Here is a 144,179-nt window from a genome sequence, read left to right as displayed (position 1 = left end):
TGTATAATTTGGATATAAGGCCTCTATCTGTTGTAGGATTGGTAAAGATCTTTTCCCAATCTGTTGGTTGCCGAGAAAACTGATTTTTGATGAAGTAAAAAAAAAAAAAAAACACTGGAGAAAAGATAGCATCTTCAACAAATACTGCTAGTGAAACTGCATAGCTATATGTTGAAGAATTAAAATAGATTCACATCTAACACCCTGTAGAAAAACTCAACTTGAGAGATTAAAGTCCTCAATGTAAGAGCAAATAAAAGAGAAAAGTAGGAAATACTCCTGAATTTATTGGCATAGGAAATAACTTTCTGAAAAGACAACAACAACAACAACAACAACAAATACAGGCACTAAAACCAACTTCATGAAGCTAAAATGTTTCTGTACCACCAAGGTCACCATCATTCAAGCAAAGCATACCACAAAGAATAGAAAAGATCTTTACCAAGTATATATCTTACAGAGCATTAACATCTAAATATAGCAATAACTAAAAACCTGAATAAGAATCAAAGAAGTAAATGACCCATTAAAATGACGTATAGAATAAAATAGAAAGTTCACAAAAGATTAAACACAAATGACGGAGAATATTTTTAAAATGTTCAACATCCTTAGCCATTAGAGAAATACAAATTAAAACTACTTAGATAATTTATCTTACTCTAATCATAGTGGACAAGATCAATAAAAAACAAATAATAACATATGCTGGAAAAGACATGTGAGTGAAAACTTATAAAGTCCCTATATAAATCAATGTGGAGGTTCCTCAGAAAGCTGAAAGCTGATCTACCACAATACAGCTATTCTATTCTCAGTCATGTACACAAAGGACTCACGGCAGAAATACGTGTCATTCATGCTTGTTGTTGCTTCAGTCACAATATCCAGAAATTGGAAACAGCTTAAATGTCCATCAACTGGTGCAAAGATAATGAGAATGAGGTACTTTAAAATTGGTATGTTTTTCAGCCATTATGAAAAAAATGAAGTTAGGAAGTTCATAGGTAAATGGATGAAACAAGAAACAAATATCTTGAGTCAGGTAATCCAGACCAAAAAAATCAAATATTACATGTTTTGCCTTATATGTGGATGTTACCTTTTAAGTTTTGGATGTTACTTTTTAAGTTTATGTTTCAATCAAAATAAACACAGAAGTTAGGCAGCTAGTAAGGAACCAAGAGGGGAAGAAGAAGGGAATTTTCCAAGGAAGGAAAAATAGGATATATTGTTATAAAGAGATGATGTGGACACCAAATGAAGAGAATTAAATGGGATGGGGATGGGGATGGGAGGACAGGGTAAAAGAGGGAATATGAGAAGCAAGAAGTAATACTGAAGTCCTCTTGAAAACCTATATTGAGACCTACTATTCTATAAACCTCCTAAAATATATACATTTATAAAAGAAACCTAAATAAAGTCACTGTGTAATGAGTGAGACCATGTCCCAACTAGCTGTCTTATGCCACCAAATAAAATCTCCAGTGTCAGGAATAGATTATATCTTGTTGAGTTATTGGTCAAAGAGACAACAGGCTATTATGAAAGATATTGATTACCCTATACAACCTGAGGGTAAGGGTCAGTGGCTGAAGACATTTCTTACTTAAATAATAAAACATAGAGAAATCAAGCTGGTGCCCAAGTAGAGGCTTTATCCCTACTGACAAGTATTCACGGTGCTGGAACGTATTCTGTATGCTACTGGAATATCAAGAGAATATCACTATTACCCAGCTACAAACCCTGCAAGCTGCAACAGTGACATGTCTGCAAAATATACTGATATGATTGTGGCACAAAATGTTATGGGAGTAAGCAACCACTTCAGCATTTCTTTTTTTTTTAATTTAAGGTCCACTCCACATAGAACACATACTAGACCCTGTCATGAGACTTGATAGGTCATAGGCCCTAGGAAAAACCTACTGTTTTTATTCTGCTAAACTAGGAACATAGCAACAAAAGCACATTACTATACTCATAGTTCCGTGCCTCGCTCAGCTGTCACTAGAGAAGTTTCCTTTCGAGGTAGATGTTAATTAACATAGAGACTCATAACTAGACAATATGTAGAGAGTGACAGACTGTGGAGCACTCATGCCTGAATGAAATGTCTTTATCAGACTCTTTCCTTCAAGGCTCATGGTTCTACAGACAGATTGTAAGAGCCAGAAATGGTGGATGATTTCAAGGAAATAGCATCATCCAGACGAAACAGGGCTGATACACATATGACTCATAGATACTCTGACAGCATCACAAAATTGCATAGGTTTAAGCCAGACTGAGGGGGAGAAGTGGCCCCACCTCTAACCAAGAAGTTATTTGCAATGGATATCTGCTTGGAAAAGGAAAATCAGTTTTCTCATTCCAGGACAAGCCCCATTCCCAGAAGTATTTGGCCAACACAAAGCAGACACCTTGGTTTTGTTCATGTGGTTTTGTTTTGTTTTTATTTTGGTACTTTTTATGGTTTTCAACCAGGTAAGCAAAGCATGGATCTCCTGCAAATACACCATGCCCCAAGGTCAGATACGAAGCCTCTTAGAAACATCTGGGTTGCACCTCTACCTGGTCCTTGCAAGCAACTTCCATTATTATCTCATTCTTTGGTTTAGTCAGTGAAAATGTCAAAGCTTTCTTTTTTTTTTTTTTTTTTTTTTTCACCAACAGGTGCTATTCGGATATTAAGGTAATTTCTGCAATTTACTTCAGTTAAGAATGGGAAAGTTGAAAGTTTTGCAGGAGAGGCTCCATTAAAGCACTCTCGAAGCTTTCTTATGCTAATCTCAAACTTATCTTACTGTGAAGCTTTCTATCTTTAGTTTTCTCGGCTACAGAAAAGCAAATGAGCCCTTTGTTACCAAGCTGGGCTGGCACTCTTCAATTATTCTCTTATAAACTGCACATTGCATCCTCCACAGCATCAGTCCAGTTCTCCTCCTACACACATTTCAGGTGATCTGTTTCTATGAAAGGTTTGTCCACAGCTGAAAAGAGCTTTGTGCGAATAGGCCAGGGCAGGAGGGAAGAAACCACTCTTTTTCCATCCTGCATTACATAAATCTACAGGCACTGGATTCACTTTGAGGTGACCATATATGACAAACTATAGTATTAAAGTGACTTACTTGTCATAGAAATATAGGCAAAACACTGACTTTTCTTTCAAAACGTTAAATAACTCAAAACTCTATTTAAAAATAAGAAAGAGATCCTTCTGGTTTCCACCTGCACCCAGAGCTGAACCTGTGCCACAGCTCTCTGTACCCACATCTTGCTGAGAGAGACTGGTCTTCCAGAAGAACTGACTCACCTGAGAGCACAGGTGAGACAACAACTTCTGCTCACATTCCCAGCCCAAGAGGAACCCATTGGGAGCCCTCAGGACACAAGACCTGAGGGGCAGTCTGGGACAGGATCCTTCTGGTTCCTGCCTGCACCCTGAGCTGACCCTGTGCCACAGCTCCCTGTACCTAGATACCCTTAGGAAAGAGTTGGTTTTCCAGTAGTGCTGACAAACAGGCTTACAGGAGGATAAAGCCATTGTCAGAGACAGAAAGATCAATTAACACCAGAGACAATCAGATGGCAAGAGGCAAGGGCAAGAACCTAAGCAACAGAAACCAAGGCGACTTGGCATCATCAGAGCCCTGTTCCCCCACCACAGCAAGCCCTGGATACCCCAACACACCAGAAAGGCAAGATTTTGATTTGCAATCACAACTCATGATGGTGTTAGAGGACTTTAAGAAGAACATAAATAATGTCCTTAAAGAAACACAGGACAATACAGATAAACAAGTAGAAGCCCTTAAAGAGGAAACACAAAAATCAATCAAACAAGTAAAGGAATTGAACAAAACAATTTAGGATCTAAAATTGGAACTAGAAACAATAAAGAAAGGAGACAACTTTGGAGATAGAAAACCTAGGAAAGAGATCAGGAGTCATAGATGCAAGCATTATCAACAGAATACAGGAGATAGAAGAGAGAATCTCAGGGGCAGAAGATACCATAGAAAACATCCACACAACCATCAAAGAAAATTCAAAAAGCAAAAAGCTCCTAACCCAAAACATCCAGGGAATCCAGGACACAATGAGAAGACCAAACCTAAGGATCATAGGTATAGAAGAGAATGAAGCTTTCCAACTTAAAGGGCCAGTAAATATCTTCAACAAAATTATAGAAGAAAACTTCCCTTACAGAAAGAAAGAGATGCCCATAAACATACAAGAAGCCTACAGAACTCCAAATAGATTTGATCAGAAAAGAAATTCTTCCCATCACATAATAGTCAAAACACCAAATGCACAAAACAAAGAAAGAATATTAAAAGCAGTAAGGGAAAAAGGTCAAGTAACATGTAAAGGCAGACCTATCAGAATTATACCAGACTTCTCACCAGAGACTATGAAAGCCAGAAGATCCTGAACAGATGTCATACAGACCCTAAGAGAACACAAATGTCAGACCAGGTTACTGTATCCAGCAGAACTCTCAATTAAATAGACGGAGAAACCAAGATATTCCATGACAAAGCCAAATTTACAGGATGTCTGTCTACAAATCCAGCCTAGAAAGGAAAATAGATGGAAAACTCCAACTCAAGAGAGAAACTATACCCTAGACAAAGCAAAACAGAAGTTATGAACCAAATGGACTTAACAGATATCTGTAGAACATTTCATCCTAAAACAAAAGAATATACCTTCTTCTTAGCACCTCATGGTACCTTCTCCAGACTTAACTATATAATTGGTCACAAAACAGGACTCAGCACACATGGTATGCACTCACTGATAACTGGATATTAGCCCCAAAGCTCGGATTACCCAAGATAAAATCCATATACCACATGTAGCTCAAGAAGAAGGATGTCCAAAGTGTGGATGCTTCAGTCCTTCTTAGAAGGGGGAACAAAAATATTCACAGGAGGAAATACCAAGACAAAATTTGGAGCAGAGGCTGAAGGAGAGGCCATCCAGAGACTGCCCCACCTGGGAATCCATCCCGTATAAAGCCACCAAACCCAGACAATATTGCTGATGCCAAGAAGTGCATGCTAACAGGAGCTGTGTCCTGAGAGCCTCTGCCAGAGCATGACAAAAACAGAGGCGGATGCTTGTGGAAGAGTTAGAGAAAGGATTGAAGGGGCTTGCAACCCCATCAAGAACCATAATACCAACCAACCAGAGCTCCTGGGAACTAAACCACCATCCAAAGAGTACACATGGACAGACCCATTGCTCCAGCTGCATATGCAGCAGAGGATGACAATGGGAGGAAAGCCCTTGGTCCTGCAAGTATCAATGGGAGGGGAAGGGGAATTTATGGACCTGGGAAAGGGATAACTTGGTCCTTCAAGTTCAACACTTCTTGAAATTGAACTTTGTGCTCAAACTTGCATTCTACTTACCAACTATATCATTTTAAATCTATTAATCATGTAAAAGTGTGAGGTGGGCTTCTCATCACTCAGAGTGAGGCACAGGACTCCTTCCTGTTAGCAATAAAAACCCAATGGGCCTCCAGCTGTGTGTGGATTGATTTGATATGGTTTTGTACTCTTCTTCCAGGCTCAAGTACTTTGAATTGTGATCATTTTCTTGAGACTATTTCTTGGGTGCCCTACACTGAGCTAATGACCAGGGGCCTTCAAGACTGGTTTTTATCGTAGAAAAACAAGTCTGGATATGGAAGGGGAAGAGTTTCCATGGACAAAGAAATGCAAGTCCCAGAGAACTGGATAACCTTTGAAATGTCAAATTAAAATTCAACTCTGAAAAAATAAAAAAAAAAAAGAAAAAAAGTTTGTGTGTGTGTGCGCAAAATGGAAACAACTTAAAATTCTTCAAAGTTCTGTTACACTTCTTGAAATTGAACTTTGTGCTCAGTGGTTAAGAGCACTGGCTGCTCTTCAGAGGTCCTGATTCAATTTCAGCAACCCTTGGTACTCAATCTATATCATTTTTTGGTGTGTCTGAAATCTATTAAATAAATAAATAAGTCTTAAAAAAAATAATAAATAAATGTATGTTAAAAAATTGAAGCATTAGTGTTGCTTTGGTAGTTGGGACATCCCTGACGATGCATTATATTTGCATTCAATGAGGCAATGAGTATGCACTCCAAAGTGAAGGGGGTGTGGACTTCCAATCCATGGTTCTCATCTTTCGGGAAGAATTTGGGTGGAGAGACAACAATAAAGCAGAATGCAGGCCATCTCTACATGAAACCTAATGGGTCTGATCTGGAGCATACATTCTCACAGTATGAGGTGGTTCGCCCTACTGACCCAACAATAAATAGGACAGGACTGTGATGCTTTCTGAGGGTTTCCATGTTAGGAAAGATAGGGATGGAAGATGATGCTTCTTGTTTGACTAATAAGAAAACAAAGATCTGATTCTAATAAAATATACCCCACCTCACGCTCACCCAATATATCTCTGGGATACATGCTCTGGTATTGATCAGATAATCCCAGAACAAAACAGGGGAAAAATCTGTAAATGTAGGGAGAAGAGCATTTCAAGGATGGCTCAGCTTACAAAGAGTACAAGAAGTGATCTCCTTTAATCACATTTGTTCATGATGAGAATTAAGGATCCCTCAACCAAGTAGAGCCCATTTCTTGTGAAGTGGAAACATTGGAAGCCCTTCCCTACCTACTTTGAAACTGCTATCCTCTTTCTTGACTAGAACAAAACAATACATATTTCTGTCATCTAAAGACAATTACATGGGCTGGAGAGATGGCCTTCAAGACTAAGGTTCACTACCCAGCACCTTTTCAACAGCTGTCTGTAGCTCCAGTTCTAGGGGATCCAACACACTCTTCTGGCCTCTATAGGATCCAAGCATACATGTACATAAAACACCCATATATATAAAATATAAATTTTAGAGAAAAACAAAAAATCTTATAAGGTTGATATGTAAAGATTTTTTTAGGCTCTTTGTGCTTTTCTTTTATTTGTTGAGTTTTGTTTACAAAGAGGATCTCACTTCAAGATCATTTTGATAATGTGCCAAGGCTCTTGCTAAAATGTAAAGTTTGTTTTCCCTCACTCTCAGATTCTCAGAAACCCCAAAACACAACACACACACACACACACACAGAGAGAGAGAGAACTAAATCCAAGAAAAACAATTTTTTTTTGAGATTTACAACAAAAAGCTTGATAGTTCAAAGTACATGGACAGGTAACCATAATGTGTTATATATGGTTTTTTGGATTCAACTCTTGATTGGGAAAATAAAATAAGAGAGAAAGAGTAAGTAGGGCTGAAATTTTTTAGGTATATAAATATGAGATTATATTTCTGGTATGAATAGTTTAAAAAAGAAAAAAGTTCAGATGAGGATGGATTTTTATATGATAAAATTAGACTTTTGCCTGAAAAATAAAAAATAGCAAAATTATCAATGCTTAAAGTCAATTTCTAAAGTTAATTAAGCAATTAAGATAATTACTTGTGGTTTTGTTTACTTTGTTATGCTTTAATTATTTTGGGAAACAGTCATAACAAACCAAGATTTACTCAAAACTGTTTGGGTTGTTTTCTCTAATTATTATCTAATTGTGTATTCTAAATATTATACAAAAATTAAACTTACAGGGCTGGTGAAGTTTTTGGGTGTTCAACAAGTTCTAGAGACTATACCAGTGAGGATAGGATGTTCAAAAAACACAGCCAAATTTTTGATCCTTGTCCTCCAAGGCCGGTCAAGGCCCAGGGGATGACAAACCTCTGATAAGTCCCCTGTTCTCTTGATCAGAGACATCAGAGACACCAGAGACTTGACAAGTGCACATATAAGAAGAGGGAGTCAGGGGGGCTTGGGGCTATGTGCAAAGAAATTTAAAATTTAGGATTGTATGGGGGTCCATACAATCACTAAAAAGTTTTAAGAAATACATGATAAACAAAAGATAAACAAAGGGTAATATCAAAAATGAACCTCATCTGAGAGATCTCTTATACTAAGATCTTTCAAAGTTTTAGGTAGATATCACAAAAATGTTTCAGGTAAAAGCAAACAAACAAAAAGCAAACAAACAAAAACTCTAATATATTTACTGGTGATAGTGGACCACCTCTCCAGGGAGGCAGAAGCCACTGTCGTCATAGCTATTTCTGCTGATAATGTGAATAAGTGTACCATGATTTGTGGGACACACACACACACACACACACACACACACACACACACATGAAACAAAACGACATCCACACTAACAGAGAATTTTCTCCTAGTCTTGAAAAAATAAGATGAGTGAATCAACTTTTAAGAAATATAGAATTAATTCATACATCAAACAAGATTAACCCAGGCTAAATGTGTCCTTATAACTTTGCTTAGGATTAAGATAGTTCTAAGAAGGGATGTGGACCACAAAAGTAATGTGGCTTCTGTATTTCAATGGGTTCACAGACTTTTGTCATCATGGAAACTAAAGATCAATTTCTCAGAAACTATGGGTGTTCCCTCCACTTTGCTTTCTCTCATGTTACCAGACCTTCTCACAGATTGCTCTGCACAAATGTCCAGCCCATCCTCGCAGTCTGGGGACCAAATGCTAGTAAAAATCTGGAAAAAGACCAAGTTGAAAGAAAACTTGGAGGGGGCCTTTTAAATGCCATTAACTACTCAAATCATGATTTTGCACCCTTTATCCCCAAAGCTGTTGACAACAGGGTCCAAGGAAAATGGATAATGGACCCTTTAAAATTAAGATTAAAAAACCCCTAGTTTTAGTCTGTTTATTGTAGAAAAAATAATGAAAAACAAAAATATAAACAAACAAACAAACAAACAAATAAATGTACAAATATATGTGTCTCGGCTTTTCTATGGTCATCTCGGGAGTGGGGTTGAGTGGTAGATGGCCTCAGTTAGGTCCCCAACTCCGGAAAAAAAAAAAAAAAAAAAAAAAAGATTCCCTGAACCCTGACCTATAATCTACCACATAGCCTTCTGGCCTCATCCAAACCAGAAATTCTTATCTTTCCAGGGTCCTTCTGAGTTCAATTTCCATTCTTTGAGATCTGCCTGTTACCACCTTCTTAAAGGTAGCTCACAACAATCTCTTCTTCCAGGACCCTTCCTCCCTAAACCACAGACACCTCTCACAACACCCACACTACAAGTGTGAATCAGGAGGCACATCCTATACGCAAATACAGTCCCCTCTGTCTGTCTGACTTCATTCCATTTAAGCCATTTCCAACCTCTAGGCTTAATCTGACCACATAGCCTCTCTTCTGCACCAAAATGTTCCAGCCATACCAGAATTAGAACTAACAAAAGAGGTCTGAAGGCCCAGATTTCATGTCAAAAATATAAACAATATGAAACATAAAGAGAATATCTTCTTTCCAAAGTAATGTTTGCAAATGAGAATTGCCTAGAGGAAACCCTAGAACACAATATTTAAAAGAACAAGTATAAACGTTATCAAAAATTTAAGGAACAATAAAACAGACAAACTACCTGACTAGTAAGATGGGAAAAACAACTCCATAGAATCAGTAAGGAAGTGGAAACACTGACAAGAACTCAAGCTGGAAGGAAGGTGGAATTTAAAAACCTAAAAATCTCAACTAGAAAACTCAAAGGATAGTCTTACAAGTAGAATGAATCAAGCAGAAGATAAAATTTCAGGACTCAATTTTAAAGTGGAGGATCTGGGCCAGATATACAAGGAATATAACAAAATTAAGCAAAACAAAACAAAAGAACATACAGGAGATGTGAGACACTATGATAAAACCAAATCCTCAAATTATAGTTATAGTTGAATCCCAAGCCAATGGCATAGACCAGATCTTCAACAAGATCCTAAATGAATACTTCTAGAAACAAAAGAAAGACACATAGACAAAGGAAGCACACAGAACATAAAACAGACAAGACCAGTAAGGGAAATTTCCATGGCATATCAGAGTTAAAACACTAAGTATACAGAACACAGAAAGTGTATTGAAAAACTAAAACACATTGTATATAAATGAAAAACCCTGGAGAATAATAGCTGCTTTCTAAATAGACATTTGAAAATCAAAAGAGCCTGGAGCAATGCATTCTAACTCTACCATGGCCAAACTCTTCTAATGTATCTGCAAAACTATGTACTATAATTGAGGGAGACACCTAAACCAGAGCTCCTAGAGGAAGAGAAAAATAATGGCCAAAAAATATCTCAAAAAATGTTCATCATTCCCAGCAATCAAAACAACACTGAGATTTTATCCAATCCCTATGAAAATGGCAAAGATTAACAAAAACAACTGAAAACAAATGATGGACGGGATGAAGGGGAACAGGAACCTTTATTCACTGTTGGTGAGATTGCAAACTGGTGCAGCCAGTATGGAAATCAGTGTGGGGAAATCTCAAAAGGCTATTAATAGATCTACCATATGATTTAGCTATACCACTGTTTGGCTTAAGACCAAAGGGCTCAACATTCTACTCCGTAGATACTTAGTCAGCCATGTTCACTGTTGCTCTAGGAAATGGAAACAACCTAATGTCATTTAACTGAAGAATGAATAATGGAAATGTGGTCTATTTACTATAGTATACAATTCAGCTGTAAAGAATAATAAAATCATGTATTTTGCAGGTAAACGGGTGGAACAAGAAAAGATAAGATTAAGTGCGATACCACTGCCCCCCCTCCCATTAAATGTTGCAAGCTCTCTCTTATTAGAAACTCCTAGCTCCATTTCATCAAATGTGAATACATATCACAATAGAACTACAGAAACCAGGAAAGTAAAAAGGGACTGTTGCCAAGGCAGGGGTTTAGAGAGTGACAGAGAGGGGAACAGAAGTAAGGTGGAGGAGGGTAAAATAATAGTAATATATCTGGAATCATACTACTGATTATTTACCTAAAAAATAAATTATACAAATTCTCTCACAACTGTGTAGAAGATAAAGCAGCCACTGGCACTCAAGAGAACCACAGGGAGGTTTCACAGGGAGCTTGGGTGACAGAAGATGAGCCTGCTGAGCACACAATATCCATGGACCAACTAAGAAAAGGCAGGTTTTATGGGGAGATGCCTTTATAAAATGGTTTTATGGAATTGGAGCATGGTAGAGAGAAGTGGATCCGATGACATGGCAGGGCTGCAATAGACAAAGGACCATGTCCTTGGGTTGCTATCAGGCCTCCTCACTCCATTGCTGCCTGCTTGGCCAGTGCTACCACTCAACCACAATGATCAACATGGCGTGATAATCCTAGGAGTACAGTGGTGGAACACATTCCTTGGCAGTACCCAACAGCTCTCTAGTTGGATTTAAGACCTTCTCAACAAGAAAACAATCACTCCTGGTACTGGAAACCTAGCCAACTAGACGGATAGTAAATCATGGATCTTGGAGGAGAGCCTAAAACCACCACGTTAATAAACCCAAACTATCTCTAATTACTCTCTAAATATTTGTTCTTATATCCACAGATACATTTAGTCTTCGTCCCTTGTCAAATACATTTCTCTTTGTAACAGACAGAGACCATTACAGATTTATAGATTGATGTCTATATGCAGGTGAGGACTGGTACAAGTTAGGTCAAGGTCCATGATTGGACAGTAAAAAGTAAAGTGGGGACAAAGTTTTTGTAAGGCAAGAAAGAAGAGGAAAGAAGAAGAACCAAGATGGAGGCAGAAAAGGACGACCCGGATCTATGTGGTGTTAAATGGCCATAGATAGTAATGGCATGAATATTGCTTAAGAGATGGATTTCTATAGATCAATTTGTCTTATCTAGGTGGGTGGCTTATATCTTTATCAATTGCTTGTGAGTTTATTTCGTGGACATATTGTAGACAGAATTTAACACATAAATCTGATTGCTAAATTACAGCTTATTGAATCTTGATTTTAATGGGTGGTTGGGTGTTTATGCAATAACTATCAGGGGGCAGTTGCTGGGAGTGTGGGCAGAGTCCTCAATAGGTAGCTGTGATAGGTCAGCGCTGCAGGACTTCTAGTGTCCTGATTTTACCAGGTAGCTGGGACCAGAGAGTTCCCAACTGGCAGAGACAGCCAAGAGAGGGTGGCTAGCAATGGGGACCAAGAGACTGCTGGGGCTAGAGGACAGCAAGAGGTAACATGGCATGGTGCCACACTGGAACTGGCTGCGACTGAGATGAAGGTACCCCACAGATGCCATGTGGCCCTATGGTACTGGCACTAGCAGGGGATAAAAAGTTCCATTTTTAAATAATTACCACAATACAGATAAACCACAACCAATCAGATTGTAGAGTTGTACAGCCTACTTCCAATAGATACATCTATGAAACAACTACTGTGTTTAAATCTTAGGGGGACACTGAGGAAAAGGGGTCAGAGATAGTCTAAGAGCTGTGGGGTTAGGGAGTTTGCTGGGGAATTGTCCCCTAGTAATGTCAAGAAGAATATCTATAAAGGCTCATGGACATGGCTGCCTAAGCTGAAAAAGGACAACAATAAACATGACAAAGTGGATGGGGGAGGTGGCGGGGAATCCTGATATGTGAACCATGTACAATGAACTACAAGCAACTGAGAAACGCTGGGAGTGGGAGAAATAGTGTTCCCAAGGGAAGAGCACAGCTATTGGTTATCCAGTACCAAACGGGAGCCCTGAAAATTTACACACAAGTCATAAGATATGATACGGATACACATACATATCTGCATGCAATTAAAGAAAAAAGAGGCCATGAACTTGAATTGAAAAAGAGCAAGGAGGAGTATATGGGAGGATTTGAAGGGAGAAAAAAATGTAATTGTATAATAATCTCGAAAATAAAATTAAAAAAGCAGTATGCTGTAGAAACGTTTTTTAAAATAAAATTTTATATGTCAAAATTTCCTTTTATGGAAGTAATGGGTGATGTCTATCCTTGAGGAGTTTAATATGTGTCTGATTTAGTCACCTGTTTAGGTTTAATCCACAATCATGAACTTTCACTACAATGCTCAGTCTGGTTTTACAGAGAAAACTCTATTTCTGTAAGAAAAGTAAAATGTGGGCTGGAGAGATAGCTCAGTGGTTAGGAGCAATGACTGCTCTTCCAGAGGTCCTGAGTTCAAATCCCAGTAACCACAGGGTGGCTAATAATCATCTGTAATGAGATCTTATGCCCTCTTCTGGTGTGTCTGAAGACAGCTACAGTGTACTTATAATAAATAAATAAATAAATAAATAAATAAATCTTTTTAAAAAATGATGAACAGTTTAAGTACTATAGAAGTTTAAGCCAAATAAATCTTTAAAAAAAAAGAAAAAAGAAAAGTAAAATGCCTAAATATTTGTGTGTTTCCTTAGGAAAGGGTATGTCCTCTGCTGTATGTAATGTGTTGTCTTTTACAGTACTAGAGTTTCATTAAGGCTAAAATGCATAAAAATCAAATCTTCCAAATCTCTTTGGATGAAACTGACAAGGGATGTATTTGGAAGCTTTAATAGTCTACTGGGAAATTGAAATATATAACAGGTTTGCTTGTGCGCTTGCTCGAAATGATGTAAATACACCGTTCAAGCTGTAGTCAAGGACTATAGCCCCTTGAATGCCATGGGTAGGAATTCTTTTTGTTGAGTTGACACTTTGAGGAGATCTCACATGAAGTCTTCAGAGAGAGAATCCAGCTGGTTGTTGAAGAGAGGCAGGTAAGAATAGGAAATACTTTAGCAACTCAGGACTCAACCTGGCTTGGCCTATAGCCACCACTTCCTTCTATCAATGGCAACCTTGGACCCTTATCTGTACCCATGATAACAAAACTCTCCTGAGACAATGAGCCTAGCAGCATGTAAGTAACCTAGGACTTGCATCTACAAATAAATTCCTTCAGCCCTTAATGATAGGTTAACTGACAGTTTATATTCAAACGCATTTCTATACATCAAGGTTTGAAGTAGAGATGATCAGGTTTGATCTGGTTTTGGAGGCTCATGTACTAAGACAAATTGTGCCTTCAAAGGGAAATCTTATAGAGATTCCCCTGTTTACTATGCATAATTGGACAGGTATTTATGTATAATTGGACACATATAATTAAAATTAGATGTATTATGAGAAGGTGAATGCAAAGTGAGAAAATGGCTACATAACTCGAAAAAGAAAACCACCCACACTGCACCCATAGTAACCAAACTGTTCTATTCCCCAAACATCATAAAAGGAAGACAGAAATAATTACTGAGGCCCTTTTCCTTCACGTGGCTTACCGTGAATATCGACAGTGTGTTCCTCCTTAATCTGTGTCATCACTTTGTTTGGAATTAAATTTCCCTGATCCCTTTGCAATTTGGGTGAACCATGTCTTTCCTTCTTGAATACGAGGCCATGGTCCTGGAAACACTCAGCCAAACTGCAACTTCTTGGTCATAGTCAGAGAGGTATAAATGGTCATCTGGCAAGAGCCATACCACATTAAAAGATGTTATAGATTTTTATAATGTCATCCATATTATTTATACTCATTTTCTAGATCCATCAAAGTATTACAAATAGATGTTTGAAACAACTAAAATGTAGTATCTCATAATTCTGAAATCTAGGAATCTTTAATCGAGGCAATAGTAGTGTTGGTCTCTTTATAGGCTCTAAGAAAACGTGTTCCCTGACTTTCCCTTAGCTTCTTTTTTTTTTTCTTTTTTTTCTTTCTTTTTTTTCCCCCCGGGGCTGGGGACCGAACCCAGGACCTTGTGCTTCCTAGGTAAGCGCTCTACCACTGAGCCAAATCCCCAACCCCTTCCCTTAGCTTCTGATGGCAGCTTTTTGTCCCTTGGTTTGTAAATGCTCTATGCACCTACTAATGGCATCTTTGAACATTCTATTTCCAAATAAATTTGCATTCTAGGATTCTAGACAGGCATGAAATCGAGGAGGAACATACTTAGCTCACCATCATTTCCAAGTTATCGAGCCCCTTCCAGCCAGTCCTTTCTGCTGGGACAGATTGCTAGCCCCTTCCAGCCAGTCCTTTCTGCTGGGACAGATTGCTAGCTAGTCTGCTCTTCTGAAGACACCATATGCTGAGGCATCCCAGATTTGCTGCACTCAGAGCATTTGGTAAGAACCCTCCCAAAGTCCCACGGCTACCACTGAGAGCCCAGTGGATTCAGGACCCATCACTCGCCAAAACCCGCACCCACTGAATACCACTTCCCTTCCACCCAGTCCCTTCTGCTGGGCCAGACTGCTAGCCAGTCAAAGTTATCTACTTTTTGGCACAACGGCATATAGATAAAGCTGTGAGTTACGGGGTTTGTGTTCCACTGAGATGATCGGGAAGGCACTCTAAACTGATTCTAGACTCACGACTAAATGTCTCTATAGTTTGTCCCGTTCACAACTCAGGTTGAAATTTAGTTGTCATTTTACTGGTGCTAAGAATTGCGGTTGGGAGCCATAGATATGCCTGTGGTAAAGTACTTGCAACACAGGCATGAAGACATGAGCTCAGACTTCTAGTTCCTATATTAAAAACACACAACAACAGACAGTCAATCAAACAAGCAAGCAAGCAAACCATATAGGAGCGTGTGCCTGAATCCCCGTACTGTTAAAGCAGACACAGGAGGATCCTTGGTGCTTGCTGGCAACATTGGTGAGATCCAGAATCAGTGAGAGATCCTGAGTCCAAAATAAAGTGGGTAGTGATTGAGGAAGACATCTGACACCACCCTGTGCGACCTATAAGAGGGAAAAAAGAGAGAGGGAAGGAGAGAAATAGAACTAGGCTGTAGGTAAAAGGCTACCAAAGAGTGCATTGGGGCCTCCCTTTGTTGCTTTTCTCTGTCTTATGAGATGCAAAATTGTTTCTGCTTTTCTATCATACAGCTGGAAGTCCTGGCCAAACACCAGAAAGTGGAGACCAGACTTCCCTGGCTCAAGAAATGTGAGTCAATAAAACTGTGTTTGTTTTCTAATTAACCAGCCTGGGAGACTCTTACCAAAGAGGCACACAATGGACTAAGACACACCTATATCGTATTCTCATTTCCAGTTATCTCAAAATACTTGACAAGACACTTGGGTCAATGGCACAATTCTATACCTGTCTTAGGAGATGTCTTTTAATTTCTTGAGTGTGCTTAACAATGCAGCATAGCCTAGGTAGCTTAAACATACAAATTTATTTTTCATGTTCTCGGGTTGGAAAGTCTAAAAGTTTCAGCAGTTTGGGTGACTGGTAAGGACCAGTTTCTCAGCTTACAGGTAGAGCCTTCTTGTCTCATTACAAGGATGATGGTAATATCTAGCTCTTCCAGTTATATATATATATATACCCAAATTCTAGCCAGGAGGGCTCTGCTCTCTTGACCTAATTATCTTCCTAAGACTTTCCCTTCTATCACCATCACTCTGGGGCTGAGGATTTCAACACCAAGACCAAACATTAAGACTTTGGCAGTCTTTAAAGACTATCCATCTTATGGCTGGCCAGCAATGTGGTTTTCCTGTAATGCTTTGGAAGCACCAGCTCATACAGGAAGGTGATGGACAAAGACAATTAGACCATGCAGGATGTTTATTTAACTCATTTCTGTGGGGGTTATCCCTCCCTCCGTCCCTCCCTCCTCCTCCTCTTCCTTCCCTCCTGCCCTTCCCTCTTTCCCTCCCTTCCTTTTTTTCTTTCTATCTAGACATGGAAAGTTAAATGCTTTCTCTGGCTGTCATTCAATTGCTGATGACAAATTCTGATGCTTTGCCTGGAACTTGGTGAACCACCAGCTCATTGGTACTGTCTACTGCATTCTGTGCTAAAAATTAAAAAGGCTAACAGTAGTTGGAGTTTGTGCAGAACTTCCTTTTCAGAGCCTTTATTTTTGGCAAATACGTGGGAGTACTGTAGAAAACAACAAAAAACAGAGTTGTGTACTGACAACTATAATCATAAAATTTTAAGTTTGTAGTTAATTTTTAAAACAAGTAGGTAGAAATAAATTGCCTAAACTATTGGTTAGGTCTTGGCATATTAATTTTCTACTACTAGACTTTTTGGTTTATTCCAAACATATTTAAATAAAGACTTGAACTGATTTATAAAATCACTGTAATAGAAGAAATTTTTTAAAAAATTACTGCTGAGGTAGGGCTTTGAGAGTTGGGGGAGCTAAGCAGAAACCACGCAGGTGCTATATTTGGTTGGTGCCATTCTTTGAATGAAACCTGATAAATTACAAGAACTTAGAGTCTACATTCTGCCTAACTTAACAATTCTGCTTTGAAGAAGTTATTCTTGAGAACAAATATTTGTCTTTGTTATACAACTGTTTATAATGGAAAAGAACTAAAAACAATTTAGAATGTGCTAGGAAGAAATAACAATATATTCATTGTGCCAGATAGCGTACAGTTGTTGACAATGTTGTAGATTATTACTCAGTTTTATTAAAGAGGTTCAGACCAGGCAGGGAGGGGTGTGTGTGACCCCAACATGTATGAGGCACAGTCGGAAGGACTGGAAGCTCAGGGCCGGACTCAGCTACATGGGGGATCTGAGGCCACCCAGGAATATGAGATTGTCTCAAAAGGACAAAGAAACAAAGCTGCGGTGGTGCACGTCTATAAACACAGTGCTGGGTAGGTCGGGTCAGGAGGCTTAGGAGTTTCTGGTCACCTTCGGTTCTGGCAAATTTCAAGGCTGACCTGGGGTACAGTGACATCTTGTCTCAAAAAATAAAGTAAACTAAAAACCAACCCCAAACAATAAACAAACAAGAACCATAAGCAAACAAACAAATAAACAAACAAAGTAGCTAGACCTGGTGTCTTACTCCTGCAGTTCCAACACTTGAGAGGCAGAAAGATCAGTAGTTCAAGGTCACTCTTGGTTATACATCAATTTTGAAATCATCCTGGGCTATACGCACTTTGCCTCAAACAGTTAAACAACAACAAAAATGTTCAATTATGTGATTAATTTCTGAAAACAGCAAAAATATTACGCCTAGAATAATCAAATTTAAAATTACATAAATGCATTGGAAAATGAAAGGTTTTAAAAGCAGGCGATATTAAGCTGTACTCTAGCCCTTGATACCAGGCAATTAAGGATTAAATATAGTTGATGCATGGCAGTTTATGTTACAGTTTTTTTCTTAAATGATTTTAACATATTTTATATAGTAGATATATATTTGTGAAGAGAAAAGCAAACTTTTTACGTTTAGTATTTTTCATTAAATTTAAAAGTTTACACTTTGATAATTTCATGTTTATATAATGTATTCTGGTCAAATTTACCTTTATTACTCCATTCTTATCTCTTACTTCCACCTGGTACTTCATCTGCCCACGCTATCTGTACGCTATCTGTCTGCTTCTTACGTTCACATCTCTTTTTCTTTTTCTTTTAATGACACACTATTTAAATAGTGTTGCTTGCATGAGCACCAATGTGGGGTTATTTATTGGAGCATGGGCAACTAACAAGGCAACATCACTTTAGAAGGATGGTCTCTTGTCTCTCAAAAGCCATTAACTGGGGCCTCAAGAGTCTGTCACCCATCCATGCTGGACTGTTGACCATTCCACCTTATATAGGTCTTGTGCAGATAAGCATAGTTGCTGTTAAGTTCAGGAGAACAAAGGCCATGTTTCCCTCAGAAGACCAAATTACATAATACTACTCCTTATCTCTCAACTCTTACATCTTTTTACCCTGATGTTCCCTGAGCTCTGGTTGGGGTAGCAGTGGCGATGTCCTGTCTGGGGCTGGGTACTCAACATTCACACTCAGTGCTTCCAGTTATTAATCACTGCATTAGTAGTGCCAAAAGAAGCTTCTTTGACAGAGATTGACAGCAATCACTATCTATGTAAATAAACGCAAATATTTAATGCATTTCTGTTGCTAAGAAGATTCCATGATCCCTTTACTCTTGTATCTATTCTTCCTGACTTGACTCCAAAACCAGCACTATGTGGGCAACAACCCGAAGTTCTTGATCATTTTCACAGTTGAACTGCCGAAAGTGATTACTAATAACCATTCGACAGGGTCAATTAGGCTTTCTTGAAATCTCTTCCCATAAATAAACGAGTTCATTACTTTGTAATTTACCCCCCAGGCAAGTTCTTGGGATGAGGACAGAAAGCAGATATAGTCTTGGCAAACTATTAGAAGAATGGCCTCTAGACCAGTCGCTAATGATGCTCCCCTCTGAAACTTCTTGAGCTGGCCCTCCACAGTTCACATTGCTATTTTTACTACTGTCTTCCAAGCACCTACTAGAATGAGTCTGATAACAATTTTCAACTAATGTTCTAGTCTAAAGTTCCAAAGTTCACATTCTTCCCATTCTCTAGTTATGTCTTAGTTAGGTTTACTGTTGCTGTAGTAAAACACGAGGACAAGAGGACAAAAAAAAAAAAAAAAAAAAAAAACCTTGGGGAGGAAAGGGTTTGTATAGACTGATGCCACGACTGCCTCATGGTATGGTTAAAGGGAAATTTTTTATTGTAGCTATTAGGAGGAGAATTGCCTAAGGCATCTGAAGAGTTCGGAATAGAGATGAAATAGACTGAACATGGTCAGAAGATTGGACTTGCATGTGAGAGGAGAAAGAGACAGGGTGGGCTAGAGATGAAGAGAAAGAGGGGACCAAGAAGACCATGGGGAGAGCATAGCCAAGATAGCAGAGCAATAAGGAGAAATGAGTGGCTGGGGTGGGGGGAGGGAAGAAGCTCCTGAGCTGGAGGAAGCTTGGGGGCAGTAATGAAAAGAGCCAGGAAGCAAGCATGGACTTTGAAAGGCGTCACAGTTATGCGATACTGAGGAAGCCTGGAGGTCAGCATGTGCTTCTGTGTGCTCATGGGCACCAAAGATGGCCATTTGTCCTCACTGTCAGTGATAAGTGGCTCCTTGATGGTGGAGAAGTACCAAGCTCCTGAGGAATGCTGGCTTTTGTCTAACTACCAGAATCTGAGGTGATGGGGTCTCCTTTGGACCTATTAGGGTTTAGATTTATGTGGGTTACCTAATCAAGTCAGAGTCTATTGAAGGATGGCAAGACAGAAACTTAACTGAGTGGGAATCTGGAGGCACAACTGAGTCAGAGGCCATGGGGGAACGCTGTTTACTGGCTTGCTTTTTATGCCTTGTCCTGCCTGCTTTCTTACAGAACCCAGACCACCAATTCCGGGGTAACACCACCCACAGTGAACTGGGCTCTCCCCCATCAATCACAAAGACGAAAACTTCCAATTTCAGGGTTGCCTATGGCCTGAGCTTTTGGAGGCATTTCCTCAGTTGAGGTTTCCCAATCTCAGATGACTTCATGCCAGATTGATTTAAAAACTAGTCTGCACAAGTGTTTCAGTCAGGATTTCTATTCCTGTAAAAGCATTATGACCAAAGCAGTTTACAGATGGAATAATTTACATGGCTCCAGAGGGTTAGAGTTCACGGTGAGGAAACATGGCAGCAAGTTGATGATGGCTGGAGCAGCATGCTGAGAGGACACAGCCTTTACTGTAACCACAAAGCATAGAGGGTGAACTAGAAGTAGGTGACGGGGCTATGGGGACACCAATCATTTAAACCAGTCTATTTACAATACAGTGTGAAGTGATCGCTTGGTAAAATACTGACAGTAAGCTCCACTGAAGGCCTATGACCTCTCCAGCCTCAAGTGTATGACCAGGTTTACAGTACCAGGCATGAATTTCTTCCCTGTGAAGTGGGCCTCTTATCTCGAGAGAAAGCTGCTGGCCACTCACAGAGCATTTACACCATTCCTGGATGAGTGGGCACATCTTGCCTGGCAGATTGGTATCGCAGCTTGCAGCGTCTACTCCTGATTAATATCATTGATGATGCCCCTCCCCCTAACCCCCCCCCCCAGACAGCCACAAGTCTGCATAGCACCACGTGGTCTTCTGAAAACTAACCAGCAAGAGGGACCCCTCCGGCTCTCTAGCCTGACAGTAGAATAAGAGGAATCTTCAGGAACGAGGTCTTACAATCCAGTTTTGTGGCAACCAAGAGCGATAGTAATAACCTGTACTGTTCTGGGTCCTCTAGAGTTACCTCGAGCAACTCATAACGAGGTTTCCCATACCTTGGATTTTCATTGAATAACCCTTGGCTTCCAGGAGCATCATTATCCATACTTGCAGGGTACGTCTATTCAAATTATTTATTACTATTGTTTATTATTATTATTATTATTATTATTATTATATTTTAATTAGCTCACAAAGAAATAGGATTCCATAAAGTTTTGTCAGGCATCTTAGCCTTAATTAATCTTCTCTCCCACTTTTTCCTCTCTTCCTTCTCTATATGAATCATCCCACTTCCCAATAGTCCCTCCCTTCTCTTTTCATGTACCATGGGCTCTAGAATCCCTCCCTTGCTGAAGGCCTCTTCCCTTCCCCACACTCATGGGCCCTCAAGCTTCCTGGCCTCTACAGACACTCCAAATTAAATATCTAAACCTGAGGACCCCCATGTAAGGAAGAACAGGTGACATTTCAGATCCTGGGCTGTATTTTATTCTTTAAGCAAGAAAATGAAAACTATCAGGAAATTACACAAACACACAGGTACAATTAGCAATAATAATTTTTGTTTTTAAGACAAGAGTCTCTCTGAATAGCCCTGGCTGTCCTGGAACTCCCTGGGAGGCCTTGAACGTAGAGATCTGCCTGCCTCTGCCTCCAGTGCTAGGATTAAAGGTGAGTGCCACCACTGCCCAGCTAAATTAAAGAATTTTTTTTAAAGGAGTAAAAATAATGTTTCTTTACTGTTCTACCCATTATAAAGTTCCTAGGGTTCTCACATTTTATGAGGAAGATTACAGTACCCTAGTTATTAGACATCATTTCTACCTTACCTCTAGGCTTGAGTCTTTGATAACAAACCTTTCTCTTCAATTCGAAAATTTACACAAAACCAACTAGATTCATAGGCCAAGATTGAGACTTATTATAAACTTTATATTTGACACAAGAAATAGGATCCTGTTTTTGTTTACCATAAGTTCTTCTTGGCCATCTACCCAGCTCTTGCTGGTGATATTTCTAATTGCATTTATAGCTTTGTAATAGATTGAACTTTTCTAACACTGCTATACATCTGGAGAATGAGTGATTACTCTTGCTTCTAGTGTTTCTAAATGCAGCCTTTATGATTCATATTTCAAAGGTTTGTGGGGTTTTTTTTTTTGACCACGGCTTTTTAAACCATGAATCACAATCCCATATGGAATCACATCACTGAATGTAAGGGTCACAAAAAAATTTGTCAATTTCTGAATACATTGTGACCAAATACTAAGTCAAAAGTACCCCAGGCTTCTGAATTGCAATTTTATAATTCATTGAAGTTTTGGTTTTGAATACACAGTAGCAGGCTTTGCACTGCACAAATTCTCAAAGCACTGAGCATCTAACCCATCATCCACCAACACTGTCTTTTTTTTTTTCTTTTTTTCTTCCATCTTTATTAAATTGGGTATTTCTTATTTACATTTCAAATGTTATTCCCTTTCCCGGTTTCCAGGCGAACATCCCCCTAACCCCTCCCCATCCTCCTCCCATTTCCGCCCTACCCCCAACAATCACATTCACTAGGTGTTCAGTCTTGGCAGGACCAAAGGCTTCCCCTTCCACTGGTGCTCTTACGAGGCTATTCATTGCTACATATGAGGTTGGAGCCCAGGGTGAGTCCATGTATAGTCTTCACCAACACTGTCTTAAACAGCTCAGCTCAGGTTGGAGACTATGGTGTAATGAATTACAGTTTGTTTCCTGCACATACGGTTTTCTGCTCTTATAGAAACATAATGGTTTAATTAAAGAGAAGAAAAGACTTAATATTTACTTATTGATATTCCTGAACAAGTTCATATTAAATTAGTGTGTCTCTGGGTTGGATTGTGTGTGGTAGAATGTTTAAGAAATTAAATTCCTGACTTGAATTTCAGTTAAAAAAAATCAAATCAGTCAATAAATTTTGACCTGAGATCAGAACAGCTCTTGTCATTTCAGAAACCACTTTAAACATATGTCAGTTATTTTATACTATGCATATGTGTGTGTGTGTGTATGTGTGTGTGTGTGTGTGTGGTGTGCATGTGTGTGTAAATAATAGTACAAAATGGCTGAAATACAAAGTCAAATAGCTTTCTCGGCATTAATGCTTATAGAATCAAACTGTCTAATTCTGAAACACATTGACATTGATCTCTGTCCTGGAGTAAGGTTTAATTCCTCATGTAAAATAAATGAGCAATCAATCTAACTAGCATGTTAATTTCTATCTTCTTTAATAAATGGTGACACTGTATAACAAAGAATCATTTTAAAGTTAAATTTCTTATGAGTTCAATGTCTATTTTATATGTGCATATGTAAAAATTTGGGGGGTGGAGAAGAGAGATTACAAGTGGAGAAAGTTTAGGGAACTTTGTCTTAGATAACCTTAGTTACCCCAAAACAGATTCTACTTCCCCATCTTCTTGGTCTCAGAGGTGTTTGTTTTCACTGAAGGTCCACATGAAGCCAATATCCCTGCCATATCCTCAGGATACACCAGGGCACTGGCATAGCCTCAGGATACACCAGGGCACTGGCATAGCCTCAGGATACACCAGGGCACTGGCATAGCCTCAGGATACACCAGGGCACTGGCATAGCCTCAGGGTATATCAAGATCCTGCCATACCCTCAGGGTACATCAGGACCCTGCCATATCCTCAGGGTACATCAGGGCAAGGCCATATCCTCAGGATCTAGTCAGTCCTTGAGACTTTTTTCCTGTTGGTTAATATGTCAGGTTTTCAGAGTAGGCACCTGAAGACCTAATGAGATATGAATTATTCTGGAAATGTCAGATTATAAAATTTCTTCTACTTACAGTCATTTTCCTTTGAAAATTTAATTAAAATAAAATTATATCACTACCCCTCCTCAAACTTCTCTCATGTGCTCCCCTTCAAATTCATGGCCTCTTTGTTATTGTTACATTTGTATGACTAAGTCAGGATGTACTGAGGAGTCCCTTTAAGAGTTGCTTGTTTGTATATGTTCTTAAAATCGTATATGTTGACAGGGGCTCATGCTTTCATTTTAAATTAGTTTTTGGAGAATTTTGTGCATCTTTTTTTGGGTTAAAGCTCCCATGTTCAGCGTTTCAAATTTAAGGCAGACAGATACATAAGCTCACTGTTACCATATAGTTTTCTTGAAGATTATTTGAAGATGAAAGGAGCGCTAGCTGGAAGCATTTGTGGCCTTGGGAGAAGAATGCTTGCATATCCTCTCAGAGGCCTGGTTAACCGAAGCTGATACTTCTATATCCCCATCCCCCCGCCCCCCACTCCCACTGGAGTTTTAGATCAAAGACAGTGCTTTATGATTTTAGAATTGGTGACTCTCATGCTTTCTGTTTTCTGCAGTGTGCTCTCCTCTAGTTCAGCCTTACTCTGCACCACTGCGGGCCCGCAGTACTTGGCCCCCAAGTGACATCGGTTTGGAACTACTCTCTATTCTGGCAGTCACCCTACAGCACACCATGCCAGTTGCCAGTCACAGTCCCCTTTCACCTCTGTATGAATAATAAGAACGAAGGAAGGAAGAAATTAACCAACCAACCAACCAACCAACCAACCCAATCGACTAAAACCCCTACACCATTGGGCATCGCTCCTTTGCATCCTCGCTGGGAAAAAGCAATTTCCCTCCAGCAAAGGTTACTCCTCCATTCTCCTGTTCTGTGGGTCCCGCAACCTCCTAGCCACCGATCCCACCACCTCCGGGTCGTCTCCCCTGCCCTAGGTCCCGCCCCCTCCCAGTTTCCTTCCAGCCGTGAGTACCGCTACCTCCCCGCCCCCTCCCGGTCATCTCCCGGGCCCCTCCCGCCCCGACGTCGCCCCGCCCTCTCCGCACCCGCCGCGCCCCGCCCCGCTGCCGCCGCCACCATTGGCCAGGCGGGAAGTCGTTCTCCTAGCTCCATCTGCGGGAGTGCGGGGGGGAAACTTCATTATTACTGTGACGCTGAAGGCCGGGGAGGCCCGAGCTGCCTGAGGGCTGCAGCCGCGGGGTCGGCGCTGCGGACCCGGGTGCGGGTGCAGGCGGGGCGACGATCTCAGGGCACCGAGCCCGCCGCACTCGCGGGGGAGGGAGGGGGCTGGGCTGTCCGCAGCTCCCTGTCGCGGAGGCGCCTCCCGGCTCTGCTCGGCCGCCGGCAGCGGGTGACCTCCCTGCGTGAAGAGCATCGCGGCGCGGCGGCAGGGGAATTCGCGTTGCGGCTGGCCGCGGGCTCCTCCCACCCAGCTGGCGGGCGGGGCTCGGGGATCCGGTGTCTGGTGCAGACGCTGCTGCGGCCGAGCGAGCCGACGGCTGGACCTTGGAGCAGGTGTGTGAACCAAAGGGCTGAACCTGGGGAGACTCGCTCCGGCTACTGCGGGATGCGTGTGCAGTTCGGGGCCCTAGGGAGGAATGCTTGAACTTTGCTCTTCCTGGCTGTTTTCCTTTAGAGTTCACACCTGCCCCATTAAGAAGTGCCTTAAATTTTACCTAAGGCGTCTAGGATTTTGCTGGGATTTGTCTCATCCGGGGTGCTCTGGGGGAGGACGATTCAAGTGATATCTTCCATTTTTATGTGCCTTCTGTCTCTTTCCACAAATAGGAAGCTATTTCTAGAACCTTTCACTTGATAATTTGATAAAGTGAACTGACTTTTAGTTTTAGATTGGAAAGACAGGAAAGCGAAGTAAAAAGGATTAGCATTTTAAGATGCAGCCAGAGCAATGTGGTACTTTCAGAGGCAAATTACAGTGCAGCCCTTTTTTGTATTCCTTTCCTCGGATATAAATCAGAAAAACAAAATCGGTGGCTTACACACTCCAGTTTTGACCCCATCTGAGAAGTTAGACTGCAGGAATCAAATTAGATGCAAAACACCTTTGTCATGAAAAAAAATAGAAGCCTGGTTCACTGGTAGCCACTTGGACTTGTTCAGTAAATAGTGGGCATTCATCGTGTTAAAAAAAAACGAAGCAGGAGTCCAAAAATGTTCCAAACTGTTGGAGAAGTCGTTGGGTATTGCATTTCATGTTGCGGGACAAACTTGAATCTCTTAAGATCTGTATAACCACTTAAATACGGCTGTGTAAGTAATGAAAGTCGCGCCTCTGCTGGAGACAAACAGCTTTGCACCAGTTTCAGAACTAAAAGTAATAGTCTAATTGAAAGGAATTCTCTTACGAAGGTGGAAATGTCTGAAACTCATTCAGGACCACGGACTATATTAATGGCTCATACCAACATAGCTGTTAGGTGGGGGATCTTATCACATCTTAATGCTCCCCCCCCTTTGTTTTATTTGGGTGACTGGAGGTGCCTGTCAGTGACTTCTTGTATTGCACGGAGAGGATATGGTAACAGGGAGAAACGAAAGTAGAAGTTGTGGTCAGGTGGCTAGCTTGCTGTGAAAGATGCCTGGAGAAATAAACAGGAAAATTGCATTATTTTTTCAATAGTTTCTGTCCAATCTATGTAAAAGATGTGAGAGTAGTGAAAATTTACTGCCCCTATTAGTGGCAAGAATTTTATAAGTTACTCACTTGGCTCTGGTCACATGAAAGATGACTAACGTGATCAAGGTTGGATTGAGGTTATCCTAACCAAAACCCTGGTCCTGATATACACTGAAAAACATTCCCTCTTTAATAGCTAAACGTATTCTTAGTTTCAGAAGTTTACTCATACCTTTCTTTTGGAGGTGGAGTCATGCTATATAGTATAGACTAGCTTCTAAGTTACTATAGCCCAAGTGTACATAGAACTCTCAGTAATCCTCCTGCTTCAGCCTTATAAGCCCTGGGATTACAGGTGTGCACCATCACTCTAGGTTTATGTATTTTTAAGCACTTAGGAGAGCCCTGTTCTGAAGTTATTTCTTTAATGCGCATCTCTTTAACGTGGTGGGACAGTCCTGGCTTCTAGTCCAAATGCCTAGTGTCTGATTAGGGGTGAGCTAACTTAAGGCCTCCAAGCCTTAGTCCCAGCCCCCCTCCCCACCCCCAGTCTTGTAAATGGTGATAATATCTAATGCCCAGAGCTGAAAAGAGGATTAAACAAAGTTAACATAAAGGCCCAAACGGATATAGCTGCTTGGTAAGGGATCCTAACACATCTTCATGCATTCCCTTTGCTTTGAGGTAGTGCAGAGAAAAAGGTAAGTTCAGAAAGTGGGGGGCCTAATTGCTGGGCTCTTCTTCAACAGCTTCTCTGTCCTCTCTTCCCTTCGCCCCCCCCCCTTCGTTCTAAGACTGGATTTTATATAGCCGAGGCCAGCCTTGAACTCACGGTTGATGCTCCTGCCTTCGCCCCCTTAAGTGTCGTCTTTCTCTGTAGCCACTTAACTGACCAGTGACTCGCTCAGCTGCCATTTCTGCTGGATTGGTAAACCTGTTTCGGCAAGATGACCCCTTTGACAGTACTACCCTTGCCCTCTTAAACGTGTGAGACATTCAGAAGTGACACTTGCTGGTGCTAAGGTGTGTGCTTCTGTGCAGGTGAGCTCTTTTATCACGAGTCAAGGTTGTAGAGGACAGTCTGGTTAACTATTGAGATTGGCTTGCTCCCCCTCTCCCTCTGCTGCCTTAGTTCTGGTTGTGTAATCACTGATGATTTAGCGAATATGAGCTCACTTATTGCCCACAGCTTGTCTTTTTACATTTTTTTTTAAAAAAATGTCCTATTGACATATATTAATTACATATAGTAGTGGTTTTATTATCACATTTTATAAATTCGTAATTATTTTGATCATATGCAGCTTTGCCTTTAAACTCCTATTTACAAAATGGTAGAGAGTGTGGTTTTTGTGATTTGGTTTGCTTTTATTTGAGACCCAGGTCAGGGTCATGCTCCAGAGCATGGCTTGCCGTCTGGCAGAGGAAACTTGAATTCTGCCTTTTGACTTCGGCAGGCAGGTTCTATTTCAGCTCCTTATTTACATGTTCCTGGGCAAGTGATTTAATCTTCTTGCTAATCTTGAGGTTTCTAAAGTGGTTTTGCCAACTTAAACTCCCACCAGCTGTGCATAATAAGACTTCTGGCTGTTCTAGATCCTTGCTTGACAGAGGGTAAATTAAATAAAGTTTTCAGATCTAGACCCTGGGTAGGTTTGCAGTCATGGGAGCACTGCTTCCCCCCCCCCCCTTGGTTCAGAAATCATTTTTGAGCCCTGTCCTACTTAGCGTTACTAGTGCTGTGATGAAACACCATGACCAATGCATGGGCAGGAAAGGGTTTGTTCCACTTTATGCTTCCACATCACAGTCCATCACCAGAGGAAGGCAGGGCAGGAACCTGGATGCAGGAGCTGATGCAGAGGCCGTGGAGGAGTGGTGCTGACTGGCTTGCTTACAGCACCCAGGACTGTCTGCTCAGGGTGGCCTCACCCGCAGTGGGCTGGGCCCTCCCTCATTAATTGATACTTAAGAGAATGCTCTACAAGCTTGCCTACAGCTCGATCTAACGGAGGGGTTTTCTTGAAGTTCCCTCTGCTCAGATGACTTTGGCTTCTGCTAAGCTGCATAAAAGTACCCAGCACAAGCCCCTTCTAGGTACTGGACACCAGTGTGGTCTCTAAAGGTGGAGAAATGAACAAGAGTCTCAGGCTTGGAGCTACCATGGAGAGCCAGAATGCCATTCTGTCTGTCGTAGCACATTGGTGTGCTTGCTGCCTCGCTCCTCCCCTCCCGTGTGTGTGTGTGTGTGTGTGTGTGTGTGTGTGTGTGTGTGTGTGTGTGTGTGTGAGAGAGAGAGAGAGAGAGAGAGAGATGTTTGGATGTTTGGGCCTTGCTGGGCATGACGCTTTACACTTATGGCCCCCTCCTAGGTGAAGCTGGGGCAGGATGGTTTTTCATGGGTTTTAGACCAACCTGTACTACATGGCAAGACTCAGAAACAGAACAATGGAGGTCTAGATAGATGGCAGTGCAGCTCATGGTATAGCCCTGACCTCAGTCCCCGGTAGGTAATGCAAACAACAGCAAAACCCCACGTTTTGTTAGCTGTGGTGGCTCACCTCTTTGATCTCAGTACTTGGGAGGCTGAGGCAGGAGGATTAATGTGAGCTTTATTGTAAAAGGCATTTCACTTTCAGGTACAGCTGAAGCACAGGAGGTCCATTTTAAGTGGAGAAATACATTGTTATTCTTGCTCGGAATAGAGACTTAAGTAGCCATATCCAGGTTGGAAACCACTGCTGTACACAGGGTAAACGTGGGGAGTGTGGTTTTCTGGGATCAGGACTCGGTTCACTTGCTCTCTGCATCCTCCATCGAGGCTGCCCGTCGGTGTGGGCATAGGGTATGGAGGAAGGCTCTGAGAAGTGGAACACTGCCTAACCCGTGCTTTTCTAAATTGAAAAATACTTGTATCATAAAGTAATGCTGACGATGTGTGTTTAAAAGGACAGAAGCAGAACATCACCCTGCTATTGGAGCTCCTCCTGGGTGTTCCAGATTGTCCCTTCGGCCCCTCATACCTCCATAAGCACTGCCTTCTGTTTTGTGTTTATGAAGGTTTTTGGTTCGTACCTTTACAATGACAATGTATTTGTTTTACAGCATTTAAACTCCGTAACATTCTGATTTCTTTTGTAACTCAAAACGTCCTGGGACTCAGTTATACCTTTAGTTTATTTTTAACTGCTGTGCAGGATTCTATTTTATGCATATGTAGTTTGTTTCCTTTGAGAAAAGTCTCATAAGTCCAGGCTGGCCTTGAACCCCTGATCCTTCTGCCTGTATTAGATGCTGAGATTACTTTTTTTTTTTTTACTGGTTATTTATTTCCATTTCAAATGTTATCCTCTACTGAGATTACTTTTTAGTCACCTCATAAAACATTCTTGTTTCTGCCCTGAGTAGCCTCTTAGGGGATGCCTTATAGGTGTGTACCAGCAACAGCTTTTTTTATTTGTTTGTTTCTAATCATAATGAAATTCTTATATATATGAATTATATATTTATTCACTTTTAATCTAAATATATTTTATGTAGGTTTATATACATATACAGAAAGATATGTATTTATACTTATAATATATAAATACTTATTTATATATAAGTCTATGGTATATATCATGATGTCTAGATTAATGAATTTCTAACTGTATTGTATGGTGAGATAGCCAGTAGCCAATGTACTTACTTCTATTAAAATTAAAATCAAATAATATTGAAATATCAGTTCTTCAGTTGTATTAGCCACATTTCAAATGCACAGCCACTATAGTGGACAGTGCCAGCATACAGTATTTCTTCCCTGCTTCGAGTTCCAGGTTTCCAGGTTTGCTGTCCGACTCTGTCTCTGTGCAGTTGCACGAACGCCCATAGCTTCTTAATGAGTTAGGCAGTCTGGCTGTAGACTCAGAAATGAAATGGCTGTGCTGTGCAGCATCCACGTCCCCGGATCGTCACCAGAAAATGCCAGCTTGTTTTCCAGAGTTGCTAATGGCAGTTCACACTCATTAGCTGTGAGTAAGAGCTCTGGCTGTTCTGGTGTTACCAGGCTGTCACATTCTCGCCAGGCTGGCTGGGTGTCTTTTGAAGGCAGCCCACAGCTCCCATGGAGAGCTTCCCATTCAGTGAGCTTCACAAAGCCTAATGCCAGCTTGTGAAGAAGGCACCATGCTAAGAAGGTAATGGGGAGGAGCAGGAATGCTATGTCATGGCTGAAAGGGTCTGAGGACCCAAATCCCACTAAAGCACCAGGAAGCCACAGAAGGGACTGGATGTCTTGTCGAACATTTGCTTGCCTTTTATGCAATTCTTGCTAGCAGAAAAAAAAATGTCAATAATAAAGCAAGTCATTAGAATGAATCTTGTTATTGGCATTTGAGCTTTGTCTCTAAATTTGCTTGCATTTGGGGTGTGCCTGCAATGCACTGAATCCTTGTACACGGCCTTAACACCTGCACGCACATCACCATTCATGTATCTATTGGTAAGCATATTTGAGAGGACATACATCATTATCTTAGGTGAGATTATGAGTCCTGCCTCCATGTTACTAGGTTTCCATGACTTTCAGAGGAGTAGGAATCGGTTGTTAGGTAGAGCTGTAGACATGAAGTTAAGACAGTTTTGGAAATGGAGGTTGCCACTCAGTATTCTGCTCACTCACTAGGATTGGAACACACAGATCTATCTATCTACCTTCTCCCTCCAGATTTTAAAGGAAACCCGGAAAGCTCTCCTGCAACCTCAGATGCCCTAAAGAAAAATATGGCCGTGTTGGAAGCTCAGCTTTGCTGTGGTGCAGGCTTGGCAGGACATAGCTGATGTTAGTCCTGGCCAAGGATTTTAGGAGTGACACCTCAGCCTCTTCTGGAACTGTCTTGTCTGCAGAGGACTTAATGCAGAACACCAGCCTCGTAGGAATCACAGTGACCCTTGGTGGTCACGTCACTTACTACGTTATGCTAGGACAGTGCTGAGCCCTTTCTACACATTTTGTCCTAGAACTTAGTTATTTCTCCATTGGAGAGAAGGGAAACAGGCCCGGAAGTCTCTGCACTTCCTTCTCCAGGCTTCCCGGCTAGTTTGTGGTTAACTTGAGCTGAGTTGACCCATTTGACCATTCAGAGTATCAATCGCTTACCAAGACTAAACGAGAAAACGAATGAGCCACGTATAACACCCAGAGTAAGTTGTCCTTTGAAAGCCATCTCTGCTTTTGTTTTGTGGTCGAAGGAATGAGAGGCAGGAAGTGGAGAAGCTGAGGCGGAGGAGGTGTAGACATGGGTGCCATTCTGTAGCCTTCTGTCATAGGCTCTATGATTGTGTATTTTGTAGGGAAACAAAAGAATCACCTTCCTTAATAGTAAGGAGGCAGTAAATGTAGAAAAATGGATGAGCGAAGTGAAGGGATCAAAATGCCCAGTGACACATAGACTGGCTGAACTAGACATTAAGTTCGTGGACACTGGAAGCAGCCAGCTTTAGGGGTTCAGTTTACAGCAGGTCTGTAAGTGAAAGCTGAATTACTGGTATGTGTGGGGTCCTCCTCCTTTTGAGAGGGTCTCACTCTTACTCATGATGACCTCAAATGCATGTTTCTTCTGCTTTAGCCATCCAAGTACTGGGATCTCCAGGCATCTTCCATTATGCCTGATTGGCTGGATTCTTTAACACACTGAGCCTAACCTGAGGGCTGGATGATTTCAGTGACCCTCGCTGCCATTTTGAGACATTATGATAAAACCCCAACCATATTCCAATTAGGAAACCAACCCTCCTACAGAGATGCCTCGGTTTATGTTACTGCCTAGTTCTCCTGGCAGATTTCACCTGTCTACTGTTTCTTCCTAAAGTGTTGCTACTTGTCAGTCGGAGGTCACACTTCAGGCTGCTCACCCACACCTACAGGCTGCTCGCCTAGGATTATCCTCACCCAGAGCACTGTGGGTTCAGCTGTGTCTCAAGCACAAACTCCTCTAAAGTTGATTGGCTCAGGATGCCAGCAGAGTATTGAAGAGAGATGCCGTGTAGGTCGGGATGCTCGCACCCCATTGGTCAATGTGTTCCCTCACTGTTGTAGATTCTGCCTGGGGGTTGGGGGAATTAGGTTGCTCGTTCATCATGGAACCCAAGAAGGACAAATTTAGTAACTGGTGTGATGGAGTCCTATCTACACTATTACGTCATTCTTCAGTAGTACATCAAATAGATTGACTATTGATCAGGGTATTCATTCTTAGAGGACAGTTCTGGGGATTCTTGGGAACGCTGAACATTCAGCAGTCTTATTGTAGGTTCCATCCTGGAAAGGTCAAGCATAGAGTCTGAATTCAACCCCCCGGCTGTGCCACAGTGTGAGTATGGTCCTATGGGTGCTTCCCTTAGCACACTGTCTCATCTTCCCTTCCCTTCATATGTGTATTTGTACATACATACATATACACATGCATGCATACATACACAGTCACTTTTTGGTCTTTCTGTATGTGTAAAATCTTATAGAAGATTAAACAGACCAATACCTTTGAGTTTGACTTAGAATAAGCTCAAATTATGTTTTACTTCTATATGTTCTTAATGATGTAATTATTAATATTAACAGTCAGGGGTTAATTTTATTCCAAGTTAAAAAAAATACCCAATTCTGACAAAAGTAGGTGCCCAGAGCAATAATGTTTTAAAAAGCATGATTTATGTGATTTAGTTGATTCTGATTATTTCCAGTAATTACATTTTATAAAGCTACTATGAACAGCACATTAGTGACCTATGGAAACCTTACTTCCAGGCAGAGGAGGCCACTATGTTTTTGTCACCAAGAATGTTGCTTTATGTGTGCCTGTTTAGTATACAGTACAACTAATTACATATCTCTTTATACACTAATTGAGGACAGTTTCCTCTCTCTTTTTTTTGGTCTGGGTAATGAGATGTTGGTATTTATACTGTGAGCTTCTGATGTCTGTTGTGAACCCACAGACCCACAGATGCTCCCCACAGTCTCTGTGTCAGTGTCATGTCCTCCAGATATTACTCTGGCATTTTTGAGGGGTGGCTTAATGTAAAGATAGATGAATTTCTGTTTCTTTTTTTTTTTCTGTTACTGATTATTGATGGACTAACAACTAACATTTTTATTTATTCATGAAGAGAACTCACCTAAAACACACATGTTCTTCTCACAGCAGCCTTCTTGCACCAAGTGTCACTGCAAGGCATTTCAGCTCTAAGCTTAAAGGTAATTCTGAACAGCAGAATCACCAACGTGTCAAGGCTACACCATTAACGAGTCTACAAGAATAATTCCAGCTAACGTTTGAGCAGGCTCTCAGCTCTGGACCTCTTGATTGCACGGCAGACACTCTTAACTGCTGAGTCATCTCTGGTCCCTAGACACATTTCCTTCTCTTGGCTGATCCTGTAGTTGCACATCTCTTAATTATGACTATTCTGTGCTCAGAGGGAACATATATTTTAAATTTTACAATTTCATGCTTTTGTTGAAAGCTGAAAAATTCAAATAAATTAGACTTACCGTAGTGCAGTTGTGTTTTGTATACTGATACAGTGTAGTCATTATTAGAGTATTTTGTGTTGTGGTATTGTAGGTAACATGTTACTCCAGTAGCAGGGTCGACCTGTGGATCCGTGTGGACACTGGTGTTGGTCTTGTGTGTGGAGTGTGGCTGTGTAGCCTCCAGCTGTGTGACTATGGTGTTTTTTGAGCGCTGGGAGTGCTGCTTTATTTAAAAGTGGTTGTTACAATGATGACAGGAGGTAATAGTAAACTACATAATATTGCAGCGGCTAATAGTGTAACATCTTGGTGCTAATACAGTTATTGATAGGAGAAAGAAGACAAAACCACAAACTATTAAATTGACAGAATTGAGTGTGGACCAGCAATTGAGTTACCTGGGGAAGTTCCATTGTAAACAAATGTCTTATCCTTGTTCTCTCTCTGCCTGTTTTGTACTTAGAGGTTTTCTTTCCTAATCTTAGCAGTTTATCGAAGAACGATACCTAAGCTTAATGCTTGCTTAGTCTAGCATCTAGACAAGATATTAAACTCTTGGGAAGAAGCAATACTTTCTGGTTATGAAAAAAAATGAAGTTCAGTTTTGTATGTTCCTGCCTTTGTAGAAAGTTTCAAAAAATTTAAAGAATAAATTCGGATTACTGTAGTGCAGCTGTGAAAATATTTTACATAAATCAAGGACACAGTACTGTTTCTGTTGTCAAGAAGGGTTGAAGCAGGAGACTCATTGGATTATAATGTTTGCAGATATTGCTTTTACGTTAGGAGGAAGGAGTTGCCTATCTTAAAGCCTGCGCTGTGAAAAAAAGGCTGTGTGCTTTGTGCCCCTGGGTCCTTAGAAGTCAGTCAGAGTTCTCGCTGTGGGCTGGTTGATGGTGTTGTCTCGCTGTGTCTAGCCCTGTTGCTCATAGTGAGACTGTGTGTCCTTAGGGCCTGGAGGTGATTAAGTAGAATGCCTGAAATGTGTGTACTACAGAAAGTTGAAATGTAATCTGAGTGTTCCTAAGGCCAGAGTTGGGAAGATTTCCTTTAATATCCAAATAAAGAAATTTAAATGACAAACTCTGCTGACTAGAAGTCTTCTCCAGAATCGGTAGGGCAGGAAGTAATATTTAAATGTCTGTCACTTGCCTACAATTCTTGGTTTCCTCACAATCCTCCATCTTCATGATCTTCATTTTAGTCTTCGTGAAGTACTCTGGATTTTCTGTTTGTTTTTTGTTTTTAGAATTACCCTCTTGTGGATGCTTGCAGCCAACCATAGAACTGAGCATAGGGTCCCCAATGGAGGAGTTAGAGAAAAGATTGAAGGAGATGAAGGAGTTTGCATCTGCATAGGAAGAACAACAATATCAACCAACCAGACCTCCCCAGATCTCCCAGGGACTAAACCACCATCCCCAAAGAACACAGGGATAGACCTATGGCTCTATCCGCATATGTAGCAGAGGGTGGCCTTGTCAGCATCAGTGGGTGGAGAGGCCCTTGGTTCTGTCAAGGCTTGATGCCCCAGTGTAGGGGAATATCAGAGAGGGGAGGTGGGAGGGAGTGGATGGGTGGGTGGGTGAGGGAACACCCTCATAGAAGCAGGGGTTAGTGGGAGAGTGGGTTTCTGGAGGGGAAATTGGGAAATGGGATAACATTTAAACTGGAAATTAAAAAATGCAATTAAAAAAGAAAAATAGAATTTCCCTGCTCCCGCCAAGGTTCTGCTTTTCTCCTCCAGTACTTATTGTAAGGATGTCAAGACTCACTAGATGTTTTCTTCAGTAAGGAATTGCCCTGTTTGATATTTCCAACTGTAGTGAGAGCAAGAGCCACAGAACTTTTGAAGAACTACCCATCATTTTCTAGAGCAGCCCTACTATTTTGTGTCCTTGTAGAAGGGCTCCATCTTAAACTGGCCACTTTGGTGTGTATGAGCTGGTAGAGAGGGAGATTTTGTCTTTACTTCTTTGGAAAAGCATCCCGCTGTGGGGTGTATTTTGAAAAGCTTGAGGATGTTGTCAGCAGTAGTCTGTTGGCCAAAGTTGATACCTGGCTATCTGGAAGAAGCCTACACTATTCTCTGATCTCTGGTGAAGGGCGTTAGAAATATGATGGGGTTACGTTTGAAGAATAGAAAGAAGAAACCATTAGTTCAGGTAGACAAGTAGCCATGCCAGAGGAGGCAGGCCCAGGTGGATGGAGAGATTGTGTCTGTAGAGGGCCAGGTAGGATTGTAAAATTTTCCTTTAAGCGCTACTAAAACACAAAACAGCATCTTTCTAACTTAGAGAACTACTTTTGATAATATTAGCATGTTTTATTTTAAAATGCAAGGCGTGATGATTATTAGGCGAGGGCTATTTTTAATTAACCCAAAAGTAATGGATCTTGTTGTGAGGGTTCATTCAGCTCTCACATCATTTGCTCACATGGGAGAGTCATTTTAATTGGTTGTATTTGTTACTTGATTTCTTCTGGTGCTTTTAAATGATTTTTTCCTAACCTTCCTATTTTTTAAAACAAAACTCTTTTCTAGGCTATATGAGACCCTGAAGGATAAGAACAATGCTATGTTGGGGGTATTGGTCCCTGGGCCAACCAGGCATCAGCTCCAACCTGCAAGGGATCGTGGCTGAGCCCCAGGTGTGCCGCTTCGTATCCGACAGAAGCATCAAGGAAGTGGCATGTGGAGGAAACCATTCCGTGTTCCTGCTGGAGGATGGGGAAGTTTATACGTGTGGCGTAAACACCAAGGGGCAGCTTGGCCATGAGAGGGAAGGTAACAAGCCAGGTAAGTGCCACGCCTTGATTGTTAGACACCTCCAAGACAAATGGTAGCAGCTCATGTCTTACCAATCCCCTTTCTTCAGGGAAGCGCTGGCTTCTTTAAGTAGTGCAGTATTCCCCATTGAACTGTGTCTAATTTAAGCCATGTAATGGGAAAATAGCCTTTCTTCTTTTAATCTTATTATACAACATGCAAAGCAGGATTGAGAGGTGATTTTCCTTAGTAATTGAAAGCCAAGACATGAGGGCTTTAAACAAGGAGTCCTCACGTGATCAGTATCAAGTTTCCTCCCTGGTTTCCTCTGCATTCTTTTATTTCTGGAACATGCTTTTGTAAAGCATTTGGTGCTGAGTGCTGTGTGGGACTTTGAGAGCTCTCCGCGAGGGATGCTGTGACGAGGCGAACCTGTGCTTCTCATGTCAAGTTCTCCACATGGATGTTTGGGTGCAGGCTTGTGACAGATATGCTGGGGTGGATTGGAGAGGTGAGGTGGGCAGAGCAAAAAGGATGAGTAGACTTTTGACCCATGAGCATTGTGTGTGTGTGTGTGTGTGTGTGTGTGTGTGAGAGAGAGAGAGAGAGAGAGAGAGAGAGAGAGAGAGAGAGAGAGACTGACTGACTTAGTCTTGACTGCACCCCAGTGTGTGGGTGGTAGATGGTTTTGTGTGTGTGAGTATGTGTGTGTGTGGGGAGAGGGGAGGGAGGGGGAGGGAGAGAGAGAGAGAGAGAGAGAGAGAGAGAGAGAGAGAGAGACTAACCAACCACCCCCAGGGTGTGGGGTGGCAGTTGTGGTGTGTGTGTGTGTGTGTGTGTGTGTGTGTGTGTGTGTGTGTGTGTGTGCCTGTGTGAGACCTAGTACTGAGTGTCCCTCAGGGTATGGGTGGCAGGTGCTTGTGTGTGTGTGTGTGTGTGCGTAGCTGAGTACTGAGTGTACCTTGGGGTGTGGGTGGACAGGTGTACTAGTGCTGTGCTGAGACCGGTAATAGTGGTGGGGGGGGGTGCGGAAAGGCTAAGTGGAAGACAAGAGCTCATTAGAGTTCTTACATCTGTGCTTTTCATTGGTTTCTGACAGCCAGTGTGCATTGTAACACCTGATATTCCACATCTTTTTCTTTTCACTTTATCATTATAGGACCTAAGTTTGACCCTCAATGTGCTTTCGGTGTAGACTTGGGACCTTAGAGTGGTTGTACTGGGGCGAACCTCCTTACTGTGCTCGCAGTTTGGAACCTAGCACGCTTGTGAGCCAGTTTCTTGGCTCCTTGTTGCTCCTTCACTCAGTCCAGATTAAGTCTAGACATCGAAGCTTCATGAAAGAGCGGTCACCAGGGCTGGAGAGATGGTGTGGCGGTTGACAATCGGTTGACAATTGTTGCTTTTTCTAGCATCCAGGTCTGTTGGCTCAGAACTTCCCGTAACTCCAGCTCTAGGGGGTCCAGTGACCTTTTCTGGTCCCAGTGTTTACCAAATGTGCGTGGCGTATACTCACACAGACAAATATGAATGCACGCAATTTCCTTTTAAAAGAAAAGGCCATGGGTGGTGTTCAGTTACCTCCAGCATCTGTGAACCTGCAGGTCAGGAGCACTCATCTGGGGTCATTAAGGGGAATTGCATCGTGTGACCTGATTCATGGTTCTTCCTCATTTACCTTACCATGTGGCATGTGCCTAAGACCCTGTGTTGCCCTGCTGTTCTGGGCTGGGCCCAAATGTCAGTCTTAATTTGTAATCGAGACTTCACGTTGAGCATTTGAAAACAGTAGACTACAGGGTTGGTTTTAGACAGAACTTATGGTGCGTTTAATGGGGAATGCTTGTAGTCTTAGCACTTGAGGGGTAGAGGCAGGAGACCCAGACTTCAAGGCTGCACTTACCTGTAAAGCAATTGCAGGTCAGCCTGGGAAATGGGAAACTGTGTCCTCTGCTCTAAATCATGAAAGTATGAGTGTCCTTAGAGGGCTTCCTTCTGTTCACTGTCTGCCACCGAGCTCCCACTCGGACAGTGCCCACTGCGTGTGCTCCTGCGGATGAAATCGCAGCTTGCTTTCCTAACACGTTGCCCTGATTCTTGGAATTTTGGGGAATGGATTTGTAGGCTCACCTATCCACTAATGCGCTTTTATACAATGCATCGGATATGCAAAATACTCAGTGCTTGTTTTGTGCAGTAAAATACTATCAAGGAAAAGTGCCAATAATTAATAAATGAGCAAAGCATGTTATATGTTTTATCCTTAGTACAATATAGCAGGAAATTTCTGCTTTTTACTGATGGATGTCTCAGTGGAAAACATTAAAACCTAGCATTTTTTTCTGCCTTCTCTTAGAACTCACTGAGTCACATTACGCCCATTAACATCCTGTTTCTTCAGGTGAGAGGCATTGTCTGTTGATGAGTGCCTGTGGAGGGGTGTGGCAGCTCCCAGCCTGCCTCTCACAGGGAATGTTGATGTTCAGACAGAAATTGGTGCCCCTGACTCTCCTCACTCCAGTGACTTTTTTTTTTTTTTTTAAATATATGTGTGTGTGTGTGTGTGTGTGTGTGTGTGTGTGTACGTGCACGTGTGTTTATGCTTATATCACGGCACATATCTGGAAGTCAAAGTACAACTTTGTGGAGGATTTCAAGTCAGGCAGCATAGTACAGGGATTGCTCAACGCTGTCTGACTCTTTCGTCCATCCTGGAGGTAGGCTGTGCTATTGTTTAATACAGTATCTCCAGGCCCTGTCTCCAGCAGGATGAGTCATGCTCCTTGAAGCTCTTTCTAGCAGCTGGGAAACTCTGACCTTTCTCTGAAATTACAAGGCTGAATGCCTGAGTGGAGAGTCTGAGAAATAGTCTGGTCTTTTTACCATTAGGAAGTAAGCGTAGTCCTAGACAGGCTTCTTTCTGAGCTTCAGTTCTATTTTCTCTTAAAGGATGAGACTTCTGGTATTGTAGATTGTCGCCCTCCCATCCCTCAGGGGGTGTGTGTTTCTTTTTGACACATATTCTCATGTAGCCCAGGCTGGACTTAAACTTTATGTGAAACCACACGTGACCTTGAACAACTGATCTCTTGTGTAGGCTCCAGGGCTGGGATTACAGCTTTGAACCACCCTCATTTTTCCCGGCCCTGCGTTTGGCAGGTAGCTTCACTCAGAGGTACAGGTGTACACGTCTCACTCCATGTCTCTGTCTCAAAGCCTGGAGTGGAAGCAGATAGGAAAAGGAAGAAACGTGGTGGCACAATAATGTCAACTTATCATTCGAAGGCGCTGTGATGGGTGTAAGTGCAGTCTCACATGTCTCTAGAGAGCCTTGGGACACAGTTCCCAAGAGCTAGTGGGAGCCTGCGGGCCTCTGAAGTAAGTGGGCAGTGTGGAGCAACCCTTTGCTTGGACCCAGGGTTAGGCCAGCACCTACCACAGCCAGGGCTGGGTGATTGCAGAAAACCAGAGAAGGCCTTTGGAGTCAGCGAGGGGAGGAGCTGGGTCCTACCTGGGATGTAACTTTGGTAAGCCAGACTCCTAGGTAAATTAAAAGAAAGTCCAGAAATTTCTCTTCCACTTTAAGCTAGTATGTTAATTATAAACTTCACAGCCACTGTTGAATAGTGCCTCTGAATGGAGAGGCGTGTAGGTGGGTGCCTCCCTCTCATGCTTTAACTTTTTCATGGTGTTATAAATCTGGGTACCATTGGATTTATTTTTAATGAGGGGAGGAAAGAGATTGAGCTTTCATGCTCTGTGTGCTTCTTGGGAATCGTTACCTGGAGAGCTACTAGACAGAGAAGGGCAGCAGAGGGCTATGGGTAGAAATCAGTAGACAGAACACACAGAACACGGGTGTAGTCTTCTGTGCTGTGGGAAAGAAAGGAAGGGAAACAGGACAGACAGGCTCTACTGGAGAGATCTTCCTGGCATCAGAATGGTCTTTCAAGTACCCCTGGGGAGGAAGCTGCATGAGAGCCCTTTGCTAAGAGCGTGTTCCTGTGAGTGCCAGGTTGAGCTTTCAGCCCACATGATACAGATCAATTATCTTTGGAATATGAAGGTGCCTCAGAAATGAGTGTGCGATGATGTACCCTAAGGATGTGAGGAGAAGCGAGTTGGAGGTGTTCTGTGGGCTCTAAGGTCTTAGATACGGCAGTGGTTAATGCGTCCTTCTGTGGCTGCAGGGAATGTGAGACTATGGTCTGTGTCTGCAGTCGTCACACTCAGATCGCCTGCAGCACTGTGGATGCAGATGACGAGTGCAGCCATGGAGGACTCGCTGCTTTGCCTTATAAATCAAATTTGTCTTGAAAATCCAATGACCCAAGGAACTGTGAGTCAGACCTGTGGAGGAGGATTGTTGTGCGGTCTCAGGACGGAGGGTTTCAGTTTGGCAGTCTGTCTAGCTGGCTGTCAGGTTGTTTACTTGCTGTCTAACTGGTATGACACATGGACTTGGCTTTCTGATTCAGAGACCCGATGTTTTTCTCCTTGAGAATATGTGTTACTGTAGATGCCCTTAAGGCTCCGTGTTCCCCTCAGACTGCCATTTTCAATTTCTCAGATTAGTAGTGCACCCCGATCCCTGTGTGTGACAGGGAGGGATGATTTCTTTTTAAAGAGTTGTTACAAGTTATGTGTACATGTGTACGTATCTGTGTGGGGTTATGTGCACACGAGTGCAGTTGCCCATTGAGGCTAGAAGACGTTAGATCCCCAGAGCTGGAGTTATAGTTGGTAGTTATGGCTGCCCAGCCGGGTGTTGGGAACCTAACTTAGCTCTGTTGCAAGAGCAGTGCATGCTGTTAATCTTCAGACTGCAAGAAGGGGATATTTTGAGAATAGGCAGAATATTGAAACTCCCAGCTATGTCTGTCTATTAACTGTGTAAAGAGAGAAGGGTTATTGTTTAGAGGTGTGTGTGTGTGTGTGTGTGTGTGTGTGTGTGTGTGTGTGTGTGTGTGTGTGTGTGTGTGTGAGATCTGTTTGCAAACAGCCTAAGGGCAATGAGGCTTGAGACAACCAGAAGCTTTTTCCTGACGACTTATTAAACCTCATCCAAACCCAGTGTCCAGCCTTCCTGGGCTCTGGTTCTTTGGCCTTCTGCCTTTTCTTTCCTTTCACCATCTTACGTTCTCATATCTCAGCCCACCCTCACCCCTTCATCAAGACAGTCCTACTGATTAGAGGACTATTACTAATTCCTCTATGTTCTTGTCTGTTCATCATTTCAGAAGACAATATTTTTATAGGCAACTTAATTTGTCACTGAAAAATAAGTAAGGAAACACGGACATCCTTTTAGTGAGCTCAGTAGAAACTGCCGTCAGTCCATTTATTGCCCCTGTGTGGCCTCCACCCCGTTTTCAGCATCTCACCCTCTACTTCCTTCACACACAGTGATTTCCCATGTTGAGATTTTGGGGGAAGCTATTCCTTGTGTTATTAGGGATGTCTGGACTTGTATAAATACCTGCTAGCCTTTCTTCCTGTTTGAATAGACAGCAACTGTGGTGGGTACAGGAAGTTTAATTGAATTTAACTCTGTTAGACTTCGAGTTCTGCAGAGACATCCCTGGAAACCTTTTGTAGGGAACCCGAAGGGTGACAGTTTATAACAAGTCTCTAATGTCCTATTTGATTCATAGCTAGCTTCCTTTCTTTGCACTTCCTCCTGGTTAGATTCTCCCTTTCTTGTAGATAATTTAAGTCATTTCACACACGCTGTATTCTATCTAAGCACTTCCCACAATGCCATCACTGAATGGAGTAGCTCCACTGTTTGATGAATGAGGTTTATAAAGAACATCTAAAAGCCTCAATTCCCAGAACTGGGACTGCTGCTGTTGCTGCTGCTGGAACTTAGCCTCTCAGCTCAGGTATCTTCTTTCTCTTGGCATCTGAAGGATGTGACAGTTCTTGGTATAAAGGATCCTGGCTGAGCTGAAAGGAGACAGTCTCGATCCTTTACGGACTCCATGTCATTGAAGTGTGTAACATTGGCGTAAAAGGCAGAAGTCACCATAGGAAACGTACAGGTTCAACACAGCACTTGTTAGGCTTCCCTTGACCCCATTTGAGTGGCAGGTGGCCTGGGAAGCTACATCACCCTTTCTGATGAGGATGACAGCAGTAGTCAACCCAGTGCTCGTGCTTGGTGGCGTACAGACCACCAGTTGATGGGGGCAATCAAAAGTTACTGCTTTTTACCTGTGGCAGTTATTCTAATTTCTTTAAAGACAGTTGAGTATTTTTGAAAAGCTATACTTGTTAACTAGCATCCATCTTTATGTGAGGAGTGCTGGTGTTCTGTGATTAGCATTATTTTAGAACATTAACCCAGTGGCTTGCATTGAGAAGAAGAGGCTCTGGCTACTTGTCATTGTTAGAGTGTTTATGCCTGTTATAAGCTGTCATCATCTATGCTATGATTAGCTTTTAAAGCACATTAATCCTCATGCTGGCTCTAAAGTAGGTCAGTATTATTGTCTGAAGTATATGTAAAGGACAAAAGAGTTGAGTTCGGGCTGACAGTTGGGATTCAATAATTCTAGGATGTTTGTCCACAGATGACTTATTTTTATGTGTATGAGTTAAGTGTTTGCTCATGGTATATTTAGGTGCTACTTATGTGCCTGCTGTCCAAGGTCATAGGAACGCATCAGATCCCCTGGAACGTGGTTGTGAGCTACTATGTGGGTGCTGGGAAGGAACCCAGGTCATCAGTAAAACCAGCCAGTGTTCTTAACCACTGAGCCATCTCTGCAGCCCCCACATAAGTGTCTCAGGTCAAGTAGGTCTTCCTGATAAGATTTGATTCTCAAGTTGTTTTCCTTGTTTATATTTACTTTCTGTTCATCCCTATGGAAGAACCAAAGAGGGTATAAGCTGGGATACAAGGAAGTTTGCATTTTTTAACCTACTAGCTAAATCCAAGTGCACAGCAAGGTATTTGTTAAATGTATGGAGGGACAGTTCTTGTTTTGTTGATCAGAGCATTAGACAACTGTTGCCAGCTTTTTAAACACAAAGTCCATGTGCATGTGAGTGCTTCTATGTGTGTTTAACTTTTCCTGGTTTCCCTCATGTTTATCTGTGTGCACAAGGGCTTCTCACCCTCTACAATAAATGAGATAAATGAATAAATCAAAATTGTCATTGCTGTAACACAAAAAGGCAGAGTCAGGAGGTATCTTTACTCACTGCAGTTATGAAACATTGCCAGTGTATTGACCAAAAGACACTGCTCAGAGCTGCTAAGAGTGCGTGTGTCTCCTAATTGTGATGCTTGTTAAAGATCAAAGAGCAGCACTGGCAGTGGGCAGTCTTAGATCAGGGGCAGCTTACTTTGATATGTTGAAGGCTTCATCCTGTAGTACTTGGTGAACTGCTTCGGATAATCTTTTCAGCTCTAAGGTCCATCCCCACCTAGTCTATAAGCTTCCAAAGAGTAGGGCTGGACTGAATTTGTTGTGTTCCAACAATATCCAGATGAATGAGACTAATAATCTAGTTACTCAGGAAATATCTGCTCAGTGACTTTCCCTCCCCCAGCAGCTATCAGCTGCTGTAGCTCCTCAGTCAGGGTCAGGATCCTTTCCCTGCTCCGTGCTGGGCTTTTTAACTCACGGGATCTTATGTGTGTAACCACAGCGGCTTTGAGTTCATGGGTTTGATATTCATGTCATGTCCGGAGCTAACCACCTCTAGCTCTTTCGACATCTCCCTCTTTAGTGCTGCATGGTAGGCAGGTACACCATGCTTCAGACGTTTATTTATTTGTTTCCTTCTCACTAGGTGAGTCTCTTCTTTGACTTAATTTTACATTCTTTCGCTTCATGTACTCTGGTGCCGAGGCTCTCAAGTTTATTACTTATTTGTTGGATTATTGGTTTGTCACAGTGCGTTTTGAGTGCACACATGTCAACTATGTATATGGGTCCCATGTGACCTAGGCCATGGATGTTTGTAGTGGTGGTGATGTGGTACCGTTCTGCTGGGGCTGGGCCTCCTACCTAAAAGCGGGTAGGCAGTGGCAAAAGTGTCAGCTTTTCTGATGTGCAGATCTATCTGTTCCCTGGGAATCAGCTTGAGTTTCAGCCTTTCTGGTTGGCCCTAGGCACTGTGCAGTTATTAGGTGCTGCAGCTGCCCATGTACTTGTGGTGAAATGAAGGAAGAAATTCAAGATGGAGATGTATTGTGGCTACTAGCTTTCAAGGCAGTACGCCTGATGACAAGGTGGCAGAGAGCTGGGTGATTTTCCCAGAGTAAAATCCTCATATTTCCTGGCTGGGTACAAACATCAGTGTGCTTTGGACCTCAGCCAAGAAAGGTATTTAAAACTATGACTATTTTGTGGATGGGAGAAAAGGGTGTCATTGTTCCTGGTAGAATTTCATGCACTCCCGTTGCTTTAAGACTATGCCTCATTCCTTTTCACATTCGGGGCTCTTTGGTTCAACATGTCTGTGTAGTAAACCTGCACAGTTCTCTCTGCTTAGATATGTACACATTTGTCTGCCTAGCTTCAGGGAATATCTGAGGATGTATGTGCTACGATAGGCATGTGTTCTACCCAGTATAGCCAGAATCTATATTGATAATATTTAGGATATGTAAAATTGTGTAAAATACACACATATTAAATGTAACAAAAATTTCAAGAATAGAAAAATCTGGAGAGCAGAAGATAGGGAAAAGACGACCTCAACACACTGCAGAAAACATTTAGTGATGGGCGTCATAGACTGAGGTAAAGAGAAAGCATCTCAGAAAACATGTATTATCATTTCTTCAGTTGTGATCACACAGTGTGTGTGCATGTGTGTTTGTGTGCACGGGCGCACGCACTGTGTTTTTATTGGCTAATGGCTCCATGACCTGGCCATTGTGAATAGTATTTGATTAATATAGCCATGCAGGTCATCTCTATTGCATGCTACCGTTGTCTCTTTCAGATGTACGTCCAAAGCGGTACGGCTGGATAGTGTGGACATCATCGGTTTTAGTTTTTTGAGAAACCTCCTCAGTTGCTGTACTAACTTACTTTCCTACTAACAGTGGCTACATGTCCTTGCCCAGCCTCTTGGACGTGCTCATTGTTCTCTCAGTGTCAGCCATTCTGACCAGGTTGGGGTAGTTTCAATGCAGAAGTGACTAAAGATAACACGTTTTTATTCATTGTCCACTTGAACAGCTTCTTTGAGAGAAGACTGTTAATTCATTCACCCACTTATTAACTACATTATTTATTCATTTACCCATCTATTAACTGCATTATTTATCCTTCTGGCATTTAAGTTTTAAAATGCATTACGTATGTTGGTGATTAATCCTCTGTCAGGTGAACACGTGGTTTTGTGGCGAGCCTTGGCTGCTAATGGTTTGCTTTGTCCAACAGAAGCCCTTTATGTAGGTGCAATCCTACGTGTCAATTCTTGTTTCCTGAAGAACTTCAGGCCTAACCTGAAGGTCACTGCCCATGCTCACATCATAAAGCATCGCCTGCCCTGTGTAAACAGGCAGTAGAATGACAGTTGTGGATCTTACACGAAGATCTGTGAATCACATTTTAGTCTTTCTTTTTTATATAAGTCAGGGTCACATATAGCCTTGGCTGGCTCTTGAACTCACTACACAACAGAAAATAACCTGAACTCCTGATCTGTCTGCCTCTACTTCCTAAGGGCTGGGACTATAGGAATGTGTCACTGCATCTAGATATAGCTGATTTTTTTTAAGAAATAGGACATATGGTAGGGCCATAGTTTCAGTCTTTGACCAGTTGTTAAAAAAGCTCTGTTCTCCACTGCATGCTTTCAGCATGTTTATCAGAAACTCAACGGCTATAATAGTGTGGTTCTTTCTGAGTCTCCTTTCTACATGCCGACACACGTCTGTTTTCTGTGTCACTGATTTTGTTAACGGCGTTATTTTATGTCAGATGCTATAGAGCTTTCGGCGTTGCTTCTTTTGTTCCACACATGTATGTACGTTGGGCTAGCCACGCAGAAGCAAAGGCGACTGGAGAGTCTCAAGTTAAGTGACCTATGCTGAACTTAGACAAGCAGCTTGTGTATTCTCTCAGATGTGGAATCTCAGTTTAAAAAAAAATGCCATGAAAATGGAAGGAAGACATCAGCAATCAGGAAGGGGATGTAGGAGGAGGCATGTTAAATACATGCAATGAGAATAAATATGACCAAAGTCTTATCTGCAGGTATGAAATGTCAGACATGTGCTGATGGATCCCCAAAGTTTTATATCTCTGTGAGCCTACAGGTTTCATGGTTCTCGTTATGAAATTAAATTGCCTGGGATGGTGATTGCCGTTGTTCACTTTCATTGTTACAACTGGATCTAGGATCAGTTTTTGGATGTTTCTAAGGTTTAACTCCCCAAGTGTGGGTGATACCGTACATACGGTATGCTGGGGTCCTAGACTTAATAAAAAGGTAAGGGAGAAAGCCAGTGGAATGCTGACATTCCAGACTCTCTTTCCAAGTGTCAAACGTGAGGATTCACACTGTGCTCCTTGTGCCACGGTGCACCATGCCCTTTTAACTGTGTGGTGAAATAAATGCTCCCCCCGCCCCCCTGGTTAGGTATTTGCGCAGGCAGTGAAAGTGGCTAATGCACGGAGCGTGGGGGGCAACTGTTTTCTTCCCAGGCCATATATTTCCTTCCTTTATGTTGATCTCTTTCAGAGCAAATTGGAGCACTGGCTGATCAGCACATCATCCACGTGGCATGTGGCGAGTCTCACAGTCTGGCTCTCAGTGACCGGGGCCAGCTGTTTTCTTGGGGTGCAGGAAGTGATGGCCAACTGGGCCTCATGACTACTGAGGATTCTGTGGCGGTGCCCAGGTGAGAATGTTACCCAAAGGCTTCTTGATTTGGACTGTTTCCTTCATGTCGTTATTTCCTTTTTGCTGTTGATACGCCTGGTAACGACACATTGCCTTACACAGAAAATGATTATTGTTAGAAATGTTTGCCTCAAGTTGTAAACGTGTGAGCTGGTCCAGAACTGAAATTGTTCTAGTGGACTAGTTACAGGATGAGCTCCTAGCAACTGGTAAATGTGTTGACTAAAAAGGGTGCCCTTTTTATTTTATACTTATTTACCCTGAACTGATTGATGTTCAGGAGGTTTTAAATTTCTTTTTTTCTTTCCTTTCCTTTCCTTTCCTTTTCTCCCTCCACCCCCCTCTCTGAGACAGGGTCTCATTTAGCCCAGGTTGGCCTTAAACTCACTATATAGCAGAGACTGACCTTATATTTCTGGTCCTCCGGTCTGTACTTCCCAAATGTCGGTTCCTGAGCACTGTCCGCCATAATCTGCCCTTAGCATTTATGAAGACAGTCCATCATTTGGAGATCCCAAAGATTTCATATGCTCCAATAATTCCTTTCTGAATTGGGGGTGGCAGATAGTAGGATTTTAGAAATGGGTCCAAGGGTGGGAGAATTTTTGTTTGGTTTAAACAGTAAACTCCTAAGTCAGCCTAATGAAAGCTGTAGTCCAATTTTTAACAGACAAGATTACATGCTTGATTCTTTTGAAGGTCTTTTAGCCAAGATAATACTTTTTATCAATATGCTTACTCGAGAATGAGTCTGATAATTGTGTTTCTGTGCAAGTGCAAATTTAAGAAGACCCCTTTCTGTTTCAGGTTAATACAGAAGCTGAACCAGCAGACCATATTACAAGTTTCCTGTGGCAACTGGCACTGCTTGGCTCTGGCAGCTGGTAATTTATATAAATATATGCTAATGCTATGTTAATTCTGAAAGCGTTTCTCTCCTGAAGTCCTGTGTTATCTAACTTGAAAGCTTTAACAACAGCGACGTTTGTCACTCAACATCTGCAGTTCATCCTTTCCTGGAGATGCGGACGATGCATCATTGCTCTTTGAGCTCTTATGGAAAACAGAAACCAACGCCAGGACTGTGCCATGCGGGTTGGGGAGGGGGCCGCTGGAGAATATAAAATACTTGCGGGACTTTATTTTTAAAAGCTACCATCCGTTCTCAAGCTCCATTCTGCTTTGAGGATTCCAGATCAACGTAAAATCGGGAGTTAGGGAAGTGTAAGGCAGTGCACGGGCATACCGTTCAGGCTTCCGTTCTAGCAGTCTGGGGTTGCAGCTGCAGCTCCTGAAACTGTCCCAAGTCTCCTGGTTTAGTGTGGTCAGAAATAAGGTCACCTTGCTTAGATACGAGCCTGGTCACCAGCCTGTTTGTACTTGAATTTACTTAACCCTTTAGATTTATTTAACCTGAACACTTTAGATAAGTGTTGATAGTCTTTGAAGGCCACTGAGGATTGGGTTTACTTCTCTGTTCTGAAATGCTAATTTAATTCAGGCTTTGGAAATCTTAAAGCACAGTGTCTCCTTTCTTTTGGGTGAGTTTGGTGTCTATAGGGTAGCTAATGAGTGGTGTAACAGCTGAAGTATCTTTGCGTATGGAGTCTGTACCTGTCATCTGTATCATTTAGTTTGTAACATCCCTTGCCCCGTTGTTCTTTCAGATGGCCAGTTCTTCACCTGGGGAAAGAACAGCCATGGACAGCTGGGCCTGGGGAAGGAGTTCCCCTCCCAAACCAGCCCGCAAAGGGTGCGATCTTTGGAAGGGATCCCGCTGGCTCAGGTGGCTGCAGGAGGGGCTCACAGCTTTGCCCTGTCTCTCTCAGGAGCCGTTTTTGGCTGGGGAATGAATAATGCAGGGCAGCTAGGGCTCAGTGACGAAAAAGGTATGTAAAGTCTGTGTACACTCTTCAGTTCAAAACCACGTTTGTTTGTTGAGCAAATGCTTCTTGTGGACCTACTGTGTGATAGCCTGATGCTAGGTGTTGAGGGAGCAGCAGTGAACGAGTCGGGACATCTGTGACTTCACTGCGACCACGTTCTAGTGGGCGGATGGGACTAGCAAACAATAAATAATGTGTCACATGGCTTTGGAATAAGCTTTGTGTTTATCACAAGTCGGTCAGGAAGGAGCTCTCTGATAAGAGCACATTCATGAGTCCTGTGGGAAACCAGCTAGGAAGTGGGAAGTAGATGATTTGGTGAGGGATGTTCTAGTCAAAGGAACAGGAATGAACAGGAAGAAGAGTGGTGGGGAAGCCGAGTAGAAGGAAGGGAAGCCATGTGGGCTCTGCTACCAAGGACCCCAGGTTACGTGAGGACTTTCACTTCCTTTCCTGATGAGGGGAGAAGAAACTTAAGGGTTCTGAAGAGAGGTGTGGTCTAGTTTAAGTCACTATTGTGGATCCAGGGGCAGGGATCTGCTGGGAGGTGGAAACAGTAGTCAAGTTTTTGTAGTGCTTGATGATGAATGAAGATAAGGCTGTGCAGTCGGAAACAAAGGGGATGCCGGAAGGTCAGGCCGTGTGCACGGGGCAAGGAAAGATGGCGTGAGTTGCAGTGGACGGAGTTAGAGAGATTACGAGTTAAGGTTTGGATAAATTACACTTAGATTTTGCCGGACTTTTCAAGGCGAGTTGGAGGCAGAGAGGTGAAGTGAATGTGAGTCAGGAGACTAGGGGATAGGAGCTCTTGCCGATTGTTGTATGTACCTCATGCAGAAGGCCAGTGGTGGTCACGTGACATGCTGATGGCTTAATTTCTTTTAGATCGAGAGTCTCCATGCCACGTGAAGCTTTTACGAACACAGAAAGTCGTCTATATTAGTTGTGGAGAGGAGCACACAGCAGTTCTCACAAAGGTGAGGAGATTAACGGGGTTGGGATGTGGACTGGGGTTGGGGCGGGCAGTGAGAGGACGATTTCAAATGTCGCAGAGAAGCTATGGTGGTAAGTCACTATTCTTGGAATTATATTTTCTCTTTAGCTTTGTTCTGATTGTTTTGGGAGGAGTAGAAAGAAGACTGCTTTGTAAAAATATGCCTATGCTTTCCTCTTGGATAACCTTCTATATCCTCTAGGTAACATTTTAAAATAGTTCCATGGAAGTAAATTAAAGTATGGTGTGTACACCTATGCAAAAACAGTTCCCATCCTTTGTTCATTTAAAATAATTCATTTGAATATATAAAACAGATAGTAATTTAATTGCTATTTTAAAATTCTAAAAACATTAACATGCTAGAAAGAATAGAAGTCTGTCTTTCTTTCCTTCATTTCTTCACTTTGGTGGTGGTTGTGAGACAGGGTCATACGCATCCTCTTTATCCTGTCACCCAAGCATGCATTAGTATGACTTTCAACGCCTGCCCCTCCTGCCTCTACCTCCCAAGTACCGGAATTGCCAGCATGGGCCAGCAGGCCTAGCTTGGAAAGGCCTTTTCATGTTGTTATCTTATATTGATGCAGCGTTTATTCAAGTACAAATTTAAAATCTTTCCTACGGAGCTGGTAGAGCCTCAGTTTCCTACATTCGAGTGAACCTGATAAATCGTATTCATTTTACCTGTCTTTTTCCTTGAAAATTTTTTTGCCTCCTTGCACATTACTCCACTTAAAAAAAATGACCGCCCATGTATATGTATGAGGCAAGTGCATGCCTGTTGCCTGTGGAGGGCAGAGATGGCTGTTGGATCACCTGGAACTACAGTTACCTGTAGTTGTGAGCTTTGGATGGTGAGTTCTGGGAATAGAACTCAGGCCCCCTAAAGGGCACCAATTGCTCTCCCTAAACTGCTGAGCTAACTCTCTAGCCCCACATCACCTCACTCTTACATGCTCTTCAAATCTCCAATGGCAACCAGTCCTTTAAGTATGGTGGACCTGCTCCCTAATGCTGTCATCTTACCTTCCTTTATTCTTTCCCACGGAATAAATGTTCTCAGGAAATGCTGACAGCCATCGGGTGAATATAATACCTTGAACAGAATGATGAGATGGAATTTTATGAATAAGTTTTAGAGGACAGCCCTCAAACTCAGTTACCAAGTCACCCAATCCTTGTTCCTTGCTAGAGTGGGGGCGTATTTACCTTTGGTGCTGGCTCCTGTGGACAGCTTGGACACGACTCTGTGAATGATGAAGTTAATCCGAGAAGAGTCCTGGAACTGATGGGCAGTGAAGTAACTCAGATTGCCTGTGGCAGGTGAGCGTCCCCAAGAGCCTTCTCATGGTAGTGATGGTAGGGAGATGCAAAGTGGATCTGGCAGTGGGAAAGCCTGTGGACTCATTGAGCCACGGTCGTTTAAAGAGATATTTTTGTTGTTTGTTTTCTTTTCTTTTCTCCTCACCTCTTTGAGATAGTGTTGGTCAGTGTGCCCTGTTCTGGCCTTAAACTTGGTATGTAGCGGAGGCTTCCTCCTTTTACCTCCTGAGTGAAGGGAGAGACTCCAGGCATGTGCCATAGTGCACTGCATTGCTTTAGGAAATCTCAGCTCCATGATCACCTGGGTTAGGGAAGTCAGACTGCAGTAGGTATGGAAAGGAAGGGACTTAGGTAAACAGAGGGACATTGGACCTCTTACAGAATAGAGGACGAGTAGCAGAATGTAGGAAAGAAATGAAGAAGGAAGGTAACAGGCAGGTCCTTGCTTGGGTCTCTTCTGCTTTTCTTTCATCCCAAAGGGAGGATATGACAGGTTGTTAATCCCTTCCCACATATCATTATCAGTAGGCACATGTGTGACCTTTGTTACAGCAATACAAGGTTGTCATCTATGGTTGGGTTCAGTGAGTTACAAGTCTGCCCTGCAAGCACAAGGACACAAATTAGGACCCCTATGAAGCACATGAAAAGCCATCTGTAATGTCAGCACGGAGGCAGGCTGAGACAGGCTCACTGTCAAGTCAGTCTAATTCACCAAGAGACTTTGCCTTTAAAAAGGTTCAGTGAGAGACTATCTTTAAATATAAGAGAAAAATTATTTCTGGTCTACCCACTTGTGCAGGTATGCATGTACCTATACACATATACATGCACAACCTCCATACTAGCAATTCTATAACACACACACACACACACACACACACACACACACACACACACACACAAAATCAAATTATAAACGTCTCATTTTAAGCCAGTTTATGCTTTAGTGTTGGATCACTTTCAAAGCTGTCATAGGTTTCAGCCACATGTTAGCCATGCCTGATGAGATGTTAGAAGTTGAGAGTCTGACAAGGCTAGGCTACACGGGAACCCCTAGGAATTTCTGTGATTTTATGTGAAAGTGAGTTTATTGTTCCTACAGACAGCACACTCTAGCCCTTGTGCCTTCTTCTGGACTCATCTATGCATTTGGTTGTGGAGCTAAAGGTCAGCTGGGAACCGGACATACATGTAATGTCAAGTGCCCATCTCCTGTGAAGGGCCACTGGGCTGCCCACAGCGGTCAGCTTTCAGCTCGAGCTGGTAAGAATGATTTTCATTGGAATTATATTTTAAGTAATCATAACTATTATTTTAATATGTATTTGCTACTTGTCTTTAACTACTTTAGAGGGAATAGACAAGAGTTGGGTTTCCCTCCCTCCCTCCCTCCCTCTCTCTCTCTCTCTCTCCCTCTCTTTCTGTCTTTGGATATCTATTATCAAATCATTTGAGTACTCACCCTGCATGAAAGTGTGTAACCGAGAGCCTAAAGAACAATCAAAGATGTTGGCATCAAGGTGCTAGGTAGTGTATATCTTACAGTGGTTAAGTGGTGAAAATTAATCTTCAAGTTGTAATTGATTGCTTAACAAATTCCGTTACCATAGCAATGGTAATTTGTTTGCTAAAAAGCAAGCGTATAACTACTGGCCATCACCCCCTTGTCAGGAGCAAAGGACTGTTCTCCCAAGAGGTTAGGTAACTTGCTTAAGATCAAAAAAATTCTAGAGGCAGGATTTGAACTCAGATCTGCCTCGTTCAAAAATCTGTGTCCTGTTTGCATGGTGTCTGGTGATAATGGGGTGAGACCTCTTAAAAGATTCTCTTGAGAAGATCGAGCAAGCCGACGGTTTATTTCACTGGAGATTAAAGGAAGACAGTTATGTGTATTGACCAGCTTCCTCATGCTGAAATCATAAATCCAGAGGTACAGATGGAGCTGCAGAGTTACTAAATAGAAGGATAATTTAATAAATTTAATTTTGAATTTTAAACAAATTTAGGGCTTAATAATGATTTAAAATAACAATTATTTGTTCCCTTACTTTGTTTGTTTTGTGAAAAGCAAATTAAAGAGATTCAGTCAATTAGGCACACTAGGAGGAGGAACCATTGAAGGGTCCAGTGACCCACGAGGCCAGGGAATGAATAGTCTAATCTTTGTAAACCTAGCATGCATCACAGAGCTGCTATAAACCTGTCACTCAGCAAATACTTAAGGGACAGATATGTCTGAGATGTAGCTAGCTTAAAATATAAAATAAGCATGGCTGCGCATTAGTATTCTCCAAAGCAAAGAGTGGCGTGGCGTCTTTCTCCAGGCATTCTCCTCTACTCGGAATATATATGCTTAGTAAGTGTGCTCCTGGGTTTAATGGTGCACGCCTGTTACACAGACACGCAGTAGGATTGCAAGTCCTAGGTCAGCCTGGGCTTGTCTCAATCCCTTCTTCCTCCCAGACAATAAGCAAGTCAAGAAACTCAAGTTTTATTTGAAACCATACTTTTTAATAATGAAATCACAGTCTGGCTTGACTCAGGTAGTTGTAAGCTTATGTCTGTAAGCTTTGACAAAGTATGGTAGAAATAAGAAAATTTCCAAATTTCCTGTCATACGCTGTGTACTCATGGCCCTTTGTGGTGATATGAGACTGCAGGGAAAGGCACCGAGGAGTCTTACAGCTAGAGGAGGACTGTGAGGGAGCAGGGCTTTACCTGGAAGTGTAAATTGATGTCCAAGGAGGCAAACCATTCAAAGAGAGTATGTTCTGTGTGAGAGGAGGGGAGAGGTGTGGGGAGATGAGACAGCACAAGAGATTAGGGGTGTTAGAAGAAGTAATCATGGGGTTGGGGATTTAGCTCAGTGGTAATCCTGTCATGGGTTCGATCCCCAGCTAAAAAAAAGAACCAAAAAAAAAAAAAAAAAAAAAGAAGAAGTAATCATCATGTATATCTGTACACACACACACACACACACACACACAGACATACGCACACAGATGTACACACACATACAGACAGACATATACACACATACACATACACGTATGCACATACACACACATACACATACATATATACACACAGACACACACAGACATACACACACACAGACACACACATATACACACACAGACACACACATACAGACATACACATAAACACACACATACACATATGCACATACACACACATACACACACACAGACATACACACACAGACACACACACACACACAGACACACAGACACACACACACACAGACACACACACACACACACACACACACACACACATACACACACACACACACACAGACATACACACACACACACACACACACACACACACACACACACACACACACAGACACACACACAAACACACAAACACACGTACATACACACACAGAAGTGCATACATATATACAGGTAACACTAAACAGAACAGGAAGGTTTTTGTATATTTGTGTATTTGTGTGTGTGTGTGTGTGTGTGTAATAGTACCAAGTAAAAAGGGCCATAATTTCAAAAGGCAGAGAGGAAGAGGGTATATGGTAGGTGATAAGGGAATAAAGGGAAAGGGGGAAATGATATAATTAATTTTTAAAATTATTTTTTAATTTAAAATTTTTAAAAAAATTTTTAAAAATAGCTATTAGGTGGTCTTAAGAATGTCCCCATGATGGGATAGCAACCTGGGACTGGGAAAGGAGGTCCTTGTATTGCTAGCATCATCCTGAAGGGAGACAGAGAGGGGTACCTGCAGATGTGTGATGGCTATGCATATGTTACTATTTATAGCAGTGACCATTTTAGGTTTCTGGCTGGTGGCATGACGGAGTTAGCATGAGAAATAGAAACAGGGTCAGGGTTAGCTGGCTGCCAGGGAGGCAGGCTGGGAGGGTTTGGGCACCAATGCATGTGTTTATTTTTAACTGAACTAGAAACAGTCCTGGGCAGTGAACCAGGAGGGCCTCCCTCCTCATACAATTAAAGCAGATAAGCTTCTGGAGCATATTTTGGAACATCAGGAGAGGATGAGGGAGCGACTCTTGACAGACATACTGTTTGAAATGCTTTTTGACAGATCGCTTTAAGTACCGCGTGGTTAAGCAGATCTTCTCCGGAGGGGACCAGACATTTGTACTTTGCTCCACGTATGAGGTAAGAGTTAGAATGATGGTAATCAGCGTTTTCTTTAATAGATACACAAAAACTTTGCAGCTCTTTGTTTCTACTGATGACTTTATCTTATTAAAAGAATCAAACTGAACGTTAGCTCAACTAAACTCCTTTGACTTGCTAATAATTATCTTGTTCTTAACATGGTAAAGTTCTGATTTATAGTGTAGAATTAATCCCTTATATTCATATTTGTTCTAAAAGAAATTTAAGGGGGCCTAGAGCGTTTGTGTTACCATTTTTCTGTTTCTTCACTGTTAAGTACCAATGAATTCTAGGCGTTTGATAAGTTAGTGGGTTTCATTGTTGGTGTGACCGAGTATATAATAAATATATAAGAGAGGTTCAAAAAAGTTCAGATTTTTTTTTATTATTTATCACCTGGTCATGATACCAGACCAAGATTTCCGTTCTCTTGTTCCTGTTAAGGCACAAAGGACGAGTCTCATACATGGGTATGGATGGGTATGGCAGGGCACACTTGTAACCCTAGCTCTTACCTGGTAGACACAGCAGTTCTTACCCAGGAGGCTAGTTTGGGCCAGCCTGAGCTACATGAGACTCTGTCTCGAAGGAAAAGAAAGGGTGTGGAGGTGGGGCGAAAGGGAAAGGAGATGTGGTGTATGGCCTTTCAGGGTTCAAAGTGTGTAGATAGAAGAATCAGTGGCATTTATTTAGTTCATTCTGCTCTTCATGGTCAAGGGCAGCCGGCTGACTTCTCTTCCATTGTCTTCTCATGCTCCCTATTTAACAAGCTCTGCAGGGAGAAGGGGGGCAAACTCAAGGCAGTAACTGGAAAAGCAGGAGACTATGGGAGAGAACGGCACTCGTGGAAACAGAGGCCCTCTCCACTGGGAAAGCCTCTCCTTTGCTCTGACACCACCATCTGTGTCCTTAGTACCATTCTGTGAGGTTCTGCAGCTGCCCAGCCAAGCTTCAGGTCAGGAGCCTGCGGGAAGCCATATACGAGCTGTCTTAAGGGAGATGTAGAATAGCTGCCTTGGGTTCAGCTTTATAACTTCACAGAGAAATCCTACAGGGAGCTGAGGCTATGCCAATAAAACGAATGATGAAAACATGGGGTCTCTTCAGTAACTTCTTTGGTTTTCAAAAATTGGCTTGTAGGAATTTATTTCTGAATGAAACTGACTTAAGATTCTGTCTTTTGTTGCTGTTCTTGAGACAAAGTTTTTCTGTGTAGCCCTGGCTGTCCTGGACCTCACCAGGCTGGCCTCTAAGGCAGAGATTTGTCTGCCTCTGCCTCCTGAGTGTTGGGATTAAAGCTCTACACCATAGCCACCTGAGAAACTGACTTAAATAATATCCAATTTTTAATTTTTTTCTGAGAATTAAATATAAAACGTAAATTTCCTTCCTTTAATAAATATACAATATAGTCTAGGCAGCTGAGTTTTAAATATATCAGTAGTGTTGGGCATGGAAAACAGTAAGGTATACGATAGTGTTAGTTAGCCGGTAAGTTAAAGTTTCAACTGGTGAGAGGTCTCCTCCATTAAAGTTTTAACTTCACAGTGGAACATCCCTCCCCTCCACCTTGAAAAAGGTAGCCAAGCTCACCTGAAACATACAGCTGGCCTTTGTCTCAGGTTCTGAAGTGCTGTCCCTGCAGCCGTGGTACCCCTGTCTTTTCAAGTATAAAGCCATACTTATTTACATGCTATTACAATATATGCTTATGTATACAATATCTATATTATATATATAATACATATAAGCATATCTTATATGTGTATAAAATACTGTGTGTATATATATGTGTGTGTATATATGCACTCACATGCACACACTCTAGATGCTTATTAGATACAGAGATTGAAAATTTTATTCTTACCTAATTACCTCTAGTTACCTTATCACTACTTTAATGTGAAGTGACAGCCAGAAAAACAATGTTTCAGATTCTTTTAGATTTAAAATATTTGCATATACACAAAGTATGTTGGAAATGGAACCCAGGTCTACACAAAAACTAATACCAACTCCAGTACATCATGGAGGTAATACCATATGACATTTTGAATCACTGTGTGTGTGAACATGAAACTCAAACACACTGAAGGCATGTTATATGACATCTTAAGTTATAGGTGTATACTTGAGCTGAGGAGATGGCTCAGTAGTGAAAATGCTTGCCCTGCAAAGTGTTTGGGTGAGAGTTCAGATCCCCAGAGCCCTTGTAAAAGTCGGTTGGTTGTGGCATTAATCCCATCATTGGGAGGTAGAGACAGAGTTAGCAGACAAGCCATTGGAACTCTAAGGTCACTTAAGAGACCTTGTTTCAATGAATAAGGTGGAGAGTGATCAAGGAAGAGTGACCAGGTCAACCTCTTGTATATGCGCATGTGTGTACCCACACACATGAAAATACACCCATAAAGGCATGCACAGCACACACAAGCACTTGAGGGGGGAAAGGGCACTGAATTTCCAGAAATTGCTTACTAAATTCTGTGTTTCTTAAATGTATTAAAACAGGGTTTTACTGTAGCCCTGGCTAGTCTTGAGAATTCTCGGTTCATTGCATAGCTAAGGGATGATCTTGAACTCTTCTTGATTCTCCTCCCTCGCCTTACTTCCAAAGTGCTGGGACCCCAGGCATGTACCATCGTGTCTGGCTTAACCTTCTTTTATATTACATTTCGTCAGAGTTGAGGGGGCAGTTATGGCAACCAATACCTCTATAGCCTGGTGACTCAGAGCAAGGAGAAGGAGACCCGGGAAGCTTGTGATGGAGTTGAAACAGACACTCTAGAAGAGCACCTCCTCACGGGTGAAGGACAGAGGGCTTGATAGAGGGAGAGGCGGGCCTTAGGTCACTTGCAAAGAGACCTCACCCTGTATGGTGTGGTGTCCTGAAGTTGAGGCCAGGGAGCTGAGCTTCTGTACCACAGCTACCTGCCGCCGAGTGTGATAGAACAGTGCAGTGGCTTAGGGAAGATCCTGAGGAACAGCCCCATCCTCGCTGCAGGAGTGGGGATGGGTCTCTGCTCCACAGGAGAGGATTTGGAAAGAAGGGGAGAAGATCCATGCCTCTCATTTCTCTTTAATCTTGTATTTATTTCTCCAGAATTCTTCTCCTGCTGTTGACTTCAGAACTGTGAACCAAGCACATTATACCAACTTAATAAATGACGAAACCATAGCAGTTTGGAGACAAAAGCTCACAGAACACAACAACGCAAATACAGTCAAGTACGCGTTTGTCAGCCTTCATTTTGCTTCTTCCAAAGCATGCTGGGGTCCTCTAGCCTAGTGACTGATACTCCCTGCACCTACCCCGAGCTTGTGAATATGAATGGAGATTTGCATTTACGGAATCATTTTTGTATATTTATTTGGAATCGCATCTCATTAGTCCCCAGCTAACACAGTGGTTTGCCCTCCAGTTCTCACTCCTCACATTGAAAGATCTGTGACATCCTTTGAAGGAAGGCCTGAGGTTGTATCTCTGCTCAGAGCTCTCTGTATCATGTTGCATATAGAAATGGTTTTCTTCACAGTGATGCTTCAAGGAATCTTGAATATTAATAGCCTTTATTATTTTAATTAATCTGAGTAACTTCTACAGCTTTGCCATTCAATGTGATTCGTTGAAATGGTAATTCAGAGTCTTCTGGGTAAAAGGTATATTAAAAATGTAAAACTGGTTGGGTTTGAAAAATTAGTTTTCTTTGCACATTTTTTTTACTTTGAACGCATTTTCATATTTTTCCTATCGTCTCACTTATGAAAACAAATAAATCAATCTGTGTAACAAAGACGGCTATCTTAACAAGTGCACAGTGGGTCTTGCTTTGTGGTCAAGGCTGTGCTGCAGCAAATGCCCAGGCCCCACCCTGAAGCAGCCTACAGAATCCCCTGTGTTTTGGGCATTGTTAAGGAGCTGAGGATAGAAAGGGAGTGAGGATAAGAGATGCCAGGCTGCTGATCAGCGGGTGACTAGAAGAATGGGTTTTAGTTTTCTTAACAACTGAGGCTAGAAGGAGTCATCACTAATGATCTTACTTGATCCAAATGCCTCAGCTGGCAGAAGTTACCATGACCTCCTTCCAATCACTTACTTGTTTTAGCCCTTGCTTTTTGTGGCAATCCTGGGTCCTCACAGTAGACCCTTCCTCAGACTCTGCAGAATTTAGGTGATAGGAATAAGTCTTTATTTCCACTCATTTTAGTTTCTTTCTCAGATGGTCAATAGAATAGGCAGACATGATTGGGTATTTATTAACTTTTGTACTTGGGAAATAACAGCTCACATTTTCTGTTTGCTTGGAATGGTGGTAAGAGAGTGTCCAAGCTTTTTGTTGGAAGCAATTTTTCTTTTATGATTTTGAATACACACACACTTATATATACATATATGTGTATATATATATGTATATATATATATATATATATATATATGTAACCTGTGGGTTACTTGTTCTTGTCCATTTAGAGGCAAAGCATTGTCCTCTAATGAGGTATACATTGATGACCCAATAAAAGCTGGCTAGGAAGATGTTACTGAGGGTTATGTAAGCTCTGATTTGTAATTCTTAAAGACCCTTTTCTCCTTTTCTGTCTTGAATAGTGGTGTTGTTCAGATACTGTCTTCTGCAGCTTGTTGGAATGGAAGCTTTCTGGAAAAAAAGTAAGTGTCGTACACGCTTCAGAAGCCGTGTGTAGTATAAATACTTACCAAGTCTATAAAAGACTTCTCCATAGTGCTTGGTTTTAACTGCAGGGGAATGCTGACATTTGCCTAAAAATTGAAATATCCAGTAATGATGAATTAGAGGGTCCCAGGATAGTGGTGTTTGCTCACTCCTCACTGGGCAGATTTACAGAAAGAAATGGTCCCTTGGGAGATCTAGTATGGCTGACCCAAAGCCAGAAATCCAGGCTGTCCCAAAGTGCTGCTCTCACATGTGTGTATGATTTGTTCTTTTTTAAACATGACTCCAGCCAATGCCGAGGCTGAAGTGGGTTTATTTTTTTCTAGTCTGCTTTTATATCATCAATATAGGTATGATATAATACATACATACATTCTAGTTACATACAAAGAAAGTGGTCAGTCCAAATTACTTACAAAATGTGAGGATCCCATCCTGAGAAAGCTGGCACAGAGGCCCGATAAATAGTTCCAGAAAGGCTGGGAGTGTAGCTGCTATTCATGGAGCCACCGTGACCTGCAGCTGACTCCATTGTAGGCCACCAAAGACAGGCAACAGTGCCCTCCATGAGCAGCTCTGTATGATTTGTTCTTTAATTCAACATTCTCCAGTAGTTCTTTGTTTCTTTAGTTTGCTGAGGTAATTTTTCATTTCTCAAGAGGAGTGAAGTCATGTAGAGGTCTTAGGGAGGCTTCCTTCTGGGGCTCTGTGGATTCGGTCGGGCTCAGCTCTGGCTAAAACCAGAGGCAGCAAATAGGATGTCTCTTTTGGCCTTATCTCTTCTGCAGATTGTCCCCCACCCCCCCACCCCCCCCCAGGAACCTCATGCAGCAGAATGACCTTGCCAGGAGTTGGGATCATCAGGGATCCCAAGTCCTATCATTTCGTGGTCCTTAACTACTGACAAGGTTAATGAAATAATAGGACGAATATGTTAGCCCTCTGTTATTGTGACAATACCTGAGATGACTGCAAAGGACATGCTAACCTTAGGTGTCCTCAGCATCTTCAGTCTGTGGTCAGGTGTCACGTTTCTTTAGGACCAGTGGTGAGGACATCCATCACTGTAGGAGATTCCAAGTAGAAACCACTCACCTTATGCTGGCTGTCAGGGAAGAGGTAGGGAAGGGTGAAGGTCCAGTATCGAAAAGTACAAACACTGTATCTCACCTTCTAAGTCCTCCACCTCCCAGTGATGCTACAGGCTGACGTCCATGCCTTCTACACATGTCTTTAAGCAAATATTCCAAATGCAAAGTATAGCAGTGAGGACTGACAGGAGTGGGAAAGGGGGAAGCTGATCAGGATAGATGGGGAGCAGTGAGCTCAATGCACAACACTTACTAGTATGGAAATGTCCCTATGTAAAAGAGCACTATGTATAATTAATATATATATAATCAAAGAGCATTTTAAGTATAGCAATGAGTTAGACTTTAGTTCTCTGTGTGATTTATAGATCTACCATGTGATTCAGTTATTACTATAACCTGGGCATAAACCCAAAGGACTCTATGTCCTGTTATAAGGATACTTGCTCATCCATATTTAGGGTGAGAGTACTCACCCCAGTGTGTATCTTGTGAGCTCAGCAGACCAACCTCAAGTCTGGACCAGCCATATAGAAGGGCATGGAAGCTTTTGCTCTTTGCCTGTTTACCCTGACTCTTCAGGACACGATCATCTGAACCAACAGGTTGTTGAGGCATTCCTGTGCTGGTATTAAAACCTCCTTCAGGATTTTTAACCTAAACCACAGAGCAGTGAGCTATCAGCCACATGGTCTAAAACAACTACTGAATTCTTGGTCATTGTATGGGAAACAGCCAATTTTGGACTAGTCAGACTACGACCTGTAAGCCATTCTGCTAAATCCCATAAATTCATCCCATCTAATGTGTGACTAAGAAATATCTTTAAAATTATTCAACATCCTTAGCTGTTAGGGAAATGCAAATTAAAGGGACTGAGAGACCATCTTTCCAGTCAGAATGGCCGAGTTCAGGGAAAAAAAATTAAGAGATAATGCTGAAGAGAGAGTGGGGAAAGGGAACCCTCTTCCATTTGGATGTTTCCTAACAACATAGGAAAAAGTCCTTCCACCTTTCTTCAAGTTACCTTTAGGTTATTAAAGTTAATGTCTCAGTTAAATCATTGTAGGAACAGGAGCAAAATACCCATCAAGGAAGTCTAAGCAGCTGTTCTGGGTTTTGCCATTTTGATTCTTATATATTCAATGTCTAGTTTGCATCTATTGTAACATTGTCAGAGGCTGTTAAATCACTTGAATGTATATATTACTCAGAACAAAGCCTGTGTTTGAAATGACTATTTTGCAAATTAATAGATATGATATATTCGTGAGTGGCAATCTTAGAGATATCCTTTGTCTCTGGGAAGCTAGGACTATGTGGAGCTGGAAAAATGATTTTATTGCTAATAACATTTGAGCACTAGCTGTAAAGTCCCTGGTGGGTAAATGTAATTGAATCTGTTTAAGTAAGAGAGATAATAGCTTGACTTTTTTAAAATCTGATTTTCATTTTGAATACTTCTTGAGGAAGGCTTGAAATAAGAGGGTCGCTGTGCTGTTTGTTCATGAGTGGGCCCCTTTCGCATAAGGGAAGTGAGTGAGTGTGGGTGATTAAAACCAGCCACAACATTCACACCTGCAGAAACCCATAGAAGTGGGTTGGGCACGGGACCTGCGTTCTGCTTTGTGAAAGCCTAGCTTGAGATAGCAGGGTTTCTACTTTGACTTGAGGGGGGAAAGGTTTGAGAAAAATTAAGTCATATTTAACAGTGGAATTGTCCCCATTGCTTAGGAAGCAGAGCAGGAGATCTCTGTGTTCAAGGCCAGCCTGGTCTACAGAGAGACTTCTAAGCTGACAGGGGCTACCTTTCACAAATTAAAAATGAAACAACCAAAGTGGGGTAGGTAGAATTGCTAAAGGCTTACTCAGTTGGTCTTCCCCAAACTAGTGTTCTCAAATATCTTATCTACTAAGTCAAATTAAGATCTGTCTAGATTGGGTTAACTAATTAAGTTCTTATAGTATTTTTTTAAACCAGTATTTGCCTTATGTTTTTATTACCTATGGATTTTTGTTTGTTTTATTTAGAATTGATGAACATTTTAAAACCAGTCCCAAAATCCCTGGGATTGACCTGAACTCAACTAGGGTTTTATTTGAGAAGTTAATGCACTCTCAGCACTCCATGATTCTAGAGCAGGTAAGTGGTTTACATTTATAAAATTCCGTTTACCTTGAAGAGTTCTGCCCTTAAGACAAAAGGAACAGCGAGATGAAAGGATACACTCTTATGCAAGCTGTAACTTTGTAAAACATTAGTGTTGGGACTTGGGCTGTCTTTTGCTTATATCTTCCTGAGGAGTTTCCTCTCTCAAGTATGAGGCCTGTAGGGTGGTGGGATTCCTCCTTCTCCCGGATGTGGGTGTCTGAAGTAGCACCTGGCTCCCCCTCTTTGCTCAGTGCACTCTGAACGAGCAAGGGTTGCGAGTTCATTAAATAATTTATGAATTTGGAGATGAGTTATTTAGGCCTCAGATATGTTTAAATTTATCACTACTTTTCCTTCTTTTTTTTTTTTTATAGATATTAAACAGCTTTGAAAGTTGCCTCATTCCCCAGTTGTCAAGTTCACCTCCAGATGTGGAAGCAATGAGAATCTATTTAATACTACCGGAGTTTCCGCTGCTTCAGGATTCTAAGTATTACATAACGCTGACCATTCCCCTGGCGATGGCCATTCTGAGGCTGGAAACAAACCCTAGCAAAGTATTAGGTAAATTCATCAGATTTAATACCACTGGCTTTGGACTTGGTTGTTTTGTTTTGTCAGCTGGCTTTTGTGGACTGAGATCTAACAATCTACCTTTGCCATTTAATAGCCTCACCACTTACTCCTTTCTTTGCTGTTGACGTCCAGCTAACCCTGTTTGCAATCCAGGCGAATTGATCTCTTATTTAACTTAGTCCCAATTTTGAGAAATTCATAAAGTGAGGTTATTCAACCTTAAACTGTCCCCGCCCCCACATTTGCTTGCTGTTGTAATGCCTCAAATATTAGTTATCCTCCTGTCTATCCATCTCCAGTACTGACTTCAGCGGGTGAGAGCCACATGAACAGCTTTTGTGATGCAGAGATCTCCATGCAAGGGGGGGCGGAGTGACCTAGTGAGGACTCACGGAATGTTTGTTTTCTTTTTCTTTTTTAGGACACTTGAGTCCACCTTGATTTTTGCAGGCTCCGGACACTTTGCTTAGATAAGAACCTTCTGTTCCTCAGCGGGCTGGAAAGGGTCTCTAGAGGCTGGAGTAGCACCCGACAGGTTTTTTTTGTTTTTTGTTTTTTTGTTTTTAATAATCTAGTACAGAGACCTGTCCCCTTGCTTTTTACTTTTTTCCCCTCCCTTGGTAATTTTTCTCAGTGTTCCTTTCAACTTGGTAACTTCTGTGATTCCAGTGGCCTGAGTATCACTGGAGCATGGTTTTCCATCAAGTGAATTGACCTGCTTCTGGCTCTTCTATTGCTTCCCCCTTCACACAAGAGTAATAATGGCCGCATCAGTAATGCGTTAAGCACTTGATACTCACCATTATCAGGGCATGTTCAGAGCATGTTTTCTTAGGCGTTTCTAATAGGTGTAAAATTAGAGCGATGGCCATTTTTAAAGACATTTTATCAGACTTTAAAATTTTTGGCATTTTAAATTTTAACAATTTTCCTAGGCCAAATCGCACAACACAGAACGGGACCATTCAGTTTTATAATCAGTTTGTTTCTAACATCTGACAGTTCAAGTTGAAGAGAAAACCTCAGAGTAGAGTAAACCCAGCAGACGCCTGTCACACAAATCCAGCAGCTCTCAATAGGTCGTCCTTTTTAGTGGATGTTTCTCCCACTGTGATTTTTTTTTTTAAGGTTTCTTTTATGTGTATAGATATTTTGCCTGCATGTATGTCGATGTACCATTTGCGTGTCTGGTGCCTTGAAGGCCAGAAGATCCCTGAGAACTGGAGTTTCAGATGGTTGTGAGCATGAGTGTATGTGGTAGGAATCAAACCTGGGGCCTCAGGAAGAGCAGTCAGTGCTCTTGGACAGTGAGCCATCTCTCCGGCATCCCTCAATTTTTAATGAAATATTTTAAACAAGAAAACCTTATGGATTTCAGTATGGCTGAGTTCATTTATGAAGATATACTGATAGATTCCTGCTTGAATGGAAAGGTACCACTCGGAGAGAATAGTACCAATTTCTTAAACTAACTATGCGTCATAACAGGAAGGAATGATTTCCACATCCTCTAAGTGTGAAGTGTCCCTTGTACAGAATTGTCAGTAGTGGCTGAGTCAGTCCCAAAAGGTCAAGGCTGCACAAATACCACTGCAGTTGGTGCAGTCAGCCTCCTGCCTGATCCCCACACAGCCTTGGAACTCAATGTTTTAAGATTAGCCTTCAGCATGAGTCTGAGAAAAAGGCAGATGAAAACTCTAACAACATAAACACTTTTAAGAAAGAAAGAAATGCAGGAGGTGGGGGAGGGGGAGAGTTAACTTAAGGCCTCTTTATATAGCTGTTTCTCCACACATATTTTAATGGTTCCTTTTAAAAGTCGTTTTTGGGAAGCTGTATTGTAGACTAATATTTATCTTCTAGACACAGGAGTTATAGCTAGCAGGGAGACGACATTAGCACACGTGCCCGAGGTTATGTGCTAAAACATGTCTTTCTTCCTTCCTTAAGATAACTGGTGGTCTCAGGCATGCCCAAAATACTTCATGAAGCTGGTAACCCTCTATAAAAGTGCCGTCCTTTACCTCCTAAGGGGAAGGAAGACATTCCTAATACCTGTACTGTTTAACAATTACATGACCGCAACCCTCAAGCTTCTGGAGAAATTGTACAAGGTAACCCTCGGGGATGGAGAAGGGAGGGTGTGAAAGGATGGATGAAGTATTCTGCTGGGGCTTTCTCTGGGAGATTTTCTAGTTCTGTGGTTTTAGTTGTTCTTATTTTGTTCTTCATCAGGTAAATCTTAAGGTGAAGCACGTGGAGTACGATAAGTTTTATATCCCTGAGATTTCTAGTCTAGTGGACATTCAGGAAGACTACCTCATGTGGTTTTTGCATCAATCAGGAATGGTAAGAATTCGTGGAAAGCATATTTTAAGGCTTTAGCCTTTTTGTTTGTGTTTGAAGCGTGCAGTGCACTTGAACCTTACACCTAGCCTTTGAATTGAGGGCTGCTGCCACACCTCTCTATTTCACTCAATTCACTTTGGAATTCTTGGAACCTACAAGTATTTTAAGTAGCCGTACGTGTCATAAGTCTCATCAAGTCTCTGGGGCTGGAGTTGTAGCTTAGTGGAGGACTTTGTGCTTAGCATGCTCAGGGCTCTAGGTTTGATCCCAAATTCTACCTTTAACGAAAAGAAAAAAGAAGAAAAGTAAATCCAAGTATCTAAAGCAGTCAGATTGACAAACAGAAATTGGAATGGTTGGCAGAGACAGTCTGGAGGCACTGGGAAACTGGAGTTGTTTTTAATGCGTTTTAGGTTCCAGTTCACCAAGATTCTGGAATTCTGTCGTACAACAGTGTGAGTGTTTCAGGGGCCCTTGTTCATCTACGGATGGATTTATGCATATATTTATTTATTTTAATATTTTATGTATTTGAGTGTTTTATTTGAATGTGCACCATTGTACATGTCTGGTGCCTGCAGAAGCCAAGCATGGCCATTCAAGCTCTTGGAACTGGAGTTACAGACTGCCGTGAACTGGTATATGGGTGCCGAGAATCAAACCTGAGTCTTGTACTCTTTAACTGCTGAGTCATCTCTGTAAGCCTTTGTTTTGTTTTTGAGATGAGATCTCATGTATCCTAGGGTACCTTCCGACTCACGTGACCAAAGATGACTTTGATCCTCCTGCCCTCACTCCTCCCCAGTCCTGTGATTATTAGTGTGTACTTCCACACCTGCATTTGATGTATTGCTGGGCGTCATACCGAGGACTTTGTTCATCTAGACAAGTGCCCACCTAGTGAGCTGTGTCTCTATTTGATGCAAATATTCTTAGTATTGCTGATTTACATTTGAAAATAGTGAGAATGATACATATTTGCACTGTTTGCTTACATTTTGAGCCACAAATTAGAAGTCACGACATTAATATAAAAACTTTCAGCATTTGTTCAATCTTGGGAGATCCATAACTGGCTTCCAGAAGTCGCTAGCTGGCTGGTTGGTGCAAAAGCATGTTCTGGATGAGCCTCTGCGAGCTGCATCCCCAGTGATTTATCCTGACATTTAGGATCATTGGCTACTCCTTTTCTGATAGGTAGTCTATTTCACTCTTGCTATGTCAACTTCCCAGACCCTGTGGCCACCTCTTATTGAGGATAGCTCAAATACAGATGTCATACATTCCTGACCCAACTCTGATGATGTTTGACACAGAACTCAAGGGTCTGTGGATTCCTGCCTACCACCCTGGGCCGGGCAGCAATTAGTCAGCTAAAGCAGACTGGCTTCCATATATGCAAGGGATTTAGGATTTATGCACATCTGAATATCAGAAAGCAAGTGATCATTTGGTACTTATGTTTAATCCAGCCGGTGCAGTAGATACATTGCAAATGAGTCTTTGCTACTCTCACAGATTCATCACCAGCTTTAGGGTGGCATTTTTTTCTGAATGTTTTTTAGCTCTACAGTGGTCTCTAGGGAAAATAGTTCTCTAAGAACTGTATTTAACTAAATAGCCATGTTAGTTTTGTTTTTGTCAGATGATAAATGATCAAAATATTCTCATGAAGATTTAAAAATTATGGGACACTTTTTAACTTTTAAGGTTTTGTTATTTTGAAAAAACAAAATACTTTTCGATAGAAATCATATTTCAAAAGAATTGATATTGGAATTTTAACATGGGAGCATCAGTGGGCTCTAGTCTTACTTTCTTTAGAAATTATGAAATGTCACTCTGTAAATTATAAAATGTCAGAGATAGACACAAGTATTTCAGGTAACTGCTTTGCCTTCAGGTAGAACACAGAGGCCTGGGCAAGTTGAACAGTTTTTCTCTAGCTCAGTTTGCTCTGACAAAATGTCTTTCTCTTTTCTTTCTGGCCTTAAGAAGGAAATTGCTTATATGAGAATGTTGATGATCATAATCATGGTCTCTGAGTAAAGGTACTTAAATGAACAGTTTTACGAGTTTCTTTCTGTGAGTATATGGTAAACAAATGTCTTACTAGATCTTGAAAATTTTTCATCTCTTTGCTAGTTAAAGCCATTAGTACAAGATAGAAAACCAGCTGAAGTCAGTATGTGACATTTTATGCTTCCTGAAGAAATTTTTGTATTCTATAGGTACAGTGTAATTAGAAATTGAAATTTAAGTTTCTTGAAATCTTTAAGTTTTACCTTAAATGCTAGTGGTATTTTACTTAGGTTTTATTTTAACCACTTAAAACTAAAGGATAATTGGTGTGCTGTATTAATATTTTAGCCTGGTGCTAGCACAGCGTATAGGAAAAAGCAGACAGTCCATCCTGAAAGAACTGGGCATGGGTGGTGGTCCCTGCAAATGCTGAGGCTTAGCTTGCAGAGAAATGAACTATGGAGAGGCAAGAAAGAAACTCCGTTCAGCAAGATCTATCCAGGCTGGTTCAAATTTCTGAAGTCTGACAGTTTATTTTAGGCATATTTAAGTACAGTTCAATTTTGGGAAAAAGTTTCCTGTAACAATTATCTCTATCCAAAGTGCACAATAAAGTTTAAGGTGTGACTACATCAAAAGTGTTTAGTAATGGGTTGGAGATTTGGCTCAGTGGTAGAGCACTTGCCTAGCAAGCGCAAGGCCCTGGGTTCGGTCCCCAGCTCCGGGGGGAAAAAAAAAAAAAAAGGAAAAAAAAAGTGTTTAGTAAGAACACGTGGTCTGTATCATGAAGATGGGTTCCATAACTTAAGGGCCTAGGAGAGGATCTGAGGTCACCAGGCTATAAAGCACGTGTGTCATGTCCCCTGAGGATGGGTTCTATTGATGGACAAACAAAGATAAAGATAAAGGCTTGTGTGAAAATGCTGGTAAAATGGACTCCCAACATGGGAAAGAGAGACGGTGGAGCAGAGCTGTGTGCAGCAGAGGCACCACCAATCCATTGCATCTCAGCCAGCTGCGAGCCCAAAGATTGTGCCTGATGAGCAAGGGGGCAGGAGCAGGGCGACATCTATAACAGGATTTGTGCGGCAGCCTGAAGCTCCTGTAGAAACAGGTCAATCAATACAGAATACGGCTCACCCTAGGCCTGCTGGCTAGCCCCCAACATGGAGCCACCATGACCACATCTAGTGCAGCTTGTCCTGCTAGGAGACGAAAGGCTCAGGGCATCAGTGCCGCCCGCAGCCTACAAGCCTAACAGTGGCCTGGTAACTGGCACTGAGGACGGGGTGGTGTGCAGCAAGTAGCCTGGAGCCCCCTTGGAAACATGGCATTACTGAACAGGGCTGCCTTAGACCTCCTGGCCAGCCATCCACTAATGTCGAGCTGCTGTGGCGGAGAATGGTGCTGCCTGCAGCCTGCAGCCTGCAAGCTCAACAGTAGGTCTGCCCGCTGGCCCCCAGCATGGAGCTGCTGTGACTGCTGCCCACGCTGTTTTCCCTGTTGGAAGACAGATAGTGCAGTGCTGTGGGACCTACAGGCTACAAACACAAAGGGCAAGACTGGTGAGGCTGGGGTGGTCGACATCCAGGGCTTGGAGGTGTGAGGCAGCCAAGAGCTCTCACAGAGCCTAGCTGCAACATCGCCCTAACTGGGTGACGACAGCAGGGCATCCAAGACTCAGCAATGGTCCAGTATTTATGGTGCTTCAGAAACCAGAAACCTTTGACCAGACTGATGACTCAGTGCAATAAGTAATTGCACATCAATCTATTTGGGCAAAAAATATACCCTGTGACCCAGGGCAATTTCCAGGGCTACCACAATGAACAGTTATGCAAGGGAGAGGTAGGGAAGATTGAGGAGTGAAGAAGCACTGACAAGGAGATGGGGCAGAGTGGTGATGTCAGTGTGAGAGAAGGCTGCTGTGAACTGGGAACTATTAAAAATCACGATAAGGATGCTGAAGTGTAGTTCTCCATGATGGTTCCTGGCAGGAGTGTGGTTAGGGAAAGACTTGGTTTTCTTTTAAGGTGCTGGCCACTGTTAGTTTGACAATACTCCACCAAGTATATAGACAGCATAAAATGGACTTGGTTTTTGTATTATTTTTTTCTTCTTTTGTGGAAGGAGGTCACACCAGTAGAGAGGAGGCAGACCTGGGGATATTGGGAAGTAGGTGTGATCAGGGTGCACAAAGTGAGGTAATCAAGAAAAATACTACATTGGAAAAAAATAAGAAAGGAAAAGAAGAGGAGGTAGAAAAGGGGGAGGCAATGGTGGTTTATCTTACTTGTTAATAACGTGCTGTAGTCTTCAATTGAAAAGTAAAAGGCATACAGTGAATGTCTTTGTAGGCTCTGTACCGGGCACTACAAGGGAGCCATTCCATGGTTTGCAAAGGCCTTCAGAGACAAAAGCTTTGAGAAACCTTGACATCTTGATGGTGCATCAGGGAGATGCAGCAGATGGGGAATGTTTGCCTTTAGATGTCAATCCTGGGCACCTGGAGGGAAGAGGAGGCGGAGCCTGAGCGGAGGTAGCTGCGTTCCGAATCAGGGCTATGTGTCTATGTAGAAAGCCTCCTGACCAGTACATCTAGGACGTGTTGATTTCGTGTTTAAGAAAAGATGTTTCCAATTCTTCAGCTCTGAACTATTTACTTATTTATGGCTTTTGTTTTCATATGGTTTGAAGAGTGAATTTGTGCCAGATACAACTCTGTTGCAGACAGAGATCTTGAAGTTCATTGGTACCATGGAACCTTAAGTTTGTGAGACCCATTTCTAGCATATGGATAGCCCAGGATAAACAGCCTTATATAAGAGGTGACCAATTCAATAGTTAAATTCCAAATATTTTGATATATTAGCATGAGAGTAAATAAGAGTGACCTGCATTATGTGTGCACTGACCTCCATTATATGGTCCAGACTTGGTTCCGTGGACTGGAATTGTCTCTGGTGTTTCTCAGTGTAGAGGAGTGTTCTAAGACCCCCTCAAGGAATATAGTTCTAAAGTTTCAATAGGATGGATTTTAATTAATTTTGCTGTGACATGACTTCATTTAAATATGCATAAACACAAAAGGCAGTAGAGTTCTTATTCATATAATATACATAAACCAAATTAAATAAGAAAATATAGTCAGCCAAAGGCTGAGCTGCACTGACTCAGAGTGGTGAGCTAGTGTGTCCCCTGGAAGCAAATGTTCCAGCGTTCTGAAGAAGAACCTCCGCCACCAGGCACAGGCTTGATTCTCCCACAGGCCTCTGGGAATGACTCAGCTTCTTTTCTCTCTCTGCTGTTAAATCATATTCATGGAGCAAGCTACAGAAGCAATGGCTTTTTCCTTAGTAAACGCAGCATGTACATTTCTTTTTCTCTTCTCACTGTACTCACACAGTTAAGTGTTTATAATTCACCCCCGAAGTCATTAACAGACAAGTGTAAATTGTGTGATTACACACACACGTAAGAAGAGATCTTTCAGAGTGTTCTTATGCTGCTCAAAAAATCACTTTTAAGAACACAGAACATTCTAGGAGACATTAAAGCGACAGCAGCGCAGCGGCGCTCAGGTCTCTCAGCATGAATTTTGCTCATTGTTTTCTTTTGATAAATATCGCAAATCAAGATGATCTTTATTGCTCATTTTTTTGTGTTTCCATTAAAGATATTTATTACATAACTGTCAAGAGCACACTATGCTGGAAACAGGCGGATACGATTGTGTCTCTGTAGTATCAGTGCACTGAGCAACAGTGAATTCACATTTACTAGTCATTTTCCACATCGCTTGGCTGTAAGCCTGAAAAGAAAAGCAATTTAAAGGGTTCAAAGGGATGCAGTCCCTCATGGTGGATGAGGCGCAGCATCGGGAGCAGCCGAGTTCATGGTATCTTTCAGAATTCAGTTCCTCAGATGGCTGGTGCTCTCTCTCTCTCTCTCTTTCTCTCTCTCTCTCTCTCTCTCTCTCTCTCTCTCTCTCTCTCTCTCTCTCTCTCTCTCTCCTTTTTTATTTTTGTGATAGGCCCTCCTGTAGCCCAGTCTGGCCTCAAAGTCAGAGAGTGACCTTGAACTCCTTCTATCCTGTCTCCTGCCCTTTCTGAGTGAGAGGATCGTAAGCATGCACCACCATCAGTCTGTGTAGTGCTGGGAATGAGACTGGAGGTTTTACACGTGCAAGGCATGCACTCCAATAGCTGAGCTACTCCCTTAGCCTGACATTCTCACCTTTTATTCTGGCCAGGACCCCAGCCCACAGAATGATGTTTCACACTTCCACGTTGCTTCATTTCCTCTCTTAACCCTTACCAATAGATCCAACATGCTTCTCAGAAGATTGTAAATTGACCATAAGAGCTAGCTATCACAATGGCTGGCCACTAGTAATTTTCAAGCTCTTTTATGCTAGCCTTAATTATTAGTCGTACCTGTGAAAACCAAAGTGACATTTTGCATAGTGTATACACAGGTTGCATATCTATTTCAGAAGAGTTCAAGAGGAGTTCACAGGCCATATGAGAAGCAGGTTCAGAGAACCCTACTGCAGGTACTTGCAGGGCAGCTGAGTCCAGATAGACTACTGGAGGCCAACAGAACTGAGCCATAGGATCAATAATGAGAGATAGCATCAAGCTCAGCTTCAGGGCTGTAGAATCATTATCGTGAGGTACAGGACTTGGTTCAGATAGATGTCCTGTTACACAGACAAATGGGTAGGCGGATGGATGGACAGATAACTACTCAGATGGGCCATGTTTGCTGAGTTGAAGCCCCAGGAACAGCTAGTAATTCTCTACCTGGCAGTCAGTCCCGTGAAATGTTCACGGGCTGCTCAGTGACTGGGCTCTTTTACTACCTCCTTGTTAAATATCCTTCTTTCTGTGGGGTCCAGGTAGGTACGGTGTACTTCTATTGGCTTGTGGTGTCTGATAAGTTCTCCAGCCTGGTTTTCTACATATTGTGTTTCAATCCACCACGTGTTAAGTTCGTGGTCTGTGTTGATAAGTGTCGTCTACTTATGAGTACACCCGTTGGTCAGTGCTGGACGGTGTGGCACGTACTTGCACATAAGTTGCAGTGTCATTGTTCTCCTGCCTATGTTTACATTGAGCGGAGCCAGCCGTGGCTTTGTAACAGGGCATAACCCGGAAGGGAAAGGGCTCACATTTTGGAGGAATTCAATGACGTGCACAGCCTGACCTCCTCAAGTTTCCCTCATTTTCCTGACATAAAACCATACTGTACTTGTTACAAACATTTCCGTTGTGGCTGAATTTGTTTTCCATAACTTCTCAAATTTAGAATCATAACCAAATTCATAGAGCATCTTTTAAGGACAAAATACTTCAATCTAATGTAATTATTACTGTGTGGTTCCTCTAAGCATGTATTCAGGAGACAGAAAGTGTTGGCTTGCATTCCGGATTGAGCAGCTCTAATCTGGAATCCGAGGGTTAGCCTCACATTTGCTCTGTAGCCCAGGCTGGCCCTCAGCTGGCAGTTCTGACAGCTCAGTTTCACAGGTGCTAGGTCACAGGCCTGTGCCACTCTGCCAAGTGCAGTTAGATTTTGTATGAAGAGAACTCAATCCCATGTTGTATGAAAATGACCTTTAAGGGTCTTTTACTTTTTTAAGAAATTATTTTCGCTTTTTTTTTTTCAGTCTTTGCCCATCAAAACATGTCTTCTCTCTCATCAAAACATTGTTAGCTATTGAAATGGAATTAGGTTGATGACTGAATAACCAGATAATGTAATGAATATATATATATTATTTGGGGAGGGATAAAATTATGCTTTTATAATTCAAGTAAGAATTGTCTTTTCTATTCTTTACAGAAGGCCAGACCGTCTATCATGCAGGTAAATAATGCCTTTTGGTTGTGCGTATGTATCTCCAGTGTTCTCTGTAGATGCTGTAATAACAGCAACGGTGTATTTTCTTACAGGATGCTGTAACCCTTTGTTCCTATCCTTTCATCTTTGATGCCCAAGCCAAGACCAAGATGCTGCAGACGGATGCCGAGTTACAGATGCAGGTGGCTCGTCAGAACCCTCTCCTCCTTTTGTCATTGTCATTGTCCACATTCAGTTGTAATTTCTCCTAGTGGAAAGGGTGTTTCTGAGTGAATTCTTACTATGACTTTAAAGAGTTATAAAGGCTCTAATTATAGTCCAGGCTTCTTTTGAAAAAAATTCGGGTTGGAAATGGAGTATATTGTCACACACGCACACACACACACACACACACACACACACACACACGCGCGCACATACAATATTATGTGTATATAAATTGTAGGTGTGTTGGTGTGAGGATGTGTGGGGGGGTGTGGGGTGGGTGTGTGGGTGTAGGAGAGAGAGAGAGAGAGAGAGAGAGAGAGGGGGAGAGAGAGAGAGAGAGAGAGAAAGAGAGAGAAAGAGAGAGAGAAAGAGAGAGAGAGTCAGAGACAGAGGGGGGATACTTTGTTCTTTGCTTTTTTTTTTTTTTTTTTTGCATTACCCTCTATCTCCATACTCTGTCTGGTCTCCTCTGGTGAAATACCTCTCCCTCCTTTCACCTTTTCTTCTGTTACTGTCTTGCCCCCAGTTAGGCCTCTTCTACTCTCTAAGTTCCCTTCTTCCTTCCACGTAAATGTTTACAGTTAAACATATATTGTGCTTATGAAAGCAGGATGGATGTTTCCTCCTGCGTTTAGTGTCTTGCTTAGCATTCCCCTCCAGACTTTTTTCTGCAAATGTCATATTTTCAGGCAATCCCATCACTGAACTCTTTAGAGTTCTTTCTTATGAAAGCCCTTGGCTGTGTCTCTATTTTGAAATATTTTTTAATCTACCTTTTCTGTAGTATTTTCCAAGTCTTATATGAAGGACTCTTTGATCTATTTTGAGTTGATTTTTATACAGGGATGAGAGACTCAGATCTAGTTGGTTTTTTTTCTTTCCTTTTTCTTTCTTTTTCTGTTCATGTGATTATCCAGCTTTTCCAGTATCATCTGTTGAAGAGGCTGTCTTTTTCTATGTGTGTTTTTAACATCTTTGTCAAAGGTGAGGAGTCTAGCTATGTGGGTTTATTTCTGTAATCTGAATTTTTTCTCTTTATTCTTCTGCATAAAATATATCAAATAATACTATTATAGGAGTATGTAAATTATATTAGTATACAGAAAATAAAGTGATTTTTTTTAAGTAAAAGTTTTGATGGAGATTGTATTGAATATCTTGCTTTTGGCAGATGATTGCCCTGCTGTATCAGACTCATCTTTCAGTCTTCTGTGTTAGGATTCCACTTTTTACCCATGCACCTTACACATTTCATTGTCAAGGTCTTTTTCATCTAGCGGTTGAGTTTCTTTCCAGGCTGGTTTTGACTGCACTGTGTAAGATTGCTTTGCAGTCTTGGCCTCTCTCCAGGCCCCTGTTGCTAAGATTACAGGTGTGTACCACCATGGCAGCTTCGGTAATTTTATGTTCAGTGTGTATTCATGTAGACTTGGAGTGATAGGTATTTTCTGTTTCTGCCAGATAGTAAACACTTGAAGCTTTGTGGACCCTGTGTCTCTATTAAGAACTATTTATCTCTTTTGTAGACAGCAGCCTCAGAAAAAGAAAAAGGAGTTTTAAAAAAAAAAACAAGTGTTAGAATATCAAATCACCCCAAAATTAAAGCAAATTTGTAAATATGTAAATTAAAGCTTGAATTTCATATATTTTCTTACATTGTAAATATTATGCCCAACCTTTAAAATGATATAAAACCATTATTAGTTCAATAGTTATGCAAAATCAGGTCCCAGGCTGGGGGAGGGGGGCACATTTTGCTGAGTTGATGCAAGGGGGATTAAAGGGTGATCTTTAATGAATTAAAAATGAATTGTTTAATGGTTTGATTTATTGTGCACTTTATTATAAAATATAATATATTTTGTTCGAGTCTATACAGAGACAATAGAAATCCCCTGCTGTGAGTGGTCTTGTCTTCATTCGTCTTTCTGTTCTTCTCCGGCTTTGTCTCTATCTCTACGTATATCTGCTTTCATATGGATGCAGTGTTGATTCCGTTGAGTTGCAGGTTTTCTGCTGAAAAGGACACTTTCCACACTGCCTGTTGGTTTCTTTTTCTGCTGTTCGGAGAATCGTGTTTTCATGTCCTCTGCCATGATTCTTCAATCGTATTGTTATAATGAATTGAAATCGCTTTACTTGGCCTACTTAATTAGATCATATAACTCACAAATTATTTCAGCTAATCTTGTTGAGTCCGGATTAGAAAGATTTAGATAGCCTGTAAATATAAGTAGTGGAAAAAAGTTAAGGCTTTGGAGAAAAGGCAAAATGGAAACGAAGTCAGCCATTTCTGGTGCTTCACATGCTAATACTTCACATTCTTCAGACTGTGTGCTGTACTCACAAAGTTGCTCTGTTCCATTCCAGGTGGCAGTCAACGGAGCCAACCTGCAGAATGTCTTCATGCTTCTTACCCTGGAGCCTCTGCTGGCCAGAAGCCCCTTCCTGGTCCTTCATGTCCGCAGGAACCACCTTGTGGGAGATGCCCTGAGAGAGCTGAGCATTCACTCTGACATTGACTTGAAGAAGCCTCTCAAAGTGAGCCCCTCCCCTGCATTCTTTTAGTTTCTTGTAAGCATTGGGCAGCAAGCAGAGAGCTTACTAAGATAGGGAGGGCAGCCATTCATTGCTTGCTTCTCCCTCCTCCCTCCCCTCCCTCCCTCCTCCCTCCCTCCCTCCCTCCCTCCCCTCCCTCCTTCTTTCTTTCTTTCTTCCTTCCTTCCTTCCTTCCTTCCTTCCTTCCTTTCTTTCCTTCCTTTTTTTTTTTTTTTTTTACAAAAATCTAATCTCCTCCTTTTGTGAGTCACCAGAAAGAGCATCTCATTGTAGCGTTAGATTAAATGCTGTTGGTTTGTTAAGTGAGCATTTGGCCCTGCCTCTGCTCTCTGTAGTGTGCCTGCTCTAGACTGTCAAAAACAGTCATGTAAGATGTAAGGCTTTGACAAAATACAACAGCCAGGCTCTCAGCTAGGAAGATGAGAAGGTAAATGAGAAATGGAGAGACAGCGAAGTGGGAAGTCCTCTTGAAAGCTATTGGCGTAGCAGTAAATGGGAGCTCAACTTGTAATTAGTAATAAAGTATCTCTTCCCATAGACTGTGCATTAGTGCGTAAGACTGCTTGCTAGGCTGTGTCATATCCTGAGGAATAGTTAATGAATTCCTTGAAGTTGTTTAAATGATTTCTGTCTCTTGCAAATTACCTCATAAATGCTGGTTTCAGGAGTTTCAGAACCACAGTCCACAAGAGATTAAATTGATTTGTTCAACAGCTCACATTGTTACCATTTTCAAAATCTCCTAATAGGACGCATATATACAGCTCTAATCCAAGCTAACCAGGAGAATGTAGGTTCACAGCCATTCTGGACAAAATTTTTCTTAGAATAGTGATAGAGGTATAGCTCAGTGTGAGAACACTTGCTTCTTCTGTGTGTGACTCCTGTTCAACTACCTTAAAAAAAAGGAAATTTTTCAAAGACTCTAATAATCTTACTAGTCTATCTGATTGTTCTCCCTAGAATTTCTGGGTTTTATAACACACAGCCACTGTTTTCAATCAGTTATTCAAACAGTCCTCTCTTACTTTGTCGAATAGTTGAGTCTTTGGCTGGCCATCTCTTTCTTTGACGTATTCATTTTGTTTTCATGTTTCAAGGTAATCTTTGATGGGGAAGAAGGAGTAGATGCTGGTGGTGTTACGAAGGAGTTCTTTCTTTTGCTGTTAAAAGAACTTTTGAATCCCATTTATGGGATGTTTACCTACTATCAAGATTCAAATCTCTTGTGGTTTTCAGACACAGTAAGTTCATAATGTCACAATTAAGTGTACCATTTATACTGAACTTCCTGCTTGTTATCAGACTAGCCCTTGGCTTTCTATCATTGCAAAATTAACCACTAAAATGCTCAACATGTCCAGCCTTGACGGTTGACCTATTTTCAAGATTCATAGTGCATTTTGTCAGCCATGAGCCCCAGTATCATTTCTAGTGGTAAGATCCAGGGCACAGTATACACGAAGGTTAAAAAGAAGTGTGCTGAATTAGTTTCAGGAGCTGGAGGGTTGGGGAAGTGGGTAAAAGCACTGGCCTGCTCTTACACAGGACCCAGGTTTGGCTCCCAGTATCCACACGGTGATGCATCACAAATTCTAGGGGATGTTCTCTGTTACCTCCTCAGGCATCAGGCATACATGTGTCTACAGACATGCATGCAGGGGAAAGAGCCACACACATAACAAAGTAAAATAATGTTATTACCTTAGCTCTTCCCACTCTCTCTCATAGCTCAGAATCAAGATGAGAAGAGGACCTACATAGAATTCCACATGTATGGATAGGGGAGACAGACTGACCTGGTCAGCCCAGGGATTGGAGCAGCTCAAAGGCAGAACCAGTGCTAGATATATTTTTGGGTTCTTTAAGCATTGAGAGAAGTGAAAACATTGCCATCCACTATATGGTCTGTAGGCCAAGGCAGAAGAAATCCTGAAGTGCAGATGCTAGAGAATGAGTTAGGCAGAACAATCCCCAGATACTGGAAACTGTGGTTATGGGGATTGAGTAAGTAAGTCAGAGTTCTCTAGAAGACTAGAACTAATATAAACGTGTATTATATAAAAGGTTTTATTAGACTGGCTTACATCTTAGGGGCTGAGTAGTCAACAATGGCTTGCTATATGCTGGAATAGATGTTGCTCAGTCCTTGAAATCATCATGTCTGATGATTAAAATTAAATTATAATTGATAATAAATATTTATCACTATTCACATTTCATGCGCTTTGTAGATACACGCAGCCAGTGGCTATGGTAATGGGCAGTACACAATACAACTGTTCCATCATCACAGAGCAGTCTGCCGTTCCGCTGGAGAGACTGCGAAGCTATTTATCGTCAATTATGGCTGCTTGACTGGGTCTACATTGCATATATTAACACTAACGAATTTTGACTAGGGAAGCTTCTCTGCCTCAGAGTGTAAACATAAACAGGGCTTTATTCTAATATACTGAAATATTTTGAATGGGTAGTAGAATGTTTCAGAGTCTTCAGAAAGTATTTCTTTCTAATACATTGTGTGTTCCCTAACAGTGTTTTGTAGAGCACAACTGGTTTCACTTGATTGGCATAACCTGTGGATTAGCTATCTACAACTCCACTGTGGTTGACCTCCACTTCCCGTTGGCTCTCTACAAGAAGTTACTGAATGTAAAGCCTAGCTTGGAGGACTTGAAGGAGCTGTCACCAACTGAAGGAAGGTAAAGAGCTAAAAGTTACGCTGATGGTGTGGCCACCCGCCCTCGTTGCTCTAGTCCGGGAGCTAAGATGGAAAGCAATATATGTGCAAGTTTGGGTGCATTCAAACACTGTAGATCACACAGTATCGAGTAAAGCATTGCCTATGTTACTGCGTAGACAAGTGAGGAAATTAAGGAGAGGCTTGGTCCTGTAGAGATGGCTCAGTAGTTATGAGCATCGGTTGCTCTTTCAGAAGACCTGTGGTTTACAACCATCTGTAACTCCAGTTACAGGGGATCCAGTGCTCACATCTGGGTTTGCACAAGCATCAGGCATGCATAGACAAACATGCAGGCAAAAATGCCCCCACACATAAAACAAATAAACCTTAAAATGGAGAGTGGGGTGGGGCATATTAACTCCCCAGGAATATTTAATAATCTCTGCTTTCATTATTTTGCACCGAAGTGGGGGAGGGGGAGAGGAAACTGAGCCTTGTCTTGGTGCAGAGATAACAGTGAGGGAGATTATTGAAATGAGAAACTTTGAAAAAAATTTATTGATAAAGTGATAGATAATTTACAAACTATACAACTGACTCTGTAAAAATTTATTGATAAAGTGATAGATAATTTACAAACTATACAACTGACTTTAGTGTATTTAGAGTTGTGTGGCCATCACTGTAGTCAGTTCTAGAATATTTTCCCCACCTGAGAAGCAACCTGGGAGCTAAAGAGATGGCTCAGTGGTTAAGAGCTCTGACTTTGCTCTTCCAGAGGTCCTGAGTTCAATTCCCAGCAACCACATGGTGGCTCACAACCATCTGTAATGGGATCTGATAGCCCAGTGTTGTTCAGTTCTGATGTGTCTTAAGACAGCTACAGTGTACTCATGTACATGAAATAATATTTAAAAAAAGAAAGAAAGAAAACCATCCTGACCTTGCTATGTTACCCTGGTCTCCGTATCATGAGTCCTAGGTAAATACCAGTCTGCCTTCCCCTCTGTCAGTCTGACTATTGTAGTTTTTGTTTGTTTTTTTGAAACAAGGTTCCATTATGTAGCCCTGACTGGTCTGCAACTAACTATGCAGATGGAAGGTGTCTTCAAACTCACAGTCTTTGCCTCCTGAGTGCTGGGATTAAATATGTGTGCTATCATGCCTACCTACTCTGGATATTTTTTTAAAAATGGAATCATAAGTGTTGTTCAGTTTATCTATTTCATTTGGTATGTTTCCCAGATTTGTCCTGTTATAACATGAATTAGTGGTTCATTTTTCAGACTGGTAATACTCCATGGTGCACCATTCTTTGGTCTACCACACCACTGTGTGTTAGCCTACTGTGTAATACTCCTTTGTACATATACATCATATTTTGTTTCTCTGTTCTTCAGTTGATGGACACTTAGAATGTTTCCGCTTTGGAACTACTGTGAACAGTGTTACTGGGAACATTTATATATACAGGTTTATGTGTAGGCATAAACTTTTGTTACTTTGATGTTCGCCTAGGAATGGCATTACTGATTCATATACTAATTCCATATTTAGCTTTTAGAGGGGCTGTCAGAATGCTTTTCAAAGTAGTCAAGCCCTGCTTTTATGTTACTCTAATTTCTTTGCATAAGTGCCCCCTTTTTCTTGAGTTCCTCTGTGTTGCTTTTGGGTCGCAAACAAACACACAGCTGGCTTCAGAGGAAGGGAAAGGAGGGAGGGAGGGAGGGAGGAGGGAGGGAGGGAGGGAGAGTGGCTTCTTAGGGGAAGTGGTGCTGGTTTAAGTTGGAGCAGGGGCTGCTGGTATAGCTCGGTTCCACCATGTTTGTGTAGCATCCCAAAGCCTCTGAGTTTTCAGTTCAGCACTATAAAGCAACAAGCCTATCTGCCACAGTAGTGAACATCTGTAGTCCCAGCATGCAGGAGGTTGGGGCAGAAGAACCAGGAGCTTAAAACTCACTTCATTTCACAGCTGGTTCAAAGCAATAATATCTCAGAAAATAGTGTGTACTGAGCTTAGGGGTATAGCCTAGGTTTAGTCCCTAGTGCCAGAGGGGTGGAACCCCAAAAGCCAAAAAAAAATTACTTAAAAGATGAAAGGAGAAGTTTCTAAGATACCCTCTAGAAAAGAGACTGCCATGCTTACCTAGGATACTTAAGAATTCAGGAATAGTGGAATGGGAGCACCGAGAAACTTAGAATACGAAAAGAAGTGGAGGAGACACAACAGGCTGGATTTATTTTGGTTGCTGAAGAGAAAGTTGCAGTAAGAGATGTGGCTGCTCTTTGCTTTGCAACCTTGTCTGAAAAGTGGATATTTTGAGGTGTGGTTTTGGCTGGATACCTGGTGCTAGACTCCGGTTCCACGGAAGGAACTTTTCCTTCAGGTGGCTCTTTGGTTTGCTTTCTCTGCAGTCCTTCCTCATTGCTGACTCACCCCATTGTTTTGACATCATCTCACACAGCCACAAGGCTTTGCATAACCTTCGAGGAGAGGCAGAAGGAAGTAGAGCACAGCAGGTCTGACGTGCAGAGCTTGCCTGTCACTTCCTAGGCAGAGGCTGGTGTGTGGCATTTTAGATGTTTTCCTCAGAAGCCTGCCATGTTAATGATTTGACCCAGCAAGAGGAAAGCTGGGAAAAGTACCATTGTGTAGTCTCTCTCAGAAGGAAAGGTATTTCCTTTTTATATATAAGTATTTATGAAAAGATAAAACTTCCCAAGATCCTAGCTCTTCGGGTGACCCAGTGTAATACCGAATCGAATCTTCTCTTCAGAGGCTTTGCACTGCCCTTTATTTCCTGCAGCCACACTTAAGCTGCTGTTCACACCTACCAAGCAGGTGCTACTTGCTTTTCCAATTCATTCTTTTTAAGGTATTCGTTTGTGAATAATGTGTGTGAGATCTTCTCCATTGCACCTGCGCAACAGGGGTTCATTCATTCCAGGGTTGATGCTTCTGAAAGCCTCTATTATTTGCTCGTTTTGTGTTTTTTAGTGGTTTCATAAGTACAGTCTTGTGTCATGTTTTCCAAACCCTCCTTTAAGAGTGGAAGCAACTGCTTTAAGTGTCTTTTCTGTCTGTTTCTGGGGGTTGTTTTGTTCCTCATCAATTTTAGGACTGGGTATTGAACTAGGAACTGTAGTGTGCTGGTCGAGCCACACCCACCAATCCCAAAGGTCTCTTTTTTAAATTAGTTTTATTGGAATTGTATTTGAGATTTTGGACCTTAGGAATTTTAGTTTAGACATTAGGGATCCTGATGTTTGAGGATTTCAACATTTGGAATTGTGGTTTGGGTGATCAGGTCCCATCTGGATAAGGTGACTGTATGAATAACTTTTCTTTTGTGGTGATATAAAGTCATGAAGAGCTTTCTGGGCTTCCAGTTTCAGAGAGCTAGGAGTCCGTCCTTGCAGGGGTGCACAGCAGCAGGTAGCAGACATGGTGACAGGGACAGCTGGGAGCTTATGTCTCAGCCCTCAACCAGGAAACAGACACAGCAGACTGGGGATCATAGTGGCTTTGAGACTTCCGAGTTCCCCAATGATACTTCCCCCAGCAAGGCCACACCTTCTAAACCTAACCAAACAGAGCCACCAAGTGGGGACCAAGTGACTTTGTAGCCTTTTTTTTTTTTTTTTTTTTTTTTTTAATGGCATTAGGATTATTCTCCCAATGTATGGGGGCAAAACCAGTCTATGGGGCCGTTAGAGTACCTTGTTCTTGTGTACAGTAAGCATGTATACAGTAAGCAGTGCTAAGGAGGAGCAAACATAAGTGTGTCACAGATAAACCCATCTTGGTTCCTTTGTCAGTTTAGGGATATATGTCAGGAGGGATGGGAGTCAGTACGTCTGCTCCTTTAGCCCCCTAAGGTTTGGGTACATGGCTTTCTATTTTCTGAATTTTTATTCACTATAGACTTTTCTTTTTTAGTTTCCTTGGCAAATAGCCTGGAGGTAAATGAGATAGAGTCATGATTGCAACGTTTGATGTGCTTCTTTTCCTTTACTTCCGTGACTAGGAGTCTTCAAGAGCTTCTAGATTATCCTGGCGAAGACATCGAAGAGACCTTTTGCCTCAACTTCACGGTATGCACTCCTGAATGTATGACTGTGGCTGTTCTTCATGGTGATGGCAGGTCATGATTAACATTAGCTTTCACAGAACAGCAGAACCAGAGACTTTCAGCCAGCATATCTTGAATTCAGTAAATGTGTTACAGAGAGGAATCTGTTTATCTGTGCACTTAGGAAAACTGCCAGAACATTGGTCTTCTTTTCACATTTCTACAGCTCGTGTCACTCTCTCTTTGATTCCTTTACTCCATGGCTTATAATGTTTTTAAGATGTTAATTTTTTTTTGTGTGTGTGTGTATGGAATAGAGTTTATTCAGGGCATGGGAAGGGGAGTTGAGGAGGTAGTAAAGCAGAGAGAGAGAGAGAGAGAGAGAGAGAGAGAGAGAGAGAGAGAGGAGAGAGACTGGTCGGAACATGTGGAGAGAGAGCAGGGAGGAGAATGGGGAGAGAAGGGACAGATAGGGTGAGAGTAAGAGATTAAGAGGATAAGAGAGTAAGAGCAAGATGTTGATATTTTCTGACTCCGATTTTTATCCTACCCCGGATTTCTGGTAAACATGGTTATGAAATTATATGTATTCCTAATTTCTCCTGAATCCTTTGGGTTCTAGAGTGGCAAATGTTTAGTTAACAAGAAATGGAAACACATCTTTTTCTGCTTTGAAGGTGTGCCGAGAAAGCTATGGGGTGATAGAACAGAAGAAATTGATACCCGGGGGAGACAGAGTGGCCGTGTGCAAGGACAACAGGTTAGTCCTGACCTTGGGCTGATGAAGATGAGGGTGTTTTACTTTCCTGAAGTTTGGTGTATTAAACTAGGATTAAAATTATATTTTAATTTCTCTATAGAGAAGGTGAGGGGAATAGAGCAGGAACTTGAAGATTGTAGAGAATTTTTAATGGCAGGGCAAGCCAAGGAATTTGGTGGATATCTGTTTAGCTACAGATCTGCATCCTTTTGGCTTTGAAGCTGAGTAAGTCACTAAGTCACATACACTGTTTGCTTTTAGATATCTCATCTATAAAGCAAAGATGATAAAAATCACCCTTCGTATCTCATGGGATAGTCCTGTGAATCCTGTAATATATAGAAAACTATTTTGAATGAAGGTATTTGAATTACAAAATGAATGAACAGCACAGGGTTTCTCCTATCTAGCAGAATGCGTAGTGCTAAAATGCTATATAAATATGTATTGAACAAATAAAAACTTTCAGTGTGTAGGAGAAGCTGACTCAGAGCCCTTGGTGCTATACTTTCACAACTAATTGCTTTTCAATCCTGAAAGTTGTCAGGATTTCCACCTCACAGTAAACAAGCAATTAACTCCATTCCAGACAGCAGCTCTGTGCTCATTAACCCAGCTCAGTTGTGATCTGCACTGTTGTGATGATGAGACTTTTTTTTATCACAGTTACTACAAATAACCTGAGAAAAATAACCTAAAGAATAAAGGTTTTGGCTCACAGTCAAACATAAGCTGGCGAAGCGTCGTGGCAGCAGGGTATGGTGCAGGGAAGCCACCTCTTCCATGGGAGCCAGACATACAGAGAGGCTATAGGAGGACAGGAGCAAGATTCATCCTTCAATGATGAGCCCTAGTGGCCTACTTCCTCCATTAGGGCCACCTCCTCTCGGCCCCATTAATATGAACTCTGTAACGGGTAAACCCATTGGTAAAGTTGGTACTGTTGTTATTCATCTCAACACAAGCTAGGGACTAAACTTCAACACACACGCCTTTTGAAGGTACAGTTCAGATGTGGCTATCTGAAGACTCATTTTGGGACTTACTCCTCAAAAATATCTTCAGAGACCCCAAGCCTTGGGTTCCTTTACCTGTGCTTCTGAGTGACTGGCCTATAAATGGAGTTTCCTCTATGCCCACCCTTCCCATAAAGATTAATTTGTTTGAGTCACGGAACTCAGAGAAATAGTCACTTGTGTGGGATGCCGATGAAGAGACACGCAAGTTGAGGGAAATGAGCTTTTGTGTCTCCAAATCTTGTCTGGTTTGGGTTTTATAGAGTCTTCCCTTGTGTATCCAATCCTAATAGAGTGAGTGGGGAAACTCAGCAAGGTGTACTTGTATGGTTCTCAGACTGTGTTACATTCTTAGTGTGGATCAGAATCCCTTCTGAAGTGGGTATCTTATCATCTGTTATTACCCAGGCAGGTCAGAGTATGGCAGAGACAATAACCCAGGACCTTAGGTCAAAACAAAACAACACATACACATCCCAGAATGTCTCAGTGGTGACTTAACTATTTTTAAGGTGAGATTCGTAATTCAGGTTTGAAGACTTAGCTGAGTTTTTCAGGATGAATCTCAGTCCCTGGGTTATCTTGTGAGAAGGAGGTAAATATTTTGTTTTATTTAGTTTTATGTTGAACAGTTATAATCTGCACATTCATCTACAAACACTGGATGTTTGCTGTGCGCCCAGCATGTTGCAGACCATAGGAGATGACTAGTTTCTATCCTTCCTTCGATGTGAGAGTCGAGAATGTACACAGATAAGTGACAGATCATAGTATATGGTATATGAGTTAAATGTCAAGTGCCATGGAAGTAGGAGAGAAGCAATGGACTTTTTATAAGGCATTTAGGAGTGTAGATGTTGGGCCATAGTTTAGGCTGGTGAATGTGTGAGTCAGAATTTCCCGGGTTGATAGAGGATGGAGATTATTAAGAATTCGTGAGTGGGCCAGGATGTGGTGGGCGTAGGAGGTCTATAGTGAAGACTGGCAAAGCCTGGAACGGGGCTCGGATTGAAAGATAACTGGCCTCAGATTAGAAAGATAGCTTTAATGACCTTATAGAATTAGACAGAGTGTACAGAGACCTGAGAGGAGGCCATTGAGCTAGCTCAGATAAAGAATGGCAAGGGCCAGGGTAGAAGTTGTAGAAATATCAAGTTGATAATACATGAATGGCACCAGTAGTAGGTGTCTGATTATGTGTGAGTAAGGCTCGAACTGGTAACCGTGCCACAGTTTCTGATTTGGGTAGCTATATAATAGATAACAGACTATAAGTAAAGGTGGTTCGTCAAGGGAAGTTCTGTTTTGAATCTATCTATTACTTTGGCTGTCTGGCTGATAATACCTAGGGAGTTATTTAAAGCAGCAAATTGGCGTGGGTCTCAGGAAAGGAGGATCATTAGAAATCTTCGGTTATGCCTGCCAGCCTCAGTTGACAGTGACTTTGAAGTCACTTGAAGTGGGAAATTGATAGAAATGTTAAAAGAAAATACACATTTTTTAGGAGGACCTGTATAATTAGATTGCAAGTCAAGCCACTTCGGTGAGAATTTCCGTGTTGTTGCCACCCTCGTTGGCCATCAGTAGAGCTTGTGTGAGAAAAGCAAGGGGCCTGGAGGATGAGAAAATGCTTTTCTCCAAGGGGGAAGGCTGTGAGTAAGGGAAGCTGGACACAGGGAAGCAGGGCTTCAATTAGGCTGCGAGTTAAACTGTAGAATCACAAGATTTTATTTGTAAGTATTGACCCCCCACACACTCACAACCCACAGCTCTCACTTCAAAGTGAATAAGAGATAGCTTATTCTAGAGCCCAGTTTAAGTGACTGTGGCTTAGAAACATGGTGCTAGGTTATCACAGGTTCCACGTTCCCATGTGGAGGCAGTTGTACTGCAGCGGAACAAGGAAGGTCATAAACTGAGGCAACTTCAAAACACAGCGGTGTAAGCATCAGGCTAGGGACCTACAGCCTTCCACCCTTTCCGTATCACTGCGGTTCTCACAGAAAGTTTCTGCAGGCACAGCTTTTCTTTGGATTCTTGTTTACCTACGAAATCTGGAGAATTTTAATTCCTAAGCTGACTTCAGGCTTTAGTTCTCCTACTCTAAATAATTGTGAAGCTGCTGACAGAGAACCTGTGACAAGTGATCCACCTTTATTTCCTTCCTTTGAAAAGAGAAAGAGATGATAGACAAGCTGATAGTCTTACTTTTTATTGACTTATTTTTATTGAGGCATTTTTACAAAAGAGCTAGAAGCTAGTGCAGGTTTGATAATCTTTTTTTAACCTAATATATTCCGGATCAAGCACCACAGCTTCCTGTTTTCATGCGTGTGGATATTTTCATAGACTTCAGCAGCTGAGCATCCCCAATCTAGAAATATAAACTCAGAGACATGATAAGCAACATGTTGTATTGGAGTTTCAGATGCTGGAGCATTTTACTTCAGGTTTCAGGATTAGGGTTCTCTTTGCATGGTATCTTATAGCACACAGTGATCTCTTCTGTAATATGAACCTTCCAGTCAATCTAGGATGTTGTCTTTGGAAAGTGTTAATCCTGCTGCCAGAATATTATATACACAGCAAAAATGGCTTTAGATGATAGTTACCTTGGTATCTTTGTCGTTCTACTGCAATGTATGAGCATGACCGTGGTGACTCTTATAAAAGAAATCCTCTAACTGGGGGCTTGCTTACAGTTTCAGAGGGTTAGTCATGTTCCTTATGTGGCAGGAAGCAAACAGACATAGCCCTGGATCTGTAGTTTGAGAGCTCTCCATCTTGATCTGCATCCAGTAGACAAAGGAAGAGGGAGAGGGAACGTGTGTGTCTGAGTGTAGCATAGTCTTTTAAAACTTCAAAACCCATTCCCAGTGACACATTTCCTTCAACAACTCTGCAACTCCTAATCCTTCCCAAAGAGTTCCACTTACTGGGAACCAAGCATTCAAACAATGAGACTATGGGGGGTCATTCTCATTCAAACCACCATGTTTGGCTGTGGAAGTCTAGATTTGACTTAAATGATTTTGCAGTCATTAAAAATCTGTATTGGATAAGGGACCAAAAAAGCAGGTATTTTTATTAGCATTATAGTTTATCCTCAGGATATTTTTCCTTTGCAAGAACGGGCTTATTTGTGGCAAATTTACAAAGCAAGTATTGCTTACAGTTTGGTTCCGGTTCTTCTCCTTTACTCCTGATTTTGGTCACTGTGTTATAACAGATGCATGTGCATATGTAGGTACATATACAGCTATATGATATATGGTGACATTTTGGTTTATGACCAAATGCAGGAACAACACCTACAGAACAGAATACATGAGAGTAAACAAGTATGTCACCGGGTTTTATATTTGTCATACTCTACTTTCTATAATTATTTTAGAGTGTTGTTGATATCCAAAAAGCACAGCTCTCACCCCAAAGGGAGTAAGAGTTTATTATACAGCCAAAGGAGTGACCAGTTTATGGTAAGCATGAAGTTCATTAAACCAGGTTCCATGTTTCAATAAGGAAGTCAAAAAGTACATTACTGGAAACCTCAGAGAGATGGGTTCCAGCAAGATGGGGGAATATCTCCTGTAGGCCTCAGATGCTGTCTGATGACCTCTGTCTGCTAAGTTAATCCATCCCAAAGGAGGTTTTTTTCTCTTAATCACAGAATGGTAGGCCCAACAGTTTGCTAATCACAGGATGGTTTAAGCCAGGATTAACTGTAATTAGGCAGTGGACATATTCTAACCGCACCAGACCACTGACGTTCAAATCAGTAGTTCAGATTTGCAGACGCAGCTTCTTTCTGGGAATTCTCATTCTCAGTGATAACTGGCAGCCACCTTCAGCATCAGGTGTGTGTCTCTCTAGGCCTGTGTAAGGACAGACTTTGAAGGTCACAGAGTGACAAAATATCCTATGAGTGTGTTTCATACAGGGCATCCGCAAGACGTGTGACTTTATAGTCTTTCATAAGGTGTCTTACTGTTTGTATTAACTTAGTCTTAGACAAGCGTGTGTGTGTGTGTGTGTGTGTGTGTGTGTGTGTGTGTGATTTGTTGGAAATTAACACTGGGATAGACAGCAGCCTGAAAAGGGGTGATGGAATATTTCATTCATGTTCTGGTTAGTCTCCACAGGGCCATGTGCGCTCTTGAGGAGAAAAAGCAACCCAGCTCAGGACAGCTTCCAATATAGTCAGTGGTTGCGACAATTTTATGCACTTAGAAATCTTTTTCATACTGTTATAAAATCATTTCTCTCATACCTTCCTTATTTAGCAGACATTTCTCTGAATCAACAGTTCAGTTGAGTCAACAGTTGCAAGATAAACTGTGTGGGAATACTGCAATAAAACTGTTTAATCAGGGAGATAAGCTGTTCTCATAGGCCACCGGAACTGGGCTCCGGAAGACGTAATTGCTGTCCTCTAATGTGAAGACAGAGAGGTCATGTTAAACCTAGGTGCTAGCCTACCAACACTTGGACACTAGGAAATGGGGGAGAAGGGACACACACACATGAAAAGGTGTTTTGTGGGGTGATGGAGAAGCCCGAGTTGTTCAAACAAAGAGGAGTGGGGCACTGCTGGGAGAAGTTTCACTGGTACAGCTGACTCAGCACAGGTGGGGGGTTAGGCGAGAAGGTAGGTTTCCATTCTCTGGTGCTGAGAAGTCTTGCTTTTCAGTTGCTGGTCTCCCTTTGACATCAGTGCTACTCTTACAAAATGCCTACTGTGGGATGCTGTAATGGTACCAGAAAGATTGTTCACAAATCTAAGAGCAGTCACAAGGCAGGACCCACAAACTCCATTCGCTCTCCTGCACTCTCATAACGCCGGTCTCTTTTTTTTTTTTTTTTTTTTTTTTTTTTTTTTTTTTTTTTTTTTTTTTTTTTTTTTTTTTTTATTATTAACTTGAGTATTTCTTATATACATTTCAATGTTATTCCTTTCCGGTTTCGGGCAAACATCCCCCCCCTCCCCTTCCTTATGGGTGTTCCCTCCCACCCCTCCCCCATTGCTGCCCTCTCCCCAACAGTCTAGTTCACTAGGGGTTCAGTCTTAGCAGGACCCAGGGCTTCCCCTTCCACTGGTGCTCTTACTAGGATATTCATTGCAACCTACGAGGTCAGAGTCCAGGGTCAGTCCATGTATAACGCCGGTCTCTTGAGTGGTTCCTGAAGCTGCAGGGATTTCACACTACCAGTGAGCGAGCAGGCCGTTCTAGAGCAAACATGACCTGCAGTTCTCGAACCCAGCTTATTCCTTTCACTGTTCCAAGGCCATCTCCCACAGGCTGAGGGCTCAAGTTTCCACACTCCTGTGACCCCTGTCAGGTGTCAATTGGGAGCCTCAGGTTGGCTTCACCTTGGCTTCTGACTGACTAGCTGGTAAATTAAAGTTCCTATAACCCACTACCTTCGGTTCTATTGCTATACTTCAGCTGCCCACACGTTTCGGGGACAGACACTTGCCTCTGCCGGTTTGTTGTGACAATGTTACACTGGATACACAGGAGAAGATGCCTCAAGAGGTACGGTCTGGAAGAAGCGTGTGTCCCTCAGGTTGCATCTCTCTAGGAACTCCCGCGTGTTCGACTGTCCAGTAGCTATTCAAACTCTATCCTTTTGGGGTCTCATAGACAGTTCATTGTATAAGCATGGAAGCCTGACCAATGGTAAGGAAATTTTAGTGGATAAGATGGTGCAGTCTAATGCTAGTGTACTGAGTAGGGAAACCCAGTGAGGCCTATTCAGGCTTTTCCTGGGCTTTGTAGAATTTCTTCATCTAGAGTATAAGGTAGAAGCCCTTGAAATGGACTTGTGACCTTTTATAGGACAAGGTTAGTTAAAGAATTACGGGTTGTTGCCCCCCCTCCCTTTGTGTAGCAAACACGTGTGTGTGTGTGTGTGTGTGTGTGTGTGTGTGTGTGTGTGTGTGTGTGTGTGTATGGAACCCTGGGCTCTGTCACTAGTAAGATGTTTGGATCAAAGTACCAGAGGAATACAAATTCCATTCAAATGAGTTGCATGCATCCAAAGACAAGCACTTCTGTGGCCACTTGCTGGTGTCTACCTAAGCCAGGTCTCTCCTTAGTGGTGGTAGTGGTGGTCACATCTGGATGAAACCGTACTACGTCACTCCTGAGATTAAGTATTTTTTGTATTCTTTAGTATGTGTTATTACCACTGATGGAAAAGAAAAGACCTTAAGTTGGTGCGGTTAAATTCCAGCTTTGTTCTAAAGGGCATCTAAATGCTATAGAAAGGACCTAAGAATGGAGCTGTGGCTCTAAATGACTTCTCTTGACGCCTCATGGACGTTGGTGAGGGCTAAGTTATGTTTGCAGTAAATGGTTACAGGAACAAAAGGTAATGAAAACACCAGTCCCACTCCCGGACTGCTCTCCTAAGGACAGCATGTAAACCTTCCCACTTGGCAGGTGATGGAATTGAAACAAAGAATTACATCATTTGGCCAGCTCTTCAGCTAGAAGAAAAGGACCTGACTCGGGGCCTGTGCTCCAGGAGTTGTACCCTGCCACTGAGAGCTCACAGCGGAACTTGAGAGTTCCTGTCCTCTCCTCCAGGGCAAAAGAAATAACTGAACGGTTTACTGTGTCTCCTCTCAGGCAGACGACAGTTTCCTAAGAAGAGAAAGCTGGTATAGTTAGGCGCATACTATAAATGTGTGAAATTGAATGCCTGGATGCTGAACTAGGGAATACAGTGCATGTTTAGCATTTAAGATGTGGTAAAACCTTCATGAGCAGCTCATGCCTTTGATCCCAGTGCTGGAGAAGTATAGCCAAGCAAATCTTTGTGAGTTTGAGGCCAGCCTATGTAAGTGAGTTCCAGGGCAGGGCTTGAGCTGTCTTGAAAAAATAAAAACAATCAATCAGTCAAACAAAACACCAACAACCGCCTCATGGGTATGTGTCATTCTGTGTAGTCTTCTATGTAAATGTGTTTTCTTTGGCTCTTTGCTCTGTTTATATATATATATATTTTTTAAAATCACCCTTTCTCTATTCTTTGAGCCCTCCCCCATTTTTATCAAAAGTGTTATAAATATCTTTTGTATAAAAAAAGGATTATTTTTGCCTTTAAAAAAATGCATTTTTAAGGATCAGATTCCAAGGATAAATTTGAAAGTATGCCATTTTGAATCTGTTGACAAATATTTTTGCTGGGTTGATTCTTATTAACGAATTATACCAGGTTATTCATCCTTATCAGTGTACAAGAATCCCCATTTCACTCCATCCTCACAGTATCTTCAAAATATTTGCATTTGTTTCATACATAGGGTACTTTAAAGATTCTTCACAGCACTGATCCGTTCAAATGGCTGTGTGAACTTCTAAAATATTTTCAAAAATACGCTTTAGAGGTCGTGTTTGCACAACACTGCACACATCTGAAATTGCTGCTTTAAAAACAGTTTGTTTTATGTTCTATGAGTTTCAGCTCAAAAAGAAAACAGCATCTGTTTCCATGCTTGTACGTTTGTTTCCATGTATGTGTGTGCGTGTGTACGACCCTTCAGACAGGCAGAGCTGAGGCACCAAGCTTACATTGTGAGCCTTGAAGTGCTGCAGCTTCCTGTGTCACACTCTTGAGATCGTGCACTGAATAGATAATGTACGCCGCTGGCTGGTTACATCCGGTTGCTGGGCCTGGCTGGCCTGTCAAGGGTTAAAATGGTTTACTGCAAAGCAGTATTTTACTTGCCTGGAGGAGATGGTGTCCTGTGGACACTGCAGTGCAGCTGTGACGCACTTCAAATAAGCAGCTCAGGAGATCCACGTTTAGGATCAGCTCAGTGAGGAAATGAATTGACCTCCATCCTAAACATCCCTGATGGACATGCCTATAAAATATAGTATGTATGTCATATAAAATAGTGCCTGCCAGCCACGGCACACGGTTGTGACATGTGTGTCTCCAGCCTTGTCAGAGCTCTGCCTCACCTCGATCTGGGCGTAGCAACAAGTCTCCCTCCCCAGCATCTCTTCTTTTCAAAACAATCAGCTGGGGTTCTTTATGTAAATCTCTACTGGTTATATTTTAATTTTATGTAAATATCTGCCAATTTTATTTTCATTTTAGTAGTGTAAAATAATTTTATTTTCACTGTATTTTAGTAGTGTATTTAGTACATGATTTGTCAAGCTATTAAGATCTTTGACTTTCTGTCGTCTATATCTGTTACAGATATAATTTGCAGTACTAATGTTTGCATTTGAAATGAGTGTAAATATCCAAGATTTGATTGTTTTCTGATTTTTTTTGTCTTGTCATGTCTGTTTATTTCTTTTGGCTGTATGTGTCCTAATCTCAGCCTTTCTGTACCTAATAATTGACAAATATTTTATGTATTTTCTTCATTAAAAATGTTTCCTTGAGTCAAAGTCTAACTTGTTTCTGAATTATTGAAAGCTGTCTTAGCTATTCTGATGGATAAACAGCATAAAAATTATATTAAATTCCAGATTCTACTTGGGCTTTGAATTGAGTTGTGATAAATTATAAATTAATTTTGGAAGAATTTATATTCTGTGATAATCTTCTAAATCAGGGATTTTTTTGTGAAATCCCATATTTTTTATATGCATCACACACATTTTTATTATAGGCTAGCTTATGTTTATATATGTATATACTATTTTTAGTATAAAAGAAACCTTATATATTTTAATGCCTTGATTATTTATTTTTATATATTTACCTGACAACCAGTCGATTCAAACTTGCATCTAATTGTTTTCTAGTTTATTCTTTTGGGTTTTCTATATCTAATAATCATATATCTAGAAAATAAATTTCCCAATGTTTAGACCCTTTATTTATACTTAGTTATTTTTTAATTCTTACTAGACCTAGAGAAATATTAAGTGACAGTCCTTCCATTTCTGAAGATGAGTGAATGTTAATTTTCATTACCCTTTTTTCTTATTAAAATAATCATATGATTATGATGACCATAATTTATAATACACACTTTCAGTTGGATTGGTCTGACCGAAAAGATGGTTACCACTACCTTAGAGTTGTTCGTAGCCATCTGTTGTCATTAGCAACAGGTTAGCACTGCCCCCACCCCCCACGTCATCATCAGATTTTGCTGCAGTGTAATTAACCCTTGCAGCAAATGGAAAAGAATGGCGTCGTTGCGTGTATATGTGTGTGTGTGTGTGTGTGCATGTTTTTGTGCATATGCACGCACATTCATATTGTCACATTAAATTCTTACCTTGTCTGAGAGCAAATTAAAATCAGGCTTTATATGGAGGAAACCCAAACAAGACAGTTTTTGAATGTCTTATATTTCTGGATTACAAGCCACATCCTTTTCTGATAATAAGGAATCACCAAGGTAGAAATTAAAAAAAAAAAAAGCTACCATTTTCTCCTGCATAGCAGGGGAGGGAGAGAGTTGAGTTTTCTATCAGGATCTTTTGTCTTTATTATAACAATAATAGCTGGGAATTATTCCTAGGTGTCAGACGCTGCTGTGTGGGCTGAAGTGTAGTAACTGATTTTCTCTTCATAATAATTGCGAGGAAGGGACTGTTGCCACCCACTTTTATAGATGACGATACAAGCAGTCAGAATAACAAGGTTTTTTTATTTTTGAAAATACTGTTTTGTTAACACCACAGTGGTAAACAACTTTACGTTTGTGTTTCTTTACAGAACATTGATTCACAGATAGTTCAAAACCCACAAAGAAGCTAAAGGCCTTTACACTAAATGTCTTTTCCCAAAAGTCTTCCCTTTATGCCATTTTGTCCTCAAGCAATAAAATTTGATTATGCACCATTTAATAAGTCACATTTACATAGCAAAATAATGAAGGCACAGCTAATACAAGCAAACTTAAACCCTTCCTATTTCTGAGCTGGGGTTGGGGATACACACTTGGGTTGGTTCTTCAAGTATATACTTTTTTCCAAACATTAGCTTCATTGAGGGGTTCTGATGGTTTTCACAGCTACTTGCTAAAAGCTACAAGACAAAAAGACTTCACAAAGTCAAACTAGGCAACACTGGATACACATGCTTTACAGAATTGCTACATTCTACATCTCTTCAAGTAAATTATATTTCTAAAATGCTACAAGGGAATTTAATACTTAAAACATTTGGGGTAATTTTTACGATTTTGTAAACAAACACTACCAAGAAAACAGATAACATGAGACCATTACAGATGAACACTTGTTGACAGTATTATACATGGAATACACCCTTATTTTTGGAACCGTGTTCTTTCTGTAAATTCAAATATTCAAAACATTTTTCACAACTTGAAATGGCAGTTTTTCTAGCCACATAAACAGTAAATGCTGTCAGTCCAGCCTTCCTCCATGCCTTGTCTCCTCTGGAGTGTAAAGCTGATGTCTGGGTTTGCAAAAGCAAAAGTCTTAAAGATGACGTCGTTCTTGGGTTCCTCTTCCTCTGCGCTGGGAAATGTAAAGAAACTGAAGAATTAAGCATTGAGAAGAGTTCTGTCTTAGCTTGGGTGTTAAGGTGTAGTGTGATGAATGGATTTCAACGTGTGACGCACTTTATTTTCCATCTAACTGACAACCTTTCATCCGTCTCAAGTCTGGTTCTCACAGAAGAGCAGGGAGAGAAAAAAATAAGTTTAATTAGGCCGTTTTAAAACAAAACAAAAAACATCTTTTGCATCTGTTTTACACAAATCAAAGTTAGATTAGAAATGGGCTAGCCAGAATCTACTTGATTCAATTTAATTTTTGGAATGTTAGAATAGATTCACATTGTATTTTGGGCAAATTCTGAGCCTTTTAAAGTCTCCCGACATCGGAAATAAAAGGGGCAGGGGATTTGTCACCTGTCAGCTGCTGTGCTCACTTCTCGGCAAAGTCGGGACCCCCAGTTGCGCCAGCTGCAGCCTCCTCCTCTTCCTCCTCCTCCTCATCTTCTTCTTCCTCGTCGTCTTCATCATCCTCTCCCTCCAGGGTCCACGCGCAGCCCTCCATCTCTCCGGTGAGTTCCTGGATCTTGGCGAGTAGGGGCTTGTAGATATCATTGTACTTCTTCTCCAGAGCCTGGAATTCCTTGTCAAATTTCGCCTCGATCTTATCGCAGCGCTTCTGCAGCTTTTTGAGCGCCAGAACCCGGCACTTGACGGGATTGGGCAAGCTCTCGATAAAGTCGTTTTTGGGCTTGGGCGCATTCTCCGCGGGGGCCTGGGGCTCCTCGGCCGCCGGTGCAGTGGCACTGTCACCGGTTGCTGCATCCTCGCCACCCTGAGCGCCCTCCATTACCTCGTCCTCGGGGCGGCTCTCAGCGGGTCCCTGCTTCTCGGGGTCGGCCATCGCTATTGCTTGGCTCAGCTGGGCTTGTTTGCCGCAGTGGTCTGGTGGTTGCGCAGTCTGCGACTGAGCTGGTCCAGAGAGGTCCTGCAGCTGTGACTGCGGCTGGTCCAGAGTGAGTCTGAGGATGCGGCAAACGCTGACGGCTGTGGTGACGTCCGCGCGGCCGCTTCGCGGCTCGCGGCAAGTGAATGGCTGCTCACTATCAGCTGATGGCTGTGCGCACACACTGCACCAAATTGTTGCTATGCTGCTATCTCCGAGGTCTCTAAAGCCTGCCACTTAGACACCCAGCCCTCAACATCCGCCCCCACCCCTGCAGAACTGGCTGGAACCAGATCGAGGCTGAGACTGTATTTTTCCATACCTGTTTGTACAGCCTCCATCTGTTTACTGTGTGCTCCCCCTCCCATCTCAGCTCTCCAAAATCCGCAATGCATCTGCCCAATCTTGTCGGAAATGCGCCATAGCTGATGCTGGTCAGCCTCGGCTATGGGTACATTTCCAAATCTTAAATGCGTCTTAAATTCACTTCCAAAGCACAGAAATGTGGGAGAACCATTTTCCTCCTTCTCTTTCGCAGACCTGCAGTGCGTGTATCTGGGCTGACCATTTTGGGTTCCTAGAGCAGCCAGTCAGACATCTCTGTTGAACCTAGTTACATATATCCTAGTGGCAAATTGTGTCGGGAGGGACCTTGGAATTGCTTCTGTAAGAGTTTGCGTGGCAAATTTCCACGCTGTGAGTACTCTGGTAATGTTACCCACTGAAGAGTCCACACAGGTGCCTATGAAAAGAAAGCGAGGGTAAATAGAAAAAAAGGCAAAGCCCTTGGAATGTCCAACCGTGTGACACTATGAAAAAACGCCGTCATGTACAGATGTGTAGGGCCAAATTCAGCTTCTTTTTGAGAGGCTCACTTCTTCCTGAGAGCAGGTAAAAGCTGGGCGAAAGAGGTCATTTTAACACATCTTGAAAAGCATGTGTTTGGTCCTCCTCTTCCTTAGGGACCCACAGATGCTTCGGCAGCCATTTGTCACCAAACACTTCACAGTTAACCATCTGTTCTTTGAGTCTGCTTGTGGCTTGTCTGTGAGAGCATTTGGAAAAGACCATAAACATCAAAGTCGTGTTTTCTGATAATGAAGTGATCTTTTATTTTTTACCCATTCAAGCCAGAATTAGAGAACCCAAAATGGTCTGCGCAGATTTATTTATTTCGTTTTATTTATTTACTTGGTTAGCTGGTCCAGTCTAACTTTAAATTTCTGATCATGATGGGTGTGAGCTCCAGGTCCTTGCTGCCTCCTTAGAGCTTCTGAAATAAAGAGCAGAGCAGAAATTTTCGGTGGTTCCTAGAGGAAACATTCATTACTGTTTAGGTCCATTTTTCTCTGTTTGGGTCTTGCAAGAATTTTACACACATGAATTCCATAAGAGATTTCTATCTTTTGGTTCTTACGTATATCAAATTAATTATATGTAAATCTTTTAGTGCTCTATTGCCTCAATTATATGTAAATCACAGAGTAAGCACTGGATTTTTTTATGTAAAACTATTGTTTTAATATGCAAAAATAGTAATGCAAAAGGTCTTTCAAAAACAAATACCTTTGTCCCTCTGATCAAAGAAAGTAAATATGTTTTTAACGTACTTATGAGCCCTTTCATTTGTTTTACTTCCCTCCCCCTTATCCTTTTTTACATTATATCTTTGTCTTTATCTGTTGATGGAATAGTTGCACACTCCATAGTCTGCCAGTTCTATCATTCCGACCGTGTGCTTCTGGGAATCGGTCTTCAGGCTTAGGATCAAATGGCTTATCTGCTGAGCCACCTTCCTAGCCCTCTTTTAAGACTTTTTCACTCACAAGATCCTAAAACTTAGATTAGGCTGTTAGTAAAGCCCAGCATTTGGGGAGTGTTTCCACAAGCAAATGTGTTAATGTAAGCTCTGTCTAATTAAGAAGAGAAGAGTAACTACTCCCCTAAAATACCCTTGGGGCCTTTCCCCTACAGTGCATGTGACACATTGATCTATATACTGTCTTAGTAATTCTGTTCTCTTGTTTTGTTTCTGGAGGCTGTCCTGTAACTCTCTCTGTAGACAGGCTGGCCTCAAACCTAAAAAGATCCACCAGCATCAGCCAAGTGCTGGCATTAAAGGTGTGTGCCACTACCACCCGCTTAAAATTTGTTTGTTTTGTTTTTTAAGACTGGGTTTCTCTGTGTAGCTCTGCTATCCTGTAGCTTGCTCTGGAGACCAGGCTGGCAAGACATCCATCCACCTGTTCCCCCATCCCCCGACCCCCGCCGCCCTCTCTCTGAGTGCTGGAAATAAGGGTGAGCAGCAGCACCACCACCCTAATTCTGTACTTTTTAAATTGTCATGAATTTTCATATGGCTTTTGGAGTTTACCATTTTCACAAGCAAATGCATTTGATACTCATCTGTATGGTCATGTATATTCTCCATTTGTTTCACTGTATTGTCGAGGAGTATTTTCAGTAGTATTACTTTCCGTTTAAAAAATGAATAATATCACTGTGGACATATGTCTACAGATTTCTATGTGACCACACCTTTATTTCCTGTGTGAAATTGCTGGGTTGTTTGGTATATTTAACTTCATAAATAACCACTACACTTTCTCCACATGGCTATGATGGTTTGATTCCACACAGGGATGTGTGGAAGCAATCGGTGTTCTGCGTGCTTTATTTTGAGACAGAGGCTCTGTACCGTGCCAGTTTGTGTGCCAGGCCTGGAACTCGCTCACCTCGGCATCTCGAGTGCTAGGATTGCAGTGTTCTTGGTGTCCTTTATTTACGATGAATGACTCTGGATGTTTACCAGTGTGCATAATTACTGTCCTTACATTTTCCTTGATAACGTGTATTCAATTCGGTTATTCATTTTCTAAATGTCTTATTTTTGCCGAGTGTTGGATGCAAATTCTTTGTGAAATATGTATTTTATACATATTTTCTAGACTGACTTTTTAGTTTTATACTAGAAATCAGAAGTAGACTTTAAGTAGGCAAAAAAAGAAGAAGAAGAAGAAAGGGAAGGTTTTTTACAGCAACTCACTCTTTGGTACCAAATTCTGTATAAGTTACTTTGCTGCTGTAGTAAAAAGCAACATATGGAAGAAAGAATTGATTTTGGCTTTTGGTTCCAGTGGCATGAAAGTCCATCATGGCTTTGGCAGCAAGAGTCAGCAGCATGGCAGCTGGAGTAGGATGCTGAAAGCTTCCATTGTCAGCAGAGAGCATGACCTGGAAGTGGTACAAAGCCTTCAGTCTCACGCTTCCGAGGGTCGTACTTCCTTCAGCAAAGCTGTGTCACATAAAACCTCCCCAAATCACACTGCCTATTAGAGACCAAGTATTCCAATACTCGAGTCTAGGGGAAAATTCCCATTCAGAGCACACGTATGTGTACTGTATCTACAATACTTTCATTCCAAGTTCCCAACTATCCTTCTCAAGTTCTGTATTATTTTTGGTGTGTGTGTGTGTGTGTGTGTGTGTGTGTGTGTGTGTGTGTGTGTGTGTGTGTGTCTAATATACAAATACAAACTGCCATTTAGGATTGCCGTTCCATCCTCTTTTCAGCTTGAATTCTCTTCAGTATCTCTGTCTCCTTATTGAACTCAATTTTCCAACACTGAATTGTCTTTGTCCTCTCATTCAGCCATATTTGTGTGTTCTCTTGAGTGTTACTCAGGCTTTCATTGAGGTGTTTGCTTATGTCATCTTTAAACTCTCTGAATTATTTGATGACGGTTACAATTGTTCTTTCATATCCTGTGTCCTGGGGTTTATCTATGTACTTTTTCATTAGGGAACATTTCTGTAGTATATTTCTGATGTTGCTATGAGACCTGGGTATGTAAATTTCTGTCATAGGTTATGTGTCTTAGTATGAGTTTTCAGGCTGCCTGGTTAGAGGAGATGTGTTTTGTTGCTGCCCAAGTTTGGATGATTTCAGGTCAAGTCTGAGGAGTTGGTAGGTCAGTCCTCCAGATGCTTAGTTTGGTTATGGATTGGGTGAATGGGGGTGATTCCAACTCAATGATGAGCAAGAGATCATGGTACAGGCTAGAGAGACACCTCAGTGGTTAAGAACACTGGCCCTGGACTTGATTTCCAGCATTCATATTGTATCTGAATAACATTTGTAACCAGTTCCGTGTGAATTTGATGCCTACTTCTTTCCTTTGTGAGCACTAAGAGTGCAAGTGGTGTTCAGACATTCATGGAAGCAAAACACCCATATATAATAAAATAATCTTTAAAAGGAATGATGTGGGTAAGCTTTAGGTTAAGAAAACCTTTGAAGGGGCTGGAGAGATGACTCAGCAGTTAAGAACACTGACTGCTCTTCCGGAGGTCCTGTGTTCAATTCCCAGCAACCACATGGTGGCTCACAACCACCTGTAATGAGATCCGATGCCCTCTTCTGGTGTGTCTGAAGACAGCTACAGTGTACAAAATGAATAAATCTTTTTTATTCAGAGGCAGAGGCAGTGGCAGGCAGGTCTCTTTGAGTTCAAGGTCGGTCTGATTTACATAATGAGTTCCAGGCTAGCTAGGATTAGGTGGTAAGACCTTGTCTCAAAACAAAACAAAACCCCAAACAGACAAACAAACAAATCAAGCTACATGAGACCTTACCTCAGAAATGGAAAGGAAGCGAGATCGCAGCTTGTGACAGCAGCACTTTCTTCTGTTTCACAGGTCCTATGCAGGAACCCAGACCTAGGAATTAAAGAAAAAGGAAGAAAAAAGAAAACATTTGAAAAAGAGAAGGAAAAAAGGGAAGGAAGGAAGGAAGGAAGGAAGGAAGGAAGGAAGGAAGAAGGGGAGGGGGAGGGGGGAAGGAAATGAATGAGATCCTTCAGCTGGATCTGATTAGTTTGGGTTTCAGTCATTGCTACCCAAGCTATGCCTAGGAGTGTGGTGATGCTGTGGATAGGCTGAGATCTGTTGCTTCACCAGCCTAGGGCTGTGTACAAACTGAAGCAAGCCTAGGAATTTGGAACCGTGTGCAGGTGGATCTGATTAAGACTCTGCTGGTGCCCAAAGTATGCAAAAGGGACCAAGTCTTTTGGGGTTGGAATGGTGGAGACAAGACCACCCAGACTAGGCAGAAGCACTAGTTAATGAGCTGATGGAATAGCTCTAAGGACTCAGGAGAGTGCGGGCAGGCCAGTCTTCAGGGAACTCTTAAGACTGGGCGCAGGGTGAGTGCCCCAGATAAGGCATGAAGGTTGGTGTGACTGACATGGGTGGGCTAAGTCAAGTAAGCTGACGGGACTGGGCTGGCACAAAGCATGTGCAACGGAGAAAGTCCTCAGGGTCTGGTGATGGAGCAGAGTTCGCAGGTCATCCTTTTGAAGAAGTAGGAAGTCATTGGAATCTGAAGAGTTAAAACTTTCAACACATTTCCTAAAACCAGTGAAATTGGGAATGCAGCAGCCCACCGCTGGAGGCTGTGGAGAGCCTCACTGGTAGGGAAGTGTGCAGCAATGAAGGAGGTATCAGTCAACAAAAGACTTGGAGTAAGCTGGGCATTGGTGGTACACGCCTTTAATCCCAGCACAGGAGACATAGGCAGGTAGATCTCTGAGTTTGAGGCCAGCCTGGTCTACAGATTGAGTTCCAGGACAGCCAGGGCTACACAGAAATACCCTTGAAAAACAAAACAAAACAAAAAAGCTTTGAATAAGGAAACTAATAAGGCATCTCAAGGACTTAGAGAAGCAGAATGCACCAAGCCTGTTGGAGTCTGGGACGAGCTGCACAAACCACTCAAATTCAGTCTCGGTCAAACAGAGATGGTTTATTGAATACTACATCTCAAGGCTGGTCTATTGGAGTCACAGTTCAGCTCTCAAGGGTTACCTAGGTCTAAACAAAGCCTAAATCAGATTGAAACGAACAACAAAGAGAAGAGCCAAAATAAACTTGAAAACAAATATATGTGGTATGAATGGAATGAGAGTTGTTTTCTTGGCGAGTGTAAAGAAATTCATCCAATTTTTAAAATGAGAAGAGTGGCTTAATAGTTAGGCATAGAACAGAGCACAGCCTAGATCTGAACCTGTCTGCTCTGGTTTTCCTTTGTGTTGCACCATTCATTTGTTAGGTGGGAAAGCACGTGCAGAATTTGTCTTTCGAGTCTGGCATTTAACATGATCTCTGATTCCATCCATCTTCCTGAAAGTGACATAATTTATCCTTTATGGTTATATAATACTTAATCATGTATATACATCACCTTATTATTTATCTGCTGATAAGCACTGTGGTACTGTTCTTTGTCAACTGGGTACTGTGGTAGGGTGTGGGGTGGCCAAGTCTCCAGACACATCTGTGATTGATTCTCTAGACTAAAGTTAGTCTCTGATAATGTCCTGTAGGATTGATTGCCTTGACTGCCCTCACTGATGTGGGAGGATTCACTGTAATTGTGAGCAGGACCAATACTTGGGTGTTGGGTCCTGAACTGTATAAAATGGAGGAGCGAATGTGCACCAGCATGCATTAATTCATTGCTCTCAGCTCGTGACTACAGATATAATGCGACCAGTTCGCTCAGGCTCCTTCTGCCTTTACTTCCATCCCATAATGCATGTGGAATTGGGAACCAAATAAGCCCTTTGACCCTTAAGTTGCTTTCATCAGGAAATTTTATCACAGCAGTGGGAAAGAAAAGTAATTACAGGCAAAGGTTGGTCCTATAACGTGACTGTTTTGGTTAGTAGCACAATAAATATGGCAGCGCAGGCATTTCTTGGACAATTTCATTTCCGCTGGATTTATCTCTCAGTAAGTCTGTTATTGGTGTTTAGAAAAGCTGCTGACTTTCGAACACTGATTCGGGATATTGCTGCTCTAATGAAAGTATTTATCAGATCTCAGCCTTATTGTGAAGTCTATGATATATTAAGGATGGAATCTTATTGTCTGAAAATAGGGATGCTTTGTGTCTGTCTTTTTATTTATATTCCTTTCATTCTTCTCTTTGCCTTTTGCTCTGGCTATGATTTCAGACTATATTGAATAAAGTGGGGGGGGGAGCATGGACACCCATTTTTCATGCCTGATTATAGAGTAAATGCTTTCAGTTTTTTCCCATTACACACACACACACACACACACACACACACACACACACACACACACACACACTGGGTTCTTTTTCTGTTTGTTTGTTTGTTTGTTTGTTTTTTTCCGTCTTCACATCACTGATTTCTGTTTCAATCCTTACTGTTTCTTTCTAATTGCTACTTCTGGATTTGTCTCGTTCTTGTTTCTGTGCAATGTTAGGCCATTTATTTGACATCTCTGAAGTTTAATGTGGACACTCATGGCTCTACTTACATCCCCCTAACCCCTCCTCCTCCCCTTCTATATGGGTGTTCCCCTCCCCATCCTCCCCCCATTACCATCCTCCCCACAACAATCACATTCACTGGGGGTTCAGTCTTGGCAGGACCAAGGGCTTCCCCTTCCACTGGTGCTCCAACAAGGCTATTCATTGCTACCTATGAGATCAGAGCCCAGGGTTAGTCCATGTATAGTCTTTGGGTAGTGGCTTAGTCCCTGGAAGCTCTGGTTGCTTGGCACTGTTGTACATATGGGGTCTCAAGCCCCTTCAAGCTCTTCCAGTTCTTTCTCTGATTCCTTCAACGGGGGTCCCGTTCTCAGTTCAGTGGTTTGCTGCTGGCATTCGCCTCTGTATTTGCTGTATTCTGGCTGTGTCTCTCAGGAGCAATCTACATCCGGCTCTTGTCGGTCTGCACTTCTTTGCTTCATCCATCTTGTCTAATTGGGTGGCTGTATATGTATGGGCCACATGTGGGGCAGGCTCTGAATGGGTGTTCCTTCTGCCTGTTTTAAACTCCCTATTCCCTGCCAAGGTTATTCTTGTTCCCCTTTTAAAGAAAGAGTGAAGCATTCACATTTTGGACCACATTTTCTTTATCTATTCTACAGTTGAGGGAAATCTAGATTGCTTCCTGTCTCTGGCTATTACAAATAAATCTGCTATAAACGTAGTTCAGTAGACTTTGCTGGATGCTGGAGTCTCTCTTGGGTATATACTGAGGACTGGTATAGCTGGGTCTTGAGGTAGAGCTCTTCCCAGTTTTCTGAGAAATTGCCAAATTGATTTCCAAAGTGGTTGTACAAGTTTGTAGTCCCATCAGAAATGGTGAGTGTTAACCTTGTTCAATATCCTCAACAGCATGTGCTATCTCTTGAGTCTTTCTTAATCATAGCAATACAATCTATATTTCTATGCTGAATATCCCACGTTGTTGAATTTCTCATCTAGATATTGAATTGACTTCTTTACTTCATTCTTCTGTTTATTTTGAGTGATCTTTGAAGTCATTGATGATTCAAAAAAAAAAGCAAAGCCCTAAACTTTTGAATTATTTGGGAGTTTGACCATTTTTAGGAATTCTGGCTTTTCTGAGAATTGGTTAACTTTGAGACAAATTGCGCTGCATTGCATTTTTTGCCGATGCATGTTTCTAGGTACAGCTTATGTGCATGCTGGGATGGTATCCTTCCTGGTTTTATGAATAGGGTCTTCTGGGTGGCCAGCTTTCTTTTGTGGGCTCTGCGAGCCACAGAGTAAAACAAACTGCTGTTAGAATACCAGCAAAATAAATTATTTAGACAAATGAAATCCAACTAACTAAAGCCAAGAACTATACTAAGAACTTTAGGGGAAAATAGTACCAAATAAAGTATGGAGTTTAAGCATTCATGATGATTAAAGGAATAACAGTGAAGACTACAATAAAGTGGCTGGGATGGGGGTGGGGGGAGAAAATGAAGATGCAAGGTTAAGTAAAAGAGGAGGAAGGAGAAAATGGAGCTCTGAGTTCTGCGTTAGAAGGAACCAACTCAGCCTGTTCATCTTAGCTCTTTCAAACCCTGTGACAGGGAGTGGGTGCACTGGTAAATCAGGGTTCAGATTCAGGCGGAAGTAGCCTCAGGGCCCTGTCTCCACAGGAATCCTCAGGCAATAGGACCCCTCCCCATGGAACTACCTACATTCGCAGTTCTCAAAATAAGCAGTCTCAGAAATGCTCAGCGGAAACCGAGCTCAGGAGGAAAGGAAATCTGTATTGTCAACTTTTCCAGATATTGATAAAATCTCCCCTTGGTATTTATGTCTCACTTCTTAGTTTATGCTCCTGTTTGTGAAAGAATACATAAACACATGGGCATCAGTCTGCCTACCTACAAGACAGAATTTTGATCCATAATGTGCATTGACTTGCAGAGGAAGACTAAACCATGCAGGAGGCCAGATTGCCCTGTCAGCCTTTCTATTTTTCTCAGTAACTTCTATAACAATCAGATCAAAATGATCAGGATTTTAAACAGTTAGCAATCTTCTTTGTGACCCAACTACCAGTTTAGCCAGAGAGAGAGAGAGACAGAGACAGAGACAGAGACACAGAGACACACAGAAAGGACACACAGAGAAAGACAGAGACAAGAGGCACAGAGACACAGAGACACACACACACACACACACACACACACACACACACACACACACACACAGAGAGAGAGAGAGAGAGAGACTGAGACTGACCCAGTATACACACCTGAGTACTTGCTTAGGATGCCCACCTCTGTTCAGCCAGCCACCACTCCATCAGGCTGTTTTGAAATGGTCCCATTTTCTGCCAAGAGTTGCTCCCTCTGCATTCTTCTGACTGCTTTTGAGTCACAGGCGACCATGGCTGACTCTTTTGTTATAGAATGATGGGATTAAGTAGGCTTCATTTTTCTCATTTGGCTGGTCTTCATTTCTTTCCAGAGCCAGCATGCATGGTTCCTGTCCTGCCCTGGTTTATCCTCCCCTGGCTCTCTATGAGGTTCCAGTTTCCTCATGTTGTCATCTCAGGTGTAGGCATATGCTAGTCAGATGGGTGCAAATGGTAATTCACTGCTGTTTGCATTTACATTTGCCCAATCACTGGGAGATAGAATGACTGTTAGGACAGTTGTTTCCTGAAGTTCTTAAAGGATGTATAAGAAAGCAGATGCAGCTAGGTGTGGTGGGACAAATTTGTGAGCCCAACTCCAGAGGCAAAAGATATCAGAACGTGGAAAGAGCAATTCTCAACTTCATATGGAAAAACGAAAACCACAGGACAGATAAAATGATCCTGAACAATATAAGAACTTCTGAAGGTATCACCATCCCTGACCTCAAGTCATGTTACAGAAAAACAGTAATGAAAATTGCATGGTGTTAGTATGGAAACAGACAGTTTGATCCATGGAATCAAACTGGAGACCAGAAAGACCATAAACCTACAGATACTCGATTTCTGACAAAGAAGCAAAAACCATATCATGGTCAACAAATGGTGCTGGTCTAACTGGATGTCTGCATGTAGAAGAATGCAGATAGATGCATATTTATCACTCTGCACAAGACTCAAGTCCAAATGGATCAAAGACCTCAGTGTAAAATCAGACACACCAAATCTAATAGAGCAGAAAATGAAAAGCAGCCCTGAACTTGTCAGTACAGGAGACAGTTTCCTGAGCAGAACACCAACGGCTTAGGCACTAAGGTCAAGAATCAATAAGCAAGCATAACTTTTAAGAGGAGAAAAAGGGAGGTTTGTGTTAGATGGGCTGGGATACGATGGTATAGTTTGATTAGGCAGGTTGATTAGGTAAGCCAAAGGGGGCTTTTGGTTGCTGGACTTTAATAATTTGATAGCTAGGCCTTGGTAGTCACCCTTAAGAGGAGGAAGTGGCCAAATAAGGGAATATACCTTGGTGACTAGCTTTAGAAATGCAATCTAACGGTTTTTGGCGATACAGAGGGAATGGGGGAGTAGGGCGAAGCCTGTCAGAGCTATGCTTGCCCAGCCTGGTCTGGCTAGACTCCCTTCATTGACATTCTGAGTTTGATTCCCAGAATCCAGGTAAAAAACCCAAAGCATGATAGTACCCACTTGTAACCCAGTAATAGGGAAGTGGAAGGAGGTGGAACCACAGGGTATGCTGGTCAGCCAACCTATTCTGCTTGGTGAGCCCTAAGCAGTGATAAAAACTCTGTCTCCAAAATCAAGGTGGGTGACATCTGAGAAATGTTACCAGGAATTGTCTTCTGACTTCGACATGCACATACATGTGCACACAAGTATGTTCAAAACAAAAGAAATGCACAAGTATAAATAACAGGTAGCTTTAGTTTCCGAAGACAGAGCAATTAGCCTGCAGCTATAACCATGGGCATTTTTTAAAGGGTATTTTTTCCCCTTAACTCTAAGGAAGGCCTTAAAGAGATGGCATCGGGAGTAGCTCAGGTAAAATCAGTAGTTCGGTTTTATGCACTTGCCTCTCGTGCTGCAGATCTTTGCTTTAGGCACACAGGATAGTAGAATCCTAGGGTTAGAAGCTGGGGAGGAGAGTCCCTGCTACTACAGGATGCCCGATGAAAGGCCATTTCCATCACTTTCAACCTACCTGTAGACGGGCAGCTCCCTAAAGCCTATGTGCTCCCATGCTTATGTGCTTACTCCTCGGGTCTTCCCGCAGGCAAGAATTCGTGGATGCTTACGTGAATTACATCTTCCAAATTTCGGTTCATGAGTGGTACACAGCCTTCTCCAGTGGCTTCCTGAAGGTGTGTGGTGGCAAAGTCCTCGAGCTCTTCCAGCCTGCAGAACTGAGGGCCATGATGGTGGGGAACAGCAATTACAACTGGGAAGAGCTGGAAGAGGTAAGCTCTGGGGAACGGTGCAGCCAGGCGGTACCAGCTGGGTGGGCGTGGTAGCTGGGTGGGCGTGGTAGCTGGGTGGGCGTGGTAGCTGGGTGGGTGTGGCAGCTGGTGGGTGTGGCCCCACCCCATCTTCACATGAGTTGCCCTTGAGTAGTTGCTGGAGGTCTCCTGCCTCCTAGTGACTTCTGTAGAAAGTGCAAATGATAGCCAGTGTGTGCTGTGATGTTTCCGTAAGATTCATTTCCACCCCCTCTCTTTTGGACAGACTGCTGTCTACAAGGGTGATTATTCAAGCACACATCCCACTGTGAAACTATTCTGGGAAACATTCCACGAGTTCCCATTAGAGAAGAAGAAGAGGTTTCTCTGTAAGTATTTATCACATCAGTGGGTTGTTCATGTTTTATGTGACCTTGTGTAAGGCGATGTGATTCACAGGTAAAGGTTAATTTCTAAATGGTTAAAGATAGTAAAGAAAATTAAGCTTCAATATACTTACGATATATTAATTAAAGTGCATCGGAGGCTGTTAGCATACGTGGGAAACAAGAAGATAAAAATAAGAATCATTTCTCCAATCTTCGCTTCGTTTAAGAATAACAGTCACTTTAGCTAGAAACAGTAGTTCTTGCTCCCAGCTACTTGGAGGTTGGGGCAGGAGGATTGCTTGGGCCCAAGAGTTTAAGATCAGTCTGAGCAACACAGTGATACCCTGTCCCCTCCAAATCTGAAGAGATTGATCTGGAAAGATTGTAGATGAAACTTTGGAAGATTTGTCTTCTGAAAGCTTTGTTGTGATATGCTCCCCTTAGCGTGCAGTTTCCCTGTTCACAGTGTAAAACTGAGGGGGTTTGAATGTGTACAGCCTTGTGAAACTCTTGCAATTTCAGAGTATGTTCATCTCCTGGAAAGAAACTCCATACACATCAGCATCACTCCTCATTCCTTCTCTTCACCCAATCTTGAGTTTGTCTGTGGTAGACATTTCTTGCAAATAGAACCATCTAGTATGTAGTCCTTTGGAACTGGCTGAGTAGGGCAACAGCTTTAGAGAATAAAGTGAAGTTAGTCCCCATGTTCAAACCCAGCCTTTTAGAAATGCTTGCATCTTCTGTCTACAGCTGTGTAATCAGGCCCATAAATTAGCTGTGAATAGAATAGAATTTTTATCTTCATGAAGAAAAAAAAACTTCTTTGCTTTCTAAGAGTAAGCAGACATTAATATTAACTAATTCTCCTGCTCATGTGCAGAAAAAAAAGTGTCTCACCCTAGAACATCTCTACCCATGTACATAAGCTATTGAGCAGTGTCATGGGAGTTGATGAAGGTTGGGCTGCCAAGTGATGTGAAAAGCTGTTACTTTTAGGAGAAGCCTTCCTACTGGTCTTGGGAGTTTCCTTAGAAAAAGGCATGTGTAGCTTGAGAGCATTGGATTTAAGGAATTTATTGTCTGTTATTGGTACTATGTTATTAATTCTGGAAGGTTGGCAAGGCTAGTGGTATGTTTATATGCCTTAGGCAATGCCAGGTTATTCGAAGTGACTGATAAGGGCTGGCACATAGTCCAGTGGCAGAGTACTTGTCTAGCACCCAAAAGAGCCTGGATATAACCCCCTATCCCGAAAGGAAGGAAGGAAGGAAGGAAGGAAGGAAGGAAGGAAGGAAGAAAAGAAAGAAATCCATCAATCAAAGAAAGAAAGAATGGATAAGGAGTTCATTCTAGTAACTTCTGGCAGCTCAACAATGGAAAAAACAGAACAGAAACAGCACCAAGAGCAGTGTGCAGCTGCTTCCCTCTACGCTGTGTAGGTGAATCCAATTATTTCTGTCAAGTAGCAGTGTGTCACAATAGTGAACTGCTTAAACAACATGTAGGTGGAGCCCTATGGTGTTTGAAAGGAGGAAAATAAGCGAGTAGATCCCTAAGAGGAAACAGCCTGAGCTGTTCTGTTTTCAGACACATGAGAAAAGGGGAGATCTCGAGGCCACAGGAACTTGGGTTCTTTGCTGTCTGTCTTTTCCTATGACAGTAATTTCTTTCCTCTTTGATTTCGTGAAGGTTCATGAGGACATGCGTTCTACAGAGGCTCTAGGACATGTCTAGGGCATACATGTTGGTACCTCAAGAGCATTGTAGTTCTCATGGAAGCCACAGGGTGTCGTGCCTTTTTATGTTGCTTAGAAGACTGTGTACCATTGATGCCATTTTCTTCTCCTCAGTGTTCCTGACAGGCAGTGACCGGATTCCCATCTATGGCATGGCCAGTCTGCAGATCGTCATCCAGTCTACAGCCACTGGGGAGGATTACTTACCTGTGGCCCATACCTGCTACAACCTTCTTGACCTTCCCAAATATAGCAGCAAAGAGATTATGAAAGCTCGGCTGACCCAGGCCCTCGACAACTATGAGGGTTTTAGTTTGGCGTGAGGCACCCCAGCTTCCCCAAGACATCCATCCCTTCCTTCTTCTGTGGCCACATTGAGGCTGATATAAAAATATCATGGGAAGTGATTTCTATTTTTTTATTGTTTAAATGGTTTGAGACTTTTGAATCCTAAACCCTTGTCAAGGCGTTTCTGGGGTTCAATAGTAAATGTCTTTTTGAAAAATCAGTGGTTGGGGATGAGCCAAGAAAAAAATTGGCTTTAGTATGGAAAGTGGATTTTGTTTTGTTTGTTTTGTTTTGTTTTAAACCAAGGTACCTGTTGTTGTTCCTTCATCTGTGAATGTGTTGCAATCTGCTGGACTTAATGGCAGTAGGTTTCCCGTCTCCCAGATGTCTGTCAGCCCTGATGTTTCTTCACCATGCTTTGCTGCTGTCTTCTTGGCTCCTCAGTCCCCTGCAGGGATGACTTGACGGATAGGTCCCTTCTTGCCCGCCATGCAGAGCATTTCCTTTCTCCTCAGCACTGGAAGTGCATGGCTTGCTGCAGCCCACCCCAGCGCATAGAGAGAACGGGCTTCTTCAGAACTCCTAATCCCAAAAAGCTGAGCCTCGCCATAGCTCTTGAGTCTGTATGGGAACCTTTATGAAGATGTGCTGCTTAAAGAAAATAGGCCATGACTGCCTACTGCCTAGGCCTCCTGAAACACATACAGGCAGCAGCCGCAGGTTTCGGGTGGACTGCATGTGTCTTGTCCGCCGTGACCCCTGGATTTACAGTGAATTGGTAGACCCCTTTGACCTTACGTTTTGAAATGCAGGTTGCATTTTCTTGTTTCCATATTGCCTAAGAACAGTACAATTAATAAAGGTTCCCCCTTCTTTATTACGTTGTATCTGCTGCTTTCTCCTCCCTTCTTTCCCGTGCTCCCGACTGTGCTCTTGCTCTCTTACTCTTCCTTGTCTTTGCTGCTTGAATCCGTTCCACTCTTCCTTCTGCTAGTGGATGCATGCTGTCTTTTCTGTTTGAAATTTTGTAAGGGTTTTTTTTTTAAACCTCTGTCTCTAACTGTGAAAATATGAAGATTCTCTTTATAATAGAGTTTTTGTTTATCACATATGAAATGTGCATTGACAGTGATATTTCAGCAGGGGGATTACGTTAAGTCAAATACATGTGTCTCAAGAGTGACATGTTTGACTGCTCATCATTGTGTAAGAAAACTCTACGTGGTCAAAGAGTTTATGTAATTCTAATTTTAAATCTGTAGTAGATAAAGTATTTATTTATCTAAAATGAAGAAGTACTTATATAGATGGTGATGCAGCACCGAGTCTTGATGAAGGAATGTAGATTTTGCTTTTCCTTTCTTTTTGTTGTTGTTGTTGTTTTTGTTTTTTTAAAAGTTACTCCAATTGCTAAATTGGTAGTTTTTCTGTCCTTATAAATACAACATTTAAAAAAGATACACAACTATATGAAATGTTTATTTTCTATGTGTCTGCATATAGTTCAATATTATCCAATAAATTTGGTGTTTTAACTTAAAACAATTTGTGTTGTACTTGTGGGAGAGACGCTGCGTGTTGGCCTTCGCTCTGGAGGCTTTCCATGGAAATCTCTGGTCTGGCTAGGTGTGCGGGTTTAGGCGAGGGAAAGAAAACTTGGGTAGGGAGGGGGAACTGCTCTGCTGCCTCCCCTGCTTCCGCTGCTGGTGCTAACCGGGAGGCGATTTCAGGAGAGCAGATCTCTTCCCCAAGTGGTGGTGCCCCAAGTGGTGGTGTTATAGCTCTTACGACAGAAGCTCTCAGACGATGGAGTAATTCCTGCATACGCTTTTAATCCTTCTGGATGGGATCCTTATATACAGTTTTGGGATGGGTCAGGTTCTGACAAGCAGGTACTTCCTATTTGGCGGGAGAGCTTGGGAAGATCTACATGTTTGGGGGCGTGGTCCTGCTTCTTTGTGACTGATCTGTCTTGAGCCTAAGGTGTTGTCCTTACCTGTGGAGGAGGGGCTTGGGGCATTGCCCTATGGGGCTGATCTGTCTCAAACCTCTCTACAGGAGCCTGGGGGGCGGGGGACTGTAGCTATGTGAGAGAGACCTGATCTCAGGGGAGATTACGAAGCACCTGCGGTCCCTTAGGGTTGGGGGGTGGGGGGATTCAACCTATGTCGACCAGGAGGAATTAGGATACTTTTCACAGCCTGCCTCTCCACATGCTTTCCATAGAAGTGTTAAGCCATATAGCTAAAGAATTAAACCATTCTTGCCAAAGGGCAGGAGAGCCAAGTGGGAATGGTGAAGGTAGAAAGCATTTCCGGGAGCAGGGGAGGAATCAGCAAAGGTTCAAACATGGAGAAAGACACAGGGGGGATTCTAGGATAGTTCAAGGGTAAATCAGAAGAAAGAGTAATGGCCAATAGAGCAGAGGCAGAAGCAGGACCTCAAGGGCACAGAGCTAGGATTAAGATGTTTTTGAGTGGCTCCACAGGAGGTGTTCACGAGTTCAGAAATGGAGAGATAAGACATGAATCTGAAGAATGTGGTTTATGTGATTTAGGGGCATTAGAATGGGTAGGACAGAAGCAGAAAGGAGCTTTGAGCATTGAGGGCGACAGACAATGCAGATGGCAAAGAACATTTGAATGGTAGAAAAGGGGAAGGGAAGAAGCGGAGACACTGAAGTGAGTCAGAACCTCTGTTCTCATGCTAATTAGTATTAGCCCACGTACAATAGCTGTGTGTGGAGCCCAACAGGAAAGTATTTTCAATAAATTTGTAACGTTAGTATGGTGTATTGTTTTGACATAGTTAATAGATGGTTTAATGAGATGGCTCAGGGGGAAAGGCACTTGTCACCATGTCCAGTGTGACTCAGTCCTAAGACCCACATGATAGGAGAGAACCAAGCCCTGTAAGTTGTCCTTTGACTTCTACTTGTGTTCTATTAACATGCATATCCCTATATATACATACATAAATATACTTAATAAAAAAACAAAATGAAAGCAGTAAGGGGAACAGTAGCTTCTAAATGCTAAGACCCATGCAGTAGACAATAACTTCCATAAATGCTAAGTTTAAGGGAACTAGACTTGGGACACAAATAAGGTGTTTCAATTTTTTTTACTGCAAAATTCATTCCTTTGGTATTTTTGTGTGTGTGTGATAATTTTTTAATTTTTTTAATTTTAGGTTATTCCATTCATATAAGTAACATTTTTCTCTAATAAGCATTTATGTCACAAACTGTAAGACTTTTATATGTGAATAGTTAGGTTTTCATATTTCCAAACTGATAAAAGTAGATGGAGATTGTTTTTCTTGTAACAATAGCTCTACAACCTTCCAGCTGGAAACTTTTAAAAACATGGCTTTCTTATTAATAGTTCATAGCTCAAGTAACTAAAGAAGATAGTTAAAGAAAACTGTTTTTGAAACCTTTTGGAAGTTGACTTTTAATCATTTTACATTTCAAAAGAAAACAACAAAACCTGTATCCAGGGAGCATGCCCAGGACATGGTTTCTCCAGTAGATGTCACCCTCTTAGAGTACCTTACTAGGTAAAGAAAGCAATCTGAAATTCTCTCACTGACTCCTTCAGAGACCTTCCACAGCCCAGCCCAGCTCCTGCGTGCTTGATTCCATCTCAGGTGGGTTTCGATTGCTTTTGCATTAAATATGGCTATCAGTTCTTTGAGAATTCATACACTGCAGTTTGATTATAGTCTTCCCAGATCTACCCCCTCTTCCCTACCCATTTATTTCTCTATTCTTTTTGTTTTAAAGCCATGGAGTGCAATTTGCCCAGATACTCTTGAGTGCAACGGCCCATTAAATGATCCCCTCTTTAAAAACGTTTGACTCTTCCTACCAAAGCAGCCATCAAATGCCAATGGTTCCTCAGCTAGGGGTGGGGCTTTTGTCCACCCCCCTACTCCATACTAATTGTGTCTGGCTTGAGCTTGTACACAGGTCTTGTGCACACTGTTACGATCTCTTTTAGAGATGTGTGCATCTGCCCCATTGTGTCTATAAAACAGAGTTTATTATCTACTACTCCTGCGTCTTGCAATCTATCTTCCAGGATGAACCCTGTGACTTGAGAGGAGGAGTATGATAGAGACATCTCATTTAGGGCTGAAGACTGAAAAATCTTTTATTTTCTGAACATACACTAGCTGTGGGTCTCTATGTAAATTGCCATCTACTGCAAACAGAAGGGTCTCTGATGAGGGTTGAGAGAACCACTAACCAATGAGCATAGTACCGAATAGGAGTTGTTTTAGTATTCTCTATTTATCAGATTAATAGTAGTAGGCTCTAACCCAGGCCCTATAACTTAACTAGCCACAGGTTTTTGGCCCCATCCACAATGCCAAGTATGGGTTCCATCTTAAAGAGTGAGCTTATTTCCAATTGAATGTAGGTCACGCAATAGCTTTCCTGGCACTGTTAACACCAGTGGGCAGATCTTGAAAGACCAGGCATTGTAGCTTTCAGGGTTCACAGCTGGGTAAGAGTGATGATTATGTTTCTTTCCAGTAGCTTGCATGGCCTTCCAGCACACTCAAAGCTGGCCACTTAGGGATAGAACTTCAGGATGAAACATCTTGATTTGTCCATGCTCTATAACTCAAATAGATGATGCCTTAGCAATAGGGACTTCATGCCAAAAATTCTAGAGGGCAGCCAACAAATTTGGCAATGGCCTGTTAAGTTTGGGGGATCGAACGGATTCCACTGGCTAGCAACTCAAAAAGAGGTAGCCGAGTCATGGTCCTGGGATTTTTATTTGTGGTTTTGTCCCCTGTTGTAGGGTAACTCCATTTATTACCTCTCTCCCCATGGCCTCTTAATAGTTTCCTAACCTCTATGTGCCTTCCAAATCAAATACACAAAGATTTAAAGCTAACATAGGAGAGGAAATGTCATGTTTGGTTTTCTAGGTCCAGGTTACCTCAGAAGGATTGCTCCATCATTTATTTATTTATAAATTACATATTTGTAACTTCATAAATTATTTATAGATATTTATCATATAGCATATAATATACAATTACATATTATTATGCAATAAGTTTGTAAATAACATAAATTTATAAATTATATTTTTTTTACATTTTGAAGCAGGGTTTCTCTGTGTAGTCTGCACTCTCTTTACAGTCTCAGCTGGCCTCCAACTCACAACTCCTGCCTCCCGAATGCTGAGATTAAAGGCATGCACCACCGCTACCCAGCTGACTCCATCCACTTACCGGCCAACTTCAATACTTCATTTACCGTAAAAGCTGACCAATACTCTATTGAATCGGTCGTACCACATTTTCATTATCCACTCTTCAGTTGGTGGACATCCAGGCTGTTTCCATATCATGCGTAGTATATGAAAAAAACAGCAATGAGTGTGAATAAGCAAATACCTTTATGGTATGATGCAGAGCACTTCAGGTATATGCCTAAGAGTAGTATAGCTGGATTAAGTGGTAGATTGATGATATTCTCTGTATCTCTCTCTCTCCATCTGTCTTTCCATCTCTCTGTGTATCTCTCTGTCTCTGTGTGTGTCTTCCCCCCTCCTCTCTTTCTCTCTCTCTCTCTCCATGGATCTGTACCAGTTTGTACTCCTACTAACCATGAGTTAGTGTCCCTCTTTTCCCACATTCACACCAGAATTTGTCGTTGCTGTTTTCTGTTTTGTTTCTTTTTTTAATTTAGCAATTCTGGCTAGGGTAAGATAAAATCTCAAAATAGTTTTAATTTGCATTTCCCTGGTGGCTAAGGATATTAAACATTTAAAAAACTTTCTCAGCCATTTGTATTTCAAGATTTGAGAGTCCTATGTTTAGGTCTGTGCCCATTTATAAATTGGATTTTTTTCTTGATGTCTAGGTATTTTGTTTTCTTTTTTTTAAATTTTATTTTTTGTGTAGTCTAGACACTATCCTCTCTCTGTAGTAGACATATAGCTAGTAAAGATTTTCTATATTTTGCATCTTCACTTGAGTGATGGTGTTCTTTTCTGTATAGATGTTTTTGGTTTCATGATGTACTATTTGCCAGTGTTGGTCTTAATGTCTACACTTCTTTAGTCTGACTCGGAAAGCCCCTCCCTATGCCAATGAGTTCAAGTGTATTCTATTCTTACTCATCAGATCCAGGATATCATGCCTTTTGTTGAGATCCTTGATACATTTAGTATGAGTTAGGTAATAATCTAGTTCCATTCTCCTACTTACAGCTCTCTAGCTTGTCCAGAACAAGGTGAAGAGGCTATTTTCTCTAGTGTTAGTTCGGCTTCTCATGTCTGCACCCTTAGTTCTTGTCCACTGATTGATGTGTCTTGTCTTTTTATGACAGTACCACGCTGTGTTTATTAGGCCTCCAAAATATAGCCTAACACTAGATGATGATAACCTTAACAGTTCTTTTACTGTTTGGGACTGTTCCTACTAATCCATGCTGCTATCCATTTCAATTTCCTTTTTTAGTGTTGCAAAGTCTTTCAATTCTTTAGTATCCAAGTGTCTCTTTGAAGCTATTATTTAAATATAATAAGGCTACTGAGTTTTGCCTGTTCATTTTATATTGTGCTACTTTGTGGGTGTAGGAGTTCCCTGTTGGAATTTTTAAGGTCTTTTAAATATAGAATCATATTATCTTATCACAAATAAGGATACTTGGACTTCTTTCTTTTCTGTTTGCATTGCCTTCTGTTGCCTTATTGCTCTGAGACTTGGATTATGTTGAACAGAAATGGAGAGAGTGAGCATCCTTGTCTTAGTTCTTAATTTAGTGGAAACGTTTTTTGTTTTTCTCTACTTAGCACGATATTGACTCTGAACTTGATCTGTGTTTCTATATAATATTGTGGTATGTTGGCTGTTTCTCTATTCTGTCTAGAACTTTTATCACGAGAGACTATCATATTTTGTCAAAAGGCTTTTCTACATCTAATGAGATAATTTTTTTTCTGTCTGAATGTTTATATGGTGGGTTTAGCTACTGATTTACAGATTTTGAACCACCCCTGCATCTCTGGGGGTATAAGGCTGGCATACTCATAGTGGTGTGTGTGTGTGTGTGTGTGTGTGTGTGTGTGTGTGTGTGTGTGTGTATCTATGTTCACCTGAGATGCTGGCAATATTTTCTTTCATTTAATTTTTTAACTTTACATGATTCTGGTATCATATAAAGACTTTGGAAATGTTCCTTCTTTTTCTATTGTATGAAATAATTTGAGGAATATTGTTGTTCCTCTCTGAAGAGCTAGTAGAATTCAGTACTGTATCTAAGTAGTACTAGGATTTCTTTTAGACTTTTCAGTTCAGTGGAATATCAGTATTTAATGGATGCCCTTATAATTTCCCAGGTTTCCTCAGTATCTGCTGTAGTGTGTCTCTTTTCATATCTGGTCTTATTCATTTAGTTCATTTGCCTAAGGTTTATCAATCTTGTGAACCCTTTCAAAGAATCAGCTCCTACTCATTATCTGCATTGTTTTTCTCATTTCTATTTTATTAATTTCAGCCCTGTCTTTGATTATCTCTTGCCATCTATTTCAGTCTGTTGTGTTTTCATTTTCATTAACTTCTAGGAAATGTTTATTCTCCTTCTTCACTTCTCCCTTGACCCAATTTTCATTTAGTAATGTGTTGTTAAATTCCATGAGTTTGTGTACATTCTGCTGTTTCCTGCTGTTCATTTTTGGCTTTATTCCATTGTGGGCAGGTTGCTATTTACATTTTCTGGATTTCTTATGACTTGATTTGTGACCTAGTATATGGTCAGTTTTGGAGAAAATTCTATGGTCTGATGAGAAGAAAGCACAGTTTCAGTGTTCGAGTGGATTGGTCTGAAAATGTCTGTTCTGTAAATGTCATTTGCTTTATGATATCATTTAACTCTAGAGTTTCTCAGTTGTTGTCCCCCACACACCCCCTCCCCCACACACAGATGACCTATCTATTGTCGAGAATGGGGTATTGATTGGAGTCACCCTCTATCACTGTGCTGGAGTCCATCTGCTGTTTTGAATCTAAAAGTGCCTTTTTAAGGCAATTAGATGCTCCTCTGTTTAGGGTGTGTTTTAGTTATGATTACTATTACAACAGTGAAAGCATATCCAAGAGCAACTTGGAGCAAAAGATCTTATGAAGACATCTTCTCAATGAAGGCTCCATCTTCTCTGCTGACTCTAGGTTGTGTCAAGTTGACATAAAACTAGTCACTACAGTGCATATATGTTTACAATCATAGTATCCTGTCCGGTGATTTTTCCTTTAACGACTGTAAAGTATCTTTCCTTATCCCTTCTGGTTAACTTTTGTTGGCAGTCTATCCAGATATTAGAATAGTCTGTTTTTCCATCCTTTTACCCTCAGGTGGTATCTGTCATATCATTGGTCACGGAGCTGTGTTTCTTGGAGGTATTGAAAAGATGGGTCCTGTTTTCTGATCCAGTCTGTGCCTGTGTCTCTTTATTGAGGAGTTGAGACAATTAACATTGAGTTATTATTGAACAGTGTGTCACTGCTTCTGTTATCTTGTTGAACTGGATGAGAGAGCAGGTCGCTTTATCTTTAGAAGAGGTTAAGAGTCTCCCTTTGGCTTAAACTGACCAGGGTTCAGTTGGAAGGGATGTAGGACACACCGTTAAGCCCCTCCAGTCTAGGTTCTTGGAAAAGAGAAATTATTGAACCCTGCAATAGTGCAGCCATGTGACGAACATACGAACATTGGTCTCTGGCTCTTGGGCTGCTGGTGGGGTGTGGGTGGACAGCTTGTCACACCTAGCATCTAACCAGCCTTTCCTTGAGGAAGATATCAGACCCTGCAGCACAACAGGTGTGGGTAAAAGTGCCAGTGCTGGTGTGGACTGAGGCCTCATCTCTCCTCAGACTTCTGTATGTTGATGTGAGCTGAGGCCTTGTTTCCTCCCAGACTCATGCATGCTGGTGTAGGCTGAGACCTCATCTCTCTCTTGACTTTGCCACGTCTGTGTAGACTGAGGCCTCGTCTCTCCCCAGACTTGTCCATGCAGGCTTTCTCACTTGTACTTCGCCTCTGTCCAGAATAATGGGATGTCTACTCTTACTTACTGTAGCACCAGTAGAGGTAACTCAGATGTCAGCTTCTTTTTCTTTCCTAACAGAGTGATTGGGTGCTTGGCAGAGTGCAGAATCACATGCTCTTCAGATCTTTCGAAAGCTGATTTCCCTCAGTCTAATCCCATGAGAGTTAGGTACAATTTATGATAATTATGGATTCAGTTCCCACTGGTGTTAAACTTCCTGACAAACTTAAGTAAGAATTAAAGTGGAGCCAGACACTAATAGCCAGACTGGCCTTTCGTGGTCCCCTTTTCTTTCAGATCAGGAGGAAGATAGCAAAAGCAGATTTGTAAATAAGGCTGTTCCCTATTGGCTCCTCAGAGGCCCGTGTTCTCCAGGATGAAAGCCAACAGACAGGGCCAAGTAGGTTCTGGCTGCAGGTCCTGCAGGGCTGGCAGAACATTGACAAAGCTGCTTGTTAAAAATAGATCTCTTGACCTTTTGTCCCTGAATTGAAGGACTCTCAAGTTCAAGTCACACTACCAGAGTGTTCAGAGTAGACATTTGGGTGTAGTGATTTCTGAGGTAACGTTAGGGGTGGGAAGGGACAAGATTGTGGTATAATTTGAATCTGAAAGCTGCCCTGGTGCTGGCCTCAGGCAGGCATGGTCCTCAGCTGGCTCTACCTCCATATGGTGAAAGAGTGGAAGACCCCAAGAACTTTCCCCGACTGGGTCATGGCCACAGGCTGTGGAATTTGGGGTGCTCCTTAGGCAGCTTGGCAAAATTATAGCAAACTACCCCTCCCAGGGTACAGTTACTTTTTAGTTTAAAAGTACATCCTGAAATAAACGTCAGGGCATCTAAGGTGTCCAGAAATGCATCCAAAGGTTACTTCTTTGCCTTCACTCCACCGGACTCAGACGTTTCTTTCCACATTGGTCTCTGTAACCATCTCAGTTCGTTCTGTTGATGTGTCTGAACAGATCTGGACCTCCCAAAAGGTTTAGGAAGAAGTATACTTATAAGTTTTCCCCTGCTTAGTGAGAGAATTTAGTAAGCATTAATCCTTCTGAGAAATCAGCCATGGTGTTTGAGAATAGTGATAGGCCTGGTATGGTTTTTTCCCCAACAGAACTGGTTACCTGTTTAACTGTTTCCATAAAATCTTGCTCATCTTCACATCCTGAGGTGGACCTCTGGCCTACACACACACACACACACACACACACACACACACACACACACACACACACACGTTTATACATGTATGCATGTACCCACATGTGCACAATAAAACATGTATAACACACATGTATATACACCCACATACATACACACACATATGTACATGCACAAACATACATACATGCCATAAGCACACATGGATAACATGCACACACCACACGCAAACACATAATTGAATCCTTTCCTCCACACTGATCCATTCTTGGAGTGTTTCTAACATACAAACAAGAAAGGCGAGGGTGATGGGGAGTAGGATGGCAAGTGATCTTGGGAAGTACAATGCCTGTTCTGAAAGTTTTCAGAATGTGTTGCTGGACTACAAAAATACTTTATTTCAATACTGACATAACACTGAGCCTACAACAACCTGTAAAGCAAGTTACAGAATCATTTGCATTTTTCATATGATGAAACAGAGGCTCTGGGAGGATAAATACTCTATCCAGATCATGCAGTGGGGTCTTGAAGCACCTGTAGGCATTCCGTCTCTGGGTATTGTCAAGTGGGTTGTTTCTTGTTACTCAGGAGATTGGATTAGTTGTGGAACTGCTCATTTCTACAGATCCACAGCATGCAGTTTGCAGCCTCCTGAAGCCTGGACAAGCACCATGTCAGTGAGCAAGCGTTAGTGTAAGGCCTGTCCTGAGATCCGGAATCCTGCAGCCCTTTCTGAGCTATCGCACTCATCCCGAAGCCCTCACTGAGGTGGCATCCCAGGAGCTCAGTCACATGTTTTTTTCTGGTGCGAGGAGCACTCTTTTACCTGCTGCCCCTCTCCCCTCCCTCACTGTGCCTATCATATACAGTGATTGTCAGGGCCTCAGAAGTACCAGTTAAAGAAAAGTGTCATTTGATATTGTTGTTCTTCCCATGGGGTTGCAAACTCCTTCAGCTCCTTCAGTCCTGTCTCTAACTTCTCCATTGGGGACCCCATGCTCAATCCAATGGTTGGCTGTGAGCATCCACTTCTGTGTTTGTTAGGCTGTGACAGAGCCTCAATAACTCCCAGGGGATGAAACACCAACCAAAGAGTACATGGAGAGACCCATGGCTCCAACTGCATATGTAACAGAGGATGGCCTTGTCCAACATCAGTGGGAGGAGAGGCCCTTGGTCCTGTGAAGGCTTGATGACCCAGTATAGGGGAATGCCAGGACAGTGAGATGGAGGGAGGGAGTGGGCAGGTGGGGGAACACCCTCATAGAAGCAGGGGGAGGGAGGATGAGATAGGGAGTTTCAGAGGGGAAACTAGGAAAGGGGATAGCATTTGAAATGTAAATAAAGAAAATATCCAATAAAGGAAAAGAAAAAGAATTAAAAGTGTCAGTATCTCAAAATGTCTTACCAAGTAGTAGTCAAAGCTGCATGCCCAGAAGGAGAGTCTAAAGATTGAACCATAGTTTTGAATAGCTTTTGAGAACTTCGGAATTCATGGCCGCATATGACACAAACACACATGGGCTCTGCTAGGAATTTGAGTGGTCCAAGAGATTTGCTTCTCACCATTTTTTGTGCCATGCTGATCTCGTGGTAGTAAGCTGTGTAGCTGGAGAGGTAAGGGAGAACCGAGCTGTCAGCACCTCCGCTCCTGCCAAATCTCCCATCTGCATGCCAAGACTCTCAAATGCACTAGGGAATTTGGATTTGGCTTAGTGGGTATAAGTTCAGCCTTGGCAAGCTGACTTAGCTTAGAGGTAACACTGGTAAATTTTGTCTTACAAGGTGCTGAATCCATTCCAGAGAGGCAGTGATAAAGCCACCATGGTCTCATTTCCCTTCCCCAGTGAGCCCTTCCTCCACCGGTAGGTCACATTGCAACATTCTGTTCGGGTCACCAGCTTTGCAAAGTACAAGCACTACATGGCCAGGGCAGAGGGCAAGGTGAACATCAGAATGCATCGAGCAGTTGACAGAAGCTGTAGACCTGTGTGAATCTGAGCTCTCTTAACTTTGCACTCCCTCAAAAGAATCAGCATCGGCTCTGTGGGTCCACTGCTTGCTCTGAAATCATTCAGATCTGAGTTCAGATCTCCATCTCCTACATAAACATCTGGGAATGGCTGTGCATCCCTCTAACGCCAGCACTGGGAGGGGAAACGGCAGGCAGATCTCAAAAAGTCGCTGGCAGTTGAGCTTGCAGTTCATTGAGAGAACTTGTCTGAAGGCAATCAAGTGGAGAATGATAGGAAGCTTCCAGCACCCTGTCCTACTCTGGAATTCTTCACTGCTACACTTACATGTGTATACCATATATAACGCACACATGCACACACAAAGCAACTTCAAAATATTGAAGGAGCAGGTTCACCGAATGCCACCTATCATTTTTCCCAACTTTATTACTTTGCTCCCATTGAAGAAAAACTAAAATACATCAGGTGGACCTCAGATTTGGAATAATGGAACTAAATATTGTCGAAGCACTTTGAAGTTACTCATGTCAGCAGTAGGACAAGGTCCTTCCACGTAGATCATTTTACTCAACTTGGAGTATATACAATATGAACAATATGAAGTTTACTCCCATGTCTTCTACCACTGGAGGACTGGGTCACCTCAGTCACTGGGGCACAGGGTCCTGTGCCTACAATTGAGACTTCCCTTCAGGGAGCAGGTGCTGTGTGGCACCTGGCCTTCCAGGTGACTCGAATAGCTGAGATGTTCACATAGATGCAATGCATTTTCTCCAAACTTTTTATTGTCCCTGTTCAATTTCAGAATAGTAAATGCCTAAACCATGTACCTAAGGAGGTCTTGTAGACTTTGGAAATGTACTTAACGAAAGAGAATTCTCCTTAGGGAGAATTTGCTTTGCTTCTGCACCCCTTCAGCTCTCTTATGAATAGTTGAAAGGCAGCTGGTAGAAAGTAGCACCTACTTTTTGAACTTTTGCACTGACTACCACATGTGCACAATTTATTTCTCCTTGTAGTACCCTCCTTCTCTGGAGACATAACTAAAACAAAATCCTCATGAGGCTTTGGAGGGACTCGAGTGAACCAGCATTAGATCCTACAAGAAGGGAAAGATCACACCCTGTCAGCAGCTCAGTCACGTGATGCTGAAACAAATCTTAGAGCTTCTACATTTAAATATAATTTTTTTAAATACAAAAAGCAGTCAGGTGTAAAAAATGTACATAATGGTTTGAATTCTATTTCTCTTTTTTAAGGACATTGGATATTTAAATATTTTTCTGTTTATATCTCATGTAAATATTGTTCCAGGTTCATATTAGTGACATTTTACCCATTTCTGTTTTTTTTTTTTTCATGCTTCCAAATGGAGAAATAGATCTGTCAACAAACTGATTCCTTGGGCCATGCACTTGACCGTGGTTGGCACCATTCTGGGAATCATGAGACATTTTTTTTAGAAACATGATCCTTCAAAATAATACAGAATTGCTAATGTGCATAGACTTTCCCTTCACATACACATCTATGTCTATCTGCAATTCGGGCCTTGGTCTATATCCATATACGCGCTATGATCATGGGGCAGTGACCCGTGATAGGTGCAGTATTGGGTGTGTGCGTGTTATACTTGTTTGGAACCTCCTTTGTTGGCCAGCGTCTGTAGCCACCCTGCTGGTGCAGCAATTTGAAAACATGTTGGCTTGTTCTTATCTTCCTCCCTCCCTCCCTCCCTGCCTGCCTGCCTTCCTTCCTTCCTTCCTTCCTTCCTTCCTTCCTTCCTTCCTTCCTTCCTTCCTCCTTCCCCCCCCTCCCTCCCTCCCTCCCTCCCTGCCTGCCTGCCTTCCCTTCCTTCCTTCCTTCCTTCCTTCCTTCCTTCCTTCCTTCCTTCCTCCTCCCTCCCTCCCCCTCCCTTCCTCCCTCCCCTCCCTCCCTTCCCCCTCCCTTCCTCCCTCCCTGCCTTCCTTCCTTCCTTCCTTTTTTCTCTCTTCTTTTTCCTTGTTTTCTTTTTCTAATTTGAGAAAATGTTCTCTTTAGAGCATTTTAAGGTCAACTGAACACAATTGCATCAATGAAGGAAATTAAAACATTCTAGATGTGGCTTCAACATTCAGGGTACAGTTTTCTCCCTCGCTAATGCTTTAACCAAGTGGACACTGAAAAAACATCCCATGGGCACTGACTGATCTCAGCAGGAACTCCACCTTGCTTGACTTGGGGCTGGGAGAGCACAGAGGATGTAAGTGTCCTGGAAGAAACATCCATGAATGCAAAACAGAATTTAGACTACAATTAGCTTTTCACACAGCAGTCTGTGGTACACATATTGTCAACACCATCTTACGGAAGTTTGAATCTCTTTTGAAAATCAAGTTTAAATGTATGACATTCCTCTTGAACGTCTGTGATGGCTGCTGCTCCATCCAGTTTTCTCCACTGAAAACTGGGAAACCCCCAAGACAGGGTATCATAGCAATTTTATTCTTCCACTCTGAGCCTTTGCCTTACAGAGAATTGCAGGCTCAACCCTGTTCACAGTTTAGTCAGCCGACAGGGCTCTAAGACTGATAGGGTTGAGGATACCAGCAGGAACTGGTTCTATTGGTCGTGGTCTAAACAAGTCAGGTGCAGACAGTAGTCCTAGCCTGCAAGAGACTGTTCCTGCTTCATAAGTGTTGCGTCAGAATGAGACAAAGTGGAACTGCTCTCTGCTACAGTCATGGCTGACAGCAGATCTGTTGTGAATATTAATCTTTTGACTGAAAGTAAGGTTAAGCTTTAAAAATTGGCAACCGACCTGAAGAAATCTAGGATTCATAGTGAAGTCTTTAAAAAACAAAACAAAACCCCAAAACCTAGCTCTTTGATTTGAGATCTGACTTGATCTTGCACGGAGACCACTAAGCTTGTGCTAAAACGCCTACAAAGATTTGTAAAACTTCAAAGCGAGCCTTTATCTGAAACATTGGGGCCACTGTGTCTTAAAAAGTAAAGTCTGACTTGAATAAGAAGTGGCATATCCAATGCCATAACGACAAGATACTGAATAATATACAAATCTATTTCGATGTTTACTCCAGACCGAACACAATAAAAGCAATGATTTCCGAATATTACATGCCTCTGCTGCTACTCTGTGATCACATAGTCAAGCTTACTCTTACATAATCCTCAGTATTTTTGTTGCTATGTGCAAATATACGTGCACATTCCCACGAGCCCAAAGAGAATCCCTAGTCTACAGCATTCTGTTTGTGTGAGGCCAATTAAGATGCTGCCTCTAGTGCTAGGAGATGAAGAGCTGCAGAGACAGTTGCCATGGAAACCAATTTCCCCCACATTTCCTGCAGAGCCAGAAACCGCTGAGTAATATGCCTTGTGAGAAGACCTGGGGTAAACACAGCTCTCACCTTCATTTGGGCTCCATCTTGTGAGGAAAATAAGTTAGGAATTATGAAGGAAACCGTGATATTTCATACATGATTTATTTTCCAATAACTTGGTATTTTATTGATCACATAAAACTGAATGGGAAGTCCCGAATAAATCTTAGTTCATTTACCTTTGGTGCAAACGATAAATTTCAGAACATCTAATAGCTTCTCATTTGTATGCAGCTTTAAAAAAGAAATCTCTAGCGTATTCTTTTCAAAACAATACTCTTAAGCAGATGTGCTTTAAAAGTTAACTGGTGTTGATTTGTGTTGTTCCAGTTTCCTTAGGAGATTAAGTACTTAAAAATTACAGACTAGACATGGATTTCTTTTTAAAAATACATTTTTTTGGTCATGTGAATGATTCATGTTCAGGCCTCAAAAATAGAAAACATCCTACATTACATAATTTTATTCATAGTATAACTCCTTGAAATCATAGCAAATGTAAACAGCAGAGCTAAGAATATCAAACTACATCTTCATGTACATTGAAATTTGTAGGATCATGTATCGTCTTTTAAGTGTGTGGATAAAAACAGAGTATTGCCAACACATAGCTCATGCTGCTATTGGGATTACTCGTAAAAGCAGAACTAAAGGAATCCTCCACCCACCCCACCCCCCACCCCTGTTAATGAAAGAGCCTCCTGGTGACAGAGCCACAGTGGGGAGCAGTGCTGAAAATCACCTGACTGGGACCCCTCAAACATGTGTTATCATTGCAACTGGTGATAGTTTTCCATTCTCCTCATTAACACTGTACCCTGTTGACGGTGACTCTCTAAACAGAACAGGGTCTCCCTGCTGTCTGCCCAACCTACAGTGCAGCCTTCCAGAAGCAAGGCTGTCACATGCCTGCAAAAGCAAGGCTGCGCTCTTCAGGCGGACATGGTAGATGAGAAGAAAGAACACATCACAAGAGTGACAGCAGGACCACAGAAGAGATGAATGGTGTGTGTGTGTGTGTGTGTGTGTGTGTGTGTGTGTGTGTGTGTGTGTGTGGTCTTAAGTTCCCTGGTCCCTCCAAAATGTCTAATATAGACAGCTTTGTGACATAGTCTTTGGAAAAAAAACCCACAGCATCAAAATTGGCCACACACCATTTTGTTTATGTATCATCTTGAAAACAGTGTGATCTAGATTCTGCCTTGAGAGTGAGTTGAGCTCTTAGGGCTACATCTTACCCATCCATTTAGGAATTTTAGTGCAGATTTACTTTCGTAGAAAAATTATGCTCTGGTAAGTTTAGGAGACGGATACAGAGTCCCTCTCTCCCCTGATACTCTATACCTAGTCTAGTAATGAAGCAAGACTCCTTTGTTTGGCTAGTGCAACAACAAAATTGAGCCCCAAACAGGTTATCATAGGAACACCAGCCTCATTTTGGATTCGACATCCATGCCTGAGACTGGAAAGTGCAGTCAGTGTCTTGAAGAGTTTTCAGGCTCTTCTGCTGTCACCTGATTTTAAAATGCCATCTGCATAGCTATTTGTGTTGTCACTCTGTCCTCAGCATACACAGGTATGAGGCAGGGACTTAAAGTCTGTCAGCTGACAGATCGAATCAATGAAATATCTGCCCTGCCACTGGGTGCATGCAGCTTCCATCTACCTGAGAGCTAACGAGAAATGGATTTGCGGGAGTTGGTACAGCTTGGGAAATGGCCAAGGCAGCAAATAGTGTGCCGATGCATGGTCACCCATGTGGTGGGGTCCAGGGCGAACACAGACCTCTACAACAAGCAGGTTCTGCAAGGGAAGTCCTGAGCTTGTGTCTGTCACAGTTGTAGAATGGCCTCGTGTTTCTCAGTTGTCAGGGAGGAAGAGCAGGTTATCTGCTGAGTCTGATGGTGTCTAATCGCTGCTCATGTCAGGGAAGTTCCTACTGCAGTGTGTGTTGACATGTGTAGGAGTCTTGACTCCCCTATTATAAAATCCTGTAGTCAGGACACACTGGCATCTTCCATGCAGGCAGTTTCTAAGGCAGGCAATGGAAGCCGGAGACAATCTGATTGGTCAGAGGCAGGGGATTGCCTGCTTTGTAAGTACAGCTCCAAGGCTGCCTTCCAGAGCTGTTCTTTCCTGGGAGAACTGTCAGCCACACCACCAGCCTTTCACATGGATTTGGAATCAGCGTCTCTTTTGCTGATGAGCACCTCCAGCAAACGTAGCTTCGCCTTTATGTGTTTATATTCATTGTATTCTTCAGCCATTGGAGTACGGTCTTCCTTCTGGACATTTCTAGAGGAAACAAAGAAAAGAGAAACTGAGGATCACGTTCTGCCGGTTCTGAAGGATACTATGCATCAGGGATTATCATCTGGAAACTACATATTCTATCAGTCTAAAATCAGTGTTGATAATTTGGTTCTTGGTATCTGAGGCTAGATTCAGACAAGTGCAAAGTGGTTCTTTTCTGGAGGTGCCATGAAACGTGGGGGCCTATAAAGTTAATCTAGGATCTACTAGGACCTCACAAATGACTAAGAAATGCAGAGATTGTCTATTGATTTTAAAGTATCATTTCACAGTAATATTTTATTCAGCATAAACAAAAAATATTTCATTCTTGATTTACTTGGGGATTACTTAGGATTTCTATTGATGTGATAAAATACTATGACCTAAAGCAACTTGGAGAAGAAAGGTTTTATTTCAGTCCATCATGAAGGGAAGTCAGGCTAGGGACTAAAGGCAGGAATAGGGAGGCAGGAACTGAAGAGGCTAACCATGGAGGGTTGAACTTAGTAACTTGCTTCTCTTGGCTTGCTCAACTGGTATCTTATAACCAGAACCACTAGGCTAGGGGCAGCATGCCCATATTGAGCTAGAGCCCTCCCGTACCACCCATCAATCAAGAAAATGCAAGCATGTTTATAGGTTTGGTGGCAGCATTTTCTCAACTGAGGTTCTCTCATCTCAAATGACTCTAGCTTGTAAAAAGTTGACATGAAACTAAACCACACAATTCTTTTTTTTTTCTTTTTTTTAGAGCTGAACACTGAACCCAGGGCCTTGCGCTTGCTAGGCAAGCGCTCTACCACTGAGCTAAATCCCCAACCCCTCTAAACCACACAATTCTTAATATTTCCTTAATGTTGTATCTTTCATCAAATGAACCATTAAATTATCTAAGTTTTATTGATTTTTAATTTTATATGCATGTGTTTTGCCTGCATACGTATATGCACAAGTGTACCCACCTGCATGCTCAGTACCCACAGAGGCCAGAAGAGGAAGTTGTATCTCCTATAGCTGGAATTATGGATGATTATGAGCTGCCATGTGGGAACCAGACCCGAGTCCTCTGCAAGGGCAGCAAGTGCTCTTAACTGCTCACCCAATCAAATTTCCAATCAGCAATCAACACACCCACAATTTGTAAATATTTCAAGAAGAGTTCATAGTCCTACTTAAATACTTGCTTTTGAAATGTGAAGCACACTTTGAAATGTGCTTTTGTGAACTGGTCACATGGTGCTAAGTCTTTGTAGTTTGCTCGGTAATTTTATATGCAAACTTATATGCAGTAGTACTAGTATAAAGCTTTCGTGAGGCCCACAGTACTTTATAGCCATGATCTAACTCAACTCTCACAACAGCTTGACCACAAGGATCTACTGTCTATATTCTTGTATATATGATGTAGTCAGAGCAGGCAGAGCAGACCAAGAAATATCATCTCTCCAAACTAGTGGTCCCTATGGAATACATGTAGCAAGCATTCCAATGCCTGCTTCCTTTTCTCTTCATAACAGAGAAAAATAATGGGCAAGAGGAGCAGTGGGAGGCTTTATGAACAAATGAAACTGATTTTATTCATGTCTGCCTTGCTTTGGTGAAGGATTCTAAGTAGCTCTTTAGAAGAAGCAGGAATGAGGCCTAAGAAAAATATCTCTACCCAGTCACCATCATGTTCTGGGAGGGGCTTCTCATTCTCAAGATGCTATAATGTTATTTGGTCCTCGTTGTTCTAAACTTGAGTGATGATTGGTCAATTTCTACCATTCATTGTGGAAATAGCTTTTTCTAAAAATGCTTCTAGCCTTCAGAAGCTGGACTTTGGCCAGATTTGCAACCAAGTTAATAGTGTGCTCTGAGGCCATTTAAAACTGTTCTCAATCTGGTTCCCTACTGTGAATTCGGTCTGTTTTTAAGTTTGACTTCTCCTTAAGAAAACAATGTCATTAAGCTAACTGTGCCTTGCAGTTCCCACTTAGCTTTTACACAATAAGCCAAAGGCATAGCTTTAGCCTTAAATTATATGTTCCCTATCTCGGAATTTGTGTGTGTGTGTGTGTGTGTGTGTGTGTGTGTGTGTGTGTGTGTGTGTGTGTGTGTGTGATGGGAATCATTTACTGAAAGAGGCCAATAGGTTGAAAGCAAACTTAAGGAAAAGAAGTATCCACCATAAATGCTGGCATCAATCTGTGGGTATAATAACATTTGTTTGTGGATTTGAGTGCTATTCTGGGTCATTAGGGTTCATAGAGTAAATTTTTCCCTGGTAAACTCTGATGAAAAATCAATTAAGACGAGTGAATCTGCGTCCCTTTCTGATGCCAGATTTTCTGGGCTATTCAACAAACATAGAACAAAGCCTGTCATAAGGGGAGGAGTGGAGAATTCAAAGTTATGCTCACTCTTGGTTTAAGCCACTCCAAGACAGTCTTTTTTTTTCTTCCATCAAGGTGGCACCAACACAATTTAGACTTTCTTAAGCCTTCTTCACGCTCCACAGTATATGGTTCATGTGTAGAATTCTATGCACAGTATGTGAGAATAATGTGAAAATGAAAGGCATATGGACAGAAACATCAAACCAACACTGTAACAATATTAAATTAACTCTTTCATTAGTTATTATTTTAGGAATTATTTCTGTTGTCTTCTCAGAAAAATTTTCTCAATAGTCTGTGGGTGTGTAGAGGGGGGAAATGCAAACACATGTAGTTATAAATACACATTTAGGTATAAAATACACATTTAGGTACCACTGCTTTTCATACATGGTTTTCATTCAGACTTGGTTGCTAGCATCTTAGCTATTTTAGTTTTATGTGTGTGAACCTAGGACTTTGTACAAGCTGAGCCATATCCCCAGTCCAACTTTGGATTTTTAACTGTCATTAAATCTCCTAGTATCATTTTTCTCCCTCTTGCTTCCTGAGAAGAAACTCAATGCTGTCAATTTGAAACTCGGTTCTAAGTTATTCATTTTAGCTGAGAATTTAATGTGACAGGTTAGTTTTGCATATTGGCAGACTCGGTATAGGTCATGGACACTGTATGAGAAGAATGTCTTCTTAAATGTCTATATCTCTATCTCTATCATCTTCATCTATAATCTCTATCTATCTATATACATGGTCTCATTGAAAATCTCTGAGGCATAAACCAGAGGACCTAGAAGGAGAATGTAGCCAATGTCCCACAGATGGAGCAGAAACAGAGGGCAGGGCATGTGGAATAAGGAATGAGGAACAAGGAAATACATACCTCCCATTTTGTCTGAAAAAATTGTCTTCAAAATCATGAAGTTTCTTTCGAATCATTTTCTTTTCTTCTCTTATTTCCTGAAGGTATTCCAAGAGTTCAGGTCTAAGAAGAAAGGCAAATTAAAAAAAAATTAAATCGGATTGTTTTACATGTAAATAGCAAGTGATTTGATAGGAGTTGTGGAGAAAGAAAACAAAACAATTTAGAAGTCACTGTGGGTGCTTTCTCTTGACTGCCCATACGGTGAAAGCAGGTGAGGCTCTAGGGGCTCCTAGGGGATTTTGCTACTTATGAATTATGAGGTGTTTATGAAGCCCAGGGTGCCTTGTCATATATTTCTCAGAAAGAGCAAAGTGATATTTGTTACTCAGGATTAACTGAGCTGTGGTTGACAGAGCCACACCGTCATTCAGAGACCTCATGCTTGTTCAGGCAAGATCTCAAAACTTCCTCAAGTAATCTGGGATTAAGATATATGAGAAAACTGATGAACACGTTGCACTTTCTCCCTCTCTTTCTCATCTCCTCCCTCTCTTCCTTTCTTCACTCTCTCTCTCTCCATCTCCCTCTCCCTCTCTAGTGTCCCCTGACCACCCCCATCCTCACCCCATTCCCAGTACTCTATAGCTCTACACTGATCTAGAATTCCCTCTAGCCCAGGCTGGCCTCAAGCGTACTTACCCTTCTGCTTTAGCCACTAGGCCTTTCATTAGTTTAAATCATTATTTTCCCTGTACACACATACCCTAGGTAAGTCACTTGTGGCTTTTTTGGCCAAACCAACCCTCACACTGTTATTTGAACTAAACCACTTTAATGCCATGGCCCAAACAACATACATTGAAGCAGAGTGGAGGTTTGAAAGGCCTGAGTCCTGGCTGCATTTCGATGGCATTTTGTCATCCATTGGTGAAATAAATCCATCGGCATCATCTTCAAGTTGGTCCAGAAAGCAATGTGCACTGCTGTCTGTTTTCAGAGCGACAGTGAAGTCGGGCTTTGTGGAGCTGTCATCTTCTGATCCCTCCTCTTGTTCCTGGAGACATGGCAACCCCAGTAAGACTCTGAGCATATCTTGGAGAATGCTCCCATTATAAGCACAATAAACCAGATTCACATGCTTTCTCTTCTCTTTTATTAAAATGATGGCAGCAAGAGAAAGTACAGAAGGCAAAGCTGGACCAAGCCAGGAGGCACTTCCTACCTCAGCTGCTTTACATCTTTAATCTCTGCTCAGCCCAAGGAAACAGTGCTTCAGTGTTCTTCTCAATTTAAATTACTTTAAAACTTCAGACAACAGTTGATTTTCAAGCAAATAATTTTAAAGTTTCGGTTTATAAGTAGAAGTAAGACTTCCCACCAATGCCTTTTTTATAAAACTTAATTGAGGTAGCGTACAACTGGAACTTGGCGAGACACAGCTGGCAGGCAACAACTCTTAGCCCCGCCTCCTCCTTCTCCCCTGCATGGAGAAGATGAGGGAGAACAGACTCGAAGCCCAGGCAGAGCTTCGGCCTGCATACTGCCGCTTCTCAACAAACCCGATGAACGGTGCAGCAATTCAGATTTAAAAGAAAGTTGTGAATGAACATTTTACAGGTGGCAAATGATACTAAAGAAAGCTACAAATAAGAACGTAAGATTTCATTGTTTAAAAGTTCTGCTAATGGGCTGGAGAGATGGCTCAGTGGATAAGAGGATTGGCTGCTCTTCCAGAGGACCCAGGTTCAATTCCTAGTCCCCACATATCAGCTCACACGCATCGGTAACAAGTCCCCCAAGACCTTGTGCCCTCTCTGGCCTCCAAAGACACTGATATACACGGTGCATAGATATGCATTATGGTAAATAGATAAAATAAAAATAAAATCTCTGAAGTCTTCCTAATTACATTCCAATGTCTGGAAAGAATAGGAAGCGCTATGAAACTTTTGTCAGATGAACCTAATAGAACTACTCTCATTGGCCTTGGAAAATCACGGGGAAAATGAAATACCAAGCATAGATGTGAAATAAGATCATAAATGATAGATACTGAGTATAGTCCCAAAAGAATGCATAGACAAGATACAGCAGTTGGGGAAGGACCAGTGACCAATTCCCTAGTGCTGGCTCCTTCATAAACTAGCTTCCTTTCCTTTACAGGACTAATGTTATATCTGGATTTTGATAAAGGACAAGGTGAAAAGATCCATTAAAAGGAAAGGTGATTATCAAAATTTCAGCCATGATGCTAAAATGATGAAGGGAAAAGTACAGAGTGGGCTGTTTTCCTGAAACCACCAATTAACGTTATTAGTCACTTAGACGATGATAGAAAGGGTGTATTGGCCACATGCATCTGTCACTGAGTAGATAAGGATATTTAGTTTGCTGGGATATGAATCCGTATTTAGCTTATTTCATATAGCTTGCTAGCAGTATAAAAAACAGCTGGGAAGTTCAGGGTTCTACAAGTAAGCTAAGAAAAGGGGGAAATAAAAAAAAAAAAAACCAAAAACCAAAAAACAAAACACGGGACAGATAGCCAATAAGGAATCCACAGAAAAGCATCAGGGGATCACATGATCCCTCAGCACAGTGGAAATCATAGAGGTGGGTCATGGACAGTAGGTCTCAATAGTAGGTCTCAATGGGGTGATAATATACCCTAGGTGTCTGCCATATCTCGAGACGTTTAGGGCTATCACAACTAAAGAGGGGGTGGCAGGAAGTGGTGGGTAGAGGCCAGGAGTGCTAGGAAACATCCCACAGCAGTTACCCTGCTACAATGCCAACATGAAAGTTTAAACTAATCTGGCTGTCGATTGACAGTCACATGGGCAAGGATTTGGAGAATTGAAAGGACCTGTGCCATCAAGTAAAGTGAGGCCTGGCTCTGTCTACTGTCCTGGCTGAAACATACTAGGATAAAACTAGCTCTGGAGAGAAACAGATAAACTGATCTGTGCATTTTCAGCAGAGCTGGTGGCTGAAGAAGAGCCTGAAACCCACATTCTGAAAGGCAGAGTAGGAGCTTGGAGAAAAGGTTTCTAAAGCAAGGAGCAGGGTTGGGAGTGGGGCAGCATATGACTATAGACGTGTAAAGAGCTATAAAGGGAAGAAACCATATGTGTGCTCCCTGGCTTTCCAGGGGGCAAAGCCAAGTGTGTGTGTGTGTGTGTGTGTGTGTGTGTGTGTGTAGAATGTAGTGAGCTATACTAGCTACATTATTATTTTACATTTATCAAACTAACCCATTCTAAAAATACATGCTATGTAATTAGTTAATTGTATTCTACTTTGTTATGGAAGCTGGTTAGGAAACTGCTAGGCTGCCTTTGAGTCTCAGCTCAGGGAATATGCAGCCTCACCCTCCCACTGCTCTGAAAGTTGTGGTCTTGAGAGCAGAATCCTATTCCACTGTGTTTTAGAGGGTTCTCTGGGCTTATTTGGGGCTGAAGGCCTTCAGAACCTTCAGAATTCAAACTAGATCTATTTCATACAAGCTAGTGTCCTTGCATAAGCAAGTAGAATGGGGGATACATTTTAAAGAAGCCATTTAGACTTGGTCTTTTCTTTTAATCTCCAAACACACAAAATTGTGAATTGTATTAGAACTACTGTGCTAGCACATATCAAGAGCGTGTTAATAACCCTGTCCTATTAGAGCAAAATGAACCAAATGACAGCAGTATTTACAAAAGTAGTGTAACCATGGCAAAATTACTTGTAATTTTGACCATGATGAGAGCCAGTGGGCAATAAGCCACAGCAAAAAGAAAAAAAATTCTTCTAAAAAGACTGGCAAAGAATAAGAATGGGTAGAATGTCGTCATCCAAGAAAAGCATCATTATGATATCTACATTCATCTAATGAGGCAATTACTAAGTGTCACATCTTGCACGTATTCAAGAGCATGTTTTTACCTGGTAATAAGTCTATTACATGCTGCTGAGAGAAGCATGCTAATTTTCATATACAAACTACCCAAATTTCTTCAATTATCAACATTCAGTTCATCTGTAAAACTACCAGACAGACAAAGCTTGTTGCCTTTCACTGATATCAAAGCCTATTGTAAGAAAATAGGTGTAATTTTATAAGACATAATATAGCACACTAGCCCTTGTAGTCCAGTGTTGCACTCATAATTCAGATTCTATTTAGTGATGTGATTATCAAGCACAGTCTGTCTGATACATTAAAATTGGATATTGTAGTGTGGTTTATCTTACCTCAGGCAAGAGAATGAGGCTTTCAAATGCTCGCCCTCAATAGGTTTTTCTGAGATAATCATTCCTAACTCTGGGGACTAAATGACCACTATCAGCTTAGAATGTCACAGAAAGACGACAGGGCTCTTAAAACTTTCTTCTGCTTTGGGTTTAACTTTTCTCTTTAGCTCCAGATAACTCCTAAAAAGTAGTCATGATTTTACAAAACAAAACAAAACAAGGTGAGGTGTGAAACAAATGAATCTCAAAGGAAAAGCAAAACAGAACAAGTAAACACGGAACGGAAGGGAATTGGCTATAAGGCTATAAGAGGCATATGATGTGACTGCTCACAGCTGGCTCAGGTAGTTACTGATTTGTACGAAACACTACTAGAACTGCTACCCAAGGAGGGCTGTCACATAGGGTGACAAGGGGGGTCAGTGAGGAAGTGTTAGCACAAAGCTCTTCACCTTTATCTCCTTGAAGAAGGAAGCAGTTTCACCCTCAATAATTGGCTGCAGCGAAGGGCTTCTCCGTTTGCTGGAAGGGGAACCCTATGACAAGAGTTAGCAAATAGGTTATGTTGTGAACCCTTTTCCCTGGCCTTATAGCTCTCGGTCTCTTTGACCATGTCAATACTTACTACTGTATTTTAACTACATTTTATAATCATTTCCCACTAAAAGCTTCCAAGAAAACCTAACACAGTAAAAGTTCTTTTTCTCTCCTGCAAATCAGAGGACAGAGTAAGAAGGCACAAGGGTTTTTTTTCTTCTTTTCTTCTTTTTTATTTAATCAAGCTCTCGGGAATCTCCTAAGGAAAGCACTGATCCCCACACCCTCCTCCCTACACCCAGCATCTACATGAGCAAAATAAAGTAGCTCAAGGTCAAACGAACATGTAAAGATTAATGAACTTATCTGTTCTGTGTTCACCCTATTTAGGAACTCTGAGTGTTCCTAAGTGGTGGAAGAAGACAATGACTCCTTACATTAACTCATTTGATTTACTAGGCTGTTCTGCAGGAAATTTGCAGAAGGGAAACATTCTTTAATCACCCCTGCCTAGAGTCTCTGGATTGTCTCTCATTCGTAAAAATCAGGCCACTATTAAAAGAAGTGTGAAAAATGAAGGTGCATACTCTAGGACTGGAAATGAAGAAATGAACCGTAAGATTTAGTGAAGTGCTTGGTAAGAGTGGCAACTAGAGAGAGTAAATGTCCCAGGAGTGATATCACATCCAGGTTGTGACAGCAGCAAGGATGAGAGAGCTAAATGCTTCTCTCAGAGATGAACAGGCACTAACATCCTAACTAGATCTAGTCCAGGAAGGAAATTCGTGGGCTGTAGGTAGAGGTCTGTCAGTGTTAAAATACTGCCTACAACCAGAGACAAAACTGTTATTCCCCTTGACAAGATGAAATCCAGATGCTAACAGCAATTATATCCCAAGGATGTGAGGCATGGCCAGGCAGCTTCCCAACCACTGGCTTCCCCAACTTCTTGCCACTTCCTCTCTCTCCACTCTCATAGCCTCCAAATCAGGGCCTTCTCACTTACAGGGTCCTCCTTGGGTCAACTTCTTAGGGAGCAGTCTTAGGGAGTGGGGAGAGACTATAAACAGCACCAGAGAGGAACTCTTTGGACTGAAGCACCCACAGAAGATCCAGCCTTACACCTTGAGCTCTGTCTCTAAGGAATGGGTTTAGGTGTTGGCCTTGTGTGTGCCCGAGGAATGTATATATGATCAAGTCATTCCTCAAGCCATGAGGCATGGATATGAATGACTAGTGCAACTACTACAACCTAATCTTCGATGAGAATGCAGGTTAGGATCCTATTAGCATAGTCGGGGCTCTTCCAAAAGAAAGGGGAGGTTATACTCACAATGATGAGTATGGTAATGGTAAGGCCGTGGGTTGGTGAGTTTTTGTCAACTTGACACAATTTAGAGTCACCTGAGAGGAGGAAGCCTCAACTGAGAAACTATCTCTTTAGATTGGCCTGGAGCATATCTGTGAGGCATTTTTTTGATTGACATGAGAGAGCCTAGTCCATTGTGGGAAATGCTACTCTTCAGCAGTTGATCTTGGGTTGTATAAGAAAGCAAGTTAAATAAGTAATGAAAAACATGTCAATAAGTAATGTTCTACCATGGCCTCTGTACCAAATCCTGCCTCCAGGTTTCTCCCTAGAGTCCCTTGCCCAACTTCGCTTCAAAGCACACTATAAACTATGAACTGAAAATGAACCCTTTCTTCCCCAAGTTGCTTTTTTTGGTCATGTGTTCATCATAGCTGTAGTTGAAACCTAACAAGGACAAGTGCTCGTAGCATAACCAGGGGTTGCCAACAGAAAGGGAAGAATGTACTCACAATGATGGGGACAGTGCTGGCCCGGGACAGGATCTGTTTGACCAGTCGGTACCGATCATATAGTGGCTTCATAATCTGACGCTCAGTCTTTGTCACCTGAAAAACAAGAACAGAACAAGTGAGAAGCTGGTTCCAGGGGTCATGCTGTCCACTGTTCCCAGCATACTCCAGGTTTTTGTGGCCCACGGGAACACACAAGAGATGGTGGTACAATTTACAAAACTTATTTAAACTGATAATAATATTTAGTCAATTAATAAAGACACTGCAGATATACACCTCGGACCAGTGGAAATCACCCTACTAGTATACTTTCTTCTAGACCTGAATAATGTGCTATGTCCTTAGCCCACTTGGTAACTCTAAAACTGCTATTTAAAACTAAGGGTATGGGTGGGAGTGGAGATGGCTCATTGATTTAAAACACTGACTGCACATTAGAGGATCTGGACACAATTCCTAGCATTCCTATTGTAACCAGCTGCAGGTGATCCAATGCCCTCTTTTGACTTCTATGGACTCCAGGAATCCACATAGTACATAAGCATACATGCAGGCAAAATACCCATACACATAAAAATAAGTAAATGAAATTTAAAATGACCTTCCACCCCCAAACAAATGAAAAACACTTTAACGTGGGAGGACTCAGCAGGTAAAGTTGCCTATTTGCCAAGCCTGATGACCTGAGCTAGCTATCCAGACCCCATAGAGTAGAAGGAGACTTGACTCCCATGATTTGTAATTCCACGGAAAGGAGGCTGAAAAGGATGAGGCAATGTTTCTATTATGATTGTAATGCTTATCACATGGTACTGCAATCAACTTGTTTGGATGAATTTCTTCCACATGAAACTGTTCCCTCTTAGGATTCTGGCAGACAGAGAGTATTCCAGGAACATTTGTTTCTGGAAACCGTTGGATGATTCAGCCTCATTATCTTCGTCTGGTACACTGCTCAAAATCTCTAAGCAGCAGGAAGGAATTCAGTACAGTTTCCTTGTACAGGATTGGAAATCCTTTGTCATTCATGATGTCTCCCCTCCCCACTGTACTTCAAACTCCAGAGATAGACTAGGTCATCTCATTGCTAATTCTGTATGATTCCCTGCACTAAAGAGACGCTCTCTCTTCTTTAGAAGTGGCAGATCAGAAGCCAGCTCGGCACAGCTCTTTTTCCTTGTGCTCCAACTTGAAAGTGATCCTGTCCTCCACATCACCGCCTGTAGTGGCTAGTTTTATGTCTGTTTGACATAAACTACAGTCATTTTGGGAGAGAGAACCTCAGTTGAGAAAATACTCCCATCAGATTGGTCTGTGAGCAAGCCCGTGCTGCATTTTCTTGATGACTAGTGTGGGCAGTTATGGGGATATGAAAGGAATGGCTCTTAGATGCTCTCATAGCATCAGGAAGTATAGCCTTGTTGGAGAAAATATGTCACTGGGCTTTGAGGTCTCAGACGCTCAAGCAAGGCCTCGTGTGACATTCCGCTTCCTGTTGCTTATGGATCCAGATGTAGAAATCTTAGCTATCTTTCCAGCACCATGTTCTGCAAGCATGATGCAATGCTTCCCGCCATGACAGTAATGGTCTAAACCTCTGAACTGTAAGCCAGCCCCAACTAGATGTTTTCCTTTATAAGAGTTGCCATGGTCACGGTGTCTCTTCACAGAAATAAAACCCTAACTAATACAGATGGTCAATTTGTTGCGGGTAACATCACCCCTGGGCTAGTGGTCCTTGGTGCTATAAGAAAGTAGGCTAGGGACCTGGAGAGATGGCTCAGCGGTTAAGAGCACCCGACTGCTCTTCCAGAGGTCATGAGTTCAATTCTCAGCAACCACATGGTGGCTCACAACCACCTGAAAAGAGATCCGATGCCCTCTTCTGGTGTATCTGAAGACAGCTACAGTGTACTTATATATAATAAATGAATAAATCTTAAAAAAAAAAAAAAGAAAGTAGGCTAGGTTAGAGAAAAAAAAGAAAAAAAGAAGAAGAAAGAAACTTGGCTAAGTAATTCATGATGAGCAAGTCTTCATGGTCTCTGCATCAGCTCCTGCCTCTAGGTTCCTGCTGTGCTTCCCTTCATGATGGACTATAAGCTATAAGATGAAATAAACCACTTCCTCCCCAAATTGCTTTTGGTCCTGATATTTATCACTGCAATAGAAACACTAGGACAGCACACCCTGTGTTTATAATGCTTTGTAATTTCACACACTTTTACATTGTATCATAAATATTCACATATGTATCTTCTGATTTACAATATAACCTGTTGAACTCAGGGGCTTATATTTTCATATCCTGAGTACCTCATCCAATGCAAACATTCTATACATATTTGCAATGTTAGAGAATGAATATTTCAAACCTATCTAGGTAAGCCCCACAGATAGGTATGCATGCATTTCCTTTGGTCACTTTAGTGCACAATAAGGTAAGGTATCTTTTTAGACTGGTTGTTGGGCTTTTGTACTCCATTCCCATTCCATGAACGAGAAAGCAAGAATTTTTCAGGTAGCAAATGGTGTAAGATATGTGGCTTTACCATTTCTCTCAAAGTTTTTTTTTTTTGGAAGATTCACCTTCAAAGACAGTTCTGGATTATACAAATATGTTGTCCTGTCTGGCTTTGGCCTCTGCCTTTCTCAACATGATCAACTGTAAATCACTATGGATAACTTTTACAAGCTAATAGGGTACTGCCTTCTGCTGCTGGCATGAATCTTTCCATTCATCTCCATTATAGTAGTTCTAAGGATGACTGCAATGCTTCTGCTTTTAGGATGTGTCATACGAAATGGGATTTTAAGGATGATCACTTCATTTACAATTGGTTACTTTCATTAAAAATGGCTGGTGGGACAGCAAGGTGACTCAGAAGTCATTTCACATGAAACAAAAGATATTACTATTACTACCACACTCTTATCATAATAGCTAATATAGCAGTTCTGGCTGCTGGTAAGGGCATTCCGGTGAGCCATTTGGCACATGAATTTATGGCTCATTCACCACATTCTAAACATGTATAACTGAACAAACAAGCCATCAGGGTCCTCTGGGTGACACTTTCTGATGGTTAAGCTGACGAAGTTAGTTTAGAAAGTAGTTGATTCATAGTTACTTGAAAACTACCTTCAGCCAAACATGTATATACTATCTCTCCAAAACCCTTGCTCCCCTCCTTCCAAACCTTACTTTCAATTGGGAGTACTCAATGGCTTTGGAGTGTGTGGAAATGGGGTTCTTATTGATGTATTTTTTAGATGCCTTTATATTCCAGAACTCGAGGTAGTGGCAGAGGCGAGGTGGAGGCAGGTAGACCTTTTTGAGTTCAAGGCCAGCCTGGTCAACATAGCAATATCCAGGGTTCCCTAGTGAAACCCTGTGTCAAAACAAAACAAACAAACAAACAAAACCCCCCATACATATGAGCCAGGAAGATCAGGGATACAGCAGCATCCCTACTGTGGTCTTCACTGTGACACAGAGACGCTTCTGCTGTCACTTACTACCCCGCTTTTGATTACTCAAAATAAAATAGTGAGATACTATTTTAAAACTCAAGAAGGGGGCACTATCCAATAATTATTCATATTAAATAGAGGCAAACCCTGGGTAGAAATCATAAAGCCCAGATTGGACAACCCCGAGTGTCTGCCTTTATATCATGAGGTTTTTTTTTTTTCTTAGCCTCCAGTGAAACTTTTCTTCAATTTGATTGATGTTACCTGGATGTAAAGGAATGACAAACCCAGTGACATATTTACTTTGATGATAAAGACAAAATCAAAGCCATAGACTCCAAGAGCTAGACAAGCCTTATTCTTTAGGGGCTAAAACACTGAGAGAGTAGCGATTTCCCAAGGCAAGAGAGCTTAGATGAGAAGTGGATGTACTGACTCCCAGCCCAGGTTTCTTTCTATTCACAGAAACATCGGACCTGAATGAAGCTGGACCTGGCAGTGTGATGATGGGTTATTTGAAATGCTGCACTCTGGGCCCATTAATTTAGAAAAATGGCAACTCTTTTATAAGTTAAGAATAGTAGAATGTTTGTGTAACGATCAGAAAATCCAAGGCAACAGCTAACCGGAGGAGAGTGTTTATAAGTGGATATGTAATTTAAACGTGAACTTGGCTATACTTAATGCTGTGTTAGTCAACATGGTTTTGAAACACAGAACTAAAATGTGTCAGCATGGGAAAGAAGAAGGCAGAAGCACAGGTCAGGCAACCTATTCTCTCCCCCTGCACGTTTATTACGAATGGTGATGTATTACGAATGGTGATACCGGGGCCTTCAACTATTTGTCATATTCTTTCTGTGACATTTTTAAAGACTTTCAACACTCTTGTCGAAGAAAATACACTTTAATAGTAGCTCGCAGAGAATGATGAGCCCACTTGTTATTGTATGTCACACATGTCTGTGAACCGAGGGCTCGATTAAAGCAAACAGCTTGGCTGAGAACTGTAGCACATGACTGTTTAGCTATGATCATGATGGTCAATGGCCTGTTAAATTGGAATCTGCAGACTTAGAAAAACTCATGAGTTCTGAACATTTAGTTCATGAGATAAAGAGACTTGGAATGATAGCTTATTATTGGCAGTATATGATTTTTTTGTCTAATAGATTTTATGGTTTGGGGTTAATTACAGTACAGTTCCAAAAAAGTTTAGTTTGATTTTCAGACTGGCTATCAAGGGAAGTTTGCTTTTCTCCTGAAGAGGTTAGAGCATTGTGTCTTAGAGAAAGGCAGAAAGACCTGAGATTGGCGACAAAT

General features: G+C 41.8%; 3 protein-coding genes across 4 annotated transcripts in view; 1 reads left to right on the top strand and 2 right to left on the bottom strand.

Annotated features, from left to right (window-relative positions):
* The first annotated feature begins 24,957 nt into the window (after positions 1 to 24,957).
* Positions 24,958 to 113,194, top strand: Herc3 (HECT and RLD domain containing E3 ubiquitin protein ligase 3). 2 transcript variants are annotated; one of them, XM_032906406.1, is made up of 25 exons: positions 24,959 to 25,409; positions 36,597 to 36,851; positions 47,535 to 47,694; positions 48,504 to 48,580; positions 49,364 to 49,585; positions 50,468 to 50,559; positions 51,772 to 51,902; positions 53,008 to 53,168; positions 55,998 to 56,074; positions 59,181 to 59,305; positions 60,684 to 60,743; positions 63,891 to 64,002; positions 64,386 to 64,575; positions 66,538 to 66,701; positions 66,823 to 66,936; positions 74,806 to 74,829; positions 74,916 to 75,005; positions 77,401 to 77,571; positions 78,690 to 78,833; positions 80,128 to 80,294; positions 84,304 to 84,370; positions 85,026 to 85,108; positions 109,074 to 109,257; positions 109,523 to 109,625; positions 111,479 to 113,194. In XM_032906406.1, exons 2-25 carry the CDS (start codon positions 36,626 to 36,628, stop codon positions 111,685 to 111,687), a joined length of 3,153 nt encoding a protein of 1,050 aa, XP_032762297.1. In that variant the 5' UTR covers positions 24,959 to 25,409; positions 36,597 to 36,625; the 3' UTR covers positions 111,688 to 113,194. The 2 variants fall into 2 exon arrangements, with proteins under 2 accessions (XP_032762298.1, XP_032762297.1); XM_032906407.1 differs by lacking the exons at positions 109,074 to 109,257; positions 109,523 to 109,625; positions 111,479 to 113,194 and adding an exon at positions 92,571 to 92,996 and having other exon boundaries at positions 24,958 to 25,409.
* Nap1l5 (nucleosome assembly protein 1 like 5) lies at positions 95,739 to 97,622 on the bottom strand. The gene is made up of 2 exons (XM_032906408.1): positions 96,992 to 97,622; positions 95,739 to 96,596 (listed from the first exon to the last, which is right to left on the bottom strand). Exon 1 carries the CDS (start codon positions 97,476 to 97,478, stop codon positions 97,008 to 97,010), a length of 471 nt encoding a protein of 156 aa, XP_032762299.1. The 5' UTR covers positions 97,479 to 97,622; the 3' UTR covers positions 95,739 to 96,596; positions 96,992 to 97,007.
* Positions 113,195 to 129,238: 16,044 nt separating the features above from the next.
* Positions 129,239 to 144,179, bottom strand: part of Fam13a (family with sequence similarity 13 member A) — a 56,937-nt gene continuing 41,996 nt past the window's right edge. Inside the window, exons 13-17 of the mRNA XM_032907245.1 lie at positions 139,380 to 139,475; positions 137,474 to 137,557; positions 133,643 to 133,839; positions 132,804 to 132,905; positions 129,239 to 129,545 (exon numbers count right to left, since the gene is read on the bottom strand). Coding sequence (XP_032763136.1) covers positions 129,419 to 129,545; positions 132,804 to 132,905; positions 133,643 to 133,839; positions 137,474 to 137,557; positions 139,380 to 139,475 — 606 coding nt within the window. The 3' untranslated portion in view covers positions 129,239 to 129,418. The remainder of the gene's footprint in view (positions 129,546 to 132,803; positions 132,906 to 133,642; positions 133,840 to 137,473; positions 137,558 to 139,379; positions 139,476 to 144,179) is intronic.

This window comes from Rattus rattus, chromosome 6, assembly GCF_011064425.1.
Source record: "Rattus rattus isolate New Zealand chromosome 6, Rrattus_CSIRO_v1, whole genome shotgun sequence".
Taxonomy (NCBI): Eukaryota; Metazoa; Chordata; class Mammalia; order Rodentia; family Muridae; genus Rattus; species Rattus rattus.
This window is presented reverse-complemented; position numbering and strand designations above follow the sequence as displayed.

What these genes read in the sequence shown, in the direction of transcription:
- Herc3 (XM_032906406.1), top strand. Translation starts at nt 36,626, where the DNA reads ATGCTATGTTGGGGGTATTGGTCCCTGGGCCAACCAGGCATCAGCTCC. An exon ending in CTGCTTGGCTCTGGCAGCTG is followed by an intron (nt 48,581 to 49,363) that starts GTAATTTATATA and finishes TTGTTCTTTCAG; the next exon opens with ATGGCCAGTTCTTCACCTGG. An exon ending in TCTTGTGGTTTTCAGACACA is followed by an intron (nt 78,834 to 80,127) that starts GTAAGTTCATAA and finishes GTTCCCTAACAG; the next exon opens with TGTTTTGTAGAGCACAACTG.
- Nap1l5 (XM_032906408.1), bottom strand. Translation starts at nt 97,478, where the DNA reads ATGGCCGACCCCGAGAAGCAGGGACCCGCTGAGAGCCGCCCCGAGGAC.